The sequence below is a fragment of the Strigops habroptila genome, chromosome 9 (genome assembly GCF_004027225.2).
Source record: "Strigops habroptila isolate Jane chromosome 9, bStrHab1.2.pri, whole genome shotgun sequence".
Lineage (NCBI taxonomy): Eukaryota > Metazoa > Chordata > Aves > Psittaciformes > Psittacidae > Strigops > Strigops habroptila.
The window spans coordinates 14,733,266-14,876,461 of NC_044285.2; the positions used below are offsets into that span (position 1 = coordinate 14,733,266).

At 39.5% G+C, this 143,196-nt stretch overlaps 1 protein-coding gene across 1 annotated transcript; it reads left to right on the top strand.

Moving 5' to 3' along the window:
* The first annotated feature begins 11,431 nt into the window (after nt 1-11,431).
* Nucleotides 11,432-79,257, top strand: LOC115613154 (myocardial zonula adherens protein-like). Its single transcript, XM_030498288.2, has 15 exons — nt 11,432-11,537; nt 17,529-17,618; nt 27,468-27,626; nt 30,149-30,241; nt 32,702-32,815; nt 33,655-33,807; nt 36,547-36,672; nt 37,497-37,625; nt 40,248-40,333; nt 43,391-43,496; nt 56,012-56,095; nt 56,525-56,625; nt 73,392-74,087; nt 74,723-74,945; nt 75,890-79,257. The coding sequence occupies exons 1-15, from the start codon at nt 11,454-11,456 to the stop codon at nt 76,019-76,021; spliced, it is 2,376 nt and encodes a 791-aa protein (XP_030354148.1). The 5' UTR covers nt 11,432-11,453; the 3' UTR covers nt 76,022-79,257.
* Nucleotides 79,258-143,196: the final 63,939 nt, after the last annotated feature.

The window sequence follows — 143,196 nt, forward strand, 5'->3', positions numbered from 1 at the left end:
TGTCGATGCTTTCGTTAGGGGTCTGGAGTGTTTACACTTCTTGTGATCTTTCTCAGATGTTTCTTTTTTTTTTATTTATCTGAACTGAGAGATAGGATGTTATCCCTTTCACTGAAAACATGATTTGTTTGATGTTTGCTTACTGGAATATAGATCAACACCGCACCAGGGGCCAGCCTAGTTGCAAAGATAACTGATTGTGGCATGTAGAATGTGACATCTGCAGACTGCTTAGTTTTGAGCAGTCATCATTTCACAGCATGGGCCATAGGAGTTCCTCATTTTTCCAGAATTCACAGAGGAGAGAATGAACTGTGGCGCAATGTGTGTGGTTTATTTACTGGTGCCTACACTAGCCATGTCATCAGGTATCTGTAAAATTTAATGGATTAACAAGACCACAATTTCTCTTTGAACAGGTTCCCCACTTCATATCACCAAGCTCTGTACATAATCATGCTGTTCTAGCCCAAAGGAAACCTCAGAATTTCTACACAGGGAAAACCTAATCTTTTTGGAAGGTTTTACATTAAAATGATCAGATTATATTTACCAAAAAAACACCTAAACATTCAGCCAAAGCAACTGTAAGTATCTAGATCACACGTGGCTCCAGAAACAGTGGAATTCAAATTATATCTACATAACAGGGTCAGTGAATTACAACCTTTGTGTTGCTGTTGCAAAGTGGTTGCTGGTACCCAAACATGTTAACTTAAATGTAGCCAAGGAATCTGACCTCTGTACCGCAGCTATTTCTGGCATTGCCAGACAAAGAACACACTAACCACAGGCTGAAAACTTTCCAGCAGGTTTGATGGGATCTGTGGAAACTCTGCCAAACACCTGTGGTATTAATAGAAAATTTAATAAACAACAACATAGGCTCATAGAGTGGTTTGGGTTGAAAGGGATCTTAAAGATCACCTAGTTCCAACCCCCTTGCCACAGGCAGGGACACCTTCCACTAGTCTGACCAGGTTGCTCAAAGCCCCGTCTAACCTGGCCGCAAAAGGTTAAAAACTGAAGAAATTGTATAGGATCTGCAGAAACAAAAGACATTTGAATGATGCTAGCAGTGCTATTTTGGCAATACAGAAACAGATTCCAAACAATCTTAAAGCTATTTGGTTGACAATATGCGCTCAAGAAACTTCAGATATTTCCTGGATGAGAGCCATGTTTTTAGCAAGCATGCAAAAAAACCCCACCTTACTTTGGGTATCCTTAATGCTGGTGGTCATCTGAATATGTGAGTAGTTGTCCTGCACTGCAAAAATCCGTGTGAAATGTGGAAGTTAATGTCAGGTTCACATCAGGCTCAAAACTTCAGCCAAATATCCAAATATGTTTCAACTCATTATTTTTCTAGATCCTTCGATTGCTGTTGAAAATCACATTTATAGTGAAATGATTCCAAATCTGAGGGTTAGATCCTATTTATGGTTACAACAGATTTATGCAGAAAAGGCATACCATTAAACAGGATGATTTGGCCAACTGAAAGTGTTCTGCTTATACTAATCTTCCATTGCAATTTATGCCCATATTGGCCACTGCACCTTGCATAAGCCAAGGAAAGGAAAACTATTTCATTGAGAAATGTGCTTCAACATTGTCTCCCTAAGGACAGGGACAGAAATGCTCAGCAGGAATACAATTCTGGAGGGCACTTCAGTGACTTTTGTTCCATGTTTAATTCTATAGGATCTTTTTGTCTAAGTATTTTCTCTCTCTTGTTAATTCATCAAAATACTAAACATGTATATTAACACAGGAGAACCCCAAAATTGATAGACTCCGTAACTCCAGTCATATGAGAAGTGGGAAATGTACCAAAACTCCTCCATAAGAACTTGCTAGCCTGTCTGCTTGCAGAATATTTTGGTGTACTTTTCAGTATCATAGGACAGCAGATTGAAGATTTCAGAGTGTTTGTTAGTCCCCCAAATGGTTTACTCAAATAAAACAAGCTAGAAAATTAACAACCATCAATGTATCCAGTGCATGCTATTAATGTATTAATATATTCAGCCTCTGTGCAATGTCTGCAGAAATTACTGGGAATTTTGCTGTTGATTTCAGAGGGAGGAGGATTGGGCCTTGTATTACTATATTAATCATTGGTAAATATTTCTCTAAAAGGTAGGAATATAGAAATTTCCAGCAGCAGAGTGATGGTCTAACATCCTGTTTTCAACAGTGGCCAATTCCCAGGGCCCCACAGGAAGGCAAATCCCCTCCTTTCCTTCCCCCATGTCTAGTATCAGTTGTGTCACTGGGGGCTACTGTCAGTCTCTGCTCAGTGCTAGCCATGGGGTAAACCCGATTGATAGCTCTGGCTGATTTCACGTTAGCTAGCTCACCATTTTGTCTGACCCAAACCCAATCCTGTGTACATATCTGTATGTATCTCTTCCTTTAATGCTAGTAACTTCTTTGTTCAGTGACCTGTGGCAGCAATGAATCTCCAGGTTAATTATAAAAAGCAATAAGATATTTCCTTTGTACTACTTTAATTCCATTAACCCATATTAATATCCAGAGCACCTCCATTTACTTCTCAGTTATTATCAGACAGATGTTAGTAAAAACGAGAGCAGAAGTAGGGCAATTGTCTTTTAGTGATTATTTTTTTTGTGTCTTTCTGCTCTTGTTCTGCAGCAGGGAGGTGTTCCAGACAGGTCTGTTTGAAGCATTCCTTACTATTCACACCCTTCTTATATCTGCTTTCTCTTCTTACATTAGAAGAACACTGCAGTTCTAAAATCAGTAAGTTTAAGTTGTACTAACTAAAAGACTTTGTTAATCAACTGTCATGCATGTGACCGTGTATGTATGCATTTTAAAAAAGCTTTGTGAATTATTCTTAGACAAAGCTAATTGGAAAAGAACACCTCTTGCAGAAGCTGCATTTTGGAATATATAGAGAGCAGCCCTATAGTGCTAGCTTTCCTTTCTGAAATACTTATGCAGAAAACAAACCTGCAACAGGGAAGAATTTAAATCCATCTCTTGAGATATGCCATTTCTGGTTTGTCCTGCCAAGTGAAGATGAGATTCTGCTCATGCAACCTGTATAATATGTGCCCTCTTAGGCCAACTCAAGGAGGCCACATAGAATCTCATGTGCTACTCAGTCCAGCCACTCTGGTAGCTTTTCAAGCTTTCAGGTAACTCCTCTCAAAGATTTCTAGAGGTGGGAATGGTGCTTTATTAATATACAATCTGGGTAGGCCAGAAGTGCAGCAAAATACCTAAACATGGTGAAGTTATGAGAAAGAATAGCAGTTAATCGTTCAGGGAAATTTAATTTTCAGGTTAATGACACCTCTTAGAAATCTATATCTACAAAATATATTATTAAAATTAATTTGGGCAACTAAAGACTTCACAACGTGGTTTGAAATCTTTTTACAAAGGCATGTCAGAAGCACTAGAGAAAGGTCCAGGCAACTGAAAGTGTAAGATAAAATGGAGTTCAGTGATGCGAAAGAGAACTGGCCTTCCCCAGAGCCTGCAAGAGTTTCTCATACTGTGCATGGCTTTCTGTGTATGGTTTTTTTTCCTGTGTTTCCCATGTATTCAAGTAGTTGTGCTAGGCACAGTGAATTTTAGGCACATTCTGAAATGCAGAGAAAACAGAAGAATTTCATGGAGACTTCTGCCATCCAAATCTCTTCACTGGAATAAATTTACAGAATAAATCCAAACCCAATGGAGGCGAATGAGTCTTTCCAGTAATTTCAAAGGTCTTTTGAAAAGAACTCACTACTTCTTGTGGTTTTCTCTGGAGAGAGAAACCTCATGGGAATAGTTCAACTACCAAAACAGTTTAATTTTATAGTAGAAACTTTACTTTCTGAATTATGGGTGATCTTGCAAACTGGTTTATTTTCTTTTGTAGACCAGCCTTTGTCACTCAAAAGCCACAGGTTTATTTAGATTTCACATTACTATCAAGCAGGCAGAATATCAGAAAATCTTGCTCTAAGGATTTCCTGCTCCAAGGATTTCCTGGTCCAGGCCACTGATACCAGCTTGATCTATTTCAGTCTGTAGTATTTCTCAAAAGTGCCTTCCTGGAATAGTTCAAATCTCTTGCTCTGTGATCAGGACTCAGAACCATGCTACTCTCAGCAGCATTGTTGCTAATGGATGATGCACTATATGCAGGTGAAGGAAAAACACTCCTCCTCCTGGGCTGAAGCCGCCTGAAGAATGACACACTGGAAATCTGGGAGGGGCCATCCAGATTCACAGATACAGTGTGTGACCAAATATATGAGTGGTTAGGTGTGTGAATCTATTTCCTTCCTAGGACTGGGCCTATCGTTAGAGGGGCATTTCCCTAAATAATATTTAGTCATTGTGCTTGAGCTATTAGTAAGTACCCTTAAGTAGTTAGTCCTCCCTACACTCCCTCCTAATTTTTCTGTATTGATTATAACTTTACTTCTTCTTCTTCTATTATTGTAATGACTTATGCACAGAGGAAATTAGACAATTCTTGGTGACAGGGTAAGAAAATTTCATTGTGCTGTAGATACAGATAGGTCGACTAGAACGTTTTTTGGAGCTGGAGGAACCAAAGTTTTCCTGATGAAAGTCTCCTGAAATCAGAAGTATGACCCGATATTTTATAGTTAAAATACCTTCCTGTCCACCTTACTTTCTTTTTGTAGGACTTCTAATAAACTTCTTTTTAGTATGTAGGAAGAAGATAAGTGATAGAACCAGACCTTCCACCTGTACTTCACGACTTTTATGCACAGCTCCCTGTGCCTGCCCAGCTATTTTTGAAAAAGGCAGTGGGCTGGAGAGTCATTAACTGCTGAATTCCCGTGTGTATCATTCTGAGATGGGGAACATGGAGGCCTTGAGCAGATCTAGACCAGGGGGGAAGCCAGACAACGAAGAACTGTAGCATCTGTGCAGATGTTCTAGACAAATGCCTGGTTGCTTTGTTGGTTAAAAAATGTTCCATCATCCTCTGCTCTGAGGCAGGGCTGAAGTCCACTGCTTGCTATTCTGACCTTCCATCATAAAATAGAGCTGAAGCAGAAAATAGTTTTTCCATACTTTTTTCCATAGTTTTTTTCCCTTCTTCCTCTTTTATGTTTCCTGTGGAGAAGTAAAGGTGAAATGTGTCTCATCTTCCCCTCTGTAAGCTAAAAGAAGTCCATCAAATACACGGATTTCCTCTCCTTAATGCTCACACTCCCTGAAATATGTCCATTCCTTACACTTACAGAAGAACTTGCAATTTATTTCTGCCTCTAAAATTTTCTTATTTCATGCTACAACGACAATACTGAAATCAGTCTCCTGGCAGAGGTCTGTCCTTTGATATTATCTCTAGGGAGTGGAATATGATTTTAAATGCAGTTAGCTAACAATATAACTGTGGTGCTAATGGTGGGGCGTGCCTGTTTTCTACTCTCCTGCCTACCTTAACCAGTTCAATTACGTGACCTGGCCAGGTCACACCCCAGTGTGAACAATGCTGCTGCTCCTGTGCAGCATTACTTTTACATGACATTTATGCTGAACTGTCCTGCTTGTGTGGACTGACTAAACCAAAACCTACTGCTGAAGAATGACTGACAGGCTTCTAGCATTGCACGTGTGTCTCAGGCCACACTGCTATGGGCTGTGACCCAGTTGTTAACTGAATTGGAGACCTACATGAAAGAGGAAATGGTGAGGATGAATCAAGGGGTGGTACCTTTTTCTGCTGAATCAGAACTGGATTGATGCACTATATGCTTCAGCAAAATCTGAAGTGATGCTACTTAAATCCCTAAGATTTTGTGATTGAAAAATGATAGTGCTATTTTTACTTCCATATGTGGCCATGTTCTTCATAAATTAAACTGTCCTATATTGTCTCAATATATTTCTCAGTTGATTTTGGTAAAGTCCAAGCTTTTATTTTTTATTTAATAAAATAAAAGCTAGGACTGTATATAAGTGCTCCATCCCTGGCAGTGTTCAAGGCCAGGTTAGACAGCCTTGGGCAACATGGTCTAGTGTGAGGCATCCCTGCCCATGGCAGGGGAGTTGGAACTAGATGATCTTAAGGTCCTGTCCAACCCTAACTATTCTATGATTCTGTGATTCTATAGCTGTGTAATTATTATGAGTTACAGACATGCTCAATCAAAAGCCCTCCCAAATAAAGCTAAAAATAGCTTTTTTTTTTTTTTTTTTTTTTTTTGGGGGGGGGGGCAGAGGGTGCTAAAAAGGTGCCCTCATAGGGCTTTGCAGCTTTCTTTAAAATCTTTGCAGTAATTTTTGTTTCATTCTTGCTTTCTAACAGTCTGAGTCTGCAAATCATAGCTACTAGGTGAAATCCTCATTTTTCTAACTGCTAGGTGCACTAACGGTGTGAAAAACACTGACATACATATGTATGCATAAAGGTACATGGCAGAATCCTGATACTAGTGGCCTCAATGGACTTGCTGTATGATCTTGCCCAGATACAGCTTTGAGTGACTAACCCATTCTCTTTTGTCTTTTCTGTCTCTTCCAGAGGAAATGATGGTGCACATTACATTGTGTTACTTATTGAGCTATCTAGCATTTTGTGACTTTATTGGTATATGGTTAAAAAGTATTTTGAGAAACTCAAAAGGAAGATGGACTTTAAGTAGGAAGCTAGGACAACAGTTAAAAGCAGAAAACACTAAAAGAAACACTTATTGCAATTATAATCTGTGAGTCTACAGTATCAGTAAAAGATGGAATCAAACTCTTACTGCAGGTAACTCCAGGAATTTCTTTTTTTATTCAATTCAACCATAACTGAAATAATCACATAAAATGGACACTGAGGGCTTTGCAAAATAGGATGTGTATTCTGCATTTCAAATTTGTGGTGTGGGACTTCCTAATTATAGATTTGTGTATGTGAGATCAGCAAGAGAGGCTCTGAGTTCATGTAGTAATCCTGTATTAGCCATGTCCCCTCTACTCTGCTCTCGTGAAAACCCACTTGGAGTACTGTGCGCACTTCTGGTGTCCTCAGCATAAGAAGGATGTAGAGCTGTTGGAGCAAGTCCAGAGGAGGGCCACAAGGTGGTAAGGGGGCTCGAGCACCTCCCATATGAAGACAGGTTGAGAAAGTTGGGGCTGTTCAGCCTGGAGAAGAGAAGCTGCATGAAGACCTCATAGCAGCCTTCCAGTGTTTGAAGGGGGCCTGCAAGGATACTGGAGAGGGACTCTTCATCAGGGACTGTAGCGATAGAACAAGGGGTAATGGGTTTAAACTTAAACAGGGGAAGTTCAGGTTAGATATAAGGAAGTTCTTTCCTGTGAGGGTGGTGAGGCACTGAAACAGGTTGCCCAAAGAAGTGGTAAATGCTCCATCCCTGGCAGTGTTCAAGGCCAGGTTGGACAGAGCCTTGGGTGACATGGTCTACTGTGAGGTGTCCCTGCCCATGGCAGGGGGTTTGGAACTAGATGATCTTAAGGTCCTTTCCAACCCAAACCATTCTATGATTCTATGTATCAAGAGTGTTAAGTGACAGGAAACAGTTTATTGATCAGTTTAAGAAGTGATATGAATTTGGGAGCTCAGCTCTTGGTATGTGTTTCTTAACAAGCTGTTTCATGACCATTAGCAGGCTAAAATTTTCATGCTAGCTGTAGTGCCCAAAAGAGAGAGCTTGAGAGTTACATGATGCTGGGCTAAGTGTGTGTCTGTAGAATACAAGGGTGAAAGCTAGCAGAAAAAAACAACCCAGCTCTCAGGAAAAAACAGGCAATCAAGCCCACAGTTCTTACTGAGTCTGGTTCTGAAATCTTTTACATGCATCTGTCCATTTGATAATCTCTACTATAAATGGTTTTCATGCCGTAGGGATGATGAAGGCAGAATAGATTTTAATCCCCCTGGAAAGTGAAGGCTATTAGAAGTTAATTATAACACCTAATTTTTGAAGGAATACAAATGGGACTTTATAACCTTAATGACCACAGGTGTGAGTTCTTGTTCAATTTGTAACTCTGCAATTATTCCCAAATCCCTCAGGGTTAATATTCCAGTTGATCAAGTGTTATTGGAACTTTTCTTCTTCCTGTGGACTCTGTCAGCAGTTGGCATGAAGATGGAGAGGAGATTTTGAAGAAGAAAAATCAGTCTTTTATTGTGCCCATATGTAGACAATTTGTTAAGGTAAAACCAGGTTATCCACTCCTGCAGGAATTCTTTTAAGATCTGCTATCCTGTGAGGGCAGACCAACTTCCTACTCCGTGTACTGTATGCTGTTGCCCATCTTGTGACCAAGGGCTTTTCATATACAGGCTCGTTGATCTGTGACATCCTGTTTCACTTTTCCCACTGCATTATGATCTTTGGGCCTCCTGGGAAGAAAGCGTTTCAGTAATGCTGGTGGTGGGGAACAAGGTAGTCTGCAAAAAAATTAAGAAGGTAGCTACACTTAAAATTTCTTGCAGTTTCTATGTAATTATATTAGCTGTTTCATAACAACTATTGCTCTAGATACTCATACTGTAGTGTCATCTTGTTATTAACCTGCTGTGTCTTTGGATCATTGCATTCACAAAGCACTGGCAGGTTTTGAACTTGAAAGCTCAGCATCCTGGTCAAATTATGTTCTGCCACTACACTGTATATTGTCCATAAGCAGTCTGTATGACTGTGTATACATTTTGTGTAGTCTGTCCAGCTGTAAAAGTGAGTAGAATGAATGCTGTTGTTTTAGTCAAACCATCTGTCAAGTAGTCATTTACTTTCCATTCCTCCATCCAGTTTCTGTAAGCTAGTGCCATGTCCAAAACACAGACAGCATGAAATGCTCACAACAGTGTACTATGACCCTTGCAGGGGAAAAGAGCTGTAAACTGTGGCAAATCTACATCAGACTGTATGAGAACGAAGGAGGTAAGGTCGCAGGTCCTGGCAAAGAGGGACAAGTTGAAGCCAAGCAGACATTTCTCCCTGATCTCTCAGGGAATGAAAGAGGGAGTGACTCTATGGATTGTCACTGTTTGGCTTCAGTCTCAATGGGGGGTGAGAGAAAAATACACTCAGAGCTTGCCCTAGGCAAGGACAGATGCTGGGCATGAGAGTTCCCTTCAGAGCAGAGAACTGTTACTTGCTAGAAGCTTCTCACCTTTACCACTAATGCTGTAGTAAAGTCATGTTGAGATGGAAAAGAGCGGTCAGAGGTCCTGTCACAGGAGATTTATCAAGAAAGCAAACCCACAATTCAAGGACCTCCTAAGTCAGTAGTTGTAGATATATCTTCATGTTTTATAGCCCTCATAGCTTGTCTTCCATGAGTTTACCCAGCTGCTTTTTGAGAGCACTTATACCCTTCATAATCCGAGTATGTGGCACCTGGTTTACTTCAAATCCATTGTTACCAAGGGTAGGAAATAATGTATAGCCATTCTCCATTCACTTCTGCATATCAGTCATGATCTTTTATGCCTCTGTTGCCCATTCCCCACCATTGTCTTTTGTTCCAAGCTGAAGATCCCAAATCTGTTTATTCTCCCAGAGATGCGATTATTGTGCCTCACTCTCTCATGTTCCAGCGCATGGGAAGGGAGGTCCTTCCCCATAGTGTGGCACAAGTTTAGTCTCTGTACCTATTCTTAGAAAGGCAGCTCTCCCATTTGTGCGTTGCAGTGACTAGACAGCCCTGCATACACACCTTTTCCCAGAGGGGAATGAAGTCCAGAAGGCACAACTTTTCACTAACCAAGAGAATCTCACACGTATATGAACTGTTTCCAAGCTGAAACCACAAAGGCCACCAGCTGGCTGCATAGCAGAATTTAAATTGAGGCATTTCTGCTCATCAGAACGAGCAGGAACAAGTAATGACTACTGCTGAAGGACAGCCTAGTGGACAGGCGACATACTTGTGAAGGAACATGTTCCTGTTGTTGAAGATAAACCTATTGTCTACCTGTAAACCCACTCTGAAAGCAGCATTACAAGCAGGAGTTAAGGCAGTGGATTATTCATATGGAAATGCAATTGTTTGTAGGCACAAGACACCTTGGCACAAAAAAAATCATGTAACATGCAGTCAATCTTGAGAGAAATCCAAATACGAGTGGTTGTTCTAATTTATTTGCCTTGGACTAAATTACCTTCCTCAGGTGAAGAAGAGAATAGTAGCTGGGGAAACAACAGAAAAGGTGCTGAATACTAAATGCAGACTCTTCATTCATTCCTCTTGGTCTGGGCAATGCTTTCTTCCTCTCTTCCTCAGATGCTGGTCAATGTTGATAGCTCAGTATCTTGCCCTGGGGACAAGGAACTGAGACGCAGAAGAGAACAGGCACACTGTATGTGGAGGGTGAGGCATTAGTAGTTCGGTGCAGTTTCCATTTTTCCAATGCAAATTACTTTCCTCTCTTCAGCATTCTCCAAAACAGGATCCAGCATGATCGTTAACATTGTAATGGGCAAGGACATTGCATAGCCATAACTGTGTTTTCTCATGGTCTTAATTATTTCAAGGTAAAATGCTGTTATAGGTATTTGTTCTTCAATTTCTTTCAAACAAAAGCATCTCCTTTGGCCGTAACCTCTTTGATTACTGAGGAATGTACTGCTCATGACAGATGCACAAGACTGCAGATGAAGATATGGGTGCCTAGGCCTGTGTTCAGTGGTGTAGGGTTGTGGCATTCCCTTAGCCCAGATCCTGGAAGAGCTGAGCATCTGGAATGCTGAAGTCCACACCTGCAATCTGGCTCAGGGCCAATTGACTCCAGTGCACCAGGCTTACCTCCTTGTTGGACCTTTGGCACTAAGGCTTATGCTGTTACTCATGCACTGAGCTGCACCAGCTTTGTGCCTCTCACCCAAGGCTGTCTGGGATTTGAGTGCTTTCTGATCAGTCTGGTACCTCTTCCTGGGGCACTGCTAACAAACTGAAAGGCCTGGGTGCTTATGAATTGCAGCTGTGGGAAGGAGAGGAGGACAGTATCCAGCTTTCCCATAGCACTCTGCTTAGAGCACTCAGAGGTCGGTCCCAGAGAACGGGACCGAGTGGCCTCCAGTGGCTCCTGAAAGCCCTAACCCCGATTTTCCACTGCACGGGAGGTAGTTGAGTAACACACGGACCTGTCTGGGTCTCTTCTCAAAGCCCCCCTCCCCATGCTGCACCCCCAACACCCAAAAATCCCGGGAGCAGCGGGGATGCCACCCTGTTGGGACCTCAGCCTCCCAAGGACACCTTTCTGGTGGGGCCGCGTCCCGCAGCAGCTTTGCCCGGCTGCCCCCGAGCGGAAATTGGGCACTTCCGTGGCACAGGAGCCAGCGCGGGTTGCGCGGGGCGCGGAGCGGAGCCCCGCTCTTGGCCCGCCCCTGCCGCGCAGCCCGGCCCCTGCGGCCGCCCGCGGCCATGTGCGCGGGGGCGGAGCGGCGCCGCGGGAGCCGCAGTCAGCGCCGGCCGCGGGGATGCTGCGCTACAGCTCGGGGCTCACGGTCACCGCCACCACCCCCCGGAGGCCGCCCGGCGACGGCGGCCGCGCCCGGCGGAAGGTGCGCGGGGCAGCGCGGGGGGCGGCGGGAGGTCCCGCGGGCCGTGTGGGGCGAAGCGGCTGTTTGATACTCTCTCCCCTCTCCCCCCCACCCCCCCGCTTAGAGTTTTCCCTTGCTTATTTTCGGTGTTCTCAGGTGCAGCTTGCGGTGTGCGAGAACACCTTTTCGCGCGTTCGTAGTAGGTGCTGGGAAATGAACAGTTTTTGGGGTGTCCAGCAAGGCTTTCGTTAGTGCTAGTCCCTGGCTGTTCTTCGGGAAACCTGCGAGGAAGGTGTGCTTGTGTTGGAGACTTCCCCTCCACCACCACCACCCCACCCCTCCCGAAATGAGCTTTGATATTTACAACTGATAACTTGCCTATCTAGGCTCTAGCTATCATAAGGAAGCTCACCGTAATGATTTAGCTGGCAATAGTAATTTAGTTTTATAATTGGCTCCTCAAATACAGAAATACGGTTTACTGATGTATCTTCTGTAATTTTCATAAATGACATAGCTTATAATGATGTATTAATCTGTTGGGAAATGCTTCTAAAAAGTTGTTAAAAGTCTGGCAGATATGACAGGAATGTCTCTACAGCCACCCTGTTTTAAATAGCTCTTTTTGCTGCTGTAACCACGCTGCTGTCATTGTGCATGCACATTCCACGTGTGAAGAAATAAATCACAATAAGTTATAAGCTTGTTCTTACAAAGACATACAACTGTGTGATCATGATGCTTCTTGAATTATGTAGTGATTGTTTTGACACTCCAAAAATATGAGTTCATAATTGAAACAATGAGGAATGCCGTGTTGCCATGTTTTACAGGATAACATGAGGGTCAGGCTCTTCCACAGAAAAAATCCCTGGCCTTCATAACAATAAAGTGCTCATGTATGTGGAAAAATTAAGATGACTTGGTAATCACAGTTATGTTCCTACATATCTTCCATGTTCCCATGGAGTTTTCCTGTTTTAGTATTTTTTAAAGAAGTTAAAGCTAAGAGAAGTTGTGTTTAAGTGACAATTTTCTTACTTTCATCCCCATGATGTATTTCTCAGGGACAATATAAAATGAACTGTATTTGATACATTCTCTTAAGGAAACTGGTAAAACCTAAACTGCAAATGTGACTCCCTTACCATGAGTTTTCAAAAGAGGGGAGGAAGACAGTTAGAATAACTGCTGAATAAATGAAAGATGTGTGTCACGTTCCTGTGTGCCTGTGGTCACAGGAAAAGTGCCCTTTAATTGTGTGGGGAATCTCGTAGCAGAGATTTCATAAATGGAGCAGGCTAATCAACAGATAAATCGACCAAAGAAAGTACTTTCTTCTTTGCTTTTTAGGACTGACTGAGATTAAACATCCACTCCTTTTCTGCTTTCACCTTTAAATGTCTAAAGCTAACATCGGGTCTTAGGCAAAAAGAATGATTTTTTGCCATTGAGCTCGTAGGTTAGCTAATAGTTACTCAACAACCTTGTTATTCCAAACCGTTTTAGTATCAGACATTAGAAAGATCACCAGTATTAGATTTGGGTGGTGTTTACTCTGAAGTTGAGTTGAAGCTAGATAAATATTGATCTAGCTTAATATCTAGCTCAATATCTGTTGGTGTCTTCCCTGTGGGGTACTGTAAAAATTCTTAGAATGGGAATGGTTGTTAGTAGAACAGGTTGTACTTTTCTATGGCTGTACTAGTAACTTTGGTTATTCTATAAAAACATTGCTCATTATTTTTTGCTAGCTTGGTAATTATTTCAGTATATGGTTAACTAAGATCAATGGCTTTCTGGGTGCTTTGGTTTTTAGAATGGGGAAGAAGAGGCTGAAGAACATTACTCAGACTGAATCTGTCATCTGTATTTGTTTTAAGTTGCACCCTAGTGATTTGAGTAGGATGGTAAACATGCATGTGGATTGTGGATCTGGGCCATGAATTCTTAACATTTTTAACTAACCTACATTGGCTTTTTTCTTAACTGCCATACTGCAGTAGCTCTCATCTGTGCTGTCTCACTAGCCTCTTAGAAATTTGGTAAAGAGCATGTCTTCACCTGTTAATTTCCACTGCACTCAGAAAACTTTTGCTGTCTAGTGGAGTGCTGGGCTGAACTTCTCAGCCTTTGTTTTCCTGTCTGCGTATTCATCTCACAAATGATGTGAGACGAGCTTTGGAAATACTGTTCCTGGGTTGTTGGTGTCAAAAAGCCAGGAGTGAACACAAAATGTTGGCACAATTAAGATTACTTATGTTGTTGGCTTGCCATAGCTACAGATGCTGTAAATCAAACTAAAATCTGATAGGCTAGAAAATCTGATACCTTGTTCTTCTTCTACCCAGTATTTCTTTTTGAAGTTATTCTCACACAATTACAATGTCAGTGACATAAAGGTGGGGTGGAAGCCATGTCTGTCTCTCGTTTTCCTCGTTTGTTCTTACTGTCAGTCAGCAGTTGAAGGAAATTGAATCACAGCCTTTTCCCTGCTTGGGGAGTCCTCTTTCATTCTTCTCCCTGCTTTCTCTCTGAATAACCCAATTTGTTTCTGGAGAGTACTCCTTCATCCTCAGTTGCACATTATTCTGCCACTGTTTGGCACTGAGTCGAGGCTCTTCCTGTTACCATTTCATTTCCATTTTAAGGCGTCACTGCAGCAGTGGTTTGCTGTTGGAGGAGGGCTTGCTGCAATTTCAGTGTGAGCCTGCTCATTCATTTGGTCAAGTAAACTTGCTGACAAATGGCACAGTGTGTTGTTTTCCAGGAAGCACTGTATAGCAGAACAGCATAGGTACAGTATTTGTAATTGCTTCTGGAGGTTAGAGGAAAAGGTGGTGCCTGTTATTTTTCCCTTCCAATCTCTATAGTGTTCTTGAATTTGAACAGATTGGTCTGTAGTTCTGTCCTTAGGAAGAGTTCATCATCTGTGGCTCAGGAGCAGCAAGAGCAAACGGCTACTTTATACATTTACTGCTCTTTCCCAGGGGACGCTGAGGAAGTCCTATTGTTATAAGCGACTGCAAGAGTACAGCCTGTATAAGTTTGTCCTAGCGAGGAATTGGGTGGTACTTTGCCACTTCTGTACCAGCCTCACTGGGCATGACTTCAAGGCTGGAATCCTTAGATGATTACCAATACCACCCTCTGTTTGGCATTTGCATGCAACAGGTTGCAAAGTAAAGCATTAGAACTTATCTTGTGTCAGAAATACTGCCAAAAATATGATACTGATTTGAGGTGCTTTAAAAGTAAAGAGCTAGTGTGGAAATGAAGAGGGGGGGAGTGATTTCAGGGGTAGTGGAGAAGGCAGTGTGAAAAGACCAAGAAAAACAGTTTAAATGATAAAAACCCTTTGATCGTACAGGGGTTTTAGTCTCAACAAATTACCATTATTAATTTGTATTTCCAATGTAGTTGTTATGATTTGACTGCCATCTGTACTGGGCTTCTGTGATTTCCTTTATAGTAACCCTTTAACACATCAATTGCTGTAACATGACAGGCAGTCATGATGCACTAACTGGTGTACAGGTACAGGGATAATTACTTATTTACAATCACTGTACTGTGAATCTCTAAGTATGTTGGCTATAATTAGTCGCATAGTGACGAACAGGCAAGCCATTTGCCAGCTTCAGGGAATCATACACAATTACATTTCTTTCTACTTATTTGAGGTATTTTTAGTGTTTTCTTCTAACAATCCTTTCAATTCTTTTAGTCCAGTTTTCCTGCATTTGATATCACTGTAAGAAAAAGTTGGCTTCATCCGTCACTTCTTGCACAGCACAGCACAAATTCAGTTCTATTTCCTATTTATGGGCCTGGTCTGTCTTTGTTTGCCTACATGGAGGAATGCCAGACTCTGCTTCCCTTCTTGTGGTAAACAGCCGTGTTTTAAGAGGAAAGAGCCTTGCTAAGCTAATGGGAAGAAAGAGCATGGGGAAATGGAAAACAAATAGGTGAGAAAAGGTGGCATTAGTTACCTTATGAATCCATGAGCTCCAAAGTTGAGGAGTTTCTAATTACTATATCTTGATAACTAACTTGTAAGCAGGAAGCACCTCCAGCTTCTGCAGTATATGGGGAGAGTCTGGTGTTCTCAGAAGAACACAGCAGACAATCAGTGTCAAAAGCCAATGTGCAAGAATTCATCGTTCTAAAACACATTTAATTGTTTCAGAATTCTTTAGCAAATATGAAAGCATAACCTGCTTTTATACTAAATATTGGGGAGTTTGTGTCACTTTCTCCGTGGCTTCTTGTTCTAGATTTGCTAGAATATGGCTGAATGATGAATTAATGGTGAGGAGCCCACTGCACAAAAAGTAGCCTCGACAAATGTGTCTAAAGAGTAGGTTATATTTCACCTTGACCATCTTTATAATATGGACACAACTCTTTTTTTATTTTACAGGAACCGTGTCTGTGTCTCAGGACACTGTTCTTTATTGGTAGAAGGCCTTGCAGACCTAAAATACCAAACCAAGAGGAATATGTAAAGCAATATAAAGTAGTATTTTTTAAATCCAGTTGACAGCATATCAGTAGTCTAAACACTGTTGATTTGTTGTCTCAACAGATTTAAAGAAAGGGTGGAATTAAAATAATGAAGTTGCTGCATATATTTGCAGATAGTTCTTCCAATTGCTTTTGCATGGGAAGAAGAAAAAGTTAAAGCTTGTTTGTAAAGTTAAAAAAGGTTCACTGTTTGGAAACAGGGAAAACAGGAATCCTTGTGGTGCTCAGTAGTGGTGCTTGGAGGAGGTTGTGTTGTAAAGAGCCTTGAAAGTTAAGTCAGGTTAGCTTAATTGATATGAGAGACAGTTTGAAGAATGAATTATAAAATGATAAAATTTGGGGTCTATGAAAAGGACTTTGCTGCTGTGCTCTGAATGACTGTGAGCAGACATGTTTGTCATTTTCAAGGCAAAAGGAAGTGCTGTGATGAGCAAGACACAAGCTGTGAGCTTGGGCAAGTGCAATGGAAAGGTTTATTTCAGAGAGAAGGTACACATTACACATAACTGGAGTAAGTAGTTAGGAGAAATGAGAGAGATCTAGATCTGATGAGATTCTGGACTGTAGAAGAACAGTGGTGATGGCCCACAGTAATCATGAAAGAGATATTTTGGACATCTTGAGGAAGAGCCTTAAGAGCCCTGTTTGTTATCAACGAAAAGCTTCAAATTTGAATAGACAAATTTCTCATTTCATTATTTTCTGTGGTCTGTTTAGGACTTGCAATTGCTTTCCGCAAAAATATCTCATGAATAGGACAAAGACTGAAAGTTTTAACCAAGTTTCTTGTATGAAATGTGTTGTTTTAAGAATATCATTACACCAAAGATCTCTCAGCCAAAAGCAAGGCAAACTGCAATTGGAGGTAGAAAGGTATCAACCCCATTGGCCTCTTTCCTCAGCAAGAGAATGGCTATTTTTAAATCAGATAGGAAACAATACCTCTTAAATTTTCTCTGAAGTGTTTTGAAGCTTAATTTTTACAAACAACTTGTATGTATCAGATTTCAATAATATTCCTATTCACACTCAGTGGAATTGCAGTACTAAGGTATCCTTCGATCAAATGCTTGGGTATGTACTGAACAAAAAAGAAGCATTCACTCCAGAATACACATTATGTTTCTAAATAATCCTCTTTGAAGATTAAAACTATGCCAAATCTGCAAACAGAACTGAGAAACTAGAAAATCATGTTCATTGTTCTGTTATCTCAGCTCTCAATGTCATTTATGAGTACATAAGAACATGTTGTTGATTGAAATGGATTTTTGCTATTTCAGGTATGTAAGCATGGGGATGCCCTTGAATTATTTCTTGCCAGCTAAATACTCCTCCAACTTTAAAAACATAATCTTTTGTCAGCGAAGGTAAAAAATACTAAATTAAAACTTAAATTTAGTACAGTTCATTCTGCAAAATAAGTTATTAAAATAACTTTTTGTAACACTTAAATCTAAAAGTAAGCCTTTCTTTTTCTTTCAGATGAATGTCTGTAGGTTACGCTTAACTGTACCGCCTGATGAAGGCTCACAGCCCGAACAGGGAGCAAAGGAACCTGAAAGAAAGAAAAATGTAAGTTTTGAGAATCGAAGTTAAATTCTATGTAAAGAAGGACTAAATATTGCCATCCACAGAAGCCGATTTAGTTGTTTTGGGAGCCCAAAGCCCAATCATCTTGTATGACCACAGAACATGTGGAAGCTGAGCAAGTCAGCTGTGAGCTTTGAGCCTGAGCCTTGCAGTTAAGGGCAGCAAAATTATTTGAAGTGGGACAGTAGTAGAGGAACAGCACAGAGATTGTAGGTGATTTGTGACTGAGGTACTTTTAAGACTTGATTATTTAATATTTAGATACTAAAGAGTAGGAAACTGCTATCAAGAGCAGGTATTGCTTTAAACAGGATCTTGATCCTCACCTGAAGGGGATTTTATGTTTCATCTAAGCTTAAGAGTGTGCTAGATTTGAGCCTTAATGTGTAGGGATCTCAAACTCAGATGTTTTGCTGTATCAGCTAATTTTCGTAATGTGTGATGTACTAATAAGAAATGCAAAATAAAAAATTAAAGATTGTTCTGAAGTAAAAGTGATTTGAAGGTCATGTGCATAGAAGAGTTCAGAAGTGTGTACACACACAAAGTATCTTACAGCTGCTTTGGTGTAGAACTAGTTCTTTAAGAGCTGTTTCAGAACAATAGATGATTTTTTAATTTGTCTTAAGGATGGAGAGAAACTAGAAAGGGAAGCTGGACAGGCTCCACAACTTCACCACATTTACACTTTGGTAAACCAAAATCAAACAAGAAGTCTACCAGAGCCAATGTCCGAATAGCAATATGACATTAGGAAGCAAAAAAACAATAGGATTTATTTAAAATAATCTCTTGGTGGTATTCAGAAGCAAATGTAACTGTAAAATGGCTCACAGAGACAAACATTTTAAAGCAATAAAAGTAAATGCAAAGTAAAATGGTCAAGATACAGATTCCTTCTCAGATATTTCTTGTGCTGGAATCTTGTATACACTCAGCTTTTCATACACTACTTCCCTTGTTTTGGCTGGGATAGAGTTAATTTTCTTCCTAGTACTTGGTGCAGTGCTGTGTTTTGGCTTTAGTCTGAGAACAATGCTGATAACACACCAGTGTTTTAGTTGTTGCTAAGTAATGCTTACCCTAAATCAAGGACTTTTCAGTTTTCCATGCTCTGCCAGTAACCAGATGCACAAGAAGCTGGGAGGGAGCACAGCCAAGACAGCAGACCTGAACTAGCCAAAGGCATATTCCATACCATTAAACATCACATTCAGTATATAATTTGGGGGAGTTGGCCAGGAGCTACCAGTTGCTGCTCAGGTTGGGCTGGGTATCAGTCAGCGGGTGGTGAGCAATTGTATTGTGCATCACTTGTACTTCCTGAATTTTATTTCTCTCTCTTTTCCCTATTATTGTTGTTATTTTTTTATTATTATATTTTACTTTATTTCAATTATTAAACTGTTCTTATCTCAACCTGCGGGTTTTACCTTTTTCCGACTCTCCATCCCACCAGCGGGGAGACGAGCAAGCAAGCTGCTGTGTGGCACTTACTTGCCGACTGCAGTTAAACCACAAGATCTGCTCTGGCAGAGTAATCGGTCCTTGAGGATCTGTAAGTGTTACTTACAGAATGGATGAAAAAGGCCTCAATGCAAACTAAGTTTGGGCGGCCATAAAATAGCAATAATTCATTTTGTACATAGGTGTTTATTTATAGCACACAGAGTAGCTTCCCTCACTGCTTACTCTGTCAGTCTCTTGTCAGCTTGTATCTGCAGAAACCCTGAGACTGGCCTAAGCATATGGGCCCATTGACCTAAGAGTAATGTCAGTTTGTTTTTGAGGAGGATAGATATTGACTCATGGCTTACTCACTTTATTGTGCTGAGTAGTGTAATAATAAGAAAGAGGTGTGAATGATTAGGTAGGGCTTGGACAATTTGTAGTGACTTTCTTATGTGACCAATTTTTTTCTCTGTGGGACCTTGTATTTGATGAGAGCTGTATTTTCCCCATAGTAGAAATAAAGGCAAGTGGGGTTTATATCAGAGAATGTTAAGGAGGGGGTATGAAAGATATTAAATAAGTTATCTGGCTTATCTTACACTTCAGTATATTGCACAGTGATTTTTAAGAGATGGGTCCTTTTTAGTTGAGACAAAAAAGTGATATGTAATTTAGTTGTATGTTATTTGAGTAGTTTTCCAAAGTTCAGTACTTTTACACAGTTTAAGGACTTCTAGAAAGCATACATACCACCTTCAGAGCTAGGTGGAATCTGATTAGTTGATTTCGTAGCAATTAAGAAACACAGAGTACTTGTGCCATTGACTTGTGTCTTATGGTCTTTGTGTAATTTAAAAAATAGCCCTCCAGATAGTCGTAGTGCAGAGAAGCAGGCACAAAAAAATCACTGATCGTGAACCTTTTTTTCCTCATGTCTCTAAAACAAGACAGTAATGCACTACCTATAGGATTTTGTCTATGTAATGTATTGCTTTATGTATTTGAATTGATTACACAATAACGTACAGAGCACACAGGACTCTTGACTAATCTGTGATACTTTTCTCTTACTGCGAAATTTAAATAAAAAAAATTAAGCATCTCCTACAAGCAGCGATCAGGTGTCTGTGCTGATCTGCCTGTGTTCAGCTGGCTTAGTGTTAATGACGTTGTTTAAAACACTTTGAGAATAACAGGTTTTACAAATGTTAGATAATCCTTGCACAGTCCTATGAGAACTGAGCGCCCCTTTTTGGAAATAGGGATAACAGAGAGAAGTTAGGGAGCTGCTCAGTTTTCTGCCTTGCGCTTTATAATTTAAGATCAAAAAATACAGCTTTGCCAAGAATCAAATTTAACAGCAGGTCTCTTGTTGGAATCTAGAGTTTTGTGCTGTCTTTAAATGCTGAGTATTAAGAAAATGGGAACATGGAAAATGGAACATGTATTTAAAATATATTAGCGTGATTTGCAGAAATGAACTGCAGGGTAGTTCTTGGGCTTGTACGGTTTTTGGTGGAGTGCTCAGGCACATCAGGCAGTCTGAGCCTGGCTGCCAGGCGCTCTCCTGTTTGGGCAGGACAAGTGCTGGAGCAAGACAGCCTCCCCTGCCTCTGCCTGCTGCTGGTGAGGGAGGAGAGCAGGGACCTTGCTGTGTCAGAGGGAATGCCAGAAAACTATAAATATACTACGGCATGACATTTACTTGTAATCTCTTCTTTCAAATCTTTCATTAGGAGGAGGTGATTTTGAGCTGCCCTAATGTGACATAGTGATAGCTTACTATTTGTTACTTTTCTGTATCTTTCTGAGGCTCAGTAGTATTAAAACATGTTTCAGGTGCAAAATCAGCTAGTGAACTGCGCAGAAGCTCTTGCTAGTGCTGATCCTCCCAATAACTTTTTTTGGAGCTTGAGGTCAGATCAGACATCACCACTTCATTGGTTATGTTAGTAGCTGTTAGCTTAGCCTTATTCATCGTAGTCCAAGTTTAGCAGAAAATGTATGCTGTATTTCATTATATCTGTTACCAGTGCATTAAGTTTCCAGATTGACTTTTTATTGCTATACATCCATGAAATAAAAATGAATCAGTATAAGAGATTAAAACAGAGTGATGGAGCTGGGCAGTTTTGTTGCAACAAAATTGCTGCAGGCATTACTGTACTAGGATGGCATCTCCCTGTCTTTTGTGAAGGGCTGGCAGATGGCATGCAGAAGTTGATCTCAAAAACTGAAGGGGGACTGTGCTTGTGCTCAGATTGGATTTTATATTCATATTTAGGCATGATACCTTGAAAGAAGCATATGAGAACTGAAGTCACAAGTAGAGGCTGGTTCGTTGGTTGGTTTGTTTGCTTTTTACAGGCTAAAAGCCTACTGTTAAATATTTCTGAATCGCTAGCACTGATATAGCAAGAATCTGAAACTATCCTGATTTTGTTCCGTTACTTCTGTTAATCATAGACAATGGATGACAGTAGTGTGAGGCTGTTTTCTTCACCAAGAAGTACAAAGGAATATTGTGCATGCCGGATTGTATGTAAAATCTGGATGTCTGAAGCCTGCCTTGTCTTGCATAATGAAGGGCTACTAGACAATTGTATTGTCTCTGTTTGGGATTGGGCTTATTTTTATCCATCAGCCCCTTTCTTCACTGTCATGGCTAAATTTGGAAGTGTCACTGGAAGCTGCAGCTAGGCATTTGAGGGTAGAATATGGAGATATGTATAAACAGATTTTTATTTTCCATTAGGACACATGAACAAGAGAATTAAAATGAGATAACACTCTAGAAATTTGTGTCATTTTCTTGTCTTTGTAGCTTTCATCAGAGTTTGAGCAGTGTTTAGTCTTAAACTCTAATTGGTACTTTGGCTGTATATATCCTCAAACTCTTTAATTTTCTTATGCTTTTAAAGCATCACAACCAAAAGGTGAAACTCTTTTTGCTTCCTAAGCAGGAATACGGAAGCATAGCAAACTTCTATTTTTTTTCTCCCCAGCAAAAAAGTAGGCTGTAAAGAAGCCAGAAGGGGAATTTGCTCCCGTTTGTGATGGATAGAATCGAGCAGAAACTTGTGACAGGCCTGGATCAGTTGTGCATGTTGAATTTAGGACAGTGCCGATTTTCTCTGCTGATCTGCTGCTGCCAGCTCGCTCCCATCAGCACAGCAGAAGTTGTGTTGTAACAAATGTGGCTCACCTGCTAGAGGTGGCTGATGTTTTTTTCAGCCTCTCCAGCACTGATTGCTTGATTTTTGATGTTACTAATTAAGTGACATGTTCATTAAAAACAGCACTAAATGAAAACTACAGAAAGAATTCCACTGTCTTCTGTGGTTACTGCTGTATTTTTTTAATCTTATTTTCTTAGCATGCAAATATTGGTGTTCTGTGTACAGATTTCAGTGAGTGGATATGGCTTTCGTATAATACCTATCACTTCTATTCTTTAGGAATGTCTTAAATCATGCTTCTTATTTAGCATCATGAATCCAAGAACACTCATGTCTATGTCTTGGCATACATTCCCTATTTTAATACTATTTCTATATGAAATACCCCTAAATGTAACACGAGTTCATGGGCTGCAGAGGAACACACAGCTACTTTTTGTCAGAGCACAGCAACTTTCCTTGGTGAGCTCAATAATATAAATTTGTCATTTTACTGAACAGAAAATATGTAACTTAAGTAACAATGTGGATGTCCTTGTTCCTTATATATAGCTAGCGAACAAGCAAAAGATAACTGGATATTTCAGAAACCTCTGGAATGTGGTAGTTGAAAAGACAAAGCCTTGCTTAGCTGATACATTTCTGGTTAAAAGAAGAGTTGTTAGATTTTGTAGATAAAGAAGAGCGTGATTTTAACAAAATTTTGAAGCCATATGACTACTAAACCCAGAATTGGGCTGGTTATTATAGTAGTTGTGTCTGATTTTGAGGTAAAAGGACCTTTTCTGTAGATCTGCTTCCAGTTTTGGGGTAGGGAGAAAGTGTAAAGTGTGGGGTATTGACTTACGTTTCAAAAACTGATGGAGATACACTGGGAAGCAAATCATCTCTTGGTGTTATTTACATAATGCCAGTAAAATCATTGGCAATACAAAAGGCAGCTAACAACTCATATTTAGTTTTTGTGGTTATAGTGTCTTTGCTTCACATGTTTCATGCTGCTTGGTCTACTTCCTTGGACACAGATATAAACAGGATACATGGCAATTATCAAGACTTTTGCAACCTTGGGGTGTAGGCTTCTGTTTTAAATAGCAAGTAAACACCGTCTGTGTTTCTTTAGTATATGCTGTATGATCATACCAAGTGCAACATGGCTATTGCTGTAATGTAGATAACGCACGTTCCTGGAAGCTGCTGTATTCATGTGCATCAACATGATATGTTCTTGCTATTACCCTGGTTTGTCATATAGCTGACTGTAGGTACAAAGAAACAGTCACAAGTTGCTTAAGCTAAGTTTGCCTTTTCAGACCAGCAGCTCTCATTAGAAGGGATTTTGAGCACAATTTGGGGCAACAACTGCACTTGTTCCAGTGCAGGAAGTGCATAGGCAGGTGGGGAGAGAGAACTTCCCTGTTTGCTGGAGCTGGCTGATACTTTGACCTTAAACAGGAATGGCTAACTAATCTAGTGAAACCTTCCATCTTCAAGCACTTGGTTAGCTTTGCAGTATTTACTTGCTCCTAAATACTTGCACATAATTACTTATTCTGTTACCATCACTGAGATGCCTTGCTGCAGATCAGAGTGGAGACAGGCAAGGACCTTCTCAGAAAAATATCTGAGTTCTGAGAGTGGATATGTATGGGACATGAAAACAATGAAAAATATTGGGCTTAGAAACATTCTGTAGTCCTTGGGGATGTAGAAAATCCAGGATTTGTCAAAGAGGAAACATGGGAGAGAAAAGACCTGACAAAGGAAGAACAGAGGACAAGGCAGAAAAGGAAAAAACACTGAAGGGAGGAAAATAAAGGAAGGTGGGTGAAAGTAGGTTAAGACAGGAGGCAAACTGCAGAAATGTACTCAAAGAGTACTTAGTGATGTAGTTCTCTGGAGCAGTTTGAGAAACAGCCAGTCAGCAAGGCCTCCTTTAGAGGCAAAGGTGTATTAAAACAAGTCAACAAGCAAAGCAACACATCCATCTCTCAAACTTGCGCTGAGCAAAGTTTTCTGATTGTAACCCTTCCTCTAAGAGGAGGCTATATCAGGTTAGCCCTTTTTTGTCAGGGCATATGCTGAACCCTGAAACAAGTGGTCATTAAGTGGAAATTAAGAGTTACTAACCAGAGAAACAGGGGTGCAGAAGGTGAGCATAGCTGAAATAGAGCAGCAAGGAAAAAGACTAAAGAAATTAGAACAGTTATTTGTATAGCTGTTGGTTTGCACCACCTTAAATCAAGCAAGAACTGCACTGAAATTTTAACATGTGCTTGCCTGGGTGTTGTGATATGAAGGAGAAATAAGGGTGGGGAGTAAAAGCAATATCTTGTATTTTAAATAGCACATATTAGAACTGGGACACTGAACAGATGATGGAGGTTCGTTTAATCTTCTGAAAGAGAAGTGACAAAGGCATCTTGGGAGTCTTGTGCAATGTAGACAACTGGAAAGTATAGTAGTATTGCAAGAAACATGTACCTAGTCTGGCTTTGTGCATACTTAATCCTGCATGTACTGCTCATTATGATGTAAATTTTCTGTTTTCTGTGAAATATGTAAGTGCCATGGGTGATTCTCTAGCTGCAAACCCATTGGTCTGAATTCGTAGGTGTTTCCTGGGATGAGGAGGGATCCTTCAAATTAACACATTCCTTAGGAATGTGTTAATAATATTCTAAAAATAAGGAACTTGCTCATAATTTTCATACAGAACCCTGCAAATAGCATTTTAAACAATTCTGCTAATGTTTTGGAGGCACAAAGGATCTTAGTAGTTGATGGTATTCAGCTGTTCATCTCATAAAAAAGGAACGATCATGGTAAAGGGTATGGATTTATGAATTCAGTGTCTGGCGCCTTAGTAATCTGTAAACAATCAAAGTGATTATTCTTTTGATTATCAGGAAGATGGAAACTTGTATGTAATCCCTTTATACAGATGCAGGGGAGGAGCTGTGATGATGCTATCAAAGAAAATGTACAACCCTGGAAGCAAACAAACACAGAGAAGTTTTGAGTCATGTCCCCATCTAGTTTCTGTGTTCCCTCTACTCTCAAAAATCAGGTGTGGGCTTTTCGTTTGTATGTATCCAAACAGCAAAACAAAACCCCCAATAATACAAAATTATGAAACTTCTGATTATCAGGATGTGAAGCTTTGCATATAATGTTTTCCGAGTGTAAAATGATATCGTTGGTTGCCCAATGTTTTTCCATTAAGTGGTTTTAAGGCTTGCTTTTTAAGTGATTGATTTATAGCCTTGTTGTTCTTTGCCTGAAACATTCTTTATCAGGTGTCTGCTCTGTGATTGTTTCCCTCCCAGCCCTGCACACACACCCAGAGCTTCAGCAGAATGGTTAAGCCATTAATGATATGGTAAAGGAAACGTGTAGGATTTACAGTGTTGAGGAAATCTCAATGCCACGTGGGAGAGACAATATAAACCAAATGTCTCTCTTTACTCATTTTTCTTAATGCAAGTAGATTCTCCTGTTCGTTTTTCCCTTACCCAAAGAAGAATTTATTCTTACACTGCCACCATAGTTGTGTTAGTTTGGCTGCTAAAAACTGAAAGTGGTACTACTTTAGACTGCAGATGCTATCCCCACTGTCAGTCATGGCGAAGGACTGGGGACTCTACAATGCAGCTGCAGATGGATGTAAGATGCTGAGCTTCCTCTCTTTCAGTCTCTGCTCAGTGTCAAAGACAGTATTTAGACACTGCTTAGACTCTTAATTCAGTAAAGAATCTCAAGTTTATTGGTTTTCCTACAGTGTCATTACTGAACAACAAAACAAACCCAAACAGATTATGCCATAAGGTCTATGTAGTAAATATTCTCAAATTTAGCCATGTCCTGGCATATCCAGTGTAAGACTGATTTATCTCTGGCACCGGCCTTTCATAAACAAGGAGCAAAGCTAAACAGTAACAACTGTGTTTCCAAGACTGTGTCTTTCTAACATTCTATTCAGAAATAATCCCTACTTTTAGGTTCCTAGTTTGCAAATATTCAAAGTTAGGTAAGAACGTTTTTTCCCTTTTTAAAAAATCATAATGTGGATGTCTTCATCTAAGCTATCTTTTCTAATTCTTTGTAATCAAGAGAAGAAATTAGTTCTTCTGCAGACTGACTCATTTCAGATGATTGCTACAGAAGGATGTTTCTCTGGGTTGATTGGAAGGGAAGCGAGGTGAATAGTCAGGTCAGGTACTTCCATCTGACCTTGCAGATATTTATTTACATGCTAAGGGAAATGATTCCTACTGTTAGCATGAGTATTTTTGTTACTAAGTATATTGATGAGATGAGTAAGAGGAGTCTGTTGCAAAGAGTGCCTTAAAGAAAGACATAAAGAAAGAAATTTAGAAATTTCGGGAGATCACTAAAACAACAAATGTAGGCACTTTAAAACAGCCTTTCTCTCAGGTCTATCAAGACCTGATTTCAAACTTTCATCCTCCTACAATAGTTAATAACACTGAAACACCCACCTAAATGCTGTTTCATAGCTTTGCTTTGGCTCTTACAATATCAGTTCTACAACTTCTATAAGAGCAGTGCAGCCTTGAAATGAATGTTTAATTGGTTTGGAGGTCCTTAGTTAGCTTTAAATGCAAACTGAAATTCTACTTTGTTTATCTCCAAGATAAACAAGTATTTTCTGAGCTCTGTTTAAGGGACCTTGCCTAAAATGTTTTAATTTCAGTTTCTTCTGAGAACTTTCTAAAATTTTGATTAAACTTGTGAATTTTTTTATTTCCTGCAGGAGGGAGTTTGGGGAGTGAGGGGCAATTCTGTGGTTGCAAGAGTTTAAAGGGAACTGTGAGAGCTAGAATAATGCAGAACATTTTGTAGTAGCAGATTGGTGAATGAAAGTAAGCCACGATAACTTGTTCTCTCACATGCCTTTACCTCTCCCTGCACAAATCCAGTCCGTTGTCTTTAGCTATACCTATATTACTTCCATTAAAGCCAGTGGAAATTAGACATTTCTGTCTAATTCATCTTCCTAAAACCATGAAGGTTGACTGTCTGGCCCCAAAACATTTGGGAACTAGTGTTCTTAGGTACTGTTATACTTCCACTATAGTTGACTGTCTCCCATGGCCCTGTGATACTGTTTTTTTGTTTGTTATTTTTTATTCTACTACTGACTTAAAAGTAACTTTTTTATTTTTCTATTTTTAAGGAGCTCTACCATGTACCTAATGGCATGTCTCCAGGGAAGCTCTCTCATGGGATGGTGTATGGCGTCGTGCACCGAACTGACAACAACCATAAGAGAGAAATGGTGGTTTATGGCTGGTCAGCTGATCAGCTGAAAGAGGAGATGAATTACATTAAAGAAGTGAGTTATGCTTTCAGCTTCATAATTTGTCAAATATCCTTTCCATATATTCCTGTAGAGCTGTGAGTGTATATGGGATGACTGATGTCTAGCCCAACACCCAAATTTGAAATGGGAACCTACTCTAAGCTGAAGACTTGTCTTATTAGTTGTTGGAAACAAAGGCATGCTCTATACCTGGGAACTGTGCCGACAAGACTCAAGGTCTCTGTGCCATCTGATTCTTGTTAATGCTTGCTGACTGGGCCTCAGCTGGGCAAGCAAACTGCCAAACAGATATTGAGGTTCCTGTCCTGAAGCCTTCAGAATTTCAAATGTCTTACAGAAGCAACTATGTAGGCAGACACCTTAAAGGATAAACTCTCTCCTCTCTTCTTCTGCTTCCCCCCTGTTCCCAAATCCCCCAGTTTTGAAAAGGCTCCTAAATTAGGTGACACAGTAAAATCACTTGGGTATATTTTGGGGCAGCCTTAAAATAGTCAGCCTAATAAGGATGACTTTGTACTACTTTCTCTGTGCATGGTCATTTATCATAATTGGCAGAAGCTCTCCTGGAAAAAAAAAGCATTTTTGATACTGCTGGTTTCTGTGCTTGAAACTCAGCATCTCTTTGACCATCAGTCCTTGGCTCTCAGGCTTTGGAAATAACCCCCTAATTAACCTAGGGCAAATAACTTGTCCTTCTCTTTCCATCCACGTTCACCACCCAGGAAGCTATTGGTCAATGTGTTACACTGATGCACATGCAAAACTGAGTTGATATAAAAGGGAGTAACACTGAGTAAAAGCCAGCAGTGTAAGAGACTGGAATTGTGTGTGTTCTTAAGTCTGCCTGATCTCTAGCTATCAGCAGTTGATTCTCCCCTTTGCTACTCACAGTTGTTAGCTCCTAGCATTCACCACTCTCAAGTTCCTGCACTCACAGTTAGGGTATGTCACTACTGCAGTGCAGGCATGGCATGTGAGCTGCCTCGGTTGCTGGTTGCCTACCTGGTTGTTTGCCTGCCCTGCTGGGGTGGTGTGAGGGATGGGTGAATCCGCACGAGGTCCAGCTCCCTGGGCTGCTCTGTTGCTGTTCACAGCTGGCTTGTGGCATGGAGGGATGTGTCAGACCAGATGAACTGTATGTCTTGCGTGTGTGTTCAGGGTACTAATCCTTTCAGGAAAAAGTGGGAAACACCTCGGAAGAGATGAACTGGCCCTTGCTCTTTTCTGGAAGCTGTGTTCAGCTATGCTAATTAGTGAACTTATGTCTGCCAGATAAGTTTCATCTTTAGAAGTAGTCTTAAACAAAGTCCTCAGCTTATGCCACATACGTGCAGACTCAAATAGACCAGAAATGATGGGCCACGTCAGAACTGCTGACAGTTTCCTCTGTACCTGAGTCAAATATGCACCTCGCAAGAAGGGGAGTGGGGTGTGTGCATGTGCGCATGTGTGGGTAGGGACAGGGCGAGGGGCTTTCTCTGAGGTGAAGTGCAGGAATCAGGTATCTTTCATCTTTCTTATCCTAAAGGGAGCACGTAGCTTGGGGTAGGCTTGTGCTTACCTCTTGCATAGATTTTGTGGCCAACGCCCCTCTGTCTGGGTGGGAGTGGGTATACTGCAGAGCTGCTAGAAACATCCCCTCTGTATAAGGCTCTACTGCTTTCCCCTTGCACTTTCCCCAAGCTTATGCAGAGAAGAGGTAACCTCGCTGCCCTAGATTATCTGCAATCAGCCTGTATTTGATAGGGGGTGGGGGAAAGAGGAGTTTGAATTATATAGCTGGAATGTAGACGGTAGGCAAACATTTAACTAGTGTTTACAACGTGTGCTCTTGAGAAGGTTGGTAGTGTGCATGATTGCAATGGCATGTAAACCTGAGCTGTCTTCCAGCATGCTTTCCCTCCCTGCCCTCGCTCCCCCCCTTTTTCTTTTTTGGAAGGCAAGGTGTAATTTACATCCTTGGTTCTTGAATAAAATCAAATTGAGTACTCTGTTCTTCAGATTTGAAACTGCATTGGTAAATTTATGCTAATATATTGTTTAGCTAGGTACAAGCCTAGAAGACTTAAATTAAAGGGTTTATCTTCAAAGGATACTCAGGGAAAACTAATTAAGCACTTTAAAAAGTATGAAGGTGTATTAAATCCATGTGTGGATGCTTTTTTTCTTTTTTTTCCCAGAATGAAAACATTATATGCTCAAATTAATTTTAATTTGTTTAGTAATCAGGTTAGAATGAATTATGGATAATTTATTATTTAAATTATTAATCTACAAGCATTTAAGTGTGCACAGAGAAGTTTAGAATTACTCAGAGACGTTTATTTGTATCACCCCTACATAGACAAGTCTTGAGACTTAAGTTTCTGTCTTGTTCTTAAGAGTAAATTGCTGTTGATGAAAAGGTAAATTAATAATGGAAATTACTGAAAGTAGCAATGAAGAACATAGCAAAAAAAAAAAAAGTCATGTCCTAGTATAAATAGTATCATCAATAAGTTTGATAAAGGTATTTGATTTTTTTCTGACACCAGGTTAGAGCAACTCTGGAAAAAGTGAGAAAGAAAATGTATGGTGAATATGATGAAATGAAACGAAAAATACAGCAGCTTACGAATGAACTGAAAGTAAGTATACATTCATTTGGAGGTAAGGCATGTGAGAGTAACTGTCCAAGTGTTATCTAAAAAGATCTTGTGGGGGTTTTTTTGCTTCAGCAGTACAGAAATAATTTCTCAAGCCATTCTAGTTCATTGTTTTATGTGACATCTGAATTTTTATTTATTTATTTATTTCCCCCCCCAGGAAGGTAAGGAAGGACAGTGATGCTTTATATATGGAGTTACTAATTGCCTGCTTCTTGGAAATAAAACAATGATCTTACTAACATTGTCTGTGTGTATTGGTAATTAGTGGAGATGTTTGTACCACTAAGCTGCCAGGTGAATTGAATAAATAATTTACATAGTTAGGAGTAAAGTGCAACTTGGTGTCATTTCAACAGACTTTGCTCTGGTTTACTGCCTTTATTGTTTAAATGCTATAGTGAAAGAAGTAGCAGTACTTTTTAGTATTAAAGTGCTTGACAGTTCTAAAAATGACTTACCTTTTGGTTCTTCATTGAACCTTGCAATAGTTATTCGATGACCTCTCTTTCTTCTGACATGCTGCTTTAGCAATAAAAGCTGCTGCAGTCTGTAGAAGTAAGTATCCTTCATATAAAACTGCTGAGTTCTTTGGTCAAAAAAAATCTGCCTGAAAAATTGCTGTGGATTTTATATTCAACATTGATTTTCACAGCCCTGGTTCAGATGAAGCTTTGGCTATTAAAGGTATTCTGACTTCAGGGGACTGGGACCCTGACTTATGACTTTGTGCCATCCTCATTTGGAGGCTGTCAGTTCTCTCCGTGCTCTGTTATGTATAAAGATCAGAACTTGCCTGGTTCCTTGTTAAACTGGTACCTCTATGGCAACTAGTCTCAAAAAAAACCAAACCACCACCAACAAAAAATCACCCTAACTTGAGAGGAGGAGGAGGGAGAGAAAATTTAGTTTCTGTAAACTGTGTCAAATAATCTTAATGATGCCAGCAAGGCGAGTCTCCCACCCAACATGCACACAGGCAAATGCTGATACAGATGAAGTTTTGTCGTCTTTGCTGCTGATTCTTACTGAACAGTTAGTGATGTATATATCACAGTGGTGATACCCGGCACTTCCAGATCTTTCTGTCAGACCAGTAGAAATCCTGCATGAGTCTGAACATCTCTCTTAATTAAGGGTTTCTGACCAGCTCTGACAGAATCTCTAGTTCTGCAGCAAATTAGCAGTTTATGAAGTACTCCTTCTGACATAAATAGCACATTGTGAGATACTCTCCCCCTTACTTAATACTTCAGACTGCCTGTAAGAAAGCACAAGCGTTGTTCCAACTAATAATATATGGGAGGGGTTTTTTGGTTGTTTTTGGGTTTACATGACTGCCATCTTTCATGCTACTTGGGGATCCTGTTTAAATAATCTATATATTCTGCTTCAGCTCTGAATCACTATGCTTTTCTCCCATCAATTTCCAGGATTACTTTTTGTTCATAACGTTTGTTTGCAATTTGTACTTCCAATATACTGCCCTGGGTGGTGTGCTTCTTCACCTAAGTTCTTATCTTGTAGCTTTCTTAATCCATCCAAAGCATTTCTGCTTTTGTTTGTTTGTTTTCACATGAGCACATGTTTGTACAGGGTTAACAGCAACTGCTTGGCTTCTACTCCTTATGCTGATCTAATCTGTGTATGACTTGGTTACCAAACACTCATTGTTCTCCATATCAGTCCCCAGTGTTCTTATGTTTTTATCAAGAAACAGATCTGGTCCATCCAAGAATGTGAGGTGGACTGGCCTCCATTAGTAACAATTTTTTTCACTTCATTGGATTTTTCATAATTACTTCCACAGTTTGGGTTTTGGTCTCTTAAATGATGTCAGTTTGTGCCTTTCATCCCCAACACCCCTCCAGTTTTTAAGTGTGTGTGTGTTTGTACACAACAGAAGATGACATTTTCACACAACAAAGCTCTCTGGTGACGTCTCCTACCTGCTTCCTATTGTTTCATCCTTAAGTCTTCTTGGTGTTGTTTCTTTGCAGACCTGATTAGTCAGTTCCTTCTTAACTAAGGCTATTCTACACTTCACCCAAACCTTTCTAGATTTCCTCATTTCTTGCATTATTCTGCTTTTCACTTTGTGACTTCTTAAAATCTGCCCGCTCTGTATACATAAGCTTTCTGAGTAGCCATCTGCTAAATATCCTCTTGTCCTTCTTAAAAAGAACAGCTTTTACAGCGGTTACAGACTAGCAATAAACATAGATACTCGTGACTTATTTCTGTTAGAGTATTTGGATGCTAAGTTCTGTTTGTTTGTTTCTGAGGTGCAAGAATACAGTTTGAGGCTTGTATATTTTAAGCATCCTAGTACTGTGAAAATTAACCATGGGGTCTTCCTCTTATGTAGCTCCCTTTGAAAGAATAGGTAAACTTGATCATTATTCTATATAATTTATTTTTTTTTTTTTTTTCCCTGCTCAGGTGACAAATGCTCATCAGGAATCCTTAGAGAATCATGTGCGAGTGCAGGCTGCAGCCTTAGATAGCTTTAGTGAAATGAACAGCTCCTTGACATCAGCATCAATAGACTTGCAGGTACATTTTAATAGCTGTTTCACAGCTGACAACTGCCTTTTCTGACATGGATTTAAAAGCATACATAAAACATGGATGACGAATATAGATTCTAATACTAAACAAGCCCATAAAGTACTGTCTTGGCTCTCTAAGGCAGCTAATTTAGGAAGCAAAGACCAAAAAAAAAAAAAAAATTCCAACACTGGTGTTTTTAAAAACCTATTAAAAATAGTGTACAATAAAGAGATGCTGATCTGCAACAGACTAATGTCACTAGGCATGTCTCTATGGAATATCTAACGTGAAAATGTGATTTGTTTTGTGTTGTGCAAAACAAATTCATCTCCTGACTGATCCCTACCTTCACTGGTTAACAGAAATGGAAGTGGCCTGTTTGGATGCTAAACACTTGTGAGAATTCACATACCTGTGAAATGTAGGGGGAGGGAGAAGGTGGGAATCAATTTTCTGTATTAAAGACTTACAGGTATCTGAGCTGAACAACTTAATATTCCTAGTCTAGTGGATTTAATATATATAATATGGCCCTTGGAGAGAAGAAAGGAAGATTGTTGGGAGTAGCATTCATACTGAAATATATCTGTGCTCCTTGGTTTGTTTTTTTTCTTATAGTTTTCCAGGACTTGATTTCACTAAGCATGTTCCTCATGGAAATATCTCCTAGTAAATAAAATACAACTAGAGCTATAATTTTAAATGTTAAAACATGCAAAATTGTTCCCACTGCATTGATACATCAGGAAAGTAAATGTTCTGTCTGTTCCATAATCTCTTGACTGTATTAGTTCACCAAATTATTTGTGATTTTTAATATGTGGTTTGCCTCTTTCCTCTAGAAAACTCTAGTTGACGTTACATTGGAGAACACTGATATAAGGGAACAAATAAGGAATTTAAAACATACGCATGAGCAATCTATGGAAAAGCTGAGAGAGAAGCAAAAGCAACTGGAAACAGCACAAATTGAAAATCAGTTACTGAAATTAAAGGTGTGGTATATAAACTCCCATAAAAATATTGCACAGTAAGGGCATTAGAAGTATGTTAAATGAATTCCTATGTCTTCTTTGTAAAGTGTTCTTCATTCTTCATGCATTCATCATTCCCTAGAGCTGACATATTCCTGTGAATCAATACTGTTTTCATAACAAAGAATCTCAGCTGGCAGCCGTCAGTCTTTCCATAACATAGGATTATCATTCAGGGATGTTAGCAGGTGAAAATTCAAACCATAAAATAGTTATTAGCATCCATTGCTGTAAGACAAGGAATATTATAACTCTACATGGTGCTGTAAGAATTTCTTCACGATGAATTTCTTTGGTATTGCACAATTTTTAATAGGTAATCTGTTAAGTCTTATGAGCATGTGGTCCATGGATATATGCTGTAACAGCAAGTGTCTTGGAAAAAGAATTCAGCTATTCCTTTCAGAGAAATGCAAGGGAATAAAATGCAAACTGGAAGGTTTTACATGCCAGAAAGCTTGACTGTTTTCTCCCCTCATCTGCCAAATGTATTCCTTTAATCTCATTTAAAAAAAAAAAAATCAAACCAAAAAACAACAAAAGAAAACCAAAACAAAAGCAAAACCAAAAGCAACAACAACCAAGCAAGCAAAAAACCTTCTGGAAACCTTTGTCTCTTAAATTGCTCAATGTAGACTAATTTGGATATAGGACTGTATCAGGATTTGACCCTGTGAAATTAAAGTGACTGCTGGTTTATTAATGTTTAATTTTTTCAGAGATGATGTTTCTTTTTGGCTCTCTAGTGACTTGCATTCATGCTTAGTGATGTATGGTTAAAAGCGAAAAAGGTATTTTAGCTCCTAAGGGCAGAGAACCACAGGTTAAGTCCAAGTTCAACTGAATACTTAAGGATTTGTTTGTCTTTGAGCTTGTCAAGGTCTGCAGAATACATGCCTTGCTTTAATGAGGAAAAGCTTTAAATTTTGCCCTCAAAGTTGCAGTTTTATTACGAAGTTAGTGGATAAAGTACTTCATTGCTGTCTTTGAAAGTTAAACATAAAATTGCCAAGACATCTGGGATTTAATTCCAGGGGTGAATGCAAGAGGATGGTTTGGAATCTGGGGGGTTAGCAGTTGACAAGCAGTAACTACCATATGCTGTGATTCTTTTCTGGGTAGGAGAACACACCCCTGTAGCTTATTAAGGATCTTTAGTTTATTCATACAATCATAACAATAACTGAGGTTGGAGACGCTGCTTAAGAGTCCTATAACAGATGCCCTGATGCATCTACCTTTTTATGCTTGTTTTTACTCTCCTCATTGCTCGAGCTATAAGCAAAGGAATGATGGAGAGACAGTGCCAAAGATCAAATTCCAGTTCAGTATATCTTAAGGACTCTGGCGTTTTCTGAATGATACGATTATTTCAGGCTTCTTGAAATGTGGAAGTTTCATGTTGTACTGAGAACTAACTCCGCGCCCTCTCACAAGGTGCAGGTTGCTGCCCTTGCCCCAGTGTTGGTCTAGGTGAGGTGCCAAAGGGGGCAACTGCAATACAAGTAATGTTCTTCAGAGCTCAGTCTCTTTTCGGGATGAAATACACTGTTGTTATCATACAGGGTAGTAAAACAGCTTGTACACACGATGCAAGATAAACACAAGGGTTTAATAAATCTTGCAGTCCTTGAAATGGAAAAACAAACAAATAAAAAACCCAGGAACAAGCAAACAAACACACAGACCCAAACCCACCCCCTAAAAAAAACGCAACACCACCAAAACCCTAATCGTCAGAACCAGGTATTTTGTAGTTGTGTGAACTGTAGTGATCAGCCTGGAACGCTATATTCTTCTCCCATATGACAGTGTATTCCTCCTCTTCCTTACATTTTTTGTAGGACCCACAGTGTTTCACTATAACCTTGTCTGATTTATAGCATCTCCAGTAAAAGAACTAAGTCCCAGACTAGCTATTTTATTGACGCTTACAGAATAGATGGATTTAAGCTGTGAATATCCTATCTGGTGTTTAATCACTGAGGGTGTGGTTCAGCATTTTGAGCCAACAGAAGAGGGAAATCCTGTCTCTGAATTACCATTCCTGCCCTCTTCCCTGTAGCAATAGTAAAGTTTCTGGTCATGTGGTTAGAAATTAACCCTTCCACACCCCTGAGAATATTAAGTCTGATTGTTCCCTGATCTGCTTTTCTTCACGGGCACCCCAGTTCTTGTGCCTACACAAAGAGCAGTATGTGAAAAAGCAAGGGAGAAGAGGGAGCATACAACTGTGTCTTCTAGTTAAAACGACATGCTTAGGTCCAGCTTGAAGTAATTACTGCTTTGAGGTTCATGATCATTTAGTAACAAGAGTTGAGTCTAGACCATATCTAATCTATGCTTCTGTAAAATGGGGGGAGACAATTATCTTTTCAATGGGGAAACAAACCAAGTGATTTGCAGGCTGTTATGGAAGGGCTTAGTAAGGAGTCATAGCCTGGTCTTGGATAAGCAATGATTAGTTAAATTCAGACAACCTGAAACTTGATGAAATGGTAACTTCTACAAATTCATATTACTTATATATTGGCACTGTGTTGTAAATGGTCTTTATGCAAATGAAAATCTGCTTCAGTAGTGTCAGATTTATAACAAGGTGGAGCTGAAGTTCAAAGTGTTACTTTCACATCATGTGAACTTCACTCCTGCTGCCAGAAGTGCTGTACTTACTGACAGGTCAACTTTCCCCTCTCATAGGTGGAATCGTCGCAGGAAGCCAATGCTGAAGTCATGAGAGAGATGACAAGAAAACTGTACAGTCAGTATGAGGAAAAAATGCGAGAAGAGGAGCAGAAACATAAAGCTGAGAAGGAAATCCTCTTAGTATGTACAACCAGTCTGTAAGAGTGGTGCTTAGCTTGGGTGTTTCTGACTCACTTAATACTCCAGAGCTGACGTGTGTTCCTTCACCCCTGTCTCTGTGAACTAGTCATGCCAAGGTTATTAAGCTTTCCAAGGTTGTGTGGTTGAAAGACTAAGAAAACAATGTGTTCAAACACAGTAACAGTAATGATAATGTAGATTTCAAAATTTGAAATGGAGTAAGTTGGGGGTTTTGACTTCTGATGCTCTCTAAAAAAAAAAAAGAAAAAGAAAATGTCCAATTTTAGTGGTGGTTTAAGAAAAGAGGGAACAATTTAACTGGATGCTACTGGAGGAAGAACTCTTCCTGTCCCCTGGTTTCCTTCCACTCCCAAGTAAAACCTTTCTATGAGCAGTTAGTCATTGCATTTTTCTAACAGATAAAGATAGATAATGATGGAAATGGAAGGTAGATTGCTCAGTCTCTTGATATTGATATTGGTTTATATGTAAGGAAAGTACAAAGCTGAATGTAGCAAACTTTGGTGTCTAAAATGCTATCATCTGCAACAGCATATTTTTCTTATGCTGTTACTTCATGGCATCCTCAGAAGGGAAAACAAATATCTAAGAAATGGGTAAAAGTATTTTTCAGATTTTCATAATGATGCTTTATATATGCACTTCAAAGTGCCCCAGATCTTTTGTTCTATACAATTCACCTTTAGGGTCACAACTCTTCCAGACTTCTGGGCAGATACAGTGAAAAGCTTTGAGCTCTGCTTGAAAGCTATTAGCCTGGCTCTATGGGATGTTAATGTGGCTGTAAATGTTCCTATTTGAAGGAGGAAACGAATCGGCTTCTGAAGGCTATTGAAGAGGCAAATAAGAAGATGCAGATTACAGAAACAAGCATACAGGAAAAGGACCAGAGAATCGGTGAGCTGGACCGGCTGATTGAACGCATGGAAGAGGTAAGGGAGTTAGTCAATTGCCGACTTTGTAGGAAATACAGAAGTGCATGGAGGAAATTAGATTCTTTTTTCCCTTTTACTTTTCTGCTGCTCAGTACCCTGCTCAGTCACATACCATAGCTGTTTGCATTTATCTTAATTATTGTATCCATATAAGTAAATGGACCTGGCCTACCATAAAGACACTATGATTAAGTGGTTCTTCTATCTTTGTAGTAGTCTTTATAGTCAGGGCTGCCTAAATTTGTTAAATTAACCATTATTTAAAATAAAGAGTTTAAAAAGACCATTCAGTCTTCCTTCAGTGTGCAAGGTTTCCTAAGTGTAATGATCTGAAGTCTCTTAGAAATGCTGTTGGTAGGTTCACAGAGTGCATGGAGTTTTGCATGGGGATGGATGAGGAACTGACTGAGAGCATAACTTGGGGTTGTTGGTTAATGAGAAGCTCAATGTGACCCAGCAGTGCGTGCTTGCAGCCCAGAAACCTACCGTGTCCTGGGCCACATCAAAAGGAGCATGACCAGCAGGTTGAAGGAGGTGATTCTATCCCTCTACTCCACTCTCATGAGACCCCACCTGGGGTACTGTCAGCTTTGGGGCCCCCAGCACAAGAGGGATGTGAACCTGCTTGGGTGAGTCCAGAGGAGACCGCAAGGATGATCAAAGAGCTGGAGCACCTTTCCCATGAAGACAGACTGAGAGAATTGGGCTTGTTCAGCCTGGAGAAGAGAGTGCTCTGAGCCCTTAGAGCAGGTTTCCAGTACCAAATCTTGATCTATCTTTAAGGTCCTTTCCAACCCAAACAGTTATGATTCTATGATTGATTAAAATGTAGTTTAGTTAGGAATAGGTATTTCTATTTAGCTATTTATAGTCCTGATTGGAATTGTATCTCCAAATTTCTCCACATGGGGATGAAATGCTAAACTGAAAGCTTCAGACTAAAGTGTCTTGAGGATTTTTTTGTGGGTATCTCTAGCAGCCACTTAATCTTCCATGCTGATATTGATCTTATTTAGATTATAGCTCAGAATAATTTGAGGAAAGAATTAAAAAATCATTTTTACTGCCTTTTAATCCAAAACTTAGGTTCTTCTTTTCCTGCTAGCATTAAAAAATGTTTAATTATTCCTCTCCCTGGCTAAATATTCCCTACCAAACTGTAATTGAGAGTAAGTTTTTGACAATTTAATTTTAAAGCTCTGAAAGCAGAAAAACTTTGAGACATTTACCTCTTGTGACACTGGCAAGTGTGACACTTCTGTAAAGCTAGTTGTAGCACTTTTTGCATTGCTTCTTTGCATTTCCCTATTTCCCTTCTCTTTTACAGGCTACACTTCATGGCAAAACTCAGACTAGTCATCAAATTATTATTATTTTATTGTATTCTTAAGCCTAAGAGTATCAAAGGGCCTTTCTTTGCATAGTATACCACATCTGAATCTCATTGTTGAACCTTTTCAGATATCTGAAAAAGCTTTATACCTTCTGTCTCCGACAGTTACGGTGAAATTTCCTCGTAGTTTTCTGGTATCATTCATAACCTAATGAATGTTCCTGTTTAGTCCTCAGACTGAATAGTGTCACTCTAGACAGTATAAGAGCAGCCCTTCCAAAGGACTCCAGTGCTCTTGGATGTACTTTGGTATTTCTCATTTCATTCAATAGCAGGCATCTCATTATCTTTAAAGATCTGTGCTTTGCTATCTAAAATACAGAAGCAGAAAGCATTCTAGTAAGTGAAGGGAATATGATCTTCTGCTCTTACAAGTGAAGTGTTTTTTCACTGGCTTTAACTTAGTATAGTAAGTATTTGTTAGTACGAAATAGATTTTTATAAGCCTGTCTTGTTGGCTTTACTGGTTAGTCTAATATGCATTTGTATTGAGCCCCTTTTATCTAATGCTTGCAAATCTATTAGCAGAACTAGTGATTATGCTGAGAAATCGTTCAGCTTAATATGCCCCTTTAGCAGCTCCATTAACTTAATCTGGGCTTCTGCCTATAACTTGAATTTTGCAGTGAATAAAAGATTGCAGTATCGTTCTTAAGTACAGATGAGTTTCTTCACATTGGTTATTTAATTTGCTTTTACTTGGCCAATACTTGCAGAATAAAACTGAATGCCTCTTAAATTCTCATTAAAGTGGACAGCAGACTCCTCTATTAGTTTGTGTTGACTCAGTCCCCAAAGCCTCATAGATTTTTCACAGGCGCTGTACTGGTGGACACCTGAAAATTAAACAGGAATATTTGGGGGAAGAAAATAGAGCAATGCCTTTTTTCTCAGCCTTGGATCGAGAGATCTTTTTGGAGGGATAATCTGGAAAATTTTACATTTATGTAGTTAAAGATTGTGATGACTCATCTTTTTATTCAAAAAACTCACTTTCAAGTACAACTATACATCTTCGAATAGGAAATTGAAAACTCTGATCTTATTTCCATGCATTGCTGGGAATTTGATTTTATTATTGTGCATCCTGTGCTTCTTTGTGAATTTTGTTTAATCGGTTTCTATTTTAATTTCACAAATGATCTTTTGAATTGCAATGAAATATGCTTTATGAAGCCTTCATGTTTTGACACACGGAGAACTGAAGGATAACATTTCTTGTGTAGGAACGTCACCAGCTGCAAAAACAACTCGAACTAAATGAAATGCAAATATCTGGAGCAAAATCTGAAAACAACTCCGACAGTGAAAGGTGAGATATGTTTCGTCTGTGAAACTTCTAGTATTGCTAAGAAACTTTAGGGGTTGGTTGGTTTGTTTTTGAAGACATCTGAATTTTATTTTATCTACCTTTAAAATTGCAGTCTGGTAGGGATTATCCATCTGAATGTAAGTTTATTTACACATAAAATATCAAGAGGATTAATTTTTGCAACAATAAACCCACTTTAATGCATCTTTCTTGAAAAGTTGTTTGCAAACATGCAGAGTACCTTTTAGATACAAGTTTGTATCTAAAAATACAAATACTAAATGCATTTGTATTTGTGGATTTGTATTTTTCTTAAATCTGTAACCACAAATTCAGCACGGTATGATCCTGACTATGAATGCTTTCATTATCTCCTTCTAGACTGCTCAACACAGTTTTAAAAGAAAAGACATTCTGTATCCTGTGTTAAGTTGCAGGACATCCTCTTTGAAAAGATGAACTCTTGGAGAGCAACAGTTTTGGATGTAACTGCCAGAGGTGTCTTTTTTTTTTTTTTTTTTTTGTAGAAGAGGGAAAGCAGGGAATATATTGAAGGCTTGGAGGGGCTGTCTACACATGTGGTGCTCATTAACATATGCACATGAACAAAGTGAAGGTGTGGAAGAAATCTGTCATGTAGCATCACAGAGCAGAAATAAGCTACAAAGTTTTTTGGGTAAAGTGAGGTCAATGTTACTGGCAGTGAGTCCTCTGTGAATGGTTGTTCTCGAAAGCATGAAGCTTAGAAGAAAGATCTAGTAGTGTGGTGGCACCTGAATGTGCTGTTTCTGCCCACAGATGACATGTGCATCCATTACTATTTCTTTAAGACTGACAGAGCATCATGACTGGGCAAAAGAAAGCTTCAAGCAAAGCCAAAGGCAAAGTTTCAAGGGAAATCTATCCAGCACTGAAATAGCATAACTGCCATTTGAGTGAAAATTGCATTTGCCATTTAAAAATTTATATGACACTACTTGAGTGGGTGAAGATGAATTGTAAGCAGAGACTGAAAAATTGTTCTTGATAACAACTTGTGTTTCTGTGGCACCAAGAAATAAAGTTCTAAGGTTTTGGCATCCCACTGTTCTTCAGGAAGCAGAACATAAAAGGAGGTCCTTGCTCAGAGCATCTCACTGCCTAGTTGTATTGATCTATGACCAGCTTATCTGGTTTCAGGGTAATAACAGCTTTTCACAGCAGCCTGTTAAAATAATAATTTAAAGTAAGCAGATATTGCATACAACATATAACATGGATATGAAAGATAATTGCTTTTTTCCTTTACCTCTGGATGACAGATACTCTTCTCGCTTCAGTGAATCCTGCCCTGTCCACTCAGCATGAAAAGTTATGCTGCAGTATAAAGAGTAAAGGCAGTTTTCAGACAAGAATTTGTGCAATGCAAGGAAGCACAGAGTTGCAATCTATGCATTGCACACAGTGAATGTGCAGTTAAGATGCTGAAGTTCTTAAGTGCTCTTTACAGGTTTGTACCTGACCAGACACTTGAGCTCCACCTGAGGAAGGACCTCTGTTACATTGCTCCATTGCTACCAGTGCTTAAAATTCTGAATCTTTCAATGAGAGACCAAATACGTGTTACAGTTGCAATCAAAATGTAAATTGTGGTTTTGTGAGACCTCAACATGCAGGATTGAAAAACCTGCAGCAATGCCTTGATTTTTTTGAATCCTTGTCAAAGTGCTGCAGTTACGGTTCTGTCGAGTACTTCACTGCTAATAGAGACTCTTTCTGGGGGGAAACAGCTTACAATCCAGCCATTCACTGAAATCTTGTCATATAGTTTCCATCTGCTGCTTTGCCTTCGAATGGTTGTTCTATTTGCAGCTTCAACAGTTTCTTCTGCTGTGTACAGACCAAGATGAAAAGAGCCTTTTTGGTTTTGATTCCCCTCCTCCACTTCTCAAATTCTGTCCAGTCCTGAACCTAGGAGTACAAAAGTTTACTTTGTAAGCAAGAAATTGCTTTCTTTGAAGAATTGTAAAAATTGTACATTCAGATAAAAATGGAGGTTCCGATGGCCAACATGCCCAAAACTTACTAAAACACTTCTCTCCTGTGTCTTTGTGTATTCTAAAACTACTTTTCTGGTAAGCTGTCAAACCAGCTTGTGGCAGGAGTTCTGGGGGTCTTTAGTTTCTGTGTTAAACAGATTTGAAGAAATGCAGAATCTATCTAAAGAGTCATTCATACAAACTTAAAACATTCACCACACTTCCTGCTGTTGATGAGTTAATACTACTCCAGTTAGTATTCTGCTACTGTTGGCAACTGTGCCAAATCCTTGACTGTAGTTGGAGAATCCTGAAACCTGTAGCAGGAGAGCTTCAGCAAATGTGCTTCCTGGCTTTTAGTTAGTATGCATTTCCAAAGAGGTTGCAGGTGGTAATAACTCAAGATAAATGTGTCGTTCGATGAATTGTAGCGATAGGACAAGGGGTTTAAGTTTAAACTTAAACAGGGGAAGTTCAGGTTAGATATAAGGAAGAAGTTCGTTACTGTGAGGGTGGTGAGGCACTGGAACAGGTTGCCCAAAGAAGTGGTAAATGCTCCACCCCTGGTAGTGTTCAAGACCAAGCTGGACAGAGCCTTGGGCAACACGGTCTAGTGTGAGGTGCCCCTGCCCATGGCAGGGGGTTGGAACTACATGATCTTAAGGTCCTTTCCAACTCTAACCATTCTGTGATTCTAAGATAAAGATCTAGTTATGTAAATGCTTTTCACTTCAGGGAAAAACAGACATCTTAAGGAGATGAGCTTTATCACATTGTTTAAGTGTCAGCACTTCAGGCTCTGAGTAAGCATGGCAGTATGTGAGACAAAGGTGGGTTAACCTGCGTGGAGACAGACACTTTGACTAAAAGACTACCATTAAAATGTACTTTGGACAAACTGACATCTGTCAGCAAATACGACTTGCCTACTCCTTGACCTAGTCTTCCTGATTTATGGTGGGATTTTGGAGCTTGTTCTTGTTTTGCTTATATTGAATAGATTACCACTCATATGCTTAATTCTTCCACGTTTTGCTAGGTCACAGCATTTGGAGGAGGTAGCAGCTAGCCTAAGAGAGCGAATCAAACATCTGGATGATATGGTCCACTGCCAACAGAAGAAAGTCAAGCACATGGTTGAGGAGGTGAGATCTAGTAAAACAATTCTGAGCCTTCTGGGGGAACACTGATTGTTTTAGTACATAATCCAAAGAGAGCTTTTTTCTGTGTGCAATTTCCTTATGCCACCTTAGTTGCAAACACAATGAAAGATGAGCTAGTGCAGCAGAAAGACTAGGTGAAAGCAGTTTAATCCAGTGACTGTGGCTTATATACTGTGATCTTTAGGCTGACACTAATTCTGGAACTCCTTATGGTAGTCCAGGAAATACACATACAACTTGCAACTGAATTTGAAGCATGCAGAAGGTAACTGCAGAAACAGTGCAGACTGGTCATTAAGGGTTTCCTTCCTGTACAGACATGGAAGGCTAAAAATGCCTTTTTTTTTAATTATTTTTCTTTTTTCGATGTGGTTCCTCACAGAAATAGCCAGGCAAACAGTTTTTCACCACTCATCTTTTTTACCCTAGTTTGGAACGTCATTTTAGCTGATAAAATTTCCTGTAAAACTTTAAATGGCTATCTGCTGGAAAGCAGCTTTAAGTTACACACTACCTACATGCTAATAACCTGTTCAGCAGTCAGAAGGCTGTGATTGCAAACATTTGTGTTTCTCCAAGTGGATGAAAGAGTGACATGCGAAACAGGTAAATTAAGTTTAAATTGGAGCTTTACAAAGCAGGCTGACAGCACTATTACACAAGCCTTGCTATTGCGCAGAGGATAGGCATTCATGAAATAGCTTTTATTTGTATTTGGACATCACACATTCACAAAATCAAATGTTTGGAAATCATTCTAACCTAAGGCATTCTTTCTGCATTCACAATGTGCTACAATAGAATTTCTGATTAGACATGGTGTTTTTCCATTTTCATCAAGGTGGAATTTATATATATATATATATATGTTTACCTATATCTCTTCTGGTTTATAAGATCCTGATATAGTCCTGCCGTATGATCCCAATGTGTGATACTAAGTGTCTTACACAGAGGGATGCAAAAGTATCTCTTTGCATTAAATTTCTTCTGTCGTCAGTATAAACTAGTATAAAGTCTTGAGGTTTTGTTTCTAGTTCAGCTTGGCATTTTCACTATTTTCAAATATCACAGCAGGTGGTCAAAAACTGAGCCAACACTCTTTATACAATGGTATTCTATTAAGAAAAATATCTCCAATCTAATAATCCAATCCATTGAATTAATGGATTATGGGAACAATTATTTAATGTGTTTTGTATATCTGTAAGACGACCATCATATTATCAGGGTTTTTTTGTTCTAACCTAAAGTTCTAAAGGCCTTGTCACTTTGTGATACAGGTGGCAACCCAAATGATTCTAGTAATATGAAATAATAATAACTGGCCCAAGCTTTATGCAAGTAATAGCTTGCCGATTCCTTTTAATCTATCTCTGCTGGTGCCTTCACATACACAGAAAGCCCTTCCAGATCTTTTTGTTACCCTGTTTAACAAGTAGAATGTTAGGTGACCAACTTATTATTTAGCTGTCTCAATATTACTTAGCTTGATGTCTAACTACCTTCTTCTCAAAATAAATATCTGTACAAATCCTGCACTGCCATGTAGCCAGCACTTTTGCTCTCTCCTTTAGTCCTTGTGTGTGTTAGTTTTTCTTTTAATCCCATTTCCTTGAGAACCGCATGAACACCTGTAGCTACATCTTTATGATGTAACTAATGTTACTGAGTCTAATTAAAGACTCCTGTAACAGAAGTTTGATCATGTCAGATGGTACTAAATACAATAGGCACTTAATGTTTTTTGTGCTATCTATGGGTTGTGTTTGTACTGTGTTTGAGGAAATATCTATGATACAGTTGGCATGCATTACTTTAAACTGGACTCTTTTCATTAAAGGTCTAAAAATAGCAGCTTTAGTAGTACAGAGGAGGGTAACTGTCCACCATGAGGGAAGATTGAAAGCACTGCAGATGTTTGCCCTGAGCTATCCACGCATGTGGTATTTTTCATGATTTTGTGCTCTTCTCTGAGTAAACATTAGAAAATTATTTTTAGGCTCACTTTAAGCAACACTTGCTAACTATGCCATAGAAGCTGAGAAATCAGCAATGAAAATGCTTCTTAAAAGGTAGTCTCTTGAAAAGGAATGCTGTCTGAAGAGTCTCTTCTGGAGTTATGGTAAAAACTAATGAGCAACAGCACTAAATATACTTTCTAGAGCAAATAGGAAAGGTTATGCAATTGTGCTACTATTTAACTCCTAGAAAATACGTTCATCAAGGTATATATAAGCACAAATCACTTCTACTTAAATTTAACCAAATGTAGAATATAACAGATAGGAATATCTAGAAAAGTGTCATGAAAACCTACAATGTCACTTATTATTGCATACTTTCATGGCTGGTGTCTGTAAAATAACATTCCATTTTAGGGTTTATGAGGGCATTATAATGATCAATAACTTGCATTTAAATGGTATAATTGAGAAAGAATGATCAAAGCAGCTAGAAAGCCTGCTTTGTGAAACACTTAGTGCCTCTGTTGCATGAGAACAGACTGATAAGAAGCTAACATGGGAAACTCCGAAGTGGAAAGAAAGTAGTCAAAATTACCAGCACTGTTGTGTTAGATGCTGAAACAAAGCTACTGTATGAACTAAGTGAGAAGGATGGCTAAGCCTAGGCTTGCTTGACTACCGGACAAGCTTTATTTAGCATTAATCTTGGTATATTTGGACAGAGACCTTAAGTATGAGGGGTTTATTCTTTCAGTGTAAACCACAACAGGTTTATGCTGTTATCATCTTCAATTTATAGAAAGTGCAGCTACAGAAACGATGAATTATTTCAGTGGGGTGCTGAACAAAAAGATATGCTGCTTCAAACTCATACGGAGAAGTGTCAAAATTGCACAAGTGCCAACACGAATATGCTGGCTGAAAAATCACAAAATAGAGTGCTCTTCAGGCCTTTTTAGGGAAAGAGGATGGATCACTGGCAAGTGACAGATGCAGGGCATTCTGTAAAAGAAAAGTAAGCAGCAAGGAGGAAGTGAAAGAGAAACTTTATAGTGGAGTTTTGTGATGCAGTAGGCAGCTCTAACACCTCCAGTGCTGTTTCATGGCATTTAAAAATGTGTTAGGAGGCTATGGTCAGTCCTAATCTAGGCATGCATGAAAGACGATGCTGGCAGGAAAGCACCAAACGTAGGAAGCTGTGGAGGAAAAGAGTATTAAAGCTTCCTTTTTTTAGGACCCATCTTGCTGGTACTGAATGCAGTAGATGTGTGACCTATGGAATTGAGCCCAGGCAGAGAAGGACAACCACAGTTCCATGTGCTTATACTCCTTAGTGAAGAAATAATTTCCTTCTAATTTTTTTTTACCTGAAAAGTCCTTCCGTCTCAGGCATTAATAGAACATTTTCCAACCTGACCTAGTCAGACCAGACATAAATTAAACAGGAGCATGGAAAATAACTTTCAGAAAAAAATAAATGGAAGAAATGAAATGGAAGTTTGCTGGACTCGGTAACTTCAACATCCTTGTGTGTTAGATCCCATGCACACCCATTTTTCAGCCTCACAGGGATTCTCTGCTGTGAGAGCCAAGATCACAGCCCATTAGAGCACCAGCTGAGCAGAAAATTATCCTACATAGTCTTAAAGCCTCATGTTCTCATTAGAGATTGCAGATGATTTAAGGCTGACAGATTTATCCCTGCTTTGAACTTGTTTGTTAAGTAAATCTATTTGTTCTTGGCTTAGTGCAGTACATTTTATATGAAGTGCAGGACTGCATTTGGCAGGTGTGTAGAAAGCCAGCCGTTTTCTCATACTATTTGTACATAGCAGGCTTTCAAAAAAGCTGCCGCGAAAGATTGAGGCAGATGGCCAGAGTGGGTGACCCAGAGCTCAGTGGTGAAATCAGTGAACTTTAATAGGTATGGGTTTTTTTTTCAGCTCTTGCCTTTATAGCCCTCTTAAAGCACGGCTGGGCAGAGGGAGACTTTCAAAAACAATCCAGGGAAAAGCTAGTTCGATCAGAGGAAAAATTTGCAGGAAGACTCACGGCATGAAAGGTGGAACTGTGCTAATTTCAGGCCCTTCCACTACGGAGTTTCCAATGCAGAGACAGAATTGGGCAGGCAGAGGCAGGCACAGAATTGCAATGGGATGGCATGGGACGCTGTTACCATGTTGTTTCTTGCAGGGACAGAATTGCATTTTTTCTGTGAGAGTGGTGAAAGTTTGTCTTTTAAGTTATCTATTTGATGTGGTCAGTCAGTTTATCCTGTCTGTGCCAGTGTAGGAGATGGGAGAGAGTTTAGCGTAATGTAAAGCTAAAAGTCTTCAAATGAAATACAAAACATTGATTTTTAACCAGCAACAAATGTTTTTTCTGGCTTTATCTCAATTTCAAACCTGGAGAGATTTCAGAGAGCTTTAATTTTGAGATTTGTGCAATTGACATTGAAATGGATTGCAGTTTCATGGCACAATAAGCTTATTTTCTATGTAATATTGTTTCATTGTTGAGAAGCAGGAGAGGGAAGGAAATAAGCATTTACATTTTGTAAGCAAGGTGAGTGGGTTGATGCAGATACAGGAAGCTGTTCTAAAGGGGACTGAGAAGAGAAAAGGATATTTGATTCCATGCCAAGAAATTATCTACACAACTCAGATGTCACATGAAATTCCCCTAACTACTGAATTGAACTGTCTCTAGGTCATGGCCCATGAGCTGTTCTCCAGTTTTAGTCTGAGATTCGTTGGATAATAAATGGTGACCAAACACCAGGGAGAAGTTGTATCCTGTTCTGTTGTAGAAGATACTTGCACGAAGGACAAAATGTTAATGAGCAAATGATATCCCAGATACTGAAGATACTTTGTATTACGCAAGTGGGGAATAAAGAAGAAATTTTCCTACCGAAGACTTAATAACCAGCTGAAAACTTCTGCATCAAGATACTTCAACTCCAGATACACAACAAAATATTCCAGTTTTAATACGGAAGTACAGTTTCAGTTTTAGGTCAAGTAAAAGAAGCCACACAGAAGCATAAGGGATGAGAAGATGGAATTACCAGCCACAGACAGATGCCATTTTTTTATTTACCAAAATCTGCATTGCATAGTACCTACAGTAAAAACCAAAACAACAACAAAACACACAACAGCAAATGTAGAAAGAGAAACCCATCTTGGGAGCTGGGAAGAAGAAGATAAATGGCAGATCACAAATAATGCACCACCCCCCCAATTCAAGTGTTTGGCATGCCTCAGTGGACTTGAGCAATGCAGTATGTTGCTTATCTTTTGGCAGAAATAGAATCACTGCTGGTGTTTGGTGAGAGTGTTTATACATGCATAGCATCAGCTCTTTCGGCTGGGAATTGCCTGGCCAAGTCATTAATTAGAAAACTTGCACATTACTAAGGTAGCCCTTAATAAAGTAGGTTGAACTGTTAGACAATGTGCCAATGTTTATAACTCATTAGGGCATCTAGGCCCTGTGGGCCTGCTTTAGCAATAGATGTACATCAAAGACTGGTGTAATGGATTCATACAGCTCGTTAGTTTAGGAAGGTCTCTAAGTTGGTGCATTAACATAAATCCATCAGTTGTTACTTTTTCTTTAAATACAGTATGAGTTTTAAACCAAAAAAAAGTATTGAGGGGCTCAAGTGATTTAAGGAGACTTAAAAGGCAAAGGTGCTCATTCCTATTAACTGTACTGTATTCCCTGAAAAAATCTCAACACTCTTGTCTTGCCTCTGAGAATTACTACGTAAGGTCCAGCGAAATATTAGACTGAGAAAAATCTAGTTCTCCTTGTACAGCAATTATCTCTGAGAGTTCAGGCTGATGTTGCAATGTCTTGCCTGTCTTGTTTTGTGTCATATAGTACATGTTTGTCCTGTGTGTAGTCATATTTATGACCAGTTTGTTCATGTCTCCATCAGTGTTACAGGTGTCCAATCCATTAATGGTGGATGAATAAGGAAAATGCACGATACTTGAATAATATGTAATACTTAAATATATTAACACTGTCATGTTCTGACAAATATTTTGAACTAATGGATGATAATATCAAGTGGTAATTGTTGACTGAGTTTATCTAACAGCTGAATCCGTTCCAATCCAATATATCACTGTATATTTCAAGCTTCCAGAACTGTGTCTGAGTACACAGAATAAAGTTTGCTATTTCTGACTTTTTTTATAAAGGCTCTACAATTGGACACAACTTGAACTTTCTCTTAAGATGCTTCTTCCTTCTGCTTGAATAGCTTTGTAATTTTGTCGACTTCCCTTCTAATATCACTACTCACATCTCCAACATTTCTTTAGAGACTCGCAGTCTAAGTCTCTCAGTTCTCCTCTTGACTGTTCTTCTTAGGTATTCTATCTGTGAGACCAATTTAATGACTTGTACATCTAGCTTTCCACCTTACTGAAGCAAACTTTAGTTGATTGGTGGAATAAGAGAAATTCGGAAGTGCAGCGCTTCCTAGAAAGTCCATTCAAGTATGATGACCATTTTTTCGGTATTTGAGGAGAGGTATTGGAGAGACTATAAGGTGCAGTAGTGAGAAAGAAACAGATTTTCTTTGATAGGATGAGCAAGAAGAATTGAATATTCTGGGAGCTGCAGTAAGATAAAGTAACAATCTGGAACTTGAGGGAGTTTGAGAGAAATGACCTTTGAAAAAGATCGCAGAAGGAGGCAAAAGCATAGAGGTGGTAACAGCAATAGGACTGAATCAAGGAGGAGGAAGCTTGAAAAGGAGTCCTGAGCTAATGGATAAATTCAGGATGATCACATTGCCTGTGGGGCCTTATGTGCTGATTCAGATCATTAGAAATTGCAGTGGGTATATGAAATGCAAGCTACACACCCAGCACAATCTGCAGGGAACTTCATGGATCCTGCCGTGATGGGGAGAGATCAGGTGTCCTTCCTGTGTCTGACAGCCAGATACCAGGGATTGAAGTGGGTGGCTGAAGGGCTTAGCTCACATGCACCCTGCTGCGTTGGCCTATCACCAGGCACAGAGGTCCTGAGCAGTGTGTACGTGCTGAATGGCTGAGCCAGAGTTCATCTCTCCTACTTGTTACAGCATCGGGGGAATGCTTCCCGGCCCCTGGGGTGGCCTAAGAGCACGGATGCTCCTCAGTCACTGACAGACCAGATAAATTACAAACAGTAGCTTGGGCCTTGTAGTTCTTCCCTTCGCAGTTTTGGAATAATCAAATGTCTCCCAACAGGAGAAGGGAAAGCAGGAGCAATGAATACGGTGGGGTGGGGGAGGTAAGAGATAATGAAGTCATAAGGAAAACCGTGATGGTGTGGCCCAGAGTTGCTAAATTCACATTTCTATTGTTAGCAGAACTGTTTTGAAACGAGTGGGTCAAAACAATGGTGAATCTGAGAGGGTAGTTGTGCAAAAGCCAGATTTGGGAGAAAGCTCCTGAGCCGCCAGTGAGCTGAAATGCTCAAGTCTAAAGATACAGCAAGGTTGAGGTGGATTATAGGCCTTGGTTATTGAGCAAAGAAAATGTAGGAACATCTTGGTGACAGTTTAGTCCTGGAGTCAGTCCAGAAGTGACTGAGATGCAAGAGTCAATCTATGGAAGTTGAGAGCCTTCGATTTGCACCCATATGTTTCTGACCCTAGACTATTCTGGCCACCACTTGGGACCTCAGTTCAGTGTTGTGTTTGACCTATCTTGCTTCTCCTTTCCTTCTCCTTACCTTTTACTCAACCAAAAGGCAAAATCTATTGCTCTGTCAACTGCTAGTTCTCTTGCTTTATGCAACTCCTTGAAACAAAGACACTCTCAAGACTTGGGTTTGTCCAGTAGAGGTTTATGGTGCTGTAAGTGTTATCATCTTATTTTAGTTTGCCATAACTAACATTTTTATGGAAAAATAAAAATTACATTAAGTAGTAAAGCATGAATTCTATTTTTGAAGTGCTTTTACCCAATATCAGCATTATGACACAGTGTTCTTGTTATATTCCTCTCTTAAAGGAAAGCATCACTTTTACTTTTGCAACGTGACTTACATAAATGTATTGATTTAGGGTTGCATTTTATTTAGTATATTTAATGTAGTAATATATTAATATATAATCCCCTAAAGTTATTCCTGTTTTTCCTGGTTTCCTGTGACATATCCCCTCAAGGGTTAATCAGTTTGCTCACTCCTAAGCATGCTAATGGCATAAGATGATGTGTACTCAAGTCCATATTCAGTAAATAAACTTTTTTGTAGTAAACTATTCTGGTGGGATGTGTCATCTGTCAGGCATGTGGGTAGGTTTGAAGGTGTGTCATAACTTTGGAAGTTGATTCAGATCTTGGACTGCAGTAGCTGCTGAGATAACTAGTTGGCCGTGTGTCTGGGGGTGCAGCATTCTGTATGAAGTAATACAGGTGCCCTGCTACATTCTGGCCCTGCTTTCCTTCTGCAAGAGCCTCAAAAGGTAGCTCTGTTGCATCTGGGGAGCAGGGACTGCAGAGCTTTTTTCCTCGTGCTGAATCAGCCTCTAATTTTAGCCATTGCTAAATTTCCCCTGGAATGTGTTTGGTCTGTCTGGCTGTGTCTTTGAGTTCATATTGTTCTGAAGATCCACTGAAAAGTTTCATGTAAGTTACCCAGTTCACAGCCTTATATCTGTAATCTGCATAGTCTAATCATTCCATTCTGGTTTGCTGCTAGACTAAGACTTTGTGCGTGTGATGATACAGTGCCACATTGTCTCTTCTCTGCACTGTGGAAGAGAAGGAATGTTTTAAAATTCTGGCATAATTCTTCAGAGGGACAAAGTAGATTGATGTAATGGGTTCTGACAGGTACTGTGTAAACATGTTAAAAAAAAAAGCAGGGAGCACTGTTGCGTGTGGTCAGTCTGCAAGTCCTTGGAGGGTTCTCAATGAGAAAAAAAGGGAATTTGAGTTTGTGTTTGGGAAGGGGAGGAAGTTGTTTGTCAAGGTCTTTCTCTTTGTATTCTCTCTTAGATTTTTAGGTGTCTATGCTCATTTTTGTCTTCAGAATATTGCAGTTAAAATAACTTAAAAACATTCTTAGGGAGTTTGTGTTTCTGTAGCCAATGTGAAGAATAAAAAATAAAAGTTTATCTTGCACTAAATCTATTTGTACATAATACTGGTAAACATTATGGGTACTGGCACAATTTATTTCATGTCTTAGAGCCTTTGTATCATAGACTGAATATAACTTAAGGTAAATGGCTACAAAACACAAGAGTTTGGTCTTGCTTTTGGATAACTGATAGTTTGATCACTTATTTGGAAACAGAATTTTTTTGTGTTTGATGTAAAAACCATATTAGGCAGATGATGAGGTATATTATCTTCAATAACAAGAATGGATATCTGTCAGGGCAAACCCCTCCCTTGATCACATAGCTGTGCTTTGTTTGCTTCAGTCGTCTTTGTGTCGTACTGATTACTGGTGTTAAAATTATTTCCTTGCATAGAAACAGTAGAACAGAGTATTAAGAGAAGACCCACTTGAAAGTCCTAGAAGAACACTTTATCTTTTATGAAGCAGAATTTATTGGTGGGACTGAAGCTGTTGAACCAGTGAAGATATAGCTGACTTAATTTAGTCATAATGTTAAACAAAGTTGTAATTAAATATGGAGATCAAAATATGTTTGAAGATTTTCTGAAAATGCTACAAGCTTCGTGGTTTCTATGATTTGAAAACTGAAATGATAATAGCTTTAGATGGCATGGAGAGTTTTTACATGCATTTGAAAGAAGAAAAAAAAGCCCTGATTTTGAGGAAGATGGATGATGACAGCACTCATATTCTGTAACTGTTCTGCTGAAAACACTGTATTTTAGCTTTTCCAAGTAATAACTGGTCATTGTGTCAAGTGAGAGGTGATAACTGAAGGTCATGGAAACTAAATTAGAGTCGAGTTAGTTTTATAACTCTTCTTTCTTTGGTTTAATTTATGCAATTGTTTTGCTTCATTTTTTTCATAGTTCTGTCAGTTTTGTTTGAAATGTTTTATAACATCTACCACTAAATTTTTGGGAGGGTGACAGTACTACTGTTGTTTTGATTATTGTACCTTTGAGTATTTAATCATTCTCTTTTAGCAGGATGTGAATATTTCTACTAATCATTGCTTCCAGACATGCTGAAAAGTTTGTTGGTTTTGAATGGGTTTGTTAATTTTCTTTCACAATATTGATTTTAAGATAGACAGTTAAAAAGTGACTGGTGAAAATGCATGGAAAATTTGACCCAAGGATTTAGAAATGGTCTTTCTTGCATAACAACGTAACATAATGACTGCCAGGAAAAAGTCATGTATTCTGAGCTTTCCTTGATTTCAGTTTGGCTGTTCTACAAAACGAATTCACTTCAGTAAAAGTCCACTGAATTTTTTACTAACAAATACTTCTTCCTTTTTTTTTCCTTAAAATTGTATCAGTGAAGCCCAACCAATAAAATGGCAAAGTACAGCTACCTCACTTAACTTGAAGCTTTATAGAACATACTTGGTTTTTTATTATGCATAGGTAGTTTTATAGTTTTCTTGTGATAAAAAAGCTACAGGCATAGATCTGCTGGTTTGGGTTTTTGTTGGTTTTTTGTTGGGGTTCTCCCCCACACACTGTTGGCATATTGCCCCAAAATGCGAAGGAATATGCAGGATATACACTTTTCTAGTGCTGTAGTGGCAGTGTGATTATCTTTCTTTCCTCATCTAACATAGTTTTAAAGGATGCACTTTTTTATATATACAGTAGTGAAGACTTTACTAAAAGCAGTGCATGGCAGACTCTGGCATTCCCTTTGTGATGTGGACCATCCATTTATGAGCTTTACTTCTGATTTTGCTTTCAGGCTTAAGATCAGAAACTTTTTATATCTTTAATTTACTTCAGTGAATTGTGGAGACGACTGCCTTAGATAATGCACTGTTTGGTAAAGCAGAGGTTGTTGGTTGGGTTGGCACAGAGCAGGGAGAGGGGTTTAGCTAATGATGTTGCAGTACCTCAGTTGAGAGATATATTCCTATGGACCTAATAGGGGGAAAACAGGGGTTTGATTTTTATATCGTCTGACCTGGAATGGCTTGTTCAAGAAAGCTGGATTTAAATTTAATTGGAAAAATTACTGACCTGACACCATTTAACACAGAGCAAAAAAAAGTATCCACTGCTTTCAGCTTTCATTGCTGCTGCTGTAGGGTAGGACTTGCATGAGCACAGAACACAGTGAGAAGTCCATCTTCTCCCAGTTCCTACTTGCACACATACATGATGCAGAATCCCATTTCTCCCTCAAACTGATCTTTCAGTGCATTTCTAATGATTCTGCTTAGAAATACTTTTAACACTGCTTTCTGCATCTGAAACAGACTCACTACAAATACAGGAAGCACCTTGTCCTCTGTGGTTATAAAGTGGTGTGTGTCTACAGCTGTCTGTGCATAATAACCTGAACTGCCTCCTGGGAAGCAGTAACAAAGTTGTTATTTAGCTATTATTTTGGTTTGCTCCTTCTGTGAGCAGCTATTTTAGTGGGTGTAATCAGCAGGGGTTGCGAGAGAATAACAAGTGACTTTGCCTTTGGTCCAAGGGGAAAATTCAGTTTGTTTGCATAAGATGCTATTGTCTCCTAAATGTGGTCAGCTGAAAGGAACTGACCTCTGTGCCCATCAACAGGTCTCTTAGACTATTGCTGATAACAGTATGAACCTCACACAGCAAATCTTTCTTTAAGCAAAGGGTTCAGAAGAACAGAAAAGGAAATCTGTGGCTTGAGGAGTTTTAGAAAGCCATTCCCACAAAATCAGAACAGCTTTGGGCCAACAGTAAGGAACTAGTATGAGATACCAGTTTCTCTGGGTATGTGCCTTTCCCTGCTTGTGGTGGTAGCAGGATAAAATTTAAAGCAAAAGTTCTGGTATGGCTCTATGACCAGGAGAAATCCCAGAACATGAGGAAGATTGTCTTTTGTTCCATACAGAACAGTACTGAGATGGAATGCTTCTGATGCAGCTAACTTTATTTTACTTTTCATGAACATTTGTAAATAACTTCTTCCATTCCCTAGGTATGAAATGAAAATGCACTTTTTCTCAAGGAGCCTGGTATGCCAGGAAGCAAATGAACAAATGAGACCTAGCAAATGTGCCACGTAGTTTTGGGTGTAGTTAAAACTGACTAAAGCAAAGGCCTTTGAATCAAAGATGGAGTTTTCCCTAGTGTGCTTTGATATATGACAATGTTTATGTTTACATTCTCCTTCCAAAAAATAAAAATTCTTAAAAGCCATGTTAGTGTACTGTATCATCTTTATATAAATGATCCTAATTGTATGGGATGATAGATAATCCATTGGTTAGTTTGTAAATATGTACAGGTATTCAGTTCTTGCTGAACAATAAAATTAAACTTGTTTTCTTCCTATAGTACCTATGTCTTGTTCCTCGTCTTCCCATCCCCATTAGACTAAATGTCTTTGGTTTATTTTTCTTCATAGATTGAAATGCTAAGGAAGAAAGTGAAAGAAAAGGAATTATTCATAATACAGCTTTTAGAAAAAATCTCTTTCTTAGAATGTGAGGTAAAGTATTAACTTTTACATTTAGATTATTGTGATAGTTTTATGAAACCAAATAGAATTTGAACTAATGTCTTCTGCTGTTAAATGGATGCATATTTACTATATGTATTTGATGTTCTTCAGTATGGAAATCAAACTTACGACACCAGTAACATGAAGAATGTATGTAATACAGTGTCTCAATATTCATGCTAAGTTTCTTAACATACAATTTTATAACAGTTGTTATAACAATTACTCAAAACAGAAGCTACTGAATAAAACTGCTGGTTTAATTTATATTTTTTCCCAGAAGTAAGGATTCCTTTTTCTCAATAAATACTTTTACATTATTTCATGTGGATTAAGCCAATGTGCAGTTTTATTTCCTTGTTTAATTAACACAAATGAATAAAATAAACATATGAAATGAAAATTACTGTTTTCCAGAATAAAGAATTACAAGATAAACTGGACTACTTAATGGAAAACCAACCAAAGACCAATATAGAAACCAGAGATACTGGTGTAGGATGTGATCTTCCATACAGGTATTTACTTTTTCTGCTTGTTCATAGGAAAGTTCTTCATAATCTCCCTTATAGGTGCTGTATTAGTAAACCATTGTGCTAAACTGTTAGAGTGGATTGTGGAGTTTTACAAAATTTTCCTAAGTTTAAAAGAGTACATCTACTAGGTGTAGTGTACTTCAGTGACTTATGCAAACCCTTGGGGAGTACTTATTTACAGTAACGTGATTTAAGCAGGGAGTAAAAGAAGTCAAGAGATATGACTTTGTGAAATATGGGAAATATTGATGAATTGTGTGTCTGGCAGCCCAGCAGAAGACAATGGACAACTCTACCCTGAGGCTGGTTAATGCTGGCTTCATGCATGCTTTATTATTTGTGTTCTGGGAGATGCATCCAGGACCAGTTTAAAGGGCAGGTAACACCAACAGTAACAGTTTAGGGCTGCAGGAATTTCTTGGAGATATCCTAGCCCTAGGTGGAAGACTGCCAAGTAAAGTGAGGCAACATTACCCCTTCTGCACTGGGGTGGTTGTCTCTGACCTGTGGTGGCCATTGGCTCTGTAGCCTTGGCTTCTCCTCCTCCCCTTTCTCTGCCCTGAACACTGCAACAGGGTTGCACTAAGCCCTGGGAGCAAGGCTATGGACTTGCACTTGAATCTTCCCTCTGTGGAAGTGGGAAAACAGAAACCAAAATAGTAAGGTAAGAAGGACCATTGCACATTATTTTTACGACCAACAAGTAAACTTGTTCATCTTAACTGCCCTGCAAACTAAATCATTTAGTTTGAGCAATGTAAATTAGCAAATGAAATCAGCAAGCTGCAATACAAGCTAAAATCTCCTTCCCAATTAATAAATACGCTCATTTCAGTGTCAGAGTGGCATGAGTTTTGAAACTTCAAAACCAGTGTTTTTTACTGAGGGTACCGACAGAAAGTAATCTTTGTTGTCCTCTCTGGGGCCCCTATGTATGTAACTGCAGCCTCTGTTTATCTGGTATTCTTCCTATTTTTGAGATTTATGCAGAAATTTACCTCTGTGCAGTTCAGATTTTATGGAATTACTCTTCCAAAGTAATTGTGTTCTTAAATGTAATATTGCTGTCTTTATTGTTACAGGATCTTTAGTCCTAGTAACTGTATTGCTGGACATTCCAATATGAGCTGCAGCAGATGTCTGCCTGTAAACTGAGTATCTGGTTTTTATCAAATGTTCTTTGTGGCAATAGAGAAAAGAAGTATGGAACATACCAAATACTCTGAATAGTTTAATTTTAGCCTGTCGATATCAATAATGAGGCCCAAGTTCATTGCCATGGCATTTCCAGCCTAGCTGTCTGATACTCTGACATTAACTCTGTAAGCTTTTTGTTGTCTCCTTAACAGTACAAGTACTGAGAATGGAAGATCTCCTGAAAGTCCAAGGCCGGTGAGGACATACACCCCATTCAAGAGAGTGTTGGAATTTAGCACAAAGAACAGTACATCTTGAGCATTCAAGTCTTTCATTGCTTTTTAAACACAAGCAAATACCTTGCGCCTTTGCAGCTTGATTAGATAAATTTTTATCAAGTCATAGAGAAGAACAGCAGCATGGAGTCTTGCTAAATTTATCCTGAAAGCAGCTTTTTAGTAACTTCCTATCTGAAGTTACTATGGACATTAACTGCGGGGGGGATATGAAAGAAGTGGGATGAGTGAAACAGCAGTCGATATTGCTTCTTTAGAAGCTGGATAGTGCAATGTGTCATTTCAAATGCCTATAAGGAAGGAATTGTATAGCTGTACAGGTTTTTTGTCTTCAACTGTGTTGTAATTGTTTGTGTAATGAAGCTCTAATATATTTTATTTGCAATGCTACTAGAAGCAGTATCTGAAACTATGCTGGCAGAGAGCGTTAGTGTGAAAGCTCACCCTTCGTGTACAAAGTGTGAGGGCTGTTCACGCCTGTCATAGAGACCTGCTATAGTTGAGGGCTCTCTTCACCTGGAAGAAGTCCACTCATAACCAGCACTCTTTTGCTTGGAGGGAGAGATGCAACTGGGCTGTTTAAAACAATTCCCTCAACGTCTGCAGATGAAATCTTGTTTGTTGCTCAAAACAGTAAGTGATAGAGCAGATTATAACGGATTTTGCCTTGTTGGACTGAGGCACTGGTTTGCACTTCCTTGGTCATGGGACAGCGTGACTATTGGTGATACGTTTAATAGTAATTGTGTAGGAAAATCCCTGTCACATTTTTTTATTTACTGTTCCATTAGAGGAAATGAAATGAAGCAGAATTTTGCCTACAGCAGCCTGCAGCAGTCCATGCAATTCCCGCAGCAACAGCAATCCTGAATCACGATTTTGATTTTTGAGTACTTTTCTTTTTTTTTCCCCCCAAAGCAGTTCAAATCTTATCCTTGACCTCAAAGTACCAGCAGGAACGACTGCATCTAGTGCTGAACTTCATTTAAATATACACATAGGGTATTTTTTTACATCTTGTTTTGATCTCCCAGTCTTAGTGAACTAAAATGAATCATGAATATTTTCTTGTAGTTCTATTAACATGAATGAAGGGCATTTTTTTTAATTACAGTATCTGATATAGAAAACAAACAACTTTCATTTTGTATGATTAATATTATTCTTGCATTGAATGTCAATCCTGGGAGGTACTCACCTTGCCACAGGGCTTTACAAAGCGATTGCTTTTATCTCCAGTCTAATGCAAGTTCCTAAATTCAGTACTGTCTGTTCAAATTAAGTATACTTAGTAGAGTTGTATTTAAAACAATAATATTGACCTCATAATCCAAATCTTATTTCTGCATTATTTCATGGGTTTCTGGATTTGTTAGATAACTTTGTTTATTCTCTAGCTGTGCTTTTTAACTACTACAGGAGGATGGATTGAAGGATGTTTTGATGTGGTACAGGAATCTTGCAGGAACATGAATTGCTTGATATAATCAAAGCATATACATAACCAAATGGGAAGCTCAGACTTCCCCAGCTTTTGTGTTAGATCATCCTCTGTTTGCACATGAGCTATTTTTTTCCTCATGACCTCTTCTACTCCTGAGAACTTAAAATGGTCGTTCTCTCTAAAAAGTGAAGCACAGTACTATGGATTGGTTTGTGCACAGAATTCAAGACATAATTGCAATGAAAGCCAGTAACAAAAAAGTAAATTCTCTACTGTGTGAAGGAAGCTGCTAATCTTCGCTGATATGAAAGTCACAAATATTAACAGCTGCTCAATGCTTCTTTTAAAAATAATAATTAAAAAATGCATCGTTAGTTTTAATAGCTCTAAAAGGAAACTTTGTTTACTTTGCATGTGCTGAGGGAGTGCAGAAGATCTCATAGATATCAAAAGGGCAAAGAAACCCCTCCAGCTGTCACATCAGTAAACAGGCTTAATACCGCATATTTGCTTAAATAGCTTCTCCCAGAGAAGAGGTGCAAAATCTCTCAAGTGGGAAACCACTGGAATAGTAGGTCCCCAAGAATAAAGTCTGCTGCTTATAAAAAAGAGTCCTCAGACAAAGCACCCTCTCATTATGCAAAGCAGAGGAGTTGTCTTGTACCTGAATACCAAAGACTTGGAAACAGCTGACACATGGAGAAGCTGTAGTCTTAAGAGCGCATAGGGTTTTTCTGATTGAAGTTTTGATGCTTGACTGAATTTGGGAGACTGGATTTGAGTTTGCTGAAAAAAGTTCCCAAATAACAGTTAATTTGATCAATAATTAAATGAATTATGGTTATGAACAACTAAGATAATGAAGTGAAACTCTAAAAGAGAATACATTTAAATTGGAAATGTATGTTGACGAACCCCAAAGAGGATGGGTAATGACCCAACTCAAGTTTCAGGGTTAAGCTTTGGACTTGTGTAATCATATCTCCCTCTAGTGGCTGATAACAGCAAATACTTGGGCAGTATCTTCTGGAAGATGAAGACACTACAGTGTAATGCCAGCTGACCATGTTAATGTCCCCATTAGGGATGCAGCTTCAGTTCATTACATAATGCCTTCGAGCATTTTTCTGTGCCTGTCGTGGTTTAACCCCAGCCGGTAACTCAGCACCACGCAGCCGCTTGCTCACCACCCCCCCGGCGGGATGGGGAGCAGAATCAAAGGAATGTAAAACTCACTGGTTGAGATAAGAAAAGTTAAATAACTAAAATAAAGTAAAATATAGTGATAATAGAAAGAATGCCAACAATAGTAATCATAATAGGAAACAAAAAAAGCAAAGAAATGAAAGCTCAGAAAACACAAGTGATGCACAATACAACTGTCACCACCCTGAACAGCGATCAGTCCCTTCCAGGTAACTCCCCTCAGTTTCTATACTGGGCACGATGTGCTGTGGTGTGGAATACCCCTTTGGCTAGTTTGGGTCAGGTGTCCTGTCTCTGCTCCCTCTCAGCTTCTTGTGCCCCTCCTCAGTGGCAGAGCATGAGAAACTGAAAAGTCCTTGATCAGAGTAAGCATTACTGAGCAACAACTAAAACACTGGTGTGTTATCTGCATTGTTCTCAGACTAAAGCCAAAACACAGCACTGCACCAGCTACTAGGAAGAAAAATAACTGTCATAGCTGAAACCAGGACAGTGCCCAAATAGTCCCCCTACATTTCAGGAATTTCATTATAAACCACAGTTTGTGAAATTTACCTTCAAACTTAATATGAATGGATGAAGGTGGTATTTATAGATAAAAGGAAATGCATGTTGTTGTGAAAGACATTAACTGACAAGTTTAAATAAGTGTAAATACTTTATCCCTCTGGTTTTGGCCAGAGTTCAGAAAACAGAACATGATGACTGAGGTGCTCAGTGAACAGGAGAGGGCAGGATGAAATATCAAAATGCTGTTTTGACAGACTTCAAAAGGGAGTTCATTCTACTTTTATTGCACTCCTGACGACCTCCTCTGAAAATACTGCAAGCTATTTTAACTCTGAGACTTGCAAAGTTATGATCTGCTCAAGACCTTCCCAAGACTGCAGCAAGGCATTAATTTTTTCCTGTAAAAACTTTCTGTGTAAATTCTGTCTTGACTATTTGATGGAATGTGCTACTTCTTTTCTAAACCAAACAAGGATTAAAGACTATGCTATATTTTAAGAGCATTTTGACATGAGATGAGCTGGATGACCACCATTTGATTGGGCTACTTGTCTAAATTTGGTAACTTTGAAGAACAGGAGTGGAACAGTATTTATATAATTGTGTTTCTTGAAAATGTAGAGCTTTCCAGTCAAATCAGCAGCAATGTAACTTAGCATAGATAATAACAAACCTGACTGAAAAGACTGTAACACTGCAGTTTAAATTTTGTCAATTTGAGATTGGGTTCATTAGTATTGTAACATTAGGAACTAATTTCTATAAACATCAATAAAAGCCATATAGATAGGTCCCAGAAAGCGCATTAAATATGTCAATTGTATGACTACATTTGTACCATGATAAGTATTCTTTTGTGATTTATTTCAGATACTCTGGAAAGTATTTTGGGATACAGTTTCATATATGCTATATAAATAATGCCATTACGTTGTATGCTTTTAATACATCCTGTACGTAGGACATGAAAAGGATAAATTGCAATAAATATTGTATTTAAACTTTCTATTCTGTTGTGTCAACACTCATTTAGAAATAAACTTGCCTTAAGACCTTGCAAGCTCTTACACCATCTTGTTTGTTCAAAACGTGTATGAATACAACAGCAGTTCCCCTGGAGCCTTGATGGTTTTGCCAGTGTTTCCTTTGGCAGATGGTCTCGTGAGAACAGAAAGACACTCCCTTATTAAAGACTCTTCTCAAAGCCAAGTAACAAAAGTAGATGAACTCTTTTATAAAATAAAGAACTATTGACTTGCACAGGATAAACAAGAACTGGGCGGCACATCTCTTGCAAAAAACCCCTACAACTTCAGATCCCACAGATAACATCTGAACACATCTGGGATGATGCTCTCCAGGCTTCAGCATGATGAGATTGGTATGACTGTGGCCCCTTTGTCTATTTTTTTACAGTTTATATCCACTCACTGATAATATTTATCTTTAAGACTGTCACAATGAAACAATTTACATATCAACTAAATAAGAAGAGGTCATGCTGCAAACATGACAAAGTGTTACTGGTTTGCAAAGCTCAGCTGAAGAATATGAGGGTTTTTACTTAAATAATGCTTCCCTGTGTACGTGTATTCTGTGCAAGTTGCCAAGAGGACCTCAAAATCTTGTGAAGATCAGTGCTAAGCCTACAACACAGGATCCTAGGAGCTGAGGAGACTCTTTTCCAAGAGTCTTTAAATCCTTATTTTGACATCTGAAGAAGTGGATGGAGGAGCAAATAGGTAAGAAGTTCTCTCCTCATTGCTAAGTCTGTAACTGTACAGGAAATCCCTGCTCCACAGAATGGAGTTGTACATGCCAAGAGTTTCATTCCACTCACATGTTATTTCATTCCTGTTCAGCACCTGGGGCTGTTTGCATGTGTTAAAGAAGGAATGTTCTTAAGTGACCTAATGAGATAAGGCCCTTCCAGCCCTACCTCAACCATTAGAACATGGAAGAAACACAGGAAAACAAGGTGATAGGAGACCTCTTCAACTTAAGGTATGTGAACATTTTCAAAAGAAAAAGGGACCTGGCAGATTAAAGTGAAAATTTGTGGAAGTGAACATCTATGAGGTTACAATATTCTGTGAAGGTGTGTGGGGTGGCTGGGCTGGCAGTTGCTTCCCATATGTAAAACAGTATGGTGATAGGTATAAGCATATATAGGATTGTTTTCAAAGTGTCTGGGGCTTTATTAGAGAAATAAGGTTAAGGGAGGAGTTATTTTCCTTATATTAACTAAAATAAAATTATTACAAATCATGCTGACTAAAAAGGTGGGGGTTTTTTTAAATGAAATTAAAATGATTCATTTACATTCCAAATATGCAATTTTTTAAATTTTGTTTTGGGATGGTTTATTTTGTAAGTGTGGCTTGATTCCTCTCCTGCCCTTCAGTATTTCCACCTAGGAGCAAAGAAACTGTAAAAGTACGTTTTTCCTCTAAAGACCTACAGTCCAGAGTCTCTTTCGCCCTTTTTCCTAGTGAAAAGAAGTAACATTTATGTATTTATAAAGTTGAATAAAGGACAAATGGACAATGGAAATTACGCCTTTAACAGAAAAGAAGCAAGAATGTTAGATTTACTTTTAATATCAATTTTGTGGAGACTCAGGTCTTGCTGGCAGGAAATCTTTCCACCTGAAAGAATTCAGCCAGTTGTATTTCATGGCCATCTCCCCCAAAATGTCGTACAACTAGAATGCATCAGTTTAGTCGTAACTGGCATTGATAAATGCCAGTTTAGGAGCACTAAAAGTTTGGCCACAAATATCTGTTGTAATGTTTCTTGTAACTGGTGTAACCTATTAAAAAAATCTATGCTAGAATAAGTAAGTTAGTTATTTGAATACCTTTCTTTTTAGCTATACCATATACAAAGATGAATATTCCTGGGTCACACCTTGCTTTCTGTTGTGTTTTCCATGCAGTTTATTCTTTTTTGTTAGTATACCCGATCTTCTTCATTGTCATTCTAATAATTTATTTTTCCTGTATAATTAATACTGAATTGCATAATAATTGCAGCCATGCTATTGCAGAATAAGTTTTGTTTAAATGTCTCGGAACTGAAAACAGACTGACTGAAAACTGTACCTCTTAATAGGTCTTGAGATAACGTCCTAAGTGAGAAATATAGGTAAGACCATTATGAAAGAAACAATTAAACCCCCTGTTTTGTTATATACTTAGCTCACGTGAACACTAATCAAAATGTTCAAGAAAATGATAGAAAATAAAGCCTCTAATCAAAAGGCCAAGAATGGTCTGAGGAAAATAAAAACGTTCACTGCAAATAATGACAGTCTGTCAATCTCTCAAGAGAAGCAAGAGTAAAGTCTTAAGACCAAGCTTGCAGTAGGTACTGCTGGGCGGTGATTACTCATGTTCAGAGTGTGGCTAGTGAGATTTTCCTACCTGTATTTACCCCAGTGTTAGCGGAGAGAATGAACACATAACCACTCTAAGGAGGTTATATGTGGTGCTTTATTTCGAGGCCCCGGGAACCAGGGGTCCACACCCAAATCTGGTTCCAAAGACCGTCACAACTCGCACGTAATTTATCCTGTAAAGTATTACATATGCATCGCCTCTCCCAACATGCTGATACATATTCATGACTCATCCCCGCTTCGTATTATAATGAGTATAAAAGTCATTTCCATATGTTCTGTGCTTGCGTAGTGCCTCCTGGTGGTCGTGGGCAGGGGTCTCAGGATGAAGTAAGTAGTCTTCCTCAGATGAAGTAAGACGTCTTCCTCGCTATGTCCTTTTTACCTTTTAGGGTCATGGATAAATCCCAACGATTGTGTTTGCGCCAGTATTCTTCTCTCTCTCCTTGACTGGTTCTTAGTATACAACTCTGTTTCTTAACACAATCAAAAGTTCTACTTGAATAATCTTTAAAGTACTGTTCCTTCCAAACCACTACCTTATAGGGATATCGCTTGAATAGTCTCATAAATCTATGTCCATATCCTAGGTACTAGGTCTCCCTGACCTAAAACACAAATCAACCAAATCAGTAAGGCTGAATGCTATATATGTATGTATTAATTAAAACTTGGTTAAACTTCTGTTAATCAAACGTTATGATTTCTAACATTTCCCCCCTTTGAAAATACTTCATTTTCTGCAAGTATTTTCACTCATGTAGTTGTTTCCTGATAAGTGGAAGGTGGAGGTGTTGGGTGTCGTGGATATTGTCGAGTCACTGCTCCAATGATTTTATGTGTCCAATTGGTATTCCGGGTTATCTCTTTTCGAATACAAAAATATACCAAATAGATTACAAGGAACACAAGTAATAGAGTAAACACTGTCTCTATGAGGGAATGAATCCATCCAGTAAGGTGGATTCCCAATCCATCAAATAATGCTCCTACCCAATTATGATTTATTTCTTTTCCCTTTTCAGCTTCTTTTTCAATTTTTCCCAACTGAGTAATGTCATATTCTATATCTGCAGTTACGTTTGGTATATGCACACAGCAGTGATCAGCTCTATCCTTGAGATATCCACAAACACCATGTTCTTTCAACAACCATTTCACTGTTTCCTTAGCCTGATTGGTGCGACAGGGAGAGGCTTCTGGCCATCTAGAAAAGGTGTCAACCCCTACTAACAAGTATCGGTATCCCTGTGTCTTGGGTAATTCCACAAAATCAATTTGCCAATAGTCACCCGTCTCTATACCTACTCTGATATTTCCCATTTCTACTTTCCTTTTGACTACTGGATTGTTTTTTAAACAAATTTCGCATTTAGATCCTATGGATTTTGCCATTGTTAACATCTGTGTAGAGATTATTCCTCGTTTTAAATACGTTACCAATGCCTCTGCCCCCCAATGACATTTTTGATGTTCGATTTGTAAAATTGTCCGCATGATGGCAGATGGTACCACCACTTGTCCAGTAGTGGTTACGTACCATGCTTCTGGATTCAGTCGAGCCTTTACTAATACGGCTAATTTAACATCTTCTTCCGAGTATCTTGGTCTTTGATTTGTATAATTCTGTAATGGGCTTACCTTCGTTGGTACCAGGGCCATAACAGTCTGTACCTGTCGTGCAATTCGTCTAGCCATTCGATCCGCAAATGTATTTCCTTCGGCTATCTTAGAACTTCCTCCTTGATGTGCTTTACAGTGCATGATAGCCACCTGTTCTGGTAATTGCACAGCAGTTATTAAATTCAGAATTTCCTCTTGGTATTTTATGTTTGTCCCTTGTGAGGACAGGAGTCCTCGTTCCTTCCATAGAGCTCCATGTATATGGACCACACCGAATGCATATTTTCGAATCTGTCCATATATTTACTCACTTTCCTTTGCTCAGTTCTAAAGCTCTGGTGAGAGCTATTATCTCTGCCCGTTGTGCTGAAGTCCCTGGGGGCAGAGCTTTTGCTTCTATTAGGGCGTTTTGTGTGGTTACTGCATATCCGGCATAACGGACTCCACTTTCCACAAAACTGCTTCCATCAGTAAAAAGTTCCTGGTCAGGTTGCTCAAGTGGGGCATCCTTCAAATCGGCCCTCGTTGCATGTGTATATTCAATCGTCTCCACACAATCGTGTTCTAATATGCCGTCCTCTGTATTTGTACCTAGAAAAGCAGCTGGGTTCAACAGGTTAGTTGTCTTTAGAGTCACATCGTCTTGCTCAGTTAATACCGCCTGGTATTTCATCATCCGACTTGGGGATAACCAATACCCCCCTTTTTGTTCTAAAACAGTCATTACCATGTGTGGCACATATACATCAATATGTTTTCCTAAAGTCAATTTTCTTGCTTCTTGTATTAATGTCACTGTTGCTGCTACGGCTCGTAGGCACGATGGCCATCCAGCACTTACCGGATCCAGCTGTTTGGAGAAGTATCCCACTGGTCGCTTCCAGCTTCCCAGTCTCTGCGTCAGGACTCCCAATGCCAATCTTTGTCTCTCGTGCACAAACAGCTGAAAGTCCTTGGTTAAATCCGGTGATCCCAGGGCAGGTGCTTTTATTAACGCTTCTTTTAGCTCCTTAGAAGCTTCCTTTTGGGACCCTTCCCAAATGAAGGTCTGAGATTTCTGTGCCTCATATAAAGGTTTAGCTATCAATCCGTAGTCTGATATCCATAACCTGCACCAACCTGCCATTCCAAGGAATGTTCTCAGTTCGTGCAAATTTCGAGGTTCTGGAATTGCACAAATCGCCTTTATATGATCAATTCCCAACCTCCGTTGTCCCTGGGAGATTTCACAGCCCAAATACATTACAGTAGTGCAGGCAATCTGGGCTTTCTCCTTCGAAACCTTATACCCATTTAGTCCCAATTGATTCAGGATCTCTATTGTTACTCGTACACACAGTGATTCTTGTTCAGTTGCAATGAATATATCATCTACATATTGCAATAAGAGATATTGTGTCCTTGGTACCTGAATTTTCCCTTGAGTTACCCAGAGTTCCAATTCTTTCGTCAGCTGATTTCCAAAAAGCGTCGGGCTATTCTTGAATCCTTGTGGGAGTCTCGTCCAGGTTAACTGAGTCTTACGTCCATTGTGCGGGTTTTCCCATTCAAAGGCAAAGAGTTTCCTACTACTTTTGTCAAGGGGAATGCAGAAGAAAGCATCTTTTAAATCAATTACTGTAAACCATTTATATTTCTCCTTTACAGATGTCAACAATGTATATGGATTAGCCACTACCGGATAGATATCCTTTGTTATTTCATTTATTGCCCTTAGGTCCTGTACTAACCTGTACTCACCATTCGGTTTCTTTACTGGAAAAATTGGTGTGTTATATTCTGATTCACATTCTTCTAAAATTCTAAATTTTAAAAATTTCTCAATTGTTTTTACTATCCCATATCGTGCTTCTAATTTTATGGGATATTGTTTTATCCGTACCTGTCTTGCCCCTTCTTTCAATTCCACTACTACCGGCTGAGCTATCTTTGATTTTCCTGGAATTTCTGTTTCCCAAACTGTGGGAATCACTGCTTCCTCTACTTCCCTAGGTATTCGGGCCTTTGGACTGTCCTTTAACACTAGTATCTGTCCGGATTGTGATTCCGGTACCTGCATAATCAATTCTCCATTTTCAAAAATAATTTTGGCATTTAACTTTGATAACAAATCTCATCCCATTAGGGAAACAGGACAGTCCTGGCGTGTATAGAAACTCATGTATCAATTCCTTTCCCCCAAACCGTAATTCCAGGGGTCGCATGAATGGCCACACTTCCTCTCTCCCTGTGGCCCCTATTATTGTGGCAGTCTTATTCCCTATTTTCCCATACAGGTTATTTAACACAGAATAAGTTGCACCAGTATCGACTAAAAATTGTACCTCCTCTTCCCCAGCCTTATTTTCACTAGTGGTTCACCCTTTTCCGATTCTAGTCAGCTCTGACTCCCATATTCTCCCAGGACCATGGCTTTTGCTACCTCGGATTCCCCGAAGGAGTATCCAGGTTGTGGGTTCTGTCTCAGTCTCTGAGGGCATTCATTTTCCCAATGCCCCTCCTGTTTACAATAGGCACATTGATTAATGCCTAATCTGCCTGATCCTGACCCTGGATTATTAAGTGTTTCAAATCCCCTTCCTCGCCCACGCATTATTCCTCTACCTCTTCCCCTATTACCTGGGGCACCTTGTCCTCTGCCTTATATTATAGCCAATAAATTTCGCTGCTGCCTCTGAGCACCGTCTTTTTCTCGGTTATTATACACTTTCCAAGCTGTTTCCAGCAGCTTATCCAAATCACGCAATTCAGCACCCTCTAGTTTCTGCAACTTCTTCCTGATATCATCCTGAGATTGCCCTAAGAAAATTAGAGCCAGCTGAGCCTTAGCCTGTTCCGTTTCTACATCCAGACCCGTATATTTCCTGGCCACTTCTTTAAGTTGCCCCAAAAACACGGACGGAGGTTCTGTCCTTTCCTGTCTGACATTATAACTTTGACCAATTTATTGTTCTTGGCATAAGCCCCAGTGGATTGTTTCCAAAGCACCAAATCTCCCGGGGAAAAAGGAATTTTAACATACACAGGTCCCTCTGCTCCTACTCCCTGACGGAGTGGTGCCAACAATGTACTAGACGTTTGAATTCTTGCCTCTTTACCCTGCATATCTCGCTGTCGGGTCCGATGTGAAACTGGGGTGAAAGGACATTCCCGTTCTTTTCTACATTCACATCTTTTATCTACTTCTAGACTCTCGTCATCACTGTCATCCCTTACTTTCCTGCTTCTTAAGGCAGGTGGGATTGACGGAGTTGGTGGGGCTATCAACAAATCAGAATCATCATCTTTTTGATGTTGCAAAGCATTATTCGCAGCCATGCATCCCAGACATTTTTCTCACCCACACAGCCTTTACATTGTTCACTCGATTTTGCACTAACAACCATTATTCCACACGCCTTTTTCCATTCATCATTGTTTCTTAACGTAAAGAACAATTCCACATATGGGATCTCGTCCCACTTCCCTTCCCGTCTGCAAAATAACATTAATTGCATAATTGTATCATAATCTAAAGTTCCATTCTCTGGCCAACGGACTTGATCCTCTAATGCATATTGTGTCCACCACACATTACAGTAATCAATCAATTTCCCTTTTTGCATCTCTTGTCCAAACCGTCCCTCCTTCCAATGAGTCAAAATACACCCTAACGGCGACGACTTTGGTATTGATGACATTCCAAGCTTATTTCAATACAGGCTAATACAGACAAATTCAATTTCAAAATATGAAAGTATACCAAATACCTTACCAGACCACTGTTTGCCTGAACCTGCAGGCCTTATACCAAATAATTTACCAGACCAGACCACTGTTGCCGAACCTGCAGGGCTTTCGCCACTGTCTGACGGACGGCGCCTAGGCTTCCCCTTGGAGCTCCGTAGCCCAACCACGCACAGCTTTCGCCGTGTCTAACAGGCAGGCTCTTACCAGACCAGAAAATGGTACCAATACCAAATAATAAAGCACCGTCTCTTACCAATGCCGTTGGTCCGTCGAGAGCACCGGAGGTCGGTCGCGGTCGATGGCTCCCCGAGAATCACTTGGTGCCGGCTGGAGCTGAATCGATACGCGAGCCGCCTCAACAATGCTCGCGAGGTCCCACCTGGGTCGCCAAAACTGTTAGCGGAGAGAATGAACACATAACCACTCTAAGGAGGTTATATGTGGTGCTTTATTTCGAGGCCCCGGGAACCAGGGGTCCACACCCAAATCTGGTTCCAAAGACCGTCACAACTCGCCCGTAATTTATCCTGTAAAGTATTACATATGCATCGCCTCTCCCAACATGCTGATACATATTCATGACTCATCCCCGCTTCGTATTATAATGAGTATAAAAGTCATTTCCATATGTTCTGCGCTTGCGTAGTGCCTCCTGGTGGTCGTGGGCAGGGGTCTCAGGATGAAGTAAGTAGTCTTCCTCAGATGAAGTAAGACGTCTTCCTCGCTATGTCCTTTTTACCTTTTAGGGTCATGGATAAATCCCAACGATTGTGTTTGCGCCAGTATTCTTCTCTCTCTCCTTGACTGGTTCTTAGTATACAACTCTGTTTCTTAACACAATCAAAAGTTCTACTTGAATAATCTTTAAAGTACTGTTCCTTCCAAACCACTACCTTATAGGGATATCGCTTGAATAGTCTCATAAATCTATGTCCATATCCTAGGTACTAGGTCTCCCTGACCTAAAACACAAATCAACCAAATCAGTAAGGCTGAATGCTATATATGTATGTATTAATTAAAACTTGGTTAAACTTCTGTTAATCAAACGTTATGATTTCTAACACCAGGGCAAGCAATCCCTAAGTATATAATTTTCCTCAGTCCCACAAGTGCTCCATACTTCTGCTTCTTGACTAAGGAAGCTTAAATCTATTTTTCCTTCTTCACATTTTTATCTGAACTGATGCTATCTAGATTGCATTGTATGTAGATGCTGCCCATCTCACCATACACAAGAATGTACTTCTGGCACCTTCCAAATTTCAGCTATTTGTTCATCACTCTGGAACTGTGTGTTACTTGTAAATAAACTACTGTATTCCGACACTTAATGCTCCTGAGCTATAAAGATGAATAATATTCCTTCCCAATGACCTTGGATAAACACAAACTTAGTGGATGGCATTACAAGTAAGGCTACAGAATGACCAGTTGTGATTCCCAGCAGTCATGTTATTAGGACTTTTTTCCTTTTGCTCTATTTTATTGTGTTTATGCAGTTCAGCACATAAGCTGAAATCCGCTGTAAATACCGGCGTTACTTTTCTGTACATACAGTAACAGTAGATGAACTGAGATGAACCATCATCATGTAAGTGCAGAGCACTGGTCTAATGGTTTCACTTCCTCCACGCAGGCAGAAGCAGTACTCTGTTTCCACAGCCAGCCTTCCCACTTTCTCCAATCTGCACTGGCGAAAGAGGCTAAAAAGCAGGATAAAGTGTTCCTTCTTGCAAGATTCAGGAATGTTACATAGATGGCATAGCTTAGGCCTGTGTTACAGGGGCAGCAAAGCAGGGAACTTGTGCCCTGTAGCAGTGGGTGATCTCCTGGTGAGAAAATCTCTGTGATTTCCTCTTCCCTGAACTCCCAGGGAAAACTCCCCAAGGGCTTTTGCACAGGAGAAGATCCAGGTTGCGTATAACACACAGCGAAGCGGTCTCTTCAACCAGTCACTTAACTTGGCTTTTCCCACCCTGACTGTGGTATTTTTTTCCACGGGTAGCTGCCTACTTGATTAATCTCATTTCCCCTGGCCCTCAGCCTTCCCCTTCCCCATCCAGCTGAGCAAACAAAGGGCGGGCAGACATTTTGAGAGCTTCCTCCTCCAGCCCCTCCAGGGTAGGCCCTGTTCATCCTGTTCATAAACCAACTGTTCTAACATCTCTGAGAAATGTGCCTCTTCACAATTACTTGGATCAAGAAACCTCCACTGGGATCAACTTAAAAGGGCTGACATCTGCTGCCTGGGAGCTACCATTCAGCTAATGACCTTATTACTGCTAGATGGAGTGGACTTAGTAAAGCTCATGGCACTTTTATCAGGTGGGAAAGTTTGGCGTAAGCAGGCCAACGTTATGCTGCAGTCTGAGTTTCTGTGTTCAGCCTCTATCACACATCAACGTGTTAAAAAAGAAATGCCACGTGAAGAAAACTCCTGAAAAGTAAACCTCGAGTCGTGAACAGGGATTGATGCTCTGCTAAAAACCACTCGAACACATGGAAGCGGCCTGGCTTTCGCCAGTGCAAATGCAAAATAATTAATGTGAGGGACATTGACGCTTTTGCAGTGTTTGAGCACCCTGAGCGTGGCGGGTTCAACCTGCCTCTGCTCGGCGCAGCTTCTCACACCAGGATAATGCGGAGCGTGTCCGTCGAACACCAACCGCTTGCTGCAGCACGGCTGTTGTAACCCGGGGTTACCGCCGAGCGCGGCCCAGCGCAGCCCGCAGCCCCGCGCCGCGGCGCCTGGAGCGGACACGGCGAACCCCGCCTCCCGCTGCCCCTGAGCCGCGGCCCGCAGCTCCACCGGCCTTCGCGTTCCGGCCAAGTCGGGCCCCGCCGCTCTGCCGTCGCTTCCGCTAAGATGGCGGCCTCCGAATTGCTGCGGAAGCGGCGCCGGGGGTGCCGAGCCCGGGCGGCTGCCCCGGTGGCGGGCGGCGCGGGGGCCCATGGCGGCGGCGGGCGGCGGGGGCGGCGGCCTGCGCGGCCGGAGCCTGCCCGAGCTGCGGGACATGCTGCGGCGGCAGGAGCGGCTGCTGGCCGACCGGTGAGGAGAGGTGCCGAGGAGCGGGCCAGGCCTCCCGCTCCGCTTGGTTAAACCCTTTCGGGGCTCACGAAGCTCCATGTACCTCGCGGGGGCTGCCGGCTATTGCGCTCTTTAGAGCAGCAGTTGGGTCTTTGAGCAGAAAAAACAGTATTAGTCGCTTTATCCCAGCACACAGCTTGCAGGTGCTCTGCATCTCGCCACCTTTCAGAAGTGTAGCATGTAAATAAGGAACTTAATGTTAGAGTGGAAACCCTGCCACATTAACTGCCCTAATAAAACAGCTCTGTATCTCAGATTGAAATAGGAGTGTTTAGTTCCTGACAAATAATAATTATTTTTTGTGTGTCTTAGGAAATTCATTGCAAGGCTTCCAGACAAGGGTAAGAAGATCTCCGATTTTGCAGAAAAGCTCAAGCTTGCCATTTTACAGGAGGAAGAATTAGCAAGGACAGCCGAGCTGTTGTCTGCTGTTAGGCTGGAGTTTCAGGTGAAACAGGATGCGATTAATACAAGCAAACAGCACGTTATCCTAAATGAGGACAGACTAAACCGTGAAGATTCCACAGCCTTTAATGAAAACTCTAATACTGAAGAAGTTTCTGAGATTTCTTCCCACATGCAGGAGGCAGAATGTGTTGCTCAAGATGCCACAAATACAGCTCTGGAAAATCAAAGGACTAAGAGTAAAAATGGTGAAGTAAAGACTGTTACAAAAGATCAGTCTGTGCTTTGTGAAGTTGTCTCCAAGTCAGACACAAGCAGTCATCAGAAAAATGATCAGCAGGTATCCCAGAGCAAATCTGAGGATGGTACAGAAAGTGCAGGTGCTTTGGACAACAGTAAAGACGAGTTGGTTGATGCCTTTCAAAAAGTTACAATTGTAGGTGGGGATGATAGTGAAAAAGTATTGGAAAAAGAACAGAATGTGGCTCAACATAAGGGGAACATCTTTGGAAGCCTGCACCCTAAGACTCCACATTATATTGAAGTTCTAGAGTCTAGAGCCAAGAACCCAGTCATAAAAAAAAGCAAATTTAAAACAAATGTGTAAGTATTACAGAACAAAAAAACCTTTTATGAAATACTTGACTTGTATAAAATTGGAAATGGCACAGGACGAGCATGGTGGGTTTATTTTCTTGTGATGATCAAAGAGATTTAGTCATTTGACATGCAGGGTTAATATGTTGTCTCAGTTAAGTGCCATGGAACATTGAGCAGTGGTGTCACGGTAGCCATTTGAAACCATTGTCATGAATCTTCACAGGGTTTCATAGTGTACAAAACAAATAATTGGTAACACTTCCTCGTGGATCAGTTCTAGAACTTGTAGAACTTTAATAGCAGGTAGCTTTTGGCTCTTCCTGCACCTCTAGAGAAATTGCAATTCACATTGTATTGGAAGCATACTTCATGTGACTCCCAAAACATTGCCATCTCATGCTTGTTAATTAACTGCCATGCCTTTTTTGTTCATTATCAGGAATGATCTGTGATACTGCCTCTCTACAGAGAACCTTTTTAGTTTTGCTGAGTGCTGGTTATTGTTTGTTTGTGGTGTCGTAACCCTTTCAGATGTTCTTTCAACTCTTACAAGTTCAAAATAACAAGTCTTGGAACTGCAGTTATTCAACCTTATGCTGCAAATTTGTGTCACAATTTTTATGTTTTGTCTCTTCCAGATTATCAGGAGAGCAAAATGGATCTTTGCGTGGTTCCTCACCCAGTCAGTCACCTGGGGCATTGGGGTCTCCAATTACTACTGAAGAAAGACGACTTAGAGATAAGAAGCATTTGAATGAGATCACAGCAGCTCGACTGCCACCACTTCACCATTCTCCTACTAAGCTGTTATCCATAGAGGAATCCATAGCAATTCAGATACAGCAAAAAGCAGCTTATGAGGTATGAATTCACAATTTGGTCTGAAAAGTAATTATATAACCGGGATAACTTTTAAAAAAGAAAGCATAAAGGAATCTTTTCATACTGATGAGTTTGATGATGAAATTGAGATGGGCAGACTTTGAGAAAAGGTACTTTTTCTTGTATTTGATTCTTTTAATGATATAATTTATGTATTAATCCCTTCTGAAAGTCTTATTCCTGCATTAAGCAAAATCTGGTGTTACTCTTTGTGTGTTGATACGCTAAGCTCATTGCACTCGCTCCACCTCTGACTAGAAATTAGTTTTTGAAGAGTTTTTGGCCCCTGCATAAATGAAGGCCTAGCAGTATTTGTTATTCTTAAAATATGCGAGTATCTGTATTTGCCTATATTTATGCTGTGCTGGAAGAATCAGAGTTCTGATGTTCTTCAAATTCTGTTGTAATGGATTTCAAATTTGACTTTCCAGGTAGTGCCAAGCTAGTGTTTAAATTAGATGCTATTGTAAAAGTGTTTGTTGCTCCTTATTGTTTTGAAAGCACTTGCTAATTTAGTCATCTTGACACTTTAAGAGAGGTAATTTATTTGGAAAAAGAAAACAGATTTTTTGCTGAGGTTCCTGAACGTCAAGCACTGCTATTGCTGCATGGTTACTGTGCACAGCTGCTCTCTTGCATGGACTGATTCTGTTCTGTTAAAGCCCACGTTAGTATCGCAGGTGAGGACTGCCACTTGAGGAATTTAAACTCTTACATCTTCAAATATTAATAGCACAGTTATGTCTAAGTGTGAAAAGAGAGCTGAAGTTTTTTTGCTGGTTATGTTTAAGTAAGCCCGCTCTGGAGTTACTGATATCATTATGTCAAATTTATACTTCAGTATATTATTTTTTTCATGTCCAGGATAAAAGTAACAAATGAACGCTTTTTCTAACTTATGTCCTTTTTCCTTTCTCTTACAGGAAATGCAAGCCAAGCTTGCAGCGCAGAAGCTTGCAGAGAGATTGAATATAAAAATGCTCAGGTTTGAACCAGAGGGGGTTCTGCAATACAGAGATGTAAGAGATGAAGATTATTCTTCAGCAGAGGACTGAATTCAAGAAGGGATGTCTGTGGATGAGCCATGTAACTGATCTTTATGCAGTACTTCTTAAAACCCAAACCTGGATATTGAGAATGCTTTATCTAGTATTTTTTTTCTTAAAATGTTAACATTACAGCTATGGGCAGGTTTCAGTATAAATCTCATAAATGTAAGTGTTATTAAGTGGTAACCCCGGTGTTATCTGGGGACTGTTTTTTGAGCACGTGGGTCAGTTAATCCTTGTGGAGTGCCCCATAGTTTTCAATTGCAGCAAAGTGAGCTCTTTAATACACTTTTTCAGGCTGTGATGAGTCACCTACAAGAGTAGGTTCCTTCTGTGCAGAAATGCAATTGCACAGGGCATCGGCACGCATGTCCATAAAGTAAACTAGAGTGCCTGTGAACTGCTCACATGCATGAAAGCTCTTGTCTTGTGTAAATGTGAGATACTTCTTTTATCTATTGAAGATTATCTTGCTTTTACCGTATGGTGAAAATACATGCCCATACATCTACAGGAAATGAGCGATAGGCTGCAAGTCAGCTTCTTGGCACATGAGAGCTTGTTTCTGTGCCTGCACCTTAAAATAACACTTTCTGTCCTTATGTTATGGGTAAATAGGTATGAATTTCAAATTATTTTGTAACTCAAATTCTGTTTGGGCTTTAAGGGACTCTGCTGTTTCATTTTTGGTTGTTACTGCAAAGCACATCAAGACATCAAGTTAATCTGAAGACTGATATTTTTATTAAAGGTCTTGGTGTTTTTCCATATTTTTGCACACAGTTTTAATATTTTGGAATACTATCTTTTTTCATAGTCCAAATCTGTAAATTAAGAGATCCGTCCTCTGGTGGTGTTAGAGAAGATGTTCTGTATCTGTTGAAGTTTTAGCTGTTCTTCGGAGATAAAAGAAATATTCTTCCTTACAATAACATTTCTGCCTTTTAATGTGAATTTTGAAAGATAAGGAACACATCTGAGAAGTATTTCATAATGTTACTCCACTGTTGACTGGGATATTGCAAGTCGAGTATGAGTTCAGTTCTAAAAACCAAACCTCAGAGATGCCTTGTATAGCCTGGCGACACCTGTTTTCCAAGAGGCAGCAGTGGCTGTGTCTGCAGGGTGGCTCTGTGCACAAGGCTCTCCCTGGATATGTACGTATTCCTGCAGGAGTGATGTCTCCGGAAACCAAGGGAGCTCTAGCTGCGAGTCATTCAGAAAGCTGCACATCATTTAGAAATGGGGGATGAAAGTCTCTGCAGCTCCTTGAATGTACACAGCACTGTACTAGCAGGCAGTAACTCTCTCCCAAATGCTCCGCAACCTCTCCCAGGCAGTCCCTGTGGCACAGTCCATACTCTGGCAAAGCAGTTCAACAGGTGGAACTGCTGCTAAGCCAATACGTGCTATTTTTTGACTAGCTCATTGGCTGCTTATCTGTCATCTGTCCTATAGTCCTGTACAGGAGTACTCCTATACTCTTTCCTATCACAGGTTTCTTGTTCTCATTGTTTATTGCCTTCTCATCAGCTGTCTGCTCTTCCCTTTTCCTCATAAGACTTACCTCCTGTCACGAGAGCAAATTCATACTCTGCATCCCTGCACCACCCGTTCCCTTTCATATGACATATCACTGCTTGTGTCTGCATTCTGCCAAGTGTCATGCATCCTCCTGCTGTCTTCTCTTGATTTCTGTAACTCCATCTAAATACCAGCTGTGAACCTGGGTATGTTCTCAGCCACTTCAACATCTCTGAGAGACCTGAATGTCTTCGTGTTTTTGCCACAGCTGCCCTCCTGCTGGGGCTTTCCTTTCTTATTTCATATTTTGGTTTCAGACTGTGCAGGGTTTGCCACTTCCAGGCCTTATATCTTCCTTTTTTACTTTTCACTGCTTTTTCCTGGTTTGTCCCACCCTCTAGTGTTTCGTTTTCCTTCCTCTTTTCTGTGCTCCTGCTCCATCCTCCCAGCTTCTCACCCTCACTTTTCTTTGTCAGCACTATTTTTGGCACATACTCAGTCATTATTCATCCCTCGGCACCCCTGTTGATGACCCATCTGATCCTCAGCTGTATGTATTTCAGCCCTCGGCAGAAAGGCTTCTTTCAGTGCGTGGTTCTGACTCCATAGGCCAGTGGAGGGCTCTTCTCTTGTGGCTGTGGTTCATCTCTCAAATCGTCATTATTCGTGCTACCACCTGCTTGTCCAGCTGGGTCTCATCATCAGTCTTCCCATTATTTTGGTCTGTTGTTCTGCTTAAGGACCAGGGGCCCCAGCAGTGCATTGGCTTTCCCTTTGGTGTTGCATGAAGCATAACTTACCACTTCCAGGCCTGTTTGCATTTTTCCATCTTGCTAACATCATCACTCTTGTCCCTGTCCTGACTGTGCAGTCACCCCTTTTAAAGTTATTGTGTGTGTTTTCTCCATGCTGGCTTTTCTGTGCTGAAGGAATTTACACAAAGCTATAGAGTTAAGAATTTGTTTTCTAGATCCCTGAAATCTAGTTCAACACAGGCTTCTGCTGGCCACTCTCATGCTAACTAAAATCATGCTCTTCTCTTGCGCTTTTAAGGCTTACTTTTGCTCTCTAAGCCTTGTGAAGCAGGGGCAGTTTTCTTGATCTGTATTTTGATGGCATTCAACATATTGGAACTTTGCCAGAGTGGATCCCTTAAATGGGCAAACTTCACCCTTAAGGAGAGGTGGGGTGGAATTGCTGATACCAGGTGAAGTGCATTATATATTTATTCTACAAGTAGCAGCTGTTCAGCACAGTGTTTGGGGAGTCTTTGTGGAGGAGAGTGCTGTGTGGATGCGAAACCAAGCTTAAGGTATGAATTTTAAGTTATTGCCAAAGAGTTTGTATTTCTGCAAAACTTGTAGCTTTTGTGGGAATTGTTGGTCTTAGGTTCTGAGCACAGATATGTTCTTTGAATTAAGGTTTTGTGAGTGATAAGAAAGCAAAGACTCAGGGACAAATAAGAGTTCTCCATGTTAAGGAGGATGTGCAAGCCAGAAGTTTGTAAAAGGTTAGAGAACAAGAGGATGAATCATGGAATGGTTTAGTCATACCAAGTTAACTTGCTGATCCTCTGAGGTGTTGCTGTTGTGTATTTCACTGTTGTCTATTTCCAGAACATTTCAAAAAGTATGCTGAGAGTTGAGGAGCTTGCTTTCTTTTCTGGGAGTGGGATGTTAACCCAGTAGAAAATAAAGAATTGATAATATGTTTCTGAAGTTCCTTGTGTGAATTAATGTTTTGTTTTGACCATGTAAAGTATGAAGTCAAATTTGGGGGGAAACTGGAACTTTTTGCTTCAGTGCTCCACAAGGAAAACACTGGAGATGGATTTAGGAAACAATTGCTATATAGGGAAAGCAAATGGATGAGAAAAGGTCTGTAAAATATAAATCTGGGTGGTCATACAGGTCTGAAAAATGGCGTAGAGACAGGTCTTAAATGGAGAGCTGCAAGTCTGAGTGCTATAGCATGAGATGCAGGTATCTGCAGCAGCAGCTGTAGTCCCTTGATGTTTGTATTGTTAGGAGTACCTAATCCCCAAACCGCACAGAAGGAAAGCATTTTAGTAGAGTATCTGTTTACAGCTGTAACCCTTCCTGAGGGACAGAACATGCAATCTGGTTTGCCACCTGTGATGATAACATGATCTAGAGGATTTAAGTATTTGGGAAATAACATTTGAAAGGAGAAAGACCTAAATGCTGCTTACTTAATGATTTGGTGTAGGACTCAGGGTAGAAAAGATGCATAAAAACTACTTTTTGTGGTTTTTAGTTAAACCTAGCTGACGGGTCAGCAGTTCTGTTAGTAGTTTAATGGCTTGCAGGCTGCTTCTAGGGGCTGTGCAATCAAATATAAAAGTGGGTGACAGTAAGCTGCAAGCTCCTGGATGGAGGAAATGGGGCCTGCAAATTGGGAGAATTTGAAAACCATGGCTCTGTGCTGTGGAATTTCTGAACCTGCCACGGGGATGCAGTATCAGGAATTGGGGAAAAGAATATCCAGATGCTACAGACTGATGAATTGAAACTTGAGTAGGAAGCCATGGCAAAAGCTGCTCGTGCTCCATGAGCAGCCCCAGGCAGTAGTTTGGGGGTTTCTGTATGGAACTCACAGACAATTCACGTACCGCAGGCACACCACAAGCTGGCAGCCTTTCACAGTCTTGGGAGGAGGTAGGACCTGACTAGTCTAAATTGTAGGTGGGAATCTGGCTGGCTGGGAATCTGGTTGTTTACCGCAGCACCTCTGTAAAGCCAGTTGCCTGGACCCAGGAGGCTGACCGTATCTGAGTTGTGTACCCTGCTGGGGTTTGCCAGTGAAAATGATCAGTAGTGGGACCCTATTCAGAACATTTTTGGCCTCATTTGAGTGGCATCTGGCTCATCATCTGCCTTTAGCAGGTTACTGCCTGCAAGAAGTACCCTTAGGCCAGTGGACCTGCAGTGAATTCTTGGCCTTTTATATCAAGAGTGGCATTAAGGGGACAGGGAGTGAGACGACTCTGTTGGAAGAAGCTGTGCCCCACCTTGTGCACTCTGCTGTAGGAAAAGATGTCTTTATTCTGCTTTGCCAGCCTTGTTTCTTTTTCAGAGCAAGAAAGAAGTGTAATTTCTCTCAAGTGTCTTGTAAGGACAACTTTTTCAGGTCATGCATGGTGTAGTCTTGTTCCAGGGAGGTGCTAACTGAACTCTGTTTTTCTTGAGTTTGTGGTCATGTATTGTTGCCAGTCCACGGCTCTTAGGGTGGTATGTGTGGAGATCGCCACTGAGATTTCCTGGTTTCCTATGTTTGTTTTTAGGTTGTGAACTCCCACGTTCTGGGAGGAAAAGGGAAGTAGCAAAGACAGCTGCGTGAAAACAACATTTGTTGTGCTAGTTTTTTTCTTTTTCAGTAAGCCAGTGGTTGTGTTCTATTCTCATGCTTCTGCGGTGCTGTGTCACTGCTGACATTGTGGCAGGCAAATGTTAGTTGACTGGTCCAAATGTTTTGCACTCACACTGACTTTCTGTGGGATATGAGTGCTTTTGACTCCTTTGTAAATACTGTAATTATTATTCCATATGTATGCAAAATTTTAGAGGCATTTTGTCATCTCTTGTTTAAATCAACTGTTTTGATAATTTGGTTATTAAAAGATTATTAAATTGGCCCTTGATTTGGTGAAGCGTGAAAGCATGCACTGAAGTCTAAGTTTGGTTCCTGTAGGAACACTTATGTGCAAGTGCTCTGTTGAACTGGGATATTGGCTCTGTGTTTTGTTTAATCTCTGTGTGCAGGGGAATTTGTGAATAACAGTTGTGAACCAATCACTGAATGTGAGGAGACGATGCAAATGAGCAGAGTGAAATGTGTGTGGGAAGCAAATTGATTTTCAACTTGCTAGAATCACTGAACTAAGTATTTAACTTTTAATCATCCGAATATGAGTGAATCTGTCCCCCAGCAGTAAGTATGGGAGATTTCTTGACAGAGAAATTTGTAAGAAGTGACACCCTCATTACTTTTCTTTCAGGTTTGATACTGGGGACCATAATAGCATCATGCATGAATTGGCACATCTCCACTGAAGTCGTGAGGGAGATAAGTGGGGCCATAGTGTTTAATGAACATATTCATATTTCCTCCCTTTATCCACACAGCTGGAATTAATGTAGTTGCTTATTAGATCAATGTGGCAAGTAGTTGCAGTCCAAGGTTTTGCTGAGCCTCTGAAGCTAAGCACTTGATGGGAGATATTCTTTGTACACTTCTCCTGAATAGAAATTTCAGTTGCAAAATTTCTGTCCATGTCTTCTGTTGTTCAGTTTTATTGTTTGTTTGGGTGGTGTGTTGTGGGGTTTCTTGGTCTTGTTTGGTTGTCTTATTTGTTTCCCCTGGAAAAAAAAACTTTCTCAGTTGTTACTCGATGCTAGTAACGTACTCAGAGATTAGTCAGACAGTGGTGGTAGTAATGTAGCTCTAGCTATAACAGCATGTGATCTCCTGCATCCATCTCTGAATTTAAGGTATTATTGTCAGTGCCCTCCCAGTGCATGCAGGTTGCATGCAACTTGTGTTGCAATGAGCACAAATTCTATGGAAAAACTTTCTATTCTGTAAGAAGCTATGGGACTTTCTGGCACACACAGAACCACAGCTGAATCTGGAAGTGCAAAGACATCATGTATCAAAGATCTTAGTGAGGGGGAATGACGCTCAGCAAGGCTGAATGTTCAGCTATTAGGCCTTTGTCTGGCAGGTGGGTACACCTTCCCAAACTGACAGTGTAGGGAGAGAAGTTAAATTACGTAATCAACGAGATTTACATTTCCAAGTCATGTAGACCATTTTCCGTTCAAGTTATCAAGTGTCTGTCTCTTGCTAATTGACCAGAACTAAAATGGATGACATTCCTCACCAAGGGAGGAACCTGCTGTTAGTACCCATGTACTCATGTGAAAACATGAAGTGGCATCAGCCACTATTTTCTCCAGCCCTCTTAGAATCATAGAATGGTTTGGGTTGGAAAGGACCTTAAGATCATCCAGTTCCAACCTCCCTGCCATGGACAGGGATGACTCACACTAGACCAGGTTGCCCAAGGTTCTATCCAACCTGGCCTTGAACACTGCCAGGGATGGAGCATTTACCACTTCTTTGGGCAACCTGTTCCAGTGCCTCACCACCCTCACAGGGAAGAACTTCTTCCTTATATCTAACCTGAACTTCCCCTGTTTAAGTTTAAACCCATTACCCCTTGTTCTATCACTACAGTCCCTGATGAAGAGTCCCTCACTGGTATTCTTGCAGGCCCCCTTCAGAGAGAAGAACCCTTTTCTATCTCTGCTTCCATTTATACTGAATTAGTATTGAATTTCTTCTGTTTTCTTCAGATCTTTAAATCTTGCAGAATTTTCCTGCAAACTAAATGAACCAACTGGCTTTGGGCAACCAAAATTTGTATGTATGTGTATATATATGCACAGATATTTATACATGCACACACATCTATGTATGTACATATAAAACGAGCTGTTTTAGCCAACTGTTTTCATTTGAATGTAAGAAATCTTCAGAGACTGTGTGATAAGCTCTTTCTGTTTAAGTCACTGTTACGAGTGGCCTGTGTTGTCTCCTGGTTACTATAAAAGTCTCAATGTAATTGTGGTTTCCAGAGTTACAGATCCATCAATTCCATTTGTAATTATGTGTGAAATTACTTTGTCATTGGCTTTCTCCCTGCTTTTTCCTGAAGGGGAAAAAAATCCCACATACAGATTCACAAAATCTTCATTCAATGCAGTGCTACTTTTTTTACTGACCCAAGTTATTTCACATCGGTTAGAAGTTCTTATTCCCTGGTTTCACATGTATCTCTCTGAGCTGCTTTAAATTGATATTGTACTGATTATAGTACTGCTCAAATGATAGCTGATGATAAATATTATCCTTGCACAGACAATGGGCATCATCATGTGTCATGTCTGCAGACCAGTGTTTTGCCTGCACGGCAGATTTTTGTGGCTGTGAGCCAGGAATTTTAATGAAACAAAACATCAAAGATGCAGAAGAAATGAGAATATTAGTCAAGGAAGATACACAGTGATGCTCTCTGATAACCCCTGGTAATTGACATTAGAACTATGTGGGAGCAACTTAAATAAACATCTGGACACTGAGTTTAGACATTTCCAGTGACAAAACCCAGACAGATCTTCTGGACTTGCAATAATAAATATTTCAGCACAGTCCACATGAATCAACTTAGAATTCTGTTTTCAATTATTCTAGTTTTATAAATATATCATAGTTAATTATTCAGGGATAGAATTTCTTTTGAAGATTAAGGAATTTAATGTTTGCTACATTCACATAAAGTTCCATTTTTTATTTATATCAAATTTACTTCTGTTTGTACAAAAACAATAGTGCAAGCTTGCCAAGAGCCATTAAAGCAGAATGCAACTGAACTTTTCCTAGGGTGGAAGGCCTTTTCTGAAAATCCTGGCAGTGCACTGTAATTCATTCCAGCTATTGTAACCGCTGAAATTGTACTGAAAACGATAAATAATAATGTTAAAAGTAGTGTTCAATATTTTTAAAGATTCATTCCTTATCTTTTTTACTTATGGTAACAAGGTAGTGCTAAGAACATGGTATTCCTTACAGACAGTGATGTTCATATGTACTGAAGTATTTAAAAGAGATAGCAGTGAAGCTACAAGACTAGATGAAAGACTTTGCAGTCCAGATCTGATCCTGATATTACAACTATGATGAGGGAATGGCTGGTAAAAGTATGCTCAGTTTTTGTCCAACTTTTATATTCCTTAGAAAAGCCTCTTGTGTGGGATACAATTGCAAAATCACTGATTTCAGAAGGAGTGAATCATGCCTCTGAGGTTGACATTATTTATACATATTAAAATGATGACATTAATGCTTTTTAAAAATTATAATTTTAATTATTTTGATACAATATGTGTCTCTGTTGCTAGGGCCCTGGACAAGCTGAAGGTTTCTTCTGAAGAGTATTCAAGATTTAAAAATCTTCACTGCCACTTTCAGTTTAACTTGTGTTTCCCTACAGACCAGGTTCCCAACATCAGCACATCTTACTACAGTTTCTTACCTTGGCTGTTACTAGCAGGAGCGCTAGTATAAGCTGGCTGCTAATGCTGTTGAGCCAGTAGTTAAGAGTTAATACCAACAGGTTAAGAAAGTTTTAGGGAACTGCTGTTTTAGCCTGACCTACAGGTCATCATCCCTTTCAGAGGCAGAAGAGGCTGGATTGTGTTTGAGTACAATTCAGAAAGTCCCTATCATGCTAGCTGTCCAAGCTGTTGTGTTCCGAGTCAGGCTCGGGTTCATATGGCAGTTCAGGTTAGAGGGGACCTCTGGAATGCTCTTGGCCAACCTCCTGCACAAAATGGAGTCAGCTATAAGGCCAGATGAGGTTGCTCAGGGCTTTAATCCAAGCTGGTATTGAAAACCTCCAAGGGTGGAGACTATACAGTCTTTCAGGGCAACATGTTCCTATGTATGACTGTCTTCTGGCCTGTGGTGGTGGGGAGTTTTTCTTTAAACCCACTCTGAACCTCTCTTGTTTTAGCCTAGCTTTGTCTTTTGATGGCTTCCCTGTAGGTGCTGGAGGGCTGCTGTTCACTCCTCTTGAAGCCTCTCCTTCTCCAGCCTCAACAGGTACATCTCTGGCTCCTGCAGTTTGCTCTTTACCAAGACCCTCAGGGCCTTTTTATCAGGGCTGCTCCCCAGCTTGTTGTCATTTCTGGGCAAATCATAAGCAAGCATATTAGGAAGCTGCAGGCTGACAAGTGTATTGTACTATTCACTCTGTCAAAAAGCTCTCCCAAATCAATAAAATATATTTTTTGCTTTCATGGGTTTTTTTGAGGGGGAGGGGAAGGTTACCCTGATCTGAGCCTATCTAAAACTTCAACGTTAATTAAAAAAAAGGCGATTTGTGCTTTGTAACCCTTTCTATGTACTATAAAAATGATGGATAAGGAAGCTATAAATCAGCCTTGAGCCTGATAAGAGCATCTCTTCAGCAGTTTCACCTCTTGCTCATTGATCTACAGCTTGGTAATTAATTTCCCCAGTCTTAACCTGGTATTTATTATAATACCTAATTCCTCATTGCTAAAACTATGCACTGGAAATTTGTAGTGTTACAGTTTAGACAGTATAATCTATTCATTGTTACAGGAACACAGTGGAGGAAGACAAATTATTTAGAGGTTTATTGCTCAGATGCGTTTGAGGAATGCTGAGTGGATAAATCTAAGAGGAAAATGTAGATTGGGATGATTAAGCAACAGCTCTTGTAATGGGGATTATCTGTTGAATGATCTTCTATGGGAAAGTGTTAGGTTCTCATCTGCAGGTGCTTAAAGCTCCACTGGACAAAGTACTGACTGTGGGGAACAGCTGTGTGCTAACCAGGTAAATGAGTAATTGGGATGTGCTGCTGCTGTTCTGCCCCATGCTGTAACTGCAGCATACCCCTCTCTTACAGGGCAGCCACTCTTTTTCAGTTCTATTTGTGATTAAAACCTGGGGATCTGGTTCGGCTACCTTAAATCCCATTAAATTTAATGGAAATTGCTCGTCAGATCTTGAATCTGAAACACATTGGCAGTTCTGGTTTCCTCCTTCAGTTTTTTTTTATAAGCTTGCTGAAAGGACGGAGCAGCCTGGGTAACTGCCTTGCTTTTCAGCTGTGACCTGTTCCAGCATTGATTACTTTTTCCCAAGAATGAAAAATGCTGATAGAAAGTAGTAATAAAAATAACTAAATTATTTGTAGCAGATGTAAATTCTCTTTATGCATGCTTTTTATGCTTCGTGTAAAGGCAAAAGAGCTTGAGTTGGATGTCTTGACCCCTCCCTTAACTCAAACTGCTGTGCAGTAAAAATGAAGTGAACTTTATAGGTTTGTACTGAATGGCTGTTGAGACACTTGACATATGTACATTTAAAATCTAAAGTCATTGCTCTTTTTAGGTGTTTTTATTCACAGATGATTATAAAGTTTTGTAGAGATCCAAAGATAACAAACCTTGAAGTACATGCATTATAAGCTGACTTTGTACTCATATGCCACGTACCTACATTATATGCAGAGAAAGTTTAAAAAAGAAAAAAGGCAAAATGTAGAAAAAATTATAATCAAATAAATATTTCAGTAGATGGTAAAGCCACAATTTGCTACGTTATTAGCCGGATGTTTAGAGAAGCTCTGTTCTCTGTCTTCAAAGTAGTTGCTCAGGGTTATCAATTGTGTTTGGCTTTTAGTGTAAAAAGCACTGGAAAAGCACCATTTCGGATTTCACCTATTATGCCTGTTTTACAAGTTATCATACTGTTCTTCCACAGAAAAGGGGCGCTGCCTCATGTTTTGTGCTAGAGAAATCAGACTGTGCTTTACTGGTGGATTGAGAATCTATGGGAGACTGTCACCTGAACTGCGCATATTTGACCTTTTGAAAACAGGGAGATGAGAGATGAAGTTTCATAGGCGTGTGGGGGAGCAGCAGTTTGTGTTTCAGCCTGTGTCACATCTGTCTAACCTGTGTATGTGGTCTATAATTCTCTGCCAGTTTAGGACGTAAGTGCTCCAGAGAAGTTGGTGTGTTTTCTTTTCAGTGTTTGTGTGTAAGAAAGGGTAGCTCCAAAATATTTGGAGGCCTTAAGAATCAATGATGAGCCATGTGCCAGGAAGGGGAGCATAATGCTCATCCTTAAACCTTGCCTATATTGAATACTTATACGTTCCCTGCTATAAATTGGTGTCTAAATAGCTTTACTGGTGGGAGAAGAAGAGACAGGAGGGTCAGGTTACACTTTATCATGGAACTTGGTATGAAATCCATACTTTGTTGCCTGGACACTGCAGTTAGGATGGTAGTAATATAACAGGATGTTTGTAGGAGTGCTATGTGTCGCAGGGCTGCCCTGGATCAGATTGCATTTAATACATTGTACATGGCCTTTGATCAAGGACCGCCTGGCCACGTCTAGCTAGTGGAGAACCAAGAGACTTACTGAAGGACAAACCCTCCACTTTACAGCTTGCCACTGCAGCAGGAAATGTTTTTCCAGGTTATGGTTTTACTGTTAGTAATACTGGTACTGTATAATACAGGATCACCCAACAGTACTAATTCAATCAGGATACTATGTGAGTACGCAACTTATTCCTGTTGTCTATTTAGGTAGAGCAGCCAGTGTGCTGGTTATGCTGCCCTGATGATTTTATGCCAGCTGCGTAAGAATGGGCAGTACTCAATCCAGCACACAGCCTGCCAGGGAAAGATGTTTTCCAAGGTCAGCTGGAACAAACGTGAAACTCGTGGGGTCTATCTGAACCAGTGCAGCCATTTGGTTCACCTGCCCAGTAGTGTTTTGTTTGTGGTCCAGACTAGGTGTTTAAAACCAGGCTTGCTGTCTGATTGAGCCATGATCTCAGTAAAATGCCAATTTGTGCTTCTGGCTGGAGACTTGATGCCCCCGCCATGATCACCCTGTTCCCTGCCACAAAGCTGAGCTGTGTCATACAAGGCATTTTGTGGGGTTTTTTTTGTCACTGTGCCAGTAGTTCAAGGCTGACGTAGTCATTTTAAGCCCTAAGGTAGAGGGAAACCAGATTCCCCCCCCCCCCCCCACAAAAATGGCCTTGTTTGTAACTCGCTTTAGGGTTTGAAAATTGCAACTAGTGTTTTGTATAATTAGCTAGTGCATTCCTGGTGTAACGCCATTAGAGACAGCGACATGGCACCAGGCAGCACCCCTGAAAGCTGGCTGACTTGTCAAGGCACTGGAGGCAATATAGCCTCATTAGCATTGAGCTCTGCCTGGATTAATGAAGCCCTAGTAATGAATGATGTTGTGCTAGGTAGTGTACCCTCATGTCAGTAGAGTAACTAACCAAGATAAATTCTGAGTAGTGTTTAAGAGGGTTTTCAAATGCCTTTTGATACTTATACTGAAAAATACAGGTGTATGCAACCATGCATGACATTACTTGTATTTCCATATAGCTGGCCTGTTTGCAATTTCAGGGTAACAGCTTAACACCAACATTAAAACATTTTTCCATGGATTGATATGTTCAGTCAAGCTAGGCTATCTGACATAATCAGGTAATTAAATATCTAGTTATTTCATGATACTTCCATTAAATATCAGACCTCCTTAGGAAGCTTAAGAAGAAGGGCAATGCAGAGAGCAGGAATAGCTCCCTGACAGATACCCCAAGCCAGGGGCCAGGCCTCTGGGGAGAATCCTGGCCTCGAGCACTGACCCAGGGATTTTGTTTGTGACGGGGCAGAAAGCCCCGGGGTGAGGAGATCAGAATGGTGCTGAGCTGCACCCGGGCAGCAGGAGCGGCACAGGCCGGCTCGGGGGGGACTCCTGAGCTCTGCAGGCGCAGAGGGACAGGCCCTGTGGGCACCCAGGCCTGGTGGCCATGGCAAGGCAGGATGGCGTTGGCCTCCCCTGAGCTGCAGGAAAAGCTCAGTGAGAGCTGAGGAAAAACTTTAAATGGGCCATAGCCTGAAGATATTATACTCTCCCTGGCTGACAGCCTCGGCCTGGAGAGCAGCCAGGGAGGACGAGAATGGGGCCCTTGGGGTCCGAAGATATTAACAAAATAAATAACCCCGACCGCAGCGCCCCTTCCACTCCCCTCAGTGCATTCCGCGGAGGAGCCGGCAGCACCCTTCCTCTCCCCTGCCTCCTGAGGTAAATCAGGCGCACCGCGTCTGCTTTGCATTATTAAAAGGCGGAAAAGAGAAAAAACACACCAATACAAACACGATTGCTGCGGAAACTGGATATAACCAGATTATTCAAAGGGAAAAAAATTAAGCTAACTGTATATGCCAAGTTTGCCTTCGCATCTGTTAATTGTAAGGGGATGATTTTAAAAAGAGGGAAGTCATGGTTTAAGGCCTGGTTCAGCGAAGCCTATAAATGTGTGCTTCACAAAAACAGGCTTAAATTTATCCCTTTTCAGTGAAGCCCTCACGCATGCTGCTGCTTATGGAAACAAGACGTTTTCCAGGGTGTGCTGCAGGAGGAGACGTGGCCTCCATGGCAGGGCTGGAGCACCACAGACTGTCCTGCAAAGCTGTGGGGCACCCCAGGCCTCCCTCAGCCAAGAGACTGTTGTTGTAGTTGTCAGTCTTGTGTTGCCATTATCCTGTCAGCATTATATGGTAAAAGAGACGAGCACTATTTTAAAAGCTTTAAAGAACAGAAAGTGACGTGTTGTGGCTACTATTACATTATGATTGTGTTGTGTTATTACAGAGCTTTTACATCATCCCCAACATTTCTGAGCTCAGCACAGTAATTTTAACATCAAATAGTTAGTGTTTTACCTCAGAAAATCTAAATTTTAGTTTAGCATGCACATAGGTTTAAACTTCAAATAAATACCAGTCTTGTTCGGCTCTGCTTGCTCAAATGAATGCAGGTTGGTGACATATTTGATAGAACTCCATAGGGTTGTTTTAAGGGTGATTTGGTTTTAGTTTTAACACTCCATCACCTGAATCTGTCATATATGAAAGTTTTGGCTTCATTTGTGTAAGATGATTTTCTGTGCCTGAAATACGGAAACATCAGCTCTGGAGGTAAAATCTTTAACTAATTTTGTCAGTTAAAAAGAATCTAATGCTTCCTATGTTCACAACTAAATAATCAGTCCATCCCTGTGATATTCTATTTAGAAGCTGGCTTAATTTTTACTGTTTGCAATTGTCAATACTGAAAAAAACTAGAGCAGAGGATGAAAGCATGTTCTGTGCCTGCTCAAATAAACTTTCAATGTATTTAGGTTTTCTAAGTCATCTTTTAGTTTTAATTGATAAGCTATTTTCATGTAAAGATTACTTTCATCAAGTTGTTTAGAATTTTTTCTAACAGGAGATTTTTGTAAACTTTTTCACTAGAATAATAATTAAAATGTAAATAAATGAATACTCAATAACAGACTATAAATGTAGTCATGTTATTGAACTGTTAAAGCTCTAAATCATAAGATACAAGGCCATTATAAAATTATGACACAATTGTCCTTTCTAACATCTTCAAATAGACATATTTTATAAGGAAGTTTACATACATATACAGCATTTGGAAGCATTTGGACAGAATGCATTAATTTCATCTTTCATGAGCTTTTGTACATCTTGCCTTGCAGAGTACTCTGGGAGCATGAGTATTTTCGGAGATATGTGACATCTGTTCTTAATATTCTAACATCTTTCTTCCGTGTACGTTTGATAGACAACATACTTTTGGCAGTCTCTGTTATTAGAATTGCCAAAATGTTGATATTAATTTGAGTGCTTTGGTTTTCAGTGAGTGCAAGCCAGAATGAGCCTTTTCAGAGAGTCATCTTTGGAACCAAGTTATTTCTAGAAAGCCAAATGTTTCAACGTTCTTTTTAGGTAATCAGAAATAGATTTATAATAAAATAAGGAAACGATTTCTGTTCAGGAACAGTTGTTCAACTATATCTGCTCCCTCATCTTTATTTCTGATCTCTGTATTTTTAGATATAACACTGTGTTAAAACTCCATCCAAGCACCAGGCTGTGGGATTTTGCCTTGCTAGATACTTAACCCTCCTAAATGCCTATTGAAAGTGCATTGATATGAGTGTATGAATGGCATTTTATTAGGAGATTTTCTGAGACTTAGATGCTACAGTGTTGAGCACTGTGCTGTACAGTTTTCAGTTGAGCACAGAGTGGAAGGCACAGCCATTAGTTAAGTGCCAAGGCTTCTTATACAACACAAGAGAAGCCCCCTCTGAAAGATCCAGATCAGACCAGAAAGCAGAAGGAGAGCCAGTAGCGAAGTACCTACAGGTACTCTGGATTTGCAGTCTCGCAGGAGAAAAGGTTCCCAGGAATTTCTTTTCGGAAATTAGGTTACTGTCATTTCTCTGAAATCACACTATCCAATGATTAGGTGACTGTAGAATTCACCTGTAATTAAATCTCTTTACTGTAGAGCACCTCTTCCCTTCAAGTCCATTTCTTGTATGTCTCTGAAGACTTCATTAGCCACAGGCCTGCAAACTATTCTGTGCTATTGTAAGCTTATCTCCCCTGGGGAAGCTGTTATCCAGTTTAGCAAGCCATGGGGAGAGGGAGAACATGGCCTGGGTTTCCAACCTATCTGACATGTGAAAGGGAAAGATTAGGTTCCAGTCGCTCTTCAAAGGATTGCTGTGGTGGACAAGCTATATAACCCACCTTTTCCTACTCCAGAATGAACGACAAGGCTGAAACTACTTTTTCTGAGGAGGCCAGTATGAGCAGTAAGAGTGTATGCTGGATCAGACACAAGTGATGACTGCATGAATCCTGATGGATCCTGGTGTGAGAAGAGCTGAGTTGTGTAGTCCTCCCAAGGTTATGGCATGTCAGAATGCATGTAGAAGCCAAGCTTTAGGTACCAAGAAAACTATAAGGTGATAACTACAGCATAAATGGAAATGAGGTATCTTCAGTTAGAGAACCACTGGGAGAGGTTTTTCAACCCTGCACTGCAGTTTTTAACCTGTGTGTGATACTCAAAGCAGAAGTTGAGTGGGAGCTGCGCGTGTATCAGTTTTATCCATTGGACCTACTCACTTAAAAAAGCTGGGGTTTTGTCCTGTGTGACCAAGAATACTTTATACATCAGAAACATGAGCCAAAGATCTCATCTTATGTTTATATCCATTTCAGAACCTGCAGAAACAAACGCGAAAAGCTCATACAGACACTGAAATCCTGTCCCTGTCAAGGTAAGAGAGGCATTTCATAACAGCTTCATCACAGATCATATCTGGTAATATGATATTTAATTTTGACTGTGGATGCTTCTCTTATTACAAAAAGCAAATTAATTAATCTGCTTTATTGATAGTGTTGCCCCATGTTACAAATATTTATTGGCCAAATTAGTTTTTATTTATAATCCTGTAAATTCAGTGTAACTTCAGCAATGAGAAATTTGCGCAGAAGTGAAACACAAATCCGCTCGCAATCATTGTCACCCTGACTTATTCCATCTCTATTACAATTTTATATATTGTTTCTTTCCTCTGCCCGTTAGCTTTGCTGTTACCCAAACTGAGATACACGGACCTTTCCTGTTAATTTTATAGAATGAAATCCCTAGACATGAGATCTGTAGTAATGGTGGTTTGTTCTGTGGCTGTAAGGATGGCTATGAATTCTTCTCTGTTCAGCATGGGGAAAGAACACGCTTTATAATGCATGAGATACCAGCAAAAATTTTTCTTGGGGTTACCTAAATGGTGTAACTGCCATGTGTCATCATAACAACAAACACACAGATGAGAAGGTCTCTCTGACTTGTTATTTTTGAGTACCATTCTCTTAGTGGTGATGTTTTTATTCCTGCCATAGTTTAGCTGAATTATCCATTTCCAATAGGAAACAAATGATATCTAAACTTTCAATATTCACTTGTGCAGCATGGTTTTCTAAACCCAGTATTTTGTGCTATGTAGATTTTGGCTTCAGATGCCCCAATTTAAGGGCTTTACGTGCAGTCAGTATGAGCTAGGTGTGCCTCCTGATGCTATGTGTCAATCTGGGCATTCAGACTTCTGCAACTCTAAGAATGAGTCTTCAGTATTTAGTTAAGGGATACGGCTATCTCCTGAATGTCCCTTATATTTCCTTTTAAACGTTCCCTTTAACGTCTTTGTTGGCTCACGGACCTTAAATGAAGAAGTGGAATATTGATACAAGGTAAGTAATAAATATGCAAACGCGCATAAAATGAGCTTGAAAACTAAAATGGAAAAAACCCCAAAGGCGCAAGTCTCCCCTCATCCCTTTGCTAAGATGTGCAGTTTCACTTTCTCTCAGTAGATGTCAGCAACACTACAATCTTGCCCAATTTACCGCTTCGAGAGTCCTGTTTACAATTACAGCTAGTTTTCCAGTTTCAGTTTTGCAAAGGAATAGCTCATCTAAACCAGTGGAATCTATTACCCTCTGAAACAGGATTAGAGGCTGCTATTCAGCGTCTTAGAATAATATTGTATTCTCAGTAATGCAGAACTCATACAGAACTTAGTAGAAGCAGCTTATTGCTACATTTTTAGAATTTTCTGAACCTTTACCTCACATTTGCCCTGCAGGCAACCATGAAGTAATATAAGATGTCTAATATTTTGCTTCTTTCTGTGAAGTAAATCAAAACCGTGGGAATGTTTTCATATAATTTGATTTACTCCTGTCTCCTACAATACATCTTCAACTCTGTTCAATTAACTCTCTGCCTGCTACAGGAAAGGGGCACAATCATATTCTAACTGAAAGCAATAGCAAGTGTTCTGTTGGCTCTGCTGGGCATTGTGTCAGCCCCAGAAGAATTCACAACCACAAAGGAAGGATGTGGAAGGAAGTTTCTTGCTAGAATTTGTGTGTGTCTGTATGGCAGGGAGAAAAAGGATTGTTTATTTCTGTGTGTAAGGAGCATTAATTTTGCTGCATATTTATAAAATAAACAGAAATATTTCAAAATCATCATGTATGTGAAATGGGGAGCAGAGAATAACTAATCCAGGCTTTGTTTAGTCAGAAATGAACAAATTTTTAAATCTTCCGATTGTCACAGGAGGGTTTTTTCCTTCATCTGATCTCCAGCAGGAGTCTAACTTTTTGTGATATATTGGTTACTTATGAAGCGTAGCAGATTTGCACTTTTGGAACTTGAGATCATACCCTCAGAAACAGGATCAGCCCAGAAAGCAGCATTGACCATCTCTCCATGTGCCTGTCACCATCTCATTGGCAGGAGTACCAAAACGAGCAGCACTAAGGGTTAGAGGCCTGTTCAGCCACAGGCAGTGCTGGGGACAATTTGTGTGGTATTCACCTGTCTGCAGGGAAAGGGGCTGTGACCGTTTTATTCTGGCTGCAGCGTGTGCCCACATATGTCATAGCCAGCTAGTGCTGACCAGCTCCAAAGCCCAATTCCTTTAACCAGAGATGGAGCCACAAAAAAAAAGATAAAAAATTTGGAGGGGAATCAGGTGGAATAATTTTAACTTCCAGCTAAGGGAGACAGAGCTGAGCTTCTCAACCTGTGCTAGCTTATCAACAACATAGAGCAAGTATCAAGCTGCTGGCGACACTGTATTTTGTTTTCCATGTTGTCCTCAGAATATTTTCATTTCCTGTGTCAAAGCAACATTACAGTCTGTTGCCTTCAAGCCATAGGTTGGGAGCCACCATGTCATAGTGTTCCCTTTATGTTCTTGTTCCCCAAATTCTCTGTCCTTTCCCATGATCTGTCCATTTTGGTGTCCTCCAGTGTCCTCTCCTGCCTCACTGTCCTCTGTTCCTATGCTTATCAAGTGGCCTTTGATGCTTTTCTGCTTGTCAGTTGACCCATTCTATATCAGTCCTTTTCTCAGCTGCACTTTTCTCATAACCCCACAGGGGTGGGCTGGGAGATGCTCTCTGGCAGGCAAGCACTGCCAAAGGAATAATTACCAGTTCTAGGGATGGGTCCAAAACACTGGCGAGTCTGTGGGCCCCCCACATAGGCCCATTGCTGTCTGAGTCTCAGCCTGAGTAGATGAAGCAGACAAGGAAAAGCAGTTTGCCAAACTGAGCATGGGGTATGTGGCTCCAGGGTGATGAGGCAGCAGCGATGTGGAGCAAATTTTACTTAGAGGCATCTGTTTGCAGCCATTTGGGAACTAAACCAAATGACCCCAGTGTAATGTTGTTCTGCTGCCTCCATTGTTTTGAGCTCCTTTCTTACTTGTATAGCCAGCAGGAGGAAACTGGTGGCTTTGGCTTTCTCTCTGACTCCTTCTTTGGCTCTCCTTGCTGAACAGATCTGTTTCTGCCTCTTGTTCAGCTGTTGAGCAAGTCTCAGTTTCTTAGGTTTTGGCTTGCTCTGCAAGGTATGAAGTAGAGAATGCTGAATCTGCCACTGCTTTGGAGAACATTAGATTTGGAGGGGCAATCTTTGTCACTTCAGACTGAAACTGGAAGGAAATGGAAAGATTGTGCCAAATGTCTGCCTGGATGTGTTGTGGAAAATGTCTTCCTAGCCCTTGCTGGGGTTATGTGTATTGCTAATAATGTTCTGAATTTACATCTGAGAATATCAGAGGGTCGTGAGCTAAACACACATCTGTGTGAAGTAAGGCAAGAGTTGCTTCCATGTTACAGGAGTTGAAATAAAGGTGCAAAAGTAATATGAGTTAGCTCAAAGTTTAGAAGAAGGTTCAAGCAATTTGGCAGCAGAGTGACAGGAAATCTCCCCATCTTCAGGGTTGTGCATAATAATAGAGCCAGACTTACTAAAAAAATGCAGTGCTGAACACAGCGTTAGGTTTCATTGTCTTCATGTAGGTCACCTAGGAAGCTTCTGAAGGATGAACTTCTTCAATGAGATTGGACATACAGCTATACTGCTGAGTAATACAGGATGCTAAGTTGTTGGTGCTTAACTCACAGTAAGAGTAAAAATTGAGTGTTCCCAACTTCATATGTGCTACTGTATGAAAGAAGAGATGTCTGACTTAGTTTAACGTCATGCTTGTGGCAACTTCAAGTCATGGTTACTGTGTTGGTGGACTGGTTTGGGGTAGGTGGTAGCAGGTCTGAGTTTTCCTTTAAATATGACTTCACTGAACGAGCTGGTGCAAGTTTTTATTAACACTAGCAATATTAAGCACAACATTAAAGCAAGATTTAACTATTATACAGTTGCTTAGCTAAATATGAAAAGTAAGACCATGAGTCTTTCTGCATGTGCACTCTTTCCTGATACTGATTTTCAGGCCTTATGTACATCAACAATAATGGACCAATCCAGCCAAAATTTGCTTCCACAGCTGCTGGCCTTAGGAAGTTCCTTGGGCCTCCTGTGTTCTGCAGCTGTGGAGGCTATTCCCTGCTCTGAACGAAAGAATCTTCCCTCTCCTGTGACTGCAAATGCTGAACGAGACATCCTGTAACACCCTGTTCAGAGGGGCAGAGCTGACAGCTGAAGGCCATCCTTGGCATTTTAGTCTTTGTAGATAATGACAGATAGTGCATAACCATGAGCAGGGAACCCCTTAGGTCCTAAAACAAGAGAGGAGATTTCTGTGGAATTATTATAAAAGTTCATGGCCCAAACGTTTTGGTGCTAGTTCTGCTTGAGAAAGAGTAAGGAGGAGAGATGTAAAAGAAAGGTTTAAAGAAAAAATAATCTGGCATATTAGAGTATTGCAACATCTTAGGCGAGTGCAGAGAGAACATTTCTCCACATGCACTAAGTATAAGCCCAGGAGAACTGTTGCATGAAATGTTTCTTACAGAACTACATGACACTTGCCTACTTTGAAGTTTTGCTCTGCATTTAGATATAAAACTGTCTGTTCAAAGTTTCACTTAAATTCCTTAATTTGCACCTTCCAAATGACTTGAAGCCCACTTACGGTTTTGCAAATGAAACCTGACGATTTCAAGTGAGTTTCAATTTCAGCTTTTAACATTCTTGTTCAAACCTGAAACTCAAAGTGAAAATCAGGGGGTACAAAAACACATACATGGAAAAGTCAGAGGAAAATTTCCCAAGAATCTGTGCAAGCCAAACATGCAAAGTTTCCTACAGCTCAGGCTCTATCCGTTTATGCAGATTATCTTAGTCTCCTCTGCTTTGCTTACCCTCTCTGGAGGCCAGAGGGTCTGATGGTGGTAGCTGTCAGGAGCACTACTGCCAAAGAACTGTGATGTCTTTCCTTGGTAAACTACTGTCCCTATGGGGACAGCAATTCATCCAGATCTAAATTTGTCTTCATATTCCTTACATGCATCAGTAAGGCAAAGACAGTTTAAGCTCTGTTGATAATGTGTAACTGAAGCTGAAAGAAACAAGGTTTGAAGCTTCTTTGGAGCAGGGAGAAGTTTTAGTAACTGAGCTGCACCAAATGGGTAATTACAAAGAGAGCTAGGTGGTGGGGGTGGGAGACCAGATGAATTATGAGGTTTTATCTAATTTCCATCCCTGCAGCACTTTTGGTTGGAAAATAGAAGCTAAGCGTGCCTCGTTATTACATGAAATAAATAAACCAAAACCAGAATGCTGTGGTGGCTTCTTGATCTGTAAAAGCATGCAAAGCTGAAATCACCACATGCAAAAACTATCACAAGAAGAGTGAGTGCAAACTGAAGAGTTGGTGATACTCACTCTTTGCAATGCACACAGCTCACAGTTCTCAGCACAGCTGACCTCTTGGGAACTGATAGGAAGTCCTGGCTCTGCTTGAGTCAATGGGAATTTTGCTGTGGACTTCAGGGAAGCTGGAACTTCACAGCATAACCCATGTTGTGCAATATATTGTTCCTGGCTCTTAAAACCTTTCAAAATCTCATAGGTGGGCAGATATACATTTGTAGTGCCCTGGGTTTTCTGCTGAGCAAGTATGGGAAATTAAAGACAGCTCACTTTCATTACAGCTAGCTAGAGTCCTGGTAGTGACATACTATCTTACTCATGAAAGTTAAATACATAAATGTAGAACTAATATGACTGTAAGGGGTCTGATGTTGCTCATTCTGCTTGTTTGTATGTGCCATCCCCTCTCTGAGTCTGTGCTGTCGTCTTGAACTGCTTCAGTGTACACAGGCTTTGACAATGCTTAGAGAAAGGCGTCCTGGCCTTGTTTGGTCTTTACGCACTAAGGTCCATGTCCTGACTCCCATTCATGATGTGGGCCTCAAGTAGTAGTTGTGATAGTTAATATTCAGTCGTGTTACTAAGGTAATTTAAAGTACTTTCTGTTAAGTAAACTGGCACCTCTGATTGTAACATTAGCAACAAAGAGATGCCATGTTCAGCAAGTGAATAGAGGTTGATTTTGGGGCTTGTTCATGGGTATCATTAGAGATGTGCCACCATCCCTAGGGATGATCTAAGAATTTTTTTTCTTAAGAATATCTTTTTGTCAGCTTTGAATGTGGAGTCCTCTAATGCCGGCAATAGTGTTACAAAGGTTTTTATCCTGTTCACTCCATTTGTTGAGTTTTTCCTGTTAAGACAGCCAAGACTTGATTTTCAGTGTACATGAAAGATCTGGGTTTTTCAGTAGTTTATGTTTTGAGGCAGGGCAAATTCAATTCATTGGCTGTTTAAAAGCCGTGCACTCATAACTGAAATGGCTGGGGTTCCTTGTGTCTCCTTCCCTTGTCTCTTATCTCTGTAAGGCTTAGGTACAAGGCTGAGATCTAGAGAACTTTAGAGAACTTAAAAAAGGAAAAGCAACATACTATATCTTTTTAAGTAAGTCTACTTAAGTATATGTACAGATGAAATGACAAAAAGCTGTCAATAAAATGGTGCAAAGCCTGAAGTATGTATTGCTTGTATAGCCAGGGTGAATTAACTTTACAAGGTCCACTTGAGGAAATATCATGGTATTATTTCTAGTATTTTGAACCTTGGCCTTTTCCTATAAAAGCTTTAAAATGTTTAACATTTATAGAGGGAGCTGGGATATTAGAGGTAGAGACAGCTTGATACACCAGTCAATAGATATCTAAATTTAGATGCCACATCAAAAACTTCTCCTTCCAGGAAAGACAAAGCAAAATAAAATGTGGGGTTTATTTTTGTGGTGGCTCATCTGGAGAAACCCTCTAATGACTGTATTGTGTTCGTGACTATGACACAAAATTAGCAGGTTGTAGCTAGCGGTGTAGGATTTGGAACATTAATTTAAGACAGAAAAATAAGCAGAAAGAGAACTGATTGCCAGGGGTGTGTGAGAATCAGTTGGGGTAGGATTTGCTTTGTCAGTGTTGTAACCAGCCTATGAGTGATCTGCCAAGTGGGTACATTATACAGCTGCCCACACACTATGGGTTTAATGCCAGCTGTGGTTAGTTCCTTTTCTTTAAGTATAGATGAATAAGGGAAATCATATTTAAGCTTGTTTTAGTTGGACATGTGACACATCAAAAAAATTGCCAGCTTATTTTCCCAGCCTCGTTTTCTGCAAGAGCCCAAATAACTTCAGTTGCCTCATAAATCCACAGTGATTACAATGTATTTATTTATTATTATCTAAGCAGACACAAAATGACCTCAGCAAAGAAGAAGCCAAAACAATTCCTTGATTTTGGGAGAAGAATGATTCAGCCCCCATCTCTCTTCCACCCACAGCCTCCTTCTGGGGCTGTGACTTTGTCTTATGCTTCATCAGGAAACATATTTTTGGCTGAGTTTGAACTCTCTAGAGTGTGTTGGATCTTACAGGTACACTGTCAAATAGAGTTTGTATTGGACACGAGGTACTTCACTTGAGTACATCTGAGTGCTAAGGTTTCCTGTGAAATTGATCTCATAGTTTTCAATACATGACTAGTTATTTATGTTTTGTTATTACAGAGTTTCAAATAATGTAAAAGTTAAAGGGAAGAAATACTTTCTGTGCTGTGTAAGAAAGATGTAGGACCAAGTTCACTTCAGCAGAGAGCTGAGTAAATTGTTGAGAAGTATAATAAAATAGGATTTTACAGTCTTCTGGAATTCTGTGTGGGAGGATGAATAGAGTATGGAAATATGTTCCATTAATTTCTAAGGGATATTCACTGTGTATTGATGAAGGGGCCTGAATTCTGGTCAGTGCCATGGATGATACAGTTGGAGATCATTAAATGAATTAGTTGTATTAGATGTTCTGCCCAATCATGTTTGGGAGCAAAAATCACAGTGTCAGACCAAACATTCATTGAATGAAGTACCAACAGTGGCCGTTTCTTATAAAGTCAGGTATAGACCCTCTGAATTTTGGAAGCTGGCAGCTTGAGAGTATCTTGTGCTGGGTTATTATATTTAATAGACATGGGCATATTTTTCTTTCATGAACCAATCCAATCCTTTTCATAAGGCATTCTTACTTTTGTCTTCCACATATCCTATGGTAACAAATTCTTCTGTTTTACGTCATTTTGCATGTTACTTCTCCTTTATTCTTTTATTGTGAAAAAGTGTATGTGTACTAGATGTTTTGCAGCAAAACATTTGCTAAAGGCAACAGGGGAGTCCTGGTGTTAGACTGTAGGAGGCTGGGATTTGTATGGGCACCTTGGGTAAGGAACTACCTGAAGGAGAGAGGAGAGTGGGTTCTGTTGAAAGGGGAAGTGCTGGGCAGGAAGTAAGGTGGCAAATGAAGTTCCCTGGTGATTGGTCAGAGGACTGGATATGTTTTATACTTTTATTAGTGACTTTGGCATAACAAGACAGAGAGGGAATTTGATGATGATATACAGTTAGGACCCATTGCTAATGCAGAAAGTGCAGGAATATCTTACAGGAAGAAATGGATGACCTCTAGGATTGGAGTAATAGGAACAGTTAGGGAATGAAAGTTAATGGAATGAAGTGCAAAGTCATGCACTTTGGGATTAATGACAATTTCTGATATAAACTGGAAGCTCATTGTTTGGAAACAATAGGGGAAAGACCTGAGTATATTAGGTGATCACAGATTAGCTAGTAACCAGCAATATGTTCCAGTCACAAAAGGGTAAATGGAAGTTGAGATTGACCAAATCTTCCCAGTTGAAATAAGGAAGTATTTGGGCCTGACAAGGCATGATAAAGCTGTATCTGAATACCATGTACTGCTCTAATTTTCCTTGTTGAAAAAACGGGGAACTCAAGCTGCCATAAATCCACAGAAGTTACCAGGATCATGGGAATGATAAGCTTATCTGTGAGAAGAAACTAAATTGGCAATGATTTATTTAGCCTAGCAAAATGAAATCTGAGATGTGACTTATAAATATATCCATGGGAGAAAATACCAGAAAAGCAGTGCTATTTAAAAGACAACAATTAAACACAAACAAATTGATATAAACTGGCCTTAAGGAAATTTGAGCTGCAGTTTAGGTTTCTAACACAAGAGCCAGGTTCTGGAACAAGCACAGTGGGATGGAACAAGAAGAACTAACTAGTTTTATTATGGAGCTGTATCAGTTTATTAGAAGAATAGTACAGCATGCTTTTCTGTGAGTTAAACTGATGGCATGACCCAAAAGTCTTATGGAGGAGCTTCATAAATTTTTTGCTTGATCCTAAGTTACTCTCTTTTGGTTAGAGCTTGGATGGCAATGTTTTAAGGAGTGTACAGAAATTGCAGGAGATTTTATTTTCAATTCCTTGATGCTGTGGGGGTATCTACCCTTTCTAGAAGGCCACAAAATTTAACAAATCCTTACTGTTTTGGAAGTGAAGGCGTTAAAGCTGCACTTAAAGTCATCTGTCGTTATCCCTCTGAAAGACTAGCAAATCACTGTCCAGAGCCAGAAGCTTCTCCACAGTGCCAACATTTATTCCAAATTTAATGAATTTCCAGATTTTCATATGCTCCGTTATAGTTTATTTTTTATAACTTTCATTTTTCACCAATTAATAGTACAAAGGTGTGCTTATTCCACTGAATGCATTTGGATGGACCATGCATATTTCACATGCCCAGTTTAACTGGTGCTTATAACTTGCTCAAAATTACCTGTGCTAAAATCCCTTCTTATCTGCTTCCATCTGTGAGCACCCAAGGAACGAAGGTATCACGAAACCAGAATAATTTTCTTCTTATTAAAAGGACTCTCTTAACTTATACATAGCCAAAATCTTGTTGATAAAATTGTCAGAGTATTCGTGGTCTAATCAGAATGGCATGGTATTCAAAGAAAAATCTTTCATAAGTATTTCCCATCCATAGCAATAGAATGGAGCAATGTATGAAAATAAATACGCTGTGTGGAAATTCAGATAGACATCAAGCAGTGTTTTATGTTCTCTGGTCAAGCAAGATCAGTTGTACTTTTGAAAATCCTCTAAAAGCTGCTGTAAAACTTCATATTTCAGAAGGAAAAACAATTGTCTTTCTGGCAGGATTAAGCTCATCACAGCTTTTGCCCTGAATTTTCCTCCTTTTGATATGTGTGTCACCATAGGTTCAAACATGTAAGATTTTTGAAGCCCAGCAATGCCAAAACTCCTCCTCTTCTTTTAGCCGGATGTTTCATTTTAGAAACATCTTTTTAAATGAAACTAAAGTAGATTCAAACTTTTCACAAGTGGATTGCCATAAAATAACCCACAACAGTTGCAACTGAAATTTAAGTTTTTCTGACTGGAAAAAAAAGAAAGACACCAAAAGGGGTTTACATGATGCTTTGCGTGCTAATTGGCTGGAATTCTTTTTTTCATATGCTAACGTTTGCACAGCTGTGCTTGTAATATAGCCTGAAAATTTAAGATGCATCGCTTCAGATATGTTTGTATGCTTCTTGTGTTTTTAGGAGAACTTCTCTTGAAAGAAGTGCTTTTGTTCAGGGAACTTTCTATACTCGTTACTCACAGAAGGGATGGTGATGGTTTTCTCAGTTTATGTCTGAAAAAACAAAAATCTCAAAGTTTGCATTCTGGTTTGGCACAGTAATGGTTTTCCATGTGAGGCTTCTGTTCTGTATGACTTCGGCAGCTAGGACAATTACCGAATTGGGAAGAAGTCTTTGTATGTATACCACTGCACTGTACTCCAGATAAACGTGAGTAACACGGTTGATCAGATCTTCCAAATTAAATACAGAGGTACCATTCTTGTACTTATGCATTCCTAATCTATATAAAGTGCAGGTTAATGCATTCTGGCATTTCCACACAGCTCTTCTCTAGCATCACAAAAAAATCTGACCTGTGTGCAGCTATCTTGATGGTTTTGGTATACAAGTCAGGTAACATTTCCTTAGTGAACAGTTAAATAAAGTAATTGTTTTCTTAAGGTCATCTAGAGAAGATATGAAATGCCTTAGTGGATCAGAGGAGCTCTGCGGCTCCAACTGTTGTAACAAGAGACTACTTAGGGAGCGCACATGAACCTGGCCACTTGCTGTGGTCCATTCTCCTCAGACTGCCCAGCATCTGCAGTTGCTATATTGGGATATCAGTGTGTACAGCCCACCAATAATCATTGTGTATTGTCCACTTGTGGACCTATTGTCCATGAATTTGTATAATCCCTTTCTGAGCCTGCTGGTACATTCTGTACCTTAGCATCTCCTGTGGCAGCTAGGTCAGGAATTATACTGCCCATTCTGTGTATAGAAGTACTTCAGCTGGTTTGTATTACGTGTTCATTCAGTGCCACATAAGAGCCTGAATTTCTGCAAAGAAAATTTCTACATTAATTTTTCACAGTCCCTTCATCATTTTGGAAGTCCTGATTGTATTCCCCATTGATCTTCTCTCCAGATTGATAGATCGTAGACTTTTTGATCTCTCCTTGTAAGTTTGACTGCTGCAAACCATTGATCGCTTTAGCTGCGCGCGCACGCTCCCTCTTGCTCTCTCTCCTCTAATTCTACTATTTCTTTTTCAAGACATCTGACATTGTTGATTTCCCTAAGACCATATTTCATCCTCTGTTGGGCATAATAGTATCTTACCTTTGGTAATGGAAAACTCACTGAATTTCAACTCTCTAGAAAATGGACTTTGCAACAGAAGGATTAAAAGTAAGTAGCATAGCTGTTAACAAAATAAACCCATAGAGCCAAATATACAGTTGTTTAGGTTTCCCAGAAGGAATCAAGTTAGACTGGATATGGAACTAAACTATCTGAACCTGACAAAATAGGTGAGTGGAATCTATACGCATGAAAATAGAGTGAGAGTTTGATAAAGCTGGCTGTAACTTTAAAACTTATTCTTAAATGAATGTCAGTGGATTGTATCTTCACAAGAAAGCTGTGCCATCTGTATGAAACATGGGAATAACTAGATTATTTTGAACGACTTGCAGTTGCAGAGTAACTCATAAAAATCCTTTTCTAGTGCTGTAGTCCCATGACATGGAAAGGCCATACAGAATTTAGCAGTTTTGAATGTGACCTCATCATTAACTGTGGCTTCTTTATTGGTTGCTTAGAACAAAGTGTGGCCATAGTGCTGTTAGGGCTGATGCACCCCACAATTTATACCTATATGGTGTAATCAGCCCTTCCTCCTACTGACTTCCTGTGCAATTAAAGCAATCCCATCTTCTTGTCTTGATTGGTACTGAAGGCTGCGATTGTGAATTTCCTGAATGGAAATCTCCTTCTGAGCTAAGAAGCTGACTCTGCTCTTAACTCCAATAAAACTATTTTAATCCTGAAGTTCTAAATCTAGCCTATAGCATTTTGGAAGAGTTACCTTACTAAGCCCAAAAGATGTCCTTACTTGAGCCTTTTGGTTTTTAACCATCTCATTTTTGGTCTTGTCAGATATTGTTACTAAACTACTCTTCCTTTCCTAGGCTTCAGCTTCCCTTCTCCTCTCTCCCCCTCTCTCATCAGACCCAAACTCCTGATGCCTACAGATTGTAACAGTTCATACTTTTCCACTTTCCCTCATTTTCTCATGTTTACTTGTTTCTTTCCCCAGCTTTTCTCCTGACATGGGTGGTGTTCTGTCCTTTTTTTGCAGTGGTCTTACAAAACTATATAAGGGCACATAGCTTTATCTTCAGTTTGGCAGCTGCTGGTGTATTTCACATGCTTAAGGACAGACAGGTATAAAAGTGAGGTACAGATGGAAGAGAAACCACAGTTGAAAATGTATGCTGTGTTAACTGCCTTTGTCACACTCTGGTTCTGCCTAAGAGAAACTTCATGATGCAGTTACAGGTAGAGCAGAGAAGGGAAGATAACTCATGACAATTAGTGGTGTGTAAAAGCACACGTTCCATTACCATGAAATGACAGAAGTTTGAGGTACATATATCACTACAGGTACAACCTAGCTTTCAGGTGACTTCCTGGTAGTCTGTGAGGGATGACTTTCTGTTTGACTGACACAATAATCCACTTCTGGTTGCCAAACTGCAACAATGTAGAGAGTGCCCTCACTAGCCCTCACTATGTGAGCGCTGAAGCATCTGCCCATGCTTAGCACAGGGGTTGTCCTCCTGGAAGGAACCTTGAGGCTGAAGAAGCAGAAGCACTGTGGCTGTGTAACAGGGGCCGTGGACAAAGCAAGCCCCAGTGTTCCACTGGAGGGAGAAGGAAACCTGACTGGGATTTTTGGGTTTGCTTGAAAAAGATATGTGGGGGTCGGGGGGGGGGAAAAAATAGGCTTGGGCATACATGGAAAGTAAGAGAGGCTGAATGGAGAAGGCTGCCTGTAGTTTTGACTTGTTTCCTTTCATCATTTTAAAGAGAGTGCGATGTTTGGTCTGCAGCTGTGTCTTGCACCAATGAAACCATGCGGGCAGCTTCACTGCCCTGCCCCCTTTAAGTTTCAGGTATCACCTCGTCTGCTGATGTATGCTTCATTCCTTCCTTCTCCCATGACTTGTTTGTCTTCTAAGCCCCATGTAAACTGACTGTATATCTCTAACCAAGCCTGTAAAGCAGAAATTAGCCTATTCTGCCTCTACAGAGAAACAACGAAGGGAAATAAACAAGGAAGATAAGTCAGGAACAAATATGTATTTTCTCTCTTCTCTTTTTTCCTATACATTCTTTGGAGTGTAGGAATAATTATTTTCTCATTTCCACCTCTAATAAATGCTGCTAGCACTTTAAAAGCAAGACCACATATCCCATGGTTCCCCAGGGCATTTCCCAGGAGTACAAAGAGCAAGCTCAGAGGTTTTGAGGAGGCCGTGTCTCCAGGGAAATGTTTAGCAGTGGTAGGACTGTTTTCAGTCTTGTGTCTCTGTTCTGCAATAAGTATAAGATAATGCCCTTCACGGAAGTTAATAAAATTGAGGTGAGCTAAGTTAATCCTTCAAAAATCTCTGCTAACTTTACTCTGTAGCAATCTTACTCCATAGCAGTGTATGAGTTTCACTCCAAGTTAGTGTTAGTCTTCACTGCACTCCTATCTTACAATGTGAGTCTGGATGGACAAGTCTGGATAGAGACTAATTTCTGATTCTGTGTTCTAGTTACTGACATAACTAGACTCATAAGGACTGCTCATACATCTACTGGTTGAAAACCTTGGTACTTTGGTGATAGGTGAGTGCATAAAACCACCTTTTCTGCAGTGCTTTGTCTGCGGGTGAGAGCAGTGCTGTGTATCAAATGGAAGTAACTTCTCTCCGATTTACTCATGTGGGCTGTGTGATCCAATACAGAGTTATAATCTGCATATTTAGATTAATAATAGTAGTACACTTACCTAGTTCTGTTTCTGTTACTGCCAAAGCGTTATTTATTTCAGTAACTCTATGTGGCAGTGGGTTTCACAGGTTGAATGAAGAAATGTTTCATTTTCTTAGTTGTAAACTTAGCTAAATGAAACTGGGCTCTAAATGTGTGTATATAACTCTTGACCTTGCATTCTGAGAAGTGGAGCAGGTCCTCTTTTTTTCTTCAAAAGATCTTCACTTGATTAAAAAGTTTTCATTGCCTAAGTTCTGCTAGTCACATCACATACAGCAAAAATAAACACACCAGCTGATGAATGGAGGACAAGTTACAAGGCTAGGAGAGGGGGGGGTGTCACCTACATCTGCACAGGAAAATTAAGATTTATTCTTGCTCTGTTTCTGTATGCAGTATGTTTCTTGCAGCCAAGCTGAACTTCTGCATTTAAACACAAGTTGTGTATACGCTGAATTTTAAATACAAGGATAATCCCATCACTTACCTTGAGTTCATTTGTAAGACTTTGCCAAACCAAAGCTTGAATCACACAGATTTTTTTTTTTAAACTTTGTAACACTTCAAACAGTGATCCAGGCATAGGAGCTTTGCATTGACCTCCTAAGGTAACAGCAGCAGCATTTGAGAATATTATTTTACTTAACAGATTTGAAAATTAATTAAATTTAAAAATAACTGTGAAATATTTTCATCAACAGCTGGCTAGGTACCTTTCAAAATTGGGTAAAACATCATTATTGTCGTTTTACACTTGAGGAAACTGAAACATGCAGAAGTTAAGTGCTTGCAAGAGTATTGGAGCCAGGGAAACTTATGAAAGTCTTGTTAGTTCATCCTCTGCATCCAGGCCAGAGCCTTAGCCACAGGTCCAGACCACTTCAAGATTCTGGCTAAATATACTTTCATATGTTTTCATAATTCTCACTCCTCAATCAAATTAGAGCCCCAGTCATATATATATATGTATCTGTTTTGAAGATTATGAAAGTCTTTGTTCTTGAGTTCACTGGAGGTAAGATTGAGCCTTCAATTCCCAGAAGTTATCTGTTGTTTTTTGTGCTTTCCTTATTTCAGGTGTGTTCTATCTCTCAAGCCTTTTTCTATGGACCTGTTAAAGACAAATAATTCTACTACTTAACAGTTTGATTAAAAGAAGTTTAACCTGAGGGGGTTGTAATTTATTCAATACTGCCTCATTTTAGTTGAAGTCATTGATTCTTTGTGTGATTGTCTGGAAGCATCGCTATTTCTGCATTTATGGCTAGTTGACATATTTGGAGGGGGGGAGACAGATTAGCACTGTTCTAACAACATGGCTAATTTAACAAAATCAGACTATTAATGGAAACAAAAATATTCAAAAGTTTCGACCTACATGTGTTTGAGTCATTCAGTTGAAAGGATTTGAAGGCCAGGCTTATATTCCACTTGAGACACTGTAGTGACAGAAAATGATTGCGCTTCATTTAGGTATTTCTTCAAGTTACCCAAAGGCATAATATTTGCAACCCCTGCTTGAATACCCGATGAAATTAATTTAATTGTAAGGAAGCTATTTCATATTGTTACGACACTGTATGTCTTCACGTTTGACAAGTACCAACATTTAACCTTTTAATTGAAAATTACTTTGGGGATCTTGCCAGAAACTGCAAACGCTAACCCCCATTACTGAGTCCTGTAATCCAATAGGTACAAAGTCAGATGTCCTTGACGGGCACACTCTGAGGCTGTGTGGGTGGGAAGTTCTGTGTCCTTCCAGGATGAACTGCCTTCTGCTACAAAGGCTGATTATACAGTCTGAGGATTGTTACATCTGTATGCAGATACTTGCAAGAAGACAAATTGATTATTCCCCGTTCAGAAGTGCTTTTACTTGATAGTGTTTAAGACAGGAGCTTCAAGGGGGAGAAAAGTTTTATTATTTTTTAAATCTCTGGATTTTTGGAATATGTGGATTTTTGTAAGGGTGGGGGGAGGGAGAGAGTCAGGGAGGAGAATATTTCTTCACATCTTCCAAAAGAGTTGGAGTTGGAAAATGCAATAAGGTATGGGATTAGTGAAGACCTCCAGTAGTAATGGCTGCGTGCAGCTTAGAGTATGCAGCCACAGCAGTTGCTAAGAAAGGATGAGTGCAGCTCCAGGCAAGGACTCTGTAAGGTGTTTCATTTGTGTTTGTGAAAGATTCGTAGTTAAAAGCTGCTCCTTGTTACTGTTTTGTCTGTAACTGTGGTTTCAGAAGTACTTTCTAAACATGGAATTAAATTGGTGATGATCCTAGATTGTGTAAATGTAGGGGTTAAACTGTGATTATAGAATAGAAAGGAGTACACAAAACTTGTGTGTGCAGCAGAAATACCTGTGCCAAACTAAAGGAACATAGAACCTCTGGAATTAGACCTGGAATAAGCTGTAGCTAGTCACTATTTGTATAGGCCTGGTTTGTGCATGTCATATGCAGATAAATTTTCTGAAAGGATCTACTTATATAAACATTTTGTTGTGCAAGTAACTTTGGTTAATGCTGCCTCCCCAGTCCGATCATTCATGTGAGGCAGCAGAATTAGGCCACAGGCTAGGCCTGGGCAGCTTCTCTTATCAAATCTGGGTGTTTTAGTCTTTCTTTCCAAAATGAAAATGGAGTGCTTTCCACCTCCCTAGCTTTACTAACAATTTCAGTTTTGTGAAAGGTCAACACATGAATGTGTCTTGTAACATTACACATTGCTTTTACTCAAAAATTCGCATGCACAAGGAAACTGACAAAACAGTTTATTTTGGAAAATTAGTAAATCCAAATGATGGATACCATGTGTCAAAATAATCCTTGGTGCACGTGCTTGCATTTTCACATGGACGTTTTTGAAAATTATACTGTGGAAACTAAATAGAGAATCAGTTTGCCAGGGAGCAGGCTTAAGCCACTTTTCTGTACAGACTGCATGATTTGGTCTCTTTTACTAATGTGGAAGCAAAAGCAGTTCCATCTTTACTTTAGCCCTTTGCTATTGTTCTCCAGAGGTGCCAAACAAGTTCTAAAGGACCAGTTAGTGGGGTTAGGCAGAGAAGGATTAAGCTGAAATTTCAGAACTAAAGGTGTGAAGAATGGGTAAATGGTCTTTAAGATTCATTTCACTTTGCTTGAGCACTCGAAAAACTGGGTGCTTAGTTGAAGATGGTTCTATTCTAGAGCCAGTGGAGAGAGACAGGCATCTCCAGGAGGAGTTTATTTGATGTTCATCCTGTATATTCTTAAAGGGAAGAAGTGACGGATGTTGTTACACAAAAAAATTCTTGGCCTCTGTATGCTAACAAATATAGCACTGTTTAAACAAATGAGAAGTCTTATCTGCTTGCTTTAAAACCTTCGGTAAATATCATGTGAAGCATTTAATAACGTTCACCTTGGTCAAATGTGGGTGGAGAATGAGTTTTTACAGCTCATTGATGCTTTAAGGACAGATAGGTAAGTGCATGTAAACTCTTCACTGAACCTGTGCAGCAGGGTGGTACATAGCAAATCTCAACATGCAAGAATAATGCAGAGTTCCTGAGTTCCAGGATATTGAAGTATCCAATGAGGTCATTACCTGGGGATAGAAGGATATGGATTTGTTTTGGTTACTTTCTTAGATGTTTTGACTGTAGTTCATGGGACATTTCTGCACATACATTAACAAGTATTTTGAAGTAGTAGCAATCTGCTTCACCTGCACAGTGTTCTACATATGGGAATAAGTATGGAAGAGAGTTGGTAACAAGGCCCTAGCTTGCTTTTATTTTGATTCTGGTTAATGTTTGCTCAGTGAGCTGGGAATGAGAAATCCACTTTTGAAAGCATCATGTTAGTAACATGCTGACAACCAAAATCTCTTTTGTAGAGACTTAAATTTGCTTAAACATTTAAAAAAGTTGGTAGAGTTGGGTTTTCAGTCCACTTCCTAAAGTAGGAACAGTCTTACTACTGTCAGTTTGCACTGTTGCCATAAGAGCAAGGCATTGCCTACCATTTTCCTTCTTATATGTGCCTTTAAAAAGATGCTGGGACTGTAAAATAAATTACTGTTTTGTAATTTAGCTTTAAGCAAAAGGAATATTTCAATGGTGACAGTTCTGGAAATGCTTTAACTTTTAAATGCTGACACCAAATAATAAGTAAAACCTTGTGATTAATGTTTCCAGAAGGGACTATTAACGTTATCCTACATCTGTTCGTGATATAATCTCTAAATGAAAAACACTCTCTTTAAAAAGAAAAAAAAAGAAAGAAACAAGAAAAGGAATGCCAAAGAAGTTTATGTTTATGCAGCACTTCAGTGCAGACTTAACTCTAATGTGTGGACATCCTTGGTAAGACTTAACCAACTAATTTTTCATCTGATCACTATTTAGTCAAACCTCTATGGTACTCCTGAGGTTGCTTAAATTTCATTGACAACATGTCATTTCATTTGCTGAAAAATGTGGTCATTTTAAATTACACTACATGAAAGAGTTTTTTATTACTTAGAGTAAAATTATCCATCATATTTGATGAAAATACTTAATGGTAGATCAGGCGTAAAGTTCTGTGAAACATCATTTCAGAATTAGTTCTTGCTGATTTAAATATTTGAGGTTGTGTAGGATTGTTGGTTTTTATGACTAAGAAGAATTTGCAGGAATCCCATCATCTTTTAGGAAATATTTAGGAGTACTGAAGCAGAATTCGAAACGTAGAACATATGGCAGCAACTCATTCAGAAAAATAATTATTCTGGACATAATTACCTGTATTGGTTAGGAATAATTTACCCATTTAAGAGAAAACCCTAAACTGACATACATCACCAGGATAGCTGTACTAATTTCAGTCTCAATGTCTTGATCTCAAATTTATTTTACTTAATGAATAAAAGTGTAAGGAATTCATGTGCTCTATGAAAATGTATGCTGAAAATCTTCCTTTTTATGTAAGGTGGTTGTTTTATTAGCATTAAACTACAGTTAGTACCATGCCAAATACTTTCTAACATGTATAAATTGGCATTTCTGGTAGGTTTTTTAAAGTCCTGTTGATCTCTGTTGAGTGATATTTGTCATGAGCAGCTGATTCCCAGTTTTCTTGCTTTAGCTATCTTAAGAAATCAGTGATACCCTAACAATTACAGGCAGTATCACTTACAGGCCACCGCTTGATTTTATGATTTATTATGATGTATCTTTTAACTGATGCCATTCCTGCTAGTGTACTTTAGTTTCAACAAACAACTCTGTTGTGGTTTGGGTACAAAAGTGAGGCGCAAATTGTGAGATGTAGAATGCAGGGTGCATATTGCTAGGTGTCTCATGCAGATTTAACATCTGCATGTGGTAAAAGTGACACACTGTCATGGGCGGTGGTGTGTATCATCCCTGGAAAAAACAGACAGAGAATGTGTTTTTAAACAGGAGCAACAGGTTGATTGGGAATCTCAAAAGCCCCATTCAAATGTTTAAAGTTAAATTAATGCCTTTATGTTTTGCTTGTGGTAGCCACGCTTCTGTTTGCTAGAAACCAAGCAAGTTCCCTTTAAAATTAAGTTGCATTGCAGGTTGTTCCATAATTTATATTGTGATGCTGTTGTTCTAGCCTCTATGGATAGATCAAGATTTATTCCAACTAATTCTTGACAAACAAAATTTGGACGACTGTGGGCACAAGACTGTCCATTGTACTTAAACTGCCTGAAGTTACTTTCATGTCATTGACAGTTATTTTAATGATGAAATCTAAACTTCAAATCTGCAAATTATTTGGTCAACCAACTGCTTATATGACATGCATGGTTTTTTATTTTTCTATGTTTACACATTCACACACAAAACTTGCATATAATATCTGCATGCTGTTCAGGGTATGCTTAATTTATGTCAATAAGAAAACAAAGTTAAAGCACCAATTAACATAAAATTTACTCATATTTTTCAAGTAGTTTCTACCCTCAGTTATTTAATTAGAATGGAATGAAGATGCTGCCATTTGGGGGAATGTATTTCTTCATATATAGGCATAGAACTGTGTTGAAGAAAAGCTTCAGGTTCTTTTACTGTGGCTACAAAGTAACATCTCTCATCACTCAGGGTGAATAAATGAGCATAGGTTGTATCTGATCATAAGAGATGACATTCAAGTTATTTGGTTGTTTATACGTGTAAGAAAGTTTCTGTTTTCTGTACATTCTGAACAGACTGCTATGCAGTGTGGTTCAGGTTGTCATCTTGTAAGCTGTAGCTCGGGAAGTTTGCACTATTTTCTTTGCTTCACTCACCTGTTTAGGAAAAACTTCAGGATTTACACCTAATAAACCAGCTTGATATTGAGGGAGAAGCACTTCCAAAAGAGAACAGATTTGAAAGCTTTGGTATATATCATTAAAAAAGCAGATTGCTATAGAGTTATGTGACTTGGATCTGTTGGAGTGAGTCCAGAGGAGGGCCATGAAGATGACCCCAGGGCTGGAGCACCTCTCCTATGAGAGAGGGTGGGAGAGTTGGGGTTGTTCAGCCTGGAGAAGGGGAGGCTCCAGGGAGACCTTAGAGCAGCTTTCAATACCTAATGAAGGCCTACAACGAATATGGAGAGGGACTTCTTACAGGGGCATGAAGCGATACAACAAAGGGGATGGCTTTAAAGTGAGAAAGGGTGGATTTAGGTTAGATATTATGAAGACATTCTTCACCATGAGGGTGGTGAGGAGCTGGCACAGGGTGCCCAGAGAAGCTGTGGCTGCCCCATCCCTGGCAGTGTTCAAGGCCAGGTTGGACACAGGGGCATGGAGCAACCTGCTCTAGTGGAAGGTGTCCCTGCCCATGGCAGGGGGTTGGAACTGGATGAGCTTTAATGTCCTTTCTAACCCAGTTCTAGTATTTCAAATGAGCTAATACAGATTTTTTTTCTTTTTTATTTAAAAACAAAACAAACCCAAAACCACACAAAAATGATTTTTCTAAAATAAAGAAAATGAGCTAGAGCAAGAAAGAGTTTTGGCAACATACGTCGTTTATGACTGCCTCTTCCAGTGCAAAGTTGTAGTTTGTAATTTTGTGTGCAGTCCTTCAGTCTAGTGTATTTGTTTCTACATGTTTCTGTGTATTAGAGGCTTGTCTACGATGTCAGATTGTAATATTTTGCACAGTTAATTTTTTTCCTTTGCATGGGATTGTATAATGCACCTTTCCTGTTTAGCATAAATGATTTGGCACAACTGATTAGTTTCTGTTGTCTAACTATTCTGTTTTGATATATTTTTCTGTGAGCTCTGGAAACGTGTATGACATTTACCTTTGGTAAATGAAGTGGCCCTTTTCATCACTATTTATGTTGCCATGTTAAACCTGTTTCTGAAACCAGTTTGTCACTTGAAGTACAGACAAAACATTGTTCAACATGTGCAACACAAACAACTGCCAAACTTTAAACTTGTATGTTCATGTTAGACTTTTTAGCCAGCAATATTGAAACAGCTGTGTATGTTAGGCTTCTTTATACCCATGATTACTGAATGAACTTGGAAAGAGTGAGTAGCGGGAAAGAGAGACTCCAGTGAATATATACGGCAAGTTCTTTTGGCTTGATGGTTATAAAAATGACTCTAATAACAATCTCTCAACCCGATGAGGGCTTTGTAAGTTTTTTTTATCACCAGAATTTACTCAAAGGTCCCTCATGGAAAAGAGGAACATTCCTGAGAAGTAAATAGAAATGATGATTATCATGTTTTCCTACACAACTTCTGCAACCAAGGTGGAAAGAATGTTGTTGAGGTATTTTTAGGCTTAACGCTACATGCATTGTTTAAACTTCAGAGGGACTTAAAAAGCAATGGTTGCAGAGGAAATTAAGATTTCACCCCCTCCCCCCCAATCAGCTTAAGGAAAGCTATTTAGATAGTTTTTAAAATAAACATGCATAGCTCTTTCTGGAGCTATTGTCTGGAGACATTGAAGACTTTAAAGCTGCAAAGTGTAAAGAGGAATTTTTTAAATAGAATTTGGTGGTTAATTTTCGTTTTGGAGGGAAACTGCAAGCAGATGCAGTGAGAGAAAATGCATTTTCATATATAAATGCAACAGTGAATATGAGTTACTGTGGTGGTTATGCTCATCGTAAAAAGGCACCAAGACAAATGGAAGGAGAAACTTCTGCCTAAGATGACCTTGTGTTTTAAAATAAACAAAAAAAAGCTGTATGTCTTTTCAGGAATGTCATATCCTACAAGAAGTTATGTCTGTCCTTAGGAAGCTCGCTAGCAGAAAAATTGTTGGCTTGCAGCAAATACTGTCTATACTAGCAGGAAATAACAGGCATACTGTCACCACTGAGATGGGGACACACAAAGATGACTTTGTTAAGGACTGGATTTCTATATAGGACCAGGGGGTTTGGTATGTGGCTTCACCTGCATCAGGTGAAACTAAACTCAGTACTGTACCTTTCTGTAGTAAGTTCCTGAGTGCAATAAAGGTCCATTTGGCCTTGATAGAGGGTAGAGATTGGTCAGCCTAAAGGCTAGGTGTAGCTGCTTCAACTGACTGATCTGACAGCACGGAGGATGAGAGAGAAGACTCTGTATATGAGACCTATGAATGCAGAGTAGCTTTCTGTTGCATATAAGGCTAAAGAGATTGTTATCCTCAGAGCATGCTGCAAAAGAAATGGCTCTTCTAGATAAAAAGTATCATGTAATACATCCACTCATGATACACCCTATGCAGTGCAAATCTTTGAAACATAGATATGGGACATAGTAAAAATTGGCATAACAGTACACAGAGGTGTCTATAACCTTAGATTTGTAGTCGGTAGGTCTAGAAAGGAAAGGTTTCTTGTAGGTTATTTTATTCACATGAGTAGAAAGAAAATTAGGAGAGAGAATGAGAATGAGTATGAATGCATGGGAAAGAAAAGTCTTAGGTGTGGGAGGAACTGGGCTGCAGAAGTGGTGAGTACTTTGGTGCTTGGGAATTCTGGAGTGAGATGAAGAAAAACACTTATATAAGAACAATCCTATAGAAGCCCTGAAAATTACGGATCTGTATAATTCAATAGGTCTTCTGAGTTCTCTTTCCCTATTTTAAGAATTCGTTTCTTCAATGGATGGGTGCTGGATTACCACTCTGCCAGGATAGTCTCCATGCAAATAGCTACTTCTTAGTGATGGTTTGGATTGGATGATTCTTTTTTTTTTGAGAGTCACTTCTTTTCTTTCTAATGCTCTGCACTTTCAGGAAAAAGGATTATCTGGGTGTGTTTGAACTTGCCTGGCACATCTCGAACTCTAATTCTATCTAGAACAGTATTAGTAAAAGCCAAATGTATGCACACAATTTTAGAAGGTATACTTGCACAGCATTTGTGCATGACAAATAAAATATAGAATATGGTGTCTTCCAAGCAGGCTCTGAGCAAATATTCTGGACCTGAAAAAAGTCTGCTTTCCAGTCTGGGTATGTGTCTTCTCTTGTGTCTTGTACTTAATTTCTCTACATTGTTTCACTGAATACTGGTACAGGGTCTAGGTTTCCATAGATATAAACAAGAACAGAATTTGTTTTCTCTTCCAGAAAGTCAAATTTCAATCAGTAGAAACCCAGAACTGTTATTAGTGTTTAGATCAATTATTTCAGATTGACTTCAGAATAGTAAAAGTAGAGTTTAAGCCAAAGTTCGATAACATGCTTGTACTTCGGTGATGTGGACTAAAGCCCAATAAGGGTTAAGAAGATAGAAGTCCCAAATTCTCCTTCATTTTACCTTAGATAAATCTGAGGCCAGGCCTCCAGAGGTGAAAGGCTAGCACATTAACTAGGACCTTAAATGTGTGCTTCAGCACACAAACCTGCAGTATCTTTTGAAATCTATGCAGGTTTCTCCTGCCTGCTGTGCGTAATTTCAGAATATGCTGTCACCATTAAAGAAAAAAAACAAGTTTGCTCTTTCATCTGTGCACCCCACGGCACCGATTGGGGGAATCAGTCCCCAGGCTCCCCTAAAATTTGTGATCTTTGGCTCCTGCTGTAAATTGATTCCGTGCTGTGCCTCCTGACATGTGAACTGGGTAAAATCCATTTTGAAGTCTTTTAAAACCTGGCATTAACCCTGTGGCATCCTCTTAAGTGCTGATGTTTTCTCATTATATTATTTACTGGGAAGAACTTGCCTTTAAAACTCTAGCAGCATTGCAAGCTGACATGTTAAAATCTCAGTATTAGATGCTTATAGTGTTCTTTGAATTTCTCCTGAGACCTGATGTTGGGAAGAGTAAGTTCAATTAGTCATGAGTGAGGTGAGTGCCTCACTACTGTGCAAATTGCTTTGGGACCATTTGGCCCATGTCTACTCATGATCCTCCCCCCTCATAAATACAGATGTGTAAAGTAGTCAATATTTTGTTTAAGCTTATCTTGGACTGATTATCTGAAACTCTCCTTTTATTTTTTTTCTGCTTTGCTTCAGTGCCATGTAATAAAAAGACTATTAAATTTTTCAGATTTTTCCCTTAGCTCTTTTATAGGGAAAGTAGTCATGTCTTTTGTACACATATGTGTGTCTCTACATCTATTCCGTATGACTTGGTTCATTGCCCACTCAAATGAAGCAGCCTTTGGGATTACAACATAGTACTGTTTTACTCAAGAATTTGGGACAGGAAGTCAAAATTAATAACTGTTTGCAAACTTCAGGGATTTTTAAGTAGCCAGAACTTAATTCTAAGTAGAAGATGGCTTTGGACAAAATAGCAAAACCAACAGAAATTCTTTAATGATAGAAATGAGTTGCAACCTTGGTGTTACATCTAAAGACCACAGTACTGGCAGTGGAGTACCCTTGCACTATAAAATCATAATAAAAGGGATTTGAATTTGAACTGATTGTCTTGCTTGCTGGCAGATGCTGCTTGCTTTTGTGCAAAGGGCTAAAAGCGAAACCCATCTCTGTTCTTTAAGCGTTTTGGTTCTCTTTTTAAAAGAAGAGCTGAACTTCTCTTCCCTTCAGGGAAGCCGTGCTCAAACTAACTGGACACTCACTAGAGAAAGATTTTGAGAACTTGCCGAAGTTCGATCTTTTCCATCTCCACACTGATGATCATGTAGATGTCTGGCGTACAGTTTAGTTGGTAGCAACTGATAAGGCATAATACTGCTTGCTATTGTATCCTAAAAGTGAGATGAAACTGTATTTCACTTCTCCTTTGAGAAAAAGGCTGGTAATACAGGACTTGTCAAGACCCTTTCCTGTGTTTGATAGCTTTATCACAGCCCCAGCTCGAAAGGTTAAATGTTTTGGATTACACAGAATGTACATTATATGGAGGGCTTACTATAAATCAACAAGGCAGGTATGTTAAACACAGAAAAATATCTACAGCTGTTCTCTTACTCATCCTGCATGTTATTTAACTCTGTCTCTACCCAAAGGAATATTTTTAGTTGTTCTGTCAACAGTTTCAAAACAAAGAAGCAACTACAACTGGCAAATGAGGAACCCAGCTGGTGCTATGTTTAGGCTCCCAATGAATATACTCTAATCCTGACACCTGCAAGCTATTTAATCAGGATTTACAATTGAACATGAAGGATGAGAGGTCCAGAGGGCTGTGTTCTTGGTGTTTTGATTGCAAATGATGGAGAAAAACTTTGTTATCGGATGTTGTAGTTATTTGAAGTTTGGTGCCCTCTAACCCATGGGGGACCAAGAATCATTTATCACTTCACAGCAAAAGCCAAAAAAAGCCACTATGGCTTACACACTAGCATTCTCCTTTAGCTTTTCCTGTATTCCAGTGTAAACATGCCTCGGATTTACGAACAATGAAAAACAATTTCCAGCAGGCACATGGAAAGGAGAGGTTATAAGGAAACCACGCATTATCAATTCTGTGTCAAACTGAAAAGATCGCTTTAAATTCCTCAGCACCAGTAATGTACATAATGATGAAATGTACCTTAAAGATGAGCAGAGAGAATGAGAAGGAAATTGAATTAAAAAAAGATTTTTTTCCTTTAAAAAAACCTTTTCCAAAGTGTGATTCTTGAATCACAAAGTGGCATTGTCAAGGGCGAATGGCTCCCTTCATAAAAATCTTCAATGCTCCTTCCAAAACAAGTGACATAACATGAAGAAACTTAAAATTTCACTATACCATCTCATAGCAAGCCCAGATGTACCATTATGTTGCGGTGCTTGTTTATTTTATTTATTTACTGGAGGTCTCTAAGCACTTCTAGCTGAGTTAATGACAAATTAAACACGTAGTTTTGGCAGCAGCACTGGTGTGTACATGGGGTGTGTATGTGGGGGGTAGTATGCTTTTCTCTGGCTGTGTTGCGCTGTCAACAGCGTAGTTATGAACAAGCAGGGTGTGGTGTAATTGACACCCTGCAAAAAGTGATTAATCAGCTGTCTGAAGTTGTTAGGTAACAATGCTGTTGCCCCTGGGTCTGATAGGGTGATGTAATGCCTGTAAGTTATTTTTTTGTGGGTTGAGGCTATTGTGTAACTCAATAGCCTGCAGAGGATTTGTATGGCTGGGGTCACACAATAAGTCAGAATTTATTTCTAACTTGATTATGCTGTTTTATTCTTTCTTTAAAAGGGAATGGGGAAAGAGTATTTGTTACTTTTCAAGGCAAATAACTAGTGGGGGCAGCAAAAAAGGGCTCAAAGCAGTCATCTTCATGGATTCTGTGCTTGGCTGGAGGCAGACTGGGGGCAGAGAGCTTTCCTCCAGAGCATCTTTTATTCTGGGCTCCTGCAGGTTGTGCTGGCCAGGATGATCCCATAAAGGCTCTTGTGCTGTATGAACTCTCTCCTGTGCTCCTCCAACAGGCCTGTCCTGCACTGCCCAGCAGGTGGTCTTTTGGCCTTTAAAGTTTTACTTCACAGCATTGACTACACAGAGGGACTTAATTTAGGGTGTCTCCAAACTTCTAGTTATAAAACCAGCAACCAATATTTTGGCAGAATGACAGCATTGCCCCTTTCAAGATCAGATGGTGTCATCCTTTGGCATGAGGATGGATGACATCACTTATACAATACTAATGATACAGGATCTTCAATGCTTCTTGAACTGTTGCACTGAAAAGAAATTAAAACTGCTCCCTGAATTCTTCCTCAGCTTTATTTACCTGTTCAGGCTTTATAGTTTCTCTGTTCCCACATCTTTAAACAAGAGACTGTGCTTTCTACAAGTATTCTTCCTTCTGTCTCAACATCTTCCCTCTAGCCCAGGCATTCAGATGTTGGTGGCATTGACCAAATATTTCTTGTGATGAATGCTCTGATTACAAGAATTCCATCTCTCCTGAGGACCTACCAGCTTTGGAGACTTGTACGAGGTTCTGTTAGGGACTTATCAGCTGTTGTCAGTCTCATGCTAGCTCAGTTCTCTCTGGAGAATCTCCGTTACAATCGCTCTGGTGTCCTTTGGTACTTATTACAACTTGACCTTCCCTTAGCTTGTTTGTCATATCCACTTCCTTCATTCTGTACATTGGATGCACTCATTGAGCTTTTCTGTTGATTCCACAATTTAATTGCTGCCCTCGACTCTGTCAGATTAATACAATACTGTCAAGTAACTTCTGCAAATAACTTTTTCATGTGAAGTTATACATGCCATTGTTTCTATGGACAAAGGAAACAATGCTCAGTACTGTCTAGGGAACCATAATGTGAAGATACAATAAAGTCACACATTCTGTTCAGATTGCAGCTTTGCAGGGTGAACAGGTTAGTGCCCAGGGGCTCTCTTCTGTTTCTTTTCTCATTCCCTAGAGGTCTGCCACAATAACTTTGTATGTAAATGCTCTCTAGAATATCTGAGAAAGAAGTTATGCATATATTCTTCAAATGCTTAAGCTAACCTATCACTTTAGTTGAACTAGATTACGAAGCAAGTAGTGAGGCAGTGATCTTGGATGTGCTGGGAAGCAGCTGTGACCAGTAACCTCTTCACTTGAATCAGCTGCAGCCAGAGCAGGACTGCTGACTTCTGTATCTCCTGGCACTGAAGTAACAGCACTCAGGTTGACTTTTTGTACCCTTGAACTCTCATCCTGTTCGTCATGTCTGTGAGATCAGATATAAAATGTCTTTCAAGGCCATTTGACTAAAGAAGTAGCATTCTCTATCCTAAAACTGCATTTCTACAGTTGCATTGCCTCTCTGAAAGCAGCAAGCAATATTATTGCTTAGAGTTCTCCTTCTTAAAGGGCATCATGAGGAATACTATTCATGCTAAGAAGATGCAAAAATGGCCTCTTTAGGACATAAAAGTTACTTAAGATATGTGGGAGAAAGAGACATGACATGAAGAAGGGTTCACCAAATATAAAGCATGGTGAAACACCAGGGTTGCAGCGCATCTGACAGATAAGAAGCCAAAATAACACACTCTTTACTGAGAAGTGAAAACTTTCTACCTTCAAAAATTTGCCTTAGAGACACCTATTTGGTAAAACAGCATCTTTCTTGATTCATCCTTCTTGTAGCTAAAAGGGATGTTTAGTTCCACTAGCACTCTGCTGAAAAATATCCCTGAGGCAGCCAGATAGCACATCAGTAGATTGACCTATGTGCTTGAAATCTTGTCTGTCCTTCCCAGCTCTATCATTCCACCTGATAAAGGGTTATCGCTTCGTTCCAGGAGTGCTGGCTTGCTCACTGCAGTTTAGAGCAACATTACTGCTGCAGCTTAAATATATCTACTGTGACAGGATTGTAAGATCTTCTCCTATGCTAGCTGGAATATTCCAATAGTTATTACACCTCAAAAAAAAAAAGTATTTTGGGAATAATTTATGTTAATTCTTGGGCAAACACATCAAAGAAATGGTGATTGCTTACAAAGCAAAGCATTTATAGATTGTCCTACTTTCCAGTGGTCTGCCACTAGGATGCTGGAAGACGTTACCTTTGGGCTCAAATTTGAAGATGCAGGAAAGTTATGCTGTTGCTTTTGGAGCATCCAGTAAGGAGGGTAAATCCTTGCTGTTTGACTTAGTAAATGTGCTACAATACTGTATAAAATGATAAAATTTATTAAAGGTTCAGCAGAACACTGAATTTGACAGTTGCATTCTCCACTGTAATAACTTAGCTGCTTTGCTATGTAGATAGACCTTTCTGGTTTTGAATAACATTTTGGGAAATAATAATAGGGATGGTGAAATGCTTTCACACCCCATCCCATTTAAAGACCTAACCTCTGTTTTAATGTGGTGTTTCAGATTTAGCATTATGGACAGACACTTCAGTTTAATTATGTAGTTGCTCAAATATATTGACAAATAAACTGATGAGTCAGGAGTAACCCCTTTCTGTTTAACTAAGGGTTGTTAATTACTGCCTGTTTCAGCATATGAAAATGAACTTGGCTTTTTCTTTTGAACTCAGTCTTTAGAAGTTCAGGGTGGGGAAGCACGGCGTTTATTCAAGAAGGCTGTGAATCTATGTACCTCAGCTAGATTATCACTTTGCAACATTGACAGGTAGTTAACAAAACAAATGGCTTTGACAGTAATGTATGAGCTGGGTTCTACAGTTTCTTCTCAACAACCAGACCTGTCCAATGATAGAATCTGTTAGCATTGTGAAAGAGAAGCCTCTGTCCTTCAGATTTATATTTTTTTAAAATATTTTTAAATATGAAATACAGAAGAAATTCAAATACATTGTACTTGTAATATCTAGTGTTGAACTGGATGACTTTCATAAAGGATTAGAGATCCTTTATTCAGAAGTATTTCTGTTGACAAGTGTCTCTCTGGACAGAATCTGTTCTGTTTTGTATATATCTGAGGAAGATTTTGGAAGATTAGGTCCAAATGACCAATGGGAAAAAATAAGAAAATTATTTTCTTGTGGCACATGAGAAAATATATTGCAGAATTGCTCCTAAAAAAACCCCTTATGACAGACAAAGCAGTGCTAAGGGGACAATTCAAACGCTTGAAGTCTTATGAGGAGCATTTCTATGAAGGGTTTGTAATGTCTAAGTATTACTCAATATATAAGTTCTCCTGGCAGTGGCATGCTCATGTTATTAGTTGTACAGAGCCATTTATTTCCTATCAGGAAGTGAGATACCAGTATGAGATACTTTGAAAATAAAAATTTCTCAAGCAACTTAGAAGTTGTATGTGGGTACCATGTGGTCTCGTGTTTCGGAAGGTAAATTGCATGAAGTAGCAGAAAGGATTGGGTTGTTTGGGTCTAGGATTAGTCTGTTCTGAATGCTGACCCTTGCAAACCAGATGGAAATGAGTACCTCCTCACATGGTCGGGACAAGTCAAGGCAGCTGGATATAATGCTAGCCAAACTGTAAGCTGTTGCCTTCACAAAGTACCATACCCTAATTGCATTGCTAATGAAACCAAATAAGCCCAGGCAGAAACTTTGATTTTTAGCTTGTTAGGTACAAGGTTATGGTTCAAATCTACAGACAGATACATTAATCACATGGGATAATTATCTGCATAGCCAATCTCAAAGGTTTAAAGAAGTACAAGTGTTTTGACTAGAGATTTGCCATCCGCAGAATACTGTACATACAAAGTGTAACTGCTGGGACAGGTGTGTACATACACATCTCTGTGCTTGTCAGTGAAGTGCATGTAGGTATTTTCTGTTCTGTAGAACAATACCAACAGACAAAAGCATGTTCCACATTTTCTCTTCCTGTCTTTTCCTTTTTTTCAAAAGTGAAAAAAGAAAAGAAACAGAGAAATAGGAGTATAAAACCAAATTTCAGAATACTTTTTAATACAGATTTTAAATGAATGAATAAAAGTAAATGAAAAACTATTTGCTTTGACATCAAAATAGTTTTGCAAATTTCAACATACGTTTGAAGTATTTTTTTGGTTTTCAATCCATTCTTAAACTGATTTTTATATCTGTCTTTTAAAACCTTTCCAAGCTTCAAGTGACTAGAATGAATATCAAGTTATTCCGCATTCTGTTACCATTTCCCATCAGGTGGGACAGTCACAGTCAGGCTTTAAAGAAGTGATTATGGCTTTCTGTGCTTCAGTTCTTGAATGACTATTTCAAAATATCTTTCAAGGTCCTGACTTTTCAGAACGTGGATAATGCGCATTTCCGAAGAATCTCATTTGTTTCAGTGGTCATGGTTGAAAACTTGACCTGAAAATACAAAAATGTTGTTCAGAACATCAACTTCTACTGGAGGAGTTTCACTGATGTTAAGTCTCAGTGTACTCGAAATGCCTGAAAATAATCTATACATTCTGCTTACAACCCATGTAAAGTGCAAAGGGAAACAATGATTTAATTTGCAGGCCTTTTTCCTATCCTGATATTTTTCATTAATGGTTATTGTGGTTTAGCAGAACACTGGCAGATCCAAAGGCAACATGCTTTCCACAGGTACTGATGGCTAGAAAACCTGCTCATGGTACGAAGATCCTGATAGAGCCTCTGACGAATGTAATGAAATATTTTTGTGGACAGATAGATCTGTCTTTTCAAAAGAAAAACAAATGTTTCATAAAAAGAACTCCGTATATATATGGGTAGAATTCATGCAGGTGCAGATATACAAGCAAAATTCAAATTCAGGGTAGGTAAACACTGCTGTTTTGCCTGTAGCAGGTTGGATTGCATATGCCAGCTGCACTTTACCTGGGTTTCTTTTTGTGTTAAAAACTGCAGTAGTAATAGATAACTTCTGCTACATCAGGGAACGTGTATTTTGATGGGCAAATGAGGAAGAATCTCTAGTAGATTACATCTCTACAGTCCAAAAATTCTTAATTTTGTATAAATATGAAGTAGTAAAGGCAAACAATTGTACATCAGTATGTTTCAGTGGTTAACTTGGATTAAATGAATATTAGGCTACCAGAAGGAGAAGCACTACATTTGGTTTTAACTTTTTTTAATGTGTGATGTGATGGTATTGGATGACATTTTGTGTGTTTGTTCATATGTTGCTTGACCACATTCTGGACTGTTGGTATGGAGTCATGTCAGTACGGAGTCAGATGTCAAAAGCTGAAGAAAAATGTGGGCTAGTTTCCAAAATGGCTATTCCTGGACATATAAGTTTTAAGCAACTATACTCAATGCAACATGTCCCATTTTAAAATGATGCCTCTCAAATGAGTTGTCTCTGATTATTGTGATTCAACAGATTTTTGTAAGAGTATGAGGATTTATTTTTCTTTAACCCTTGTAAAGGATTTTTTTTTACCAGAGCTGTTAGGACATGGGAAAAAACCCAGGATGAATAAGCTATTTGTGAATCATCTCAATAGAATGGGAATTTAAACAAATGTTACATATGCTTGCAAGCAAATGGTCAGCTTCTGAACCATGTGTTTAGCTAGTGAACTTCTGGTTCACTGGTGATATTCTTTCATGTGCTTGCTGAGGACGTGACTATGCCTGAATTTCTTCTAAAGATGTTAACTTAAAAGCAACATGACACTGAAGAGAAGTTGTCAACCCTGAGATTGCAACTATTCTTCATTATTCCAATGACGTTAAAAAAAATCACTTCATAAGAAGAAATCAAAGTGTTAGAACATACTGATCTGCATCACATACTTCATGGCTTGTTCCCATGGTACCTGAATGTGACAGAAAGGGCTTGCTCGGCTGCGTCCTAGCTTTTAAAAGAGAGAACAGTTCGTGCTTCTGGTTTTGCATCCTCTTATGAAACAAACACCAATCTTTGAACTGGGGGAGGCAATTTGGGTTTGCTTTGTTGCTTTACTTCTTATAATCCAATTAGAACGTCCATTTTTGCCTCTCAAAGGGAAGGATTGGAGGGTTGGGTTCTGAAACAGTGCTTCATTGCTAACTGTGAGAAATCCTCCTTTCACAACGTAGTGATCTGCAGCAGCTTCTGTAATGCATTTTCTGGTATGTTCTTCACAGTCATTGCAGTCTTCCCCCAACAAAATACGATTTGTTATAGACGATAACGTGAACTGAAGCTCAAGCCTGAGAAAGCCTGTGTAAAGCTCTGGGCTCCCACCTAGCACCATGCTAATGGTCTGTCTTCTCATGGTTTCCCTGCTGTTGTGCCAGACTAGTTTGATGAGAGCCAGTCTTGGCAAGCTGCCATGGGTTACAGTCATGCATTGCTGTTGCAGGGCAGACACATCATGGTTGGGTCAGTATGGAAAGTGCTCCAGAGTGATCTTGAAATCCAGCAGTGGCTGTACGAATACCTATGTGCCCTTTGATCTCAAACAGTACATGGCTAATAAATGACACTACAAAACTGTTTCAGAGATTCATGTGAATAGCAGGGTAGAGATTTTTTCCGCAGAGGAAAAATTTTTGTCAGGTTTTATGTTAAAAATGCTCGAAAATGCTGAAAGCATTTGATGCTGAAGAAAATGGAATGCTGCAAATCCCTATTATGAGGTTATTAAGTTACCTAATCTTTCAAAAACTCATGGGGAGCTGGTTACCAGAACTGTAACCGTGGTAAAGACTGTAAAGCAGGGCCATGCCTATCAACAAAATGAGAAATGAAGCTAGAAGTTGTTATTCCTGAAAGATATTTTGAATCATTCTGAATTCTGGATTTTCCGTTCCTTTCTGAAGAGCCTCTACTCCCACTGAATTATTTTCCTCATAATCACTTCTTGCTCCGAATGGCTTAGTAAGCCTACACAGTTATGCAAGGGTAGGAGTAAAATGTATACGTTTCTCTAAAAAGGACCCTCGAAAACCTCCATGTACTAGAGAATGGCAAATGGAACCTCATTTCTCCTTGTATGTTTTCTATATGTTTTGGTAAATAGCCTAGATAAAATATTGTTAGTATCAACTCTACATGATAGCTAAAAAACAGTGAGCTGATAGAATAGTATTTCCTGCTGTGTTGTATAAAACTTCTCCCATAAGCTTTTTTTTTCTGATGTTTATCCCACTAAACATAAATAACCTACCTGGAGGGCAGTGCTGAGATGACATGTGCTTGGGTTGCTGGCTACACCAAGCACAGCTGTTGGTGTTTGCAGACAACTTGGCCCCACACCCCTATTCAGCATGTAGTCTGGAGGTGATGAGAAACTGCTGAGATCCCTGCTGAGGAACAGAAGAAAGAAACATCTCCTCCTTCACAGCTTTTATCTAAAAACAAGTTAATCAATATGCTAAACACTGATAGCAAAATACACTCACTGAAACTGATGTTCTGAGGAGGTCTGGAAGTCACCATTTGTCCACAGCAAAGCTTTGTCAAAAGAAAAATGATCTGTGGAAGGGATGGAAGGAGTTAGAAGCTGAAAATATATTTATATCTTTGCTTTAGGTAGAGGGGATACAAAAAAGCAATGACTGCAGAAAAGCACATCCCCCTGACACTTTCAAATGTCTCTACCACAGTTTAGTAAAGCAAGCAGAACAGCTACAGAAATTGTTTTTCATTTTTACACTGAAATGGTTATTGGAATTATCCTGGTTTGGAACACAATAAAATGAATCTAGTACTCCTACTAAATTATTTTCGTCACAATCACTTCTTGCTCTGAGTGGCTTAATAAACCTACACAATTATGCAATAGCTCTCATTTGGGGTAAAAGTGCTATAGAATACTTTTCGGGGACTCTTTCCCACAAGTTACAGTGTTGTGCTTAAAAGGAAAAACAATCAAAAGTTGTTTTGCCAACATGGGTAATTTCCATCGTTTCAGACATTTTTTTTTTCTCTATCATTTTCTGTTGTCTTCATAAGAATAAATGAATGCACATTTCTCACATAATCCATGTAACTGATTAACAGATAGCTGGCCTTCTCCCCAAGTTATCCATTTCAGCTGCACATGCAATACTTTGTGATGTATGATGATCCTTTTTCTCACTTTTGTTCCTGATGACTATTACCAATCGATTTTCGTTAGTTATTATTGAGCATTGAGCTGATATGAGCAGGTTTTGAAGAACAGTGACTGAGAGGTCTGTTAACTGAGAGGTAATAGCTAATATAGATCCTCTTGATTAACATCTATAATTAAAGATCGTTTTAATTTTTCTGCATTTCATTGCACTTATGAACACTTTTTCCTGTTATTTTATTCGTTCATCTAGTGTCATGTCACAAACACTTTTTTCAGCTCTTCATGGTTATTTTTAATTTTATTTATCCTGAATTCTGTGCCGTCAGTAGTCTGTGCCTTCTTACCAGTGTCTGCATTTTCTTCATTATTTGGAAAGCTACTGATCCCAGCTGTTTGAAACCAACTTCTGCTGCAACTTGTAGTGCAAAATGACCATTTAATACCTACTTTTGCTTTCTGTCTTTTAAAGAAAAAGATCTTTTCTCTTTTTGCATGACAGCTGAAAGTCCTGAGGAGTCTTTTTCTAGTGTCTCGTGAAAAGTTCTTGCTTCAACTTCTATCTATAAGAAGCTTGTTCTTCCTATCATTTTTATCTGTGCATACCATTCTGTTCTTACAGATTCAAACCACTTGCTTAGTATGGAAGAAAGGTTTGCTAATCTGTAGCTATTCAGATTTATCCTCTACCCTTTTTAAAAGCCAAACAGCAATACCACTTTAATTCTTGATATGTTTCTCCATCATGCCTTCTTTCCTGAAGAGAATTCATGCAAGGGTGACTTCCAAGAGAGGTAAACAAGCACAGGATGGAGATAGTCAAGTGTGAGGCAGTGTGTCTGATCTGATGGAAAGCTGATCTCTTTGAGAGTGGGATCCAGTGCATTCAGTTGAGTTCCATATGCTTAAACCCAACCTAAATTCACTAATGATGGTAGTACCTTTTGAGGAGACAGAACCTAATTATCTACAGTATTTATTAGTTTGAGACAGCTTATTCATACTTAGAGTTATATTTATACCATCAAATGAGCATGTCTGAATGGGAGTAATTAGAGAAAGAGAAGTTAAGTGACTGTCAGAAATTCATGCTTCAGGTCCCCTTAAGTGGGGCAAGAAACTGCCATTGCTTTTTGCTTCCTCTCCTGAGGTAACCCTTAAGATTAAGAATTAGGTAGAAAACTTAATTTGCAGGACAAAGCTTTCCAACCATCCTTTTTCATGTGCCAGCATTACAGGGCTACTTTTCACATAGAAACTTAAATTGTGACCTGATGGGTTTTTTTAAGGTGGGAAGCTGATTTATTTGTCTTGCTAGCTCTGCATTTCTCTCCCTGCCTCCCGTGCCACAAGCTGCCTCCTCAGTTAGTCCTGCATTTGTTATGGGCATGTTAGGCAAAAGCTGTCTCACGTGGGTACCCATCATTTACTCATTCTTCCTGAGGAGAAAGAGGTTCCTTCTGTAAGTTCCTGAAACTCATTCCTTAGTAACAAGTCTCATTTTCTACACAACAGAGCCACTGAAGAGATGATGAGATCTGAGAAAAAGCACTCTGTGTGGATTCCTGTTTTGCAAATCTGTTTCAGGCTTAATCAGGAGATATTAGCATGGGCTCAGCACTGCACTGGCATGGCTTCAGGAAACATGGGTATAAACCCTAGAAGTTTCATTTATATAGGAAGTTGTTAAAATATTAAAGCCTTTAGTGCTGCTTCCATGCATTCATTTAAGACCCTCTGAGCAATTAAAAATGACAAAATCAAGTCTCTCCACTGAGACAAGCAGCATCCTTATTAGAAATTTCAGCCATTAGGTTATAAAATGGGAATCAGTGGTTACTAACATTCCCTCTACCTAAAGATGCATCAGTGGTTTTGTGGGTTCATGCACTACCTTTGTCTATTGTATTGCCTAAGAAATAACTTGCGTTGCGCTCTTGACTGCAGCAGTCTTACAGCAGACTATGTTTTCACTTGCATGTTTGTGTTTGAAGTAAAGATGGAATATGGAAGCAGTCAGGTTTTACAGTATGTTTGTGTCACAGTGTCAACATAGGAAAGGAACATCCCTTCCCAGCTGTTGTATCACACAAACTGTGCATCTGGCTAGTGTGCTACATATTTTAAAAAGTCTTGAGTTCCCACCTACAGAGTGCATGGCTCACCCTTCCTTCACAGCAACCTGGAACACCCACTGTGTTAATACATTTTCTTGACCAGGGCATTCACACAGATCTGGACAGGCCCAGATGCTGACTGGGTGAGTCACCACATCAGCTGATCCTGCTCTGGCACCAGAAGCTGCTAAGGAGTAAGGGATGGAATAAAAGAATGTACAGCATAAGAGCACACAATCGCTGTTTCACAGAAATGGAAGACTTTAAGAAAGGAAAGTATTTAACCAGTTAATTCAGGGTAGTATCATGGAGATTTATTAAATGGTTGAGTAATCTCCCTAGAGAGTTGGTGGTGGATCTATTTGATCTATGTCTTAGGTGTAAAAGCTAGATTGCATAAACTAGGAAGTTTGCCACGGGAGGCAAACATGCAATGTCAGGCAGATAGATGCTGTGACTAAATAGATCTTGTTTCTCTTTGTTCCTTGACCACCAGCTTTTAAAAGGAACAGTGTTCATAAATGTTTGAATGGAAGTTAGGCTTTTCCTCATTATCAAAAACCTCCAGGTCTTTGTTTAATACCTCCCTATATTGAGTAAGATTCTTGCATGCAGACAGCTGAAAAACAGTTCAGAACTCACTAAAAATCTTCAAGTATATTATTTGGCTGGACAGTTTAAAGAAATTCTGAGATAAAGTTATTATAGAATGCTTATCAGAGCGTAGAGGAATGCAGCTGAGCAGGTTTAGTTTGCCATATTACTATGGTTATGCCATCTGTATGACATAGAACCACTTTAGTGGTGAATACTTGCTCTTAGCAAGGAAAGAACACTGAGTAAACCCTGATTATAAGACCACCACAATGTAATCTGTCTCCTTTCCCTAAGTTTGTGGTTAAAATGTGTTGGCATATGGCCCACAACATATTGCCTCTCTTACAGCAGAGCAAAAGTATGCAGAAGTATTTCCTCTAACAATCAAAGCTTCAGTGCAAAAGTAGTGACCCAAATTAACTGTTTGGAAGAAAAAGGTTAAAGGTGTTTTAAAAAAGCATTCCTGACCAAACTGAAATAAATCAGCAAACTTCACCCACACATCCTCCAAACCTGCAATCAGCAATAATTTCATAGAAATGAAACAAATGGATTGCCACATTCCTTCATGTCTATTACACTTCTGTCTTCATTGCAAAAATTACTCAGAAATGAAAAGTTGGAAGGAAACTTGGCTGTTGGTAATAGCTTTATCACTTGTGCTACAGCAAAAGTACTCTCCACAGAAATTTCTAGGATGCACTGTTTCTGGCTCTAGTAAGTATTCCCAAACTCTTCATATAAAAGCTCTAATGCTGGTTTTGTACATAGTAGTAATTAATTAGGCCTCTGGGTAGAAAAGTGCATTAGAGCTACGGTTCAGTTATGCCTAACAAATTTTAGCCCCTGTCTGAGAAAGGATCTTGTTGAATAGAAGCACCCTAGCATGTATGTAAGCATGTGTATGTAAGGGTAAGGTGCACTCTGGAACTGGGGCTTACCTTTGAAATAGATATTTTAGATGCTCTATTTAGATGAAAAGATCAGTAAAATGGATCTTTTATGAAATCCTGTGTTTAGCTACATAACAGACAAGAAATGGGGAAAAAAAACCACCACCGCATTTAGTGCTTGGTGTTGTTAGACATAAGATGGATGATAGGAGTATTTTGAATTACAGCAGCATTAGGAAGATTTTGAAGTAAATAAAAGCTCTTGCTTTTATTTACTTAAAAAAAAAAAAAAAGGGAAAAGGAAAAGGATGAACTCAGCAACTTCTGATTAAAGCTACAAAGAAATTGTTACTTTTCTTTCGAAAGCATTAGTTAGGAAGGGAAAAGAACAACTTGAGACTTGTCCAGAAGGAGGGCTGTGGAGTAGACATCAGTTTGACTATGTTAGATTTTGTGTTTTAATAAAAGATGGGTGTGAATGAGAGATTGTTTGTGAAGTGTTTTGCAAGAGATTTTGTTGTACATTTTGGGGTTTTTTTGCTAGAGAAGGTATCTTTGGCTCTGAGGAAAGCGGATTTGAAGATCTCTAACCTGAAGCAATGGCTTGTCAGCTTTGCCAGTGGACAGTAGGAGAGTTAGTTGGTATTGCATGTGGTAAAATACAGGGAGAAAAGAGGAGCTGAGATTGTCTGTCAGGAGAGGTGGCATTTATTAGGAAGAAACCAACTAATGTACAGACAGTTCTGTCACAGTAAAAGGAGAGTTCCTGCAGAAGGTCCAGTTAAAAGCAACGCTGGTATAGGAAATACTGAGAGCGAGAAATAGAAAGTGCTTAGAAGGTATTGCTGAAGAGTTTATTGGGCTCTGAGAACTGGATAACATGGGAGAATGACCTCTCCCAAGCAGGGCTCTGCAAGAACACTCTTCCTTTCCCTAACATTGTGGTATAAAATATGAAATGCTTTTGAGTAAACTATTGAATAAAGTACACGAATATTTTTATCTTCAAAGTGAATAAAAGCACGGTGATGATTTCTTCTTACTCTCATAAAATGCTTCATTATACTACTTGAAAACAGAGACAATGGCAATGTAAATACACTAGAAATACAACATTTCAACTTGACATCTCTCCCACTTAGCTTTGTGCTCCATTACAGTGCTACCTTCCTGTAAATTATTTCTTTCAGCAGCGCATTTTTAGCACTGTCCTTTAGCTGTTAGCACAGAAATAATGGCTGAAATGGACCTATAAGAACCAAAGAAAAAATAGTTACTCTTGCTGATTCTGCGATACTTGTTTTGTACCCAGCTGGGTGCTGTGCTGTGTGCAGCACCAGACTGGTCCTGCTCAGCAAAGCAGAGCCTCATTGTGTCTCTGCTGTCTCTCTGCCCAACCTCTCGTGGCTGCCATGCTATGACAATTGGAAGTGGGAAGAAAATTCTGACCTCTCTTCCCCCACTTCTGCTGATACTGTGCATCACTGTTTCTACCAAGAGCCCAGGGTGGGATAAGGTGCTGCTCACAAGAGGGTAGCTGATGGCAGGAAGGGAGACTACTAATCTGCAGTTCATGCCCCACAAAAGAGCATGAGAGGAGGGAAGGGAAGATGAGCAGCCAATATCTTTGGGGGAACTACCAGGAATAGATACCAGGGGAAGGCCCAGCCTTTTAGTAAGGCAAGACTGGCTGGGAGAAGAGGTGTTTCTGACAGACTAGAAAGCCTGCTCTGCCTTTGATGCCCACTGACATTTCTCTATAAAGTGTAATAGCATTGAGACTCTTAGTAACATCATGTTCTTTTCTTTTATGAAAATCATAGATACATCAGATGGTACAAGCATCAATGGCATAACAGAGTTCATTCAAAAACATTCACTTCTTCCTTAAATTGAAGCCCTGTGTATGTTGTGGTAAGGATAGAATTTGATTATTAATCATTTGACTACTTTAGTATCTGGGTTCTCCTGAGAGAAGCTTAAATCTCAATTACATTTCAGTTTGATATAAAGTAATTACCTGTGAGAAAAAGTTATTATTTCAAAAGTTACTCTAAGGACTCTTCAGAGCTGATGCTGATTCACTTCTGACCAAACGTATCCCTGGTGTAAATTGCGTAAATAAAGATATACTGACAAATATTGCCCTGTATGTCGGCTAGAATTACAGTATCGAGGAATGTGGTAATGTGGTGTTACTTGACACTGTGACCTTTCCTCACTAATAACTGCGTATGGCACAACGGGTATCAGCTCTTACACACCACGACAAAGACTATTTAACTGTTTCCCTAGATTCTTCTATATATAAAAACTAAACATCAAATTTAGGGTGGTTTCCCCCTCACTCGCTCAACTCCCAGCCGTGCATAATCCAGAACACGGAGCTTAAAACTCCAGCTGTTTATATTCTGCGAAACGCACATCAGTCAGAAGAGAGCAGGGATTTGGTATTTCCATTTTACTAATGTACCTTTTATGGGGGGGATCAGCAGCTGTAACCAAAAAAAGCCCATGTGAAAGATGAATGGTAAGAAGAGGGATAGGTGGCAACACTAAGAGCCAGAGGTGGAACAATTGGAGGAAGTGCATACCTCTGAACAGCATCCCTTCAGGTATTCTCCACTTTCACCACAGTCTTTCTTAGTGTCTTCCCCACATTTACCCAAGATTTCATTGGGTATTGTTGACATGGAGCCAACTAAGTGTTAAAACCAATCCCTTAACCCAATTAATAAAAGCAAAATTCACAACAGGTGCAATGACGCAAAGGCATCATCTTCCATAGAAAGCAGTAGACAGTACCTGAAGCTTTGGTATAAAGTATAAACCTAACCAAAATCATTCTGGAATACAGATGTGAAATGAGGCAATACTCAAGCTCATAAAATTCCTGCAAGATTCATATCCTTTAGATATCTTTTTATCTATCAGGATAAAAAGAAGAGAGCCAGCGTGTATGTATGTGTTCTACTTCTAGTGCTTATTTTAGGCAGGCAGTCAATGTCAGTGCAGTAACAAGGGTAAGAAATGTTGTAATTTTCTTTTGGCACCAGCATGCAGATCAAGTCGCGTTATCATTGTTCTATCAGTTTCCCTCATATTGTGTATGTTCACATTTGCACTGAGCTAAAACTCAGCCTCGAAGAATCAGTGGAATAGGTGAATTATTCTTAGTGCTTAGATCCTACTGAGAGTAGAAAAACAGATCTACACCTCTTGGTTTTTGCTTTAGTTAGGAAAAAAAAAGGATTTCAAGGGTACTTGTGATAAAAGTTTAAAAATAAATATCTTGCATTGCAATGGACATCATATCTAGCCATGATAGAAACAAAAATCCAGTAAATATGCTATTTCATATGTATGATTATAACATAAAAAGCAACTTTCTTCGCTCTAATGGCAATTCTGACTTCCAGCATTCTTGAACCAAACTATCTCGTGTTTTGTACTGTAACAATTAATTGTTCCGAGTGAAACCAACCTGTACTGGAACTCTTTATATCTTTATTAAGTCACAGAGAACTCTTATCCTAAGATGTTCTTGTACTTCTTCCTTCCGTGGCTGCCTTATAGGTGAAAATACTAAAACAAGGCTAGAGTTACCAGCCCTAGTTTTTCACATGGTTAGGACCTAGGTACATATGCTACTGGAAACTGATTTTCTGGGCTAGAATTTCAGTAACTTTGCAAGTGTTGTAGTCAGCTCTAGTTATCAGAATTATTTGAGATTTGGCCATCCTTCATTTTTATGGTGCAGCAGTGATGCTTGCATTCTTGCAAGTCTGCAGTGCTGTTGCTGACTCATTCCTATCACAAATTTGCCTACTATTACATGAGTAAATTGCATCTTGAGTATCTCTTTTCTTTAGTGGTGTGTGACTTATATCCAGACTATATCAACTATACTACCTACAAAGATACATGCAGAAAATGAGTTTACCTTTTCAGGGACTGATTTTTTTCAGAGGATGAATTTGTTGATGCTTCGAACAGGTGGGAGTCTTTTATGAAACAGTCATTTCCTCTTCTCCCTTCCTTCATAATATTTATCTCTGCACAGTTCTGTCCATCCACAGATCTCAAAGCAGAGCAATTTTTGCCTCTTCCTAGTTTGTTCCTTCTTGGATTGTTTCACTCCAAACTGTTTTCTTATCTGTCCTTCCTGTTAAAAGTACGAAAGAGAAGAAACAGCTACGTCACTACAGCTGTCAGTTTTGCCCCATAACAGGCTTTTAAAAAGAAAAAAACAAACTGTTCACATCGGCATAGACCTTTTTCTTGTGAGGTTGACTTCTGCTGGTAGGAAAAGTTTGAAACCATTGCAATATTTTATGACTAGTACTTTTGGACTATGATGTTTATTCCTCTCTCTCAACATGATAAGTTGACTTATTATGGAAATGCGTAAGGACTTTGATTTCATGAAATATGCTTTTGCTCATGGTAAAGGTGATCCAGACCTATCATAACCATAACATTTTCCTTATATAGTAGTATTCTTAGACTGTATATGTCTGCTGCTATCAGGATAACCACCTTGTATGGTTAAAGAGAAGATAAAGAATGAAATCCTAAATAAATAAGAAGGGTAGAAGAAATGGGAGCAACAATAGAGCTGGTATAGAAATTGTTACCATAGCAATCTCTTCAGATGAGCTACAGAATGTTTAATTGCCAAGCTCATCATGGTATGCTTTATAACTTGATTACTCAACTCACAGAGGGGAAGCAGTCATGGGGCACGCCTCAGAAATCTTATTCTCATCTGGGCTCCAAATGTGAGCAGCCAGATTCAGCTTGGTATGATTAGGAACAGCGGAGATGTTTTTGTCTAGACTGCAAGCTCTCTGGGATAGGAACCAGGCTCTTTAATATCTGTCTGTAAAGCACCTATTTTGGATGGTTTCCCTGAGCATCTAGTATAAATAATGACTTGGAGATAATGAAAACTAACCCAACATAAATTTGTGCATTGGTGACTAAATTATTGCAGTTTATTGAGGGTGTTTTGCAAGCCAAGGTATACCATGCTAATTTACTATGTGATGTTTTCCTCCTCCTGTTTCTGACACCCATAGTCTTACACCATTCTGGTCCACTCAGAGTGTGGCTGTGTGGCTCCTTTCTTATTCTTCAGGTAAGCGAGGACCTCCCTTAAATGGTTCCTACTTTCTAATTATCTCAGATTTCGTTTTTGCAGTCTCTCACAGCCTAGCCTTTCTTTACTCAGAAGACAAATTCTGTCTCTAGTATCTAGATCTCTTATAACATAATCTGTTGAATATACTCTGATGCTGCCTCGTACACTTGGCACTCCACAAATATCCACCACACTGTCTCATTCCTTCCTGTTGTCACCCGCTCTAATACTTTCCCTTGCTTATATGGCTGTAGAAAACATACCAGTGAGTAGCCCATAGGAGTGCTGTTGAGGTGATTATTACATTCCCAGTTTCCAAGTGCATCTTCTCGCTCAGTATCCAGTTGTCTCTCTTTCAGTGTACGTACTTTTGGGGCATGGATTACTCTTGTTTAGACTGGTATAAATTGGTCTGACACCTGGCACGGATAGGGCCTAACTGAGGCACATGTTCTGGGAGCATGCATTGCATAATGGCAGAGAAGTACAAGTGGTGTTCAGCGTTTGTGTAAAATTTCAGGAACAGTGTGTTCTACATGACAGTGAAGACTTGTTAGATTTATTTAGATGCAGTCTGAAAAGTTAATAGGAATCAGGCTGGTTGGCTCAGCTTGCTGACAAAGTCAAATCAATCTTCCCTAATCTACCACAATAGAACAGTAGAGAAGAGCGTAATTCTCAAGTGTCAGTCAAGTAATTAATATATAGTCAAAACATGGTAGTAGTGATTATTTATGTGGTGGCATGAGGCAGAAACAGTCTCTGCAGCTGATGCACATTACACACATCGCACAAAGTATGAAGCACTACACCCTCCAGGATTTCTGTACCAGAGCACACTCAGTTGCTCATAGCTTTTTGTCAGTTACCTGGCCTCTTTGGATTGTTGCAGTTCCAGTTTTAAAAAGCCCTGTTTTCCTTCCTAGGTTTTCTAGTCTAGGTGGCAAGGTTTGCCACCAAAATTGAAACAGTTTTCTTACATTTCTGTATCACTTTTTTACAACACTTTTATATCTTCTGGACTCTTCTTTTGTTACATCGGTGAGTGCAAAATTCACTGTAGCACTGAGAGCACGTCCCACCTGTGCTAAGAGCACATCTGCTCCGTACCGGTTTACTGCTTTCACCACCTGCATCTATGTTACAGAGGAACATCTGGATACAATTACAATTATAAAAGGTGCAGGTTTTATTCTCAGTGCAGGATTGGGCTCTGATTTCACAACCTTCCTCGAAGAGTGAAGCTCGAGTAAATACATCCTGTCCCATTTATAATCAACATACACTTAACATCAATAAAACATAATGGATCTTTATGTTAATTATATCTTCATCATCATCAAGCATAATTGAGGTAGTATTAATAATGACTGTTGCTAAAGAGTAAAGGTTATGAATTCATCCCTCATCGTCTGGGAGAGAATTGTGCTCTTTATGTCCTTTTTTCAAGTAGCAAATTGGTTGTGGATTTCATCTCAGAGAGGAAAGATGGAAGGCATAAGGCTAACTGGTTCTTGCTGACTTGAGTTCTGTCACACAGAACAGGAGCAGACACTATTTATAATCCTTCAGAATTGCTCATAGAATCTATTCCTGCTCTCCTCACCCAACAAACAGAAGGAAAATCTCCATTTTCCTTGATTTGCATAGGAGACTGAGTATTTGCATGTGCTGCAAGGTACAGATCCATTCCACAACCATGGCCAGGTAAGGGAACAGACCACAAGATGAATATGTGAAATGAGACATGGAATGGAAAATGGAACAGGCAAAAGTGATTTAACAAATTCCAACTGGGAAGGAGTATGAAGCTGTACCTGCTGTATGTGCTTCCTGCCTCTTTATGGCAGTATTTTAGAAATCTGATAGACTGTTACTTTGCCAGAATGGACAAGGAAGCATAAATGTAACCACAATGTGAAATCCTTCAGGCATTTTAGCTCATTTACAAATGTGTTCACACCATTTTATCAGTCAGGCATTGCTAAACAGGTGTGACCATTTCCTCCTGACATGCCTTTCCTGTTTCCTCTTTGTTTGAGGAAACTCAGACTTTTTACTTCTGGCTATGGTTATTTAAATACATAGAAGAGACACAAGCAGTTTTTGCAATACAACTGTGCGCTTGCTGAGTAGTGAATTAGCAAACCCAGCATATTACATGTAGGCAGGAACTAGGTTTTATATTGCTTCCCGAAAGACTGTATCTCCAAAGTAGTTTATCACAGCACCAGATGATAAGATTAGCAATAACCTATCTGTGATAGTGTTATAGTGATAGTGTAGAGAACATTCTTTGGAAAAAAACATTTTCTGGATGTAAGGATCAAATCCTGAGCTTCCAGAGATGTCTGTACTCAGGCTGGAAAGATACATTATGGTTTGGCACCAATCTTCTTTTTATCCTCCATAATTTTCAGTTAAGGTTTTGTTATATGGAAGATAATGATAATGCATATATTCTGGTTTCAAATTCATCCTTCTGAAATGTTTCATCTGTCCTCCTTCTTTCAAGGTTTTTTGTACATCATCCGGACAGCAGTCTCCCCTTTCTCTTCAGTAGGTAATGATAATGCTCTCTGCTAACATATGTACCCTTATACTGTCTGGGCCTCTGTCTTTTCCACTGTCTTCTGTCTCTCAGATGTCTTATCTTTATTGTTATTCCAAAACATGGACTGTGTTATATTTGTGGGGGATATATCGGTTATAGATAATACAAGATGTTACACTTGCCTATGAACTGTGCCTTAGATTGTCATGGCTTTAGTGACACTGTTTTCATCCTAATCAGGTTCAACTGTAAGTCTGTTCAGAGCCTTCAATAAATATCTTTTGGCTAATGTCTTCAGTTAAGTATCTCTCAAGAGCAGAGCAACTTTCTCGGTATGATTCCATATGAAATGCCTCCCTAATGCGATTTCTTTCTATGTGGCTTTCCACGCTTCCTCTCTTTCAAATTCTAGCTTGTGCAGAACAGCACTGTCTAGCTTCTCTCATTTGTGTGCAAAAGAGCATAACCATATTGCCCACGTCCTCAAACAATTCAAATAGCTCCCCACTCAACTCACAAGCTGCTTCAAAAAAAAAATAAAACCCCACAACATTGCTTGATTTTAAAATTGACTTGGGATCATTTCAGCCTTCTGTTTGGAAATCTTTTTCTCCCTTTTTTCCTCTGTTCTACTAATAGAGGCCTGTTATCTATTCTTACACTTCCATATTTGTCTTTTCCTCATTTTGTTTCTCTGGATCATGGATTTTCAACCATTTTCAAAAAGCTCTTCAGCACTGATGCAAATAAAGTGATAGTAATTTACACCATTTTCTTTCCATCTTTGTCTCAGATTTTCTCTCATGGTTTTACATTTCTGAAGCCTCAGTATTTTCACAGTAACACCTATTGTTGTGAAGCACCATCTGGGATATGACTCTAATGAAAAAGGAGATACAAAATAACTTGGGTTTGGAGATATGCTGGTGAGAAACATTTGCTTAACCATATGGAAATTGCATTTCTCTAGAGCACAGACCTGAAGCTGAAACAGTAGGGATGTCAAGGCAACTCCCCTGAAAATTCTTAAGAACTCTCACAATATCTCTTAAAAAGTCTGTCACTTTTCCTTTTTAATGGAGAAGTTCATTAGCAAGTTAATGAGAAATGGCACTTTGGACATGCTCTGCTGTAGCTTCACTGTGTTCTCATTTAAGTCCTTAGTAAACTATGTAACTTTGAGACATGTTATGCCAGTGTTGATGTTTTTGAGAAGTCCACACTAGAAATCCAAGGCAGTCATATTCTAAATCATTGCTCTTGTTTGTGAATTAGATGGAGGATGTAAATGGTGTGCATAAATGTTGCTGTTTCAGATGAAGAAATGTGAAGTCTTGATCCAAGAAGGTTTGAGTTAATAATAATAAAACCCCCACAACTCTTTATTGGGTAGGATGTAGGAACTGAGTCACAGTTTGCTTTGGTGGATGTTTGGAGTAGGAAGGGATGTTGGTTCTGTTTGTAAATAGAATTTAATTTCACCCACTGGAGGCAGAATTATGCAATTAAACTTTTAAAAAAGCTTCTGGCACAAGGATATTGCAGCACTGTAAAAAAGAGAAAGGACATTTCACACCCAGAAGTTATCCATATGGCCACTGACCACATGTTTGGTAGAGATGTGAACAATATGTCATTGGTATTTACAATTCCAGGTAGTTTTCTTGTATGCCATAAAAAGTAAATACTTAAGCAACAGTCTTTGCTGTGTAGATCTTTAATGGGTGTGGGAAATTCTCTTTATTTAGCCAGGAATGCCCATCATTTGCTGTCTTGGGAGATGTGTTGGCAACAGATGGGATCTCAAGAGCATTGTTTCACTGTTATTCTGATTGTTAAAATGCAGTTCATTTCATTCCCTTTTTTTTTTTATTTTTTTCCTTTCCTGCAGGGGTGAGAGGGACTGTGAAAAATAGGGGCAAAAGTAAAGAAAGCTGAAAAGAAAAAGAGAAAAGAAAATGAAATCTGAAAGAAACAATGGGATGAGAATCCCAAGAGAAGTATTCAAAAATATGGGAGAATTGAGAGCATTAAGTTTGGGTGGAGAAGCCTGGCAAATATTCAGCACATACAGGGTACTGTAATGGCAAAAAAAAGTAGGGAAGAAATGAGAAAAACATACTGCTCTGAGTTCTGTGGTGTTTCTCCCCCTTTTTCTTCTCCTTTATCTAATGTGTGTGATCACTAGATACGGGGTAGTGGAGAACATACTGTGGAACTATGTTAATAGAGCTAAAAGCAATAGTGCAAGACATGGCACTGCCAGGAGGTGGCAGCTGACTTGGACAGGTATGGCGCCATGTGCAGCCTAGCAAAACAAAATTTTGGTTTAAAACCTTTGATTTCATTCTTCTTTGGGAATTTTATTTAAGGATGTCCTGGGAGGATGTTTGGAGAGTCTATTGTTGTTCGGAATATGGCATGCTGCCCACATCTGTGTGAGGTTTTTCAGCAGAACCTTAACACTTCCAAACAGATGTTCAAAAAAAAAAAAAAAAGAAAAAAAGACTTTTCTGAAATACAATATGCACAGGCCTGACTGTATTTTTGTTACAAAAGTCAAACAGATTGACATGTTGAACAAGGAAGATAATGTTTTGAACCTAACAGGAGGGGCAATCAGGTTTAAAACTCCTGTCAACCTCTTTTTCTTGTTTTTGCCCAAAAGCCTTGTGGGGAGAGCCCTTCCTCTCTTTTCTCCAAAGGAAAGTTCAAGAGTAATTCTGCATCAGACAACATGAAAAGACATAATACCTGAGCTAACATGAAGATGGCTTCGCTATTGCAAAACTGTGTCAGTTGCACAGATAATTATGACTGTGATTTCTCAATGTGGGAAGTGATTTGAGGACACCCCCAAATGCAATCTGTCCTTCGCTGGTTTTTAGGCTACAGATTACATTCCAGACATGTCGATAACTTCCCTTTTTTATTTTCCAAACCCATTCTCTAATTTGAATTTCTGGCAACTGGGGGATTTGAATATGAGCGTTACCAGAAGTCCAGTGTTGTTTCCCTGTCCAGGGAGACATACCAGGTGACTGACCGTTAGAATGAAAAACATGGAAAAACATTATGCTGAACAAACATCCAGTCTATGTCCTTGCCCAAAGGGGTAATGCAGTCTATCTCAGTCATTCCCAGAAGGAACATTAGAAGGATTTTTCCTAATGCCCAACCTGAATTTCTCTTCAGGAGGTCAGACTCTTCCAGTCCTTTTTGTGTAGCCTTCTGTATGTTCAGAGATTGTTACCATTCCTTAACCTTCCCACTTCCCATCACTTTCTAGAGTGTTTTCACTGGGCTATATACCTCTACTCCATTGCATCTTTCTGTGATTGTGCTTTCAGAATCACTGGTCAGCCGCATTATTTTCTCTTCACTATCTCCACCCTGTAACTGTACCCTGTAAAGATGTCTTCATGCTTGTGCTTCTGTTTCTGCACTGTCGTGTTTACTTTCTTTTGCAACAGCATGACAGGCTGACTTGTATTCAGTTTGTGATCCACAATAAACCACAGAGACTTTTCTGTAAGTTTCCATTTGTCTGGTGTGTCCACATCTGCTTTTAGCTATGCTGTATTTTGAACACCATCTAAGTAGCAGTTTCATTCTGATATTTTCAACAAAGTTGGTGCATTTTTTCACAAGCTTAGAAACTAATGAAGTATTTTTGTAGTTAGGCATATTTTGACTCATATCTCACTGCTTGCCTGACTTTCCCTCTGTATTTCTTGTGTCCTGAGGCTACCAGTGCTTAATGATTATAAATGAAGTCAAAATATTTGGAAACAGAACCTGAGAAGAGGTTTATTAAGTACCTTGAATTTGATCATTCTCTTTAAGGGATTTTATGGTGACGTGCCTGGGGACTACTGAGAATAAAGGACCACCTCTGTTTTATAAGTGCTTTAAATAGGCTGCACTGATTAACCTACTCTGTCTTGTCCTAATTGTTTTCTCAGCTGATTGCTTCTAGGTGTTATTGTGTTTTGATCTTTATAGGTTGAACCCAAATAGTTTTGAAATAGGTGCTCAGGAATGTGTCATTCTGAGAGGCACACTCCATGGAAGTTCCTCCTCTTGCTTGTTTCTGTCACAATTTGAGAAAACTCTCCTCATTCCCCCATCAGGGTTTTGTAACTCCTTGTTTCATTTCCAATTGGCCATCTTACACCATTCAACTTTGGATAAACATGTTTGTGCTTTGAAGACAGGAGTCAATCAGTGCTGCAGTAACTGTCAGTCATTGCTAACTGGTTAATAAAATTTTTGGGGAAATCATG

Coding starts and splice junctions, on each gene's coding strand:
- LOC115613154 (XM_030498288.2), top strand. CDS start 11,454: ATGCTGCGCTACAGCTCGGGGCTCACGGTCACCGCCACCACCCCCCGG. Junction 56,626..73,391: donor GGATGTGATCTTCCATACAG/GTATTTACTTTT, acceptor TGTGTGTCTTAG/GAAATTCATTGCAAGGCTTC. Junction 74,946..75,889: donor AGCAAAAAGCAGCTTATGAG/GTATGAATTCAC, acceptor TTTCTCTTACAG/GAAATGCAAGCCAAGCTTGC.